We start from the raw sequence: 138920 nt of genomic DNA on the forward strand, positions 1-138920 counted from the left end.
ACACTTTCAAGTCCAACAATGAGGCAGAGTACGAGGCAGTCGCGACGGGTTTAAAGTTGGCTCGAGAAGCGGGAGCGGAGCATGTAATTATTTACTCCGATTCCCAGCTGGTAGTGCAGCAATTACAGGAGTGTTCAGTGTTAAGGAAGAAAGGTTGCGAGAGTACATGGAACTGGTCAAGAAGCAGGGAAGTGATTTCTCCAGTTGGAACATGTAGTAACCCGGAACCCATTTTAAGATAATAATATGTTAAACATGATTAAGGGTTGGTAATTGATCTATTTTGGAGTGTTATTGGACTTCGGAAGAGGAATTTGGGCTTTTGACTTTGGGCCAGATCGAAAGCTCCGATCCCAGTTCGGAAGCTCCGATCCTGACCACTTCGGAAGCAGATCGGATGCACGGAGATCGGACGTTCCGATCAGGAACGGAGGTTCCGATCTCATCCAGCCAGCAATGCTCGATGACTCAGCCGTGAGTTTTGACAGGTGTTGATCAGGGGTTCGATCGGAAGTTCCGATCCCGGAACGGTGGTTCCGATCCCGACATGTCGGACATGCACAGAATGAGCTGGAATCGGAAGCTCCGATCCCGAGATCGGTGGTTCCGATCGTTGCCGATATTTTGGCTATAAATAGGGCTCATTTGCTTCAGTTTTGAAATACGAATTCCCGCATTTCCTTCTTCAGTTATATAGTGTGAGATATACACTTGAGGGCCCTATCGGTTATAATAGAGGTTCTGGAATAGCCAAGGTGTGGTTATAGTCATCCGGGACTAGCGACTCCAAAGGGCTAACTACGGACGAAGGTATGGTCCGGGAATCTATTTAAGTTTTGGGAGTACTTATTAGCTTAGTTAAGGCTTATAGAATTTATGTAGTGATACGGTGAACTTTTGAATATAGGCTTGGAACCTAGGATCTATTATACTTGAACTAGCCTAGAGGTACGTACACATTGACTGAGATTGCCAGCGAGTATACATGTTTATATGTTGCATTTATTTGGCATTATTATATGGCATGATGTATGATTTACCGTTTTCTATACTCATATGTCATGTGCATATACACGTTGAACCTATACCTTGTTATACCTGATTATAGAGCCGCTCAGCTCTATACTCGATAGTCTGTCACTGAGAGTACCGCGACGGCGGGGGCATTTATGTCTGTCTACTCTGGTGTACTAGACGAGTGTGGTTGCACCCAGAGGTTGATCCGTGCGGTGGCAGCACTCATATGGCGCCGGTTCTGAGCATGACTTTTCAGATGACCCTGTACCAGTCATCATGTTGCATGCATTATATACATATGTTTACTCATGTCTATGTACTGGACGTAGCGCTCACGTCCTAGTTGTTATCTTGGACACCCTATTCCATGGGGCAGGTCGCAGGATGGACGGAGCTGGTAGTTCAAGGCAGGACTAGGGAGCAGGAGCTTTGAAAGTTTTTATACAGCACGATTTATTAGCTGTATAATGTTTACTTTTAAGAATTTCGATATGGTTGTATCACTACAGATTTAAGCCTGGATTATATTATTAAGCTGATATGTAAATTATGGATTATGTTTCCGCACGTTTTTACTCTGTTAAGTATTTTGCTGTATTAAGTTTAATGCATGCTATTAGTTGCCAGTTAGTAGGTGATTCCATGCAGGGTCACTACATTTTTGGTATCAGAGTATGCATAGATTTTGGGATTAGTACTTGGGATTTAGTTTAGTCTTGAGTAATTCTTGCGCATTTGGGATTTTAATGTGCAATTCTTTTCAGGATATGGCTGACGAGAGTCATGGTAGTGTTGGCCAGGGAGGTGGTCATCATCATCGTCGCCATCATCATCAGGATGATCAACATCGTTCTCATGAGGGTAGATGTCGCTACTCTATTAATAAGTTTATGCAGGTAGGACCGAAACCCTTAGTGGGAGGCGAGAATCCTGAACAAGCTAGAAGCTGGATGTCTAAACTTGAGAGCACGTTCCGAGCTTTCGAGTGTACTGAGGAGCAGAAATTGGAAGTTCTAGAATTCGTTCTAGAGGATAGAGCACGTTTTTGGTGGGATGCCAAGGTTGCTCAGGCACGTACTGAGAGAGGACAGGTGACTTGGGGGGATTTCTGTCGGGAGTTTCAGAAATTATATTTTCCTCCGGCTGTTCGCCAAGCACGATCTATGGAGTTGCTTACTTTGAGGCAAGGATCAATGACTATTGATCAGTATCAACAGCGATTTTTTGATCTGCTACCTTTCAGTCCTCATATCAATGAGAGTGATGCGTCGAAATATGATATCTTTCTACAAGGCCTGAACCAAGATATCTACTCTCAGGTTGTCGTCTGTGATGACCCGGTGTCTTATGAGACTTTGGTGAATCGTTGCCGTCTTGTGGAGACCAGCAACAGGCGTGGACAGTTGATGATGCCAGCACAGCCTAGTGGATTTGTTGAGCCTCGAGCTCAATCTGTTGTGCCATCTGTACCTACGTCTTCTTCTACTCCTACTACTTCATCTGGATCTCGTGGTTCACGAGGTATGTTCCGCTTTGGGAAGAAGAAGAAGAAGAAGGAGGAGTTTTGTAGCCAAAGCTGATCAGGCACGTACTGAGAGAGGACAGGTGACTTGAGGAGATTTCTGTGAGCAGTTCCAGAAACTGTATTTTTCTCCACCTGTTCGCCAAGCACGATCGATAAAGTTGCTTACTCTGAGGCAAGGATAAATGACTATTGATCAATATCAGCAACGATTTTTTGATATGCTACCTTTCAGTCCTCATATTAATGAGAGTGATGCATCGAAGTATGATCTTTTTCTACAAGGTCTGAACCAAGATATCTACTCACAGGTTGTTGTCTGTGATGACCCAGTATCTTATGAGACTTTGGTGAACCGTTTCCGTCTTGTGAAGACCAGCAACAGGCGGGCACAGTTGATGATGACAGCACAGTGTAGTGGATCTTTTGAGCCTCGAGCTCAATCTGTTGTGCAATCTGGACCTACGTCTTCTTCTACTCCTACTACTTCATCTGGATCTCGTGGTTCACAAGGTATATTCCATTTTGGGAAGAAGAAGAAGAAGAAGGAGGAGTTTTGTAGTCACTGTGGAGGGAAGCATCCTGCAGCTTCATGTCGGAGAGCTACTGGGGCGTGTTATATTTGTGGTCAGCAGGGACATCTGCGGAGAGATTGTCCTCAGCGTATGGGTTCTGCTAGTGGATCGGGATCCCAGGTTGGATCTCAAGCTTCTATTTTTCCACGTCAGCAGCCAGCACCACAGAGTTCTTCTGGTTATCGTCCCCAGACTCAAGGGCAGGTGTTTGCTCTGTCTCAGGAGCAGGCTACTGAGGGAAGCGATCGTATGTTAGCAGGTAACTTCTTGTTATGTGGTATTCCTGCACTTGTATTAATTGATACTGGAGCATCGCATTCCTTTATTTCTAGTCGCTTCGTTAAGAGACATAGATTACCTTATGTATCATTAGATATGGATTTAGTTGTATCTACTCCGTTGGAGCAAGAGATAGTAACTAAGTGTCTAGTGATGGGTTGCCTTCTGGAGTTTGAGGGTAATGTGTTATCGGCTAATTTGATGATATTAGCGATGACGGATTTTGACTGTATCTTGGGAATAGATATGCTGACTTTGTATCACGCTACTGTGGATTGTTATCAGCGTCTGGTACAGTTTCATCCCGTTGAGGGTGATAGTTGGTACTTTTATGGTGAGGGTGCGCGACCTCCGATGCCACTTGTTTCGGCTCTGAAGGCATGTCATGTCTTGGAGTCAGGTGGGGAGGGCTACCTCATCTATGCAGTTGATATGTCCATGAGTAGTACGGGTATTGATCAGCTACCGGTTGTCAGCGAGTTTCCTGACGTATTCCCTGATGAGATTCCTGGTTTTCCTCCGGTTCGAGAGGTTGAATTTGGTATTGATCTAGTACCAGGAACTACGCCTATATCCCGAGCACCTTATCGTCTGGCACCGTCAGAGATGAGGGAATTGAAACAGCAGTTACAGGATCTGCTTGATAAGGGATATATTCATCCGAGTGTTTCTCCGTGGGGAGCACCTGTTTTGTTTGTCAAAAAGAAGGATGGATCGATGCGATTATGTATTGATTACAGGCAGTTGAATCGTGTCACCATCAAGAATAAGTATCCTTTGCCGCGGATTGATGATCTGTTCGATCAACTACAGGGTACTTCTGTTTATTCTAAGATAGATCTGAGATATGGATACCATCAGATGCGGGTACGAGACTCAGATATATCTACGACTGCTTTCAGGACCAGATACGGGCATTATGAGTTTCTGGTGATGCCATTCGGTTTGACGAATGCACCGGCAGTCTTTATGAATCTGATGAATCAGATATTTCGAGATTATCTGGATAGATTTGTCATCGTCTTTATAGATGATATTCTTGTTTATTCTCATGACAAGGATGAGCATGCACAGCATTTGAGGATTGTTCTACAGACGTTACGAGATAAGCAGCTATATGCGAAATTAAGCAAGTGTGAATTCTGGCTTGATCGGGTAGTATTTCTCGGTCATGTGATTTCAAGTGAAGGGATATCTGTTGATCCTAGTAAGATAGAGGCAGTGCTGAACTGGTCTCGTCCGACGACGGTTGCTGAGATTCGTAGTTTCTTGGGTCTAGCGGGATATTACCGTCGGTTCATCGAGAATTTTTCACAGTTGGCCAGGCCTTTGACTCAGCTTACACGGAAAGATGTTGCCTTCATTTGGTCCTCGGATTGTGAGGAGTCATTTCACGAGCTGCGTAGACGTCTTACTATTGCACCTGTGCTAGCTCTACCTTCTGGATCAGGAGGTTATGTTGTCTATACTGATGCCTCTGGTCAGGGGTTAGGATGTGTTTTGACACAGCATGGACATGTTATTGCCTATGCTTCTCGACAGTTGAAGTTGCATGAGAGTAATTATCCAGTGCATGATCTCGAGTTAGCCGCCATTGTATTTGCGCTCAAGATTTGGAGACATTATCTTTATGGCGAGAAATTTGAGATATTTACGGATCACAAGAGTTTGAAGTATTTATTCACTCAGGCAGAGTTGAATATGCGACAGAGACGCTGGATGGATCTCCTGAAGGATTATGATTGTGAAATCAAATATCATCCAGGTTCTGCTAATCTTACTGCTGATGCCTTGAGTCGGCAGGTGAGACTGTCTGCACTTCAGACTAATAAAATATCTCATATGATTCAAGAGTGTTGTTCATTAAGTTTTACGCTCAAGCACAAGAAAGGAAGGAATGAGATTCGTTTGTATACTATTCTATCTGAGCCAGCATTGTATTCTCGGATTAGAGATGCTCAGATATCTGATGTTAAGACTCAGCGATTAGCACGTCTAGCCAATGGAGTTAATACATCTGGATTCCATTTTCAGGCAGATGGTTTATTGTGCCTATCCAATAGAGTGGTTGTACCTAATGTTGCGGAGCTCAGGAATGATATTCTATCTCAAGCTCACAGGATTCGATTATCAGTTCATCCTGGAAGTATGAAAATGTATAAGGACTTGCGAACTAGATTCTGGTGGAAGGGGATGAAGCGAAGTGTGTATCAATTTGTTTCGAGATGTTTGGTTTGTCAACAGGTCAAGGCTGAACATCGACGACCAGGTGGATTACTGCAGAATCTTGAGATTCCCGAATGAAAGTGGGAGCACGTAACTATGGATTTTGTCACCCACTTACCTATGACATCACGTCAGTGTGATGCTATCTGGGTCGTTGTTGACCGTTTGACGAAATCAGCACATTTCATTCCTTATAACCGAGAGTATTCTTATGATCGCATGGCACGCTTATATATCCAGGAGATTGTGTGATTACATGGGATTTCAGTGAGTATTGTCAGTGATAGAGATCCGCGATTTACTTCACGTTTTTGGGGTAGTTTTCAGCAGGCGTTGGGTACCACTCTGAGTTTGAGCACGGCGTATCATCTGGAGACTGACGGGCAGTCAGAACGCACTATTCGTATGCTGGAGGATATGCTACGTTCTTCTGTCATGGACTTTGGCTTATCTTGGCAGGATCAGTTACCTTTGATTGAATTTGCCTACAATAACAGTTATCATCGTAGTATTGATATGTCACCTTTCGAGGCATTGTATGGTCGACGGTGTCGTACTCCGTTATTCTGGGATGAAGTCGGGGAACGGCAAGTCGAGGGTCCTGAATTGGTGCAGCAAATTGTAGACAAGGTAGATTTGATCAAGCATAGGATCAAAGTTGCTCAAGATAGACAAGCCAGTTATGCGAATATTCGCCGCAGGCCACTTCAGTTTGAGCCTGGTGAATATGTATTTCTCCGGGTATCACCTTTCAGGAAGGTGATGAGATTTGGTGTGAAAGGCAAGTTGTCTCCTCGTTACATTGGGCCTTTCCAGATACTGGAGAAGATCGGAGATGTTTCTTATCGTTTGGATTTACCGCCATCTCTTTCCAGTATACACAATGTTTTTCATGTGTCGTTGCTTCGACAGTACATAGCTGATGAATCTCATGTGATTCAGTCTACTGATATTCAGCTAGAGCCAGATCTGTCTTTTGTTGAACGACCAATCTGTATCCTAGACAGGAAGGAGAAAGTTCTTCGGAACAAGACTATACCACTTGTGATGGTACAGTGGCAGCGCCGAGGCGTTGAAGAAGCAACTTGGGAAACTGAGAGTCGTATGCGAGCAGAATATCCTGAGTTGTTTGCTTTGTATTTTTGATTACCATATAAGATGTAATTACCGTTGTTGTAATAAGACATGGTTTGTTGTTTCATATTGTTATCTTGATTTATCTTTAGATGTTATTTCGCGGACGAAATATCTAAAGGTGGGGAGAATGTAGTAACCCGGAACCCATTTTAAGATAATAATATGTTAAACATGATTAAGGGTTGGTAATTGATCTATTTTGGAGTGTTATTGGACTTCGGAAGAGGAATTTGGGCTTTTGACTTTGGGCCAGATCGGAAGCTCCGATCCCAGTTCGGAAGCTCCGATCCTGACCACTTCGGAAGCAGATCGGATGCACGGAGATCGGACGTTCCGATCAGGAACGGAGGTTCCGATCTCAGCCAGCCAGCAATGCTCGATGACTCAGCCGTGAGTTTTGACAGGTGTTGATCAGGGGTTCGATCGGAAGTTCCGATCCCGGAACGGTGGTTCCGATCCCGACGTGTCGGACATGCACAGAATGAGCTGGAATCGGAAGCTTCGATCCCGAGATCGGTGGTTCCGATCGTTGCCGAGATTTTGGCTATAAATAGGGCTCATTTGCTTCAGTTTTGAAATACGAATTCCCGCATTTCCTTCTTCAGTTATATAGTGTGAGATATACACTTGAGGGCCCTATCGGTTATAATAGAGGTTCTGGAATAGCCAAGGTGTGGTTATAGTCATCCGGGACTAGCGACTCCAAAGGGCTAACTACGGACGAAGGTATGGTCCGGGAATCTATTTAAGTTTTGGGAGTACTTATTAGCTTAGTTAAGGCTTATAGAATTTATGTAGTGATACGGTGAACTTTTGAATATAGGCTTGGAACCTAGGATCTATTATACTTGAACTAGCCTAGAGGTACGTACACATTGACTGAGATTGCCAGCGAGTATACATGTTTATATGTTGCATTTATTTGGCATTATTATATGGCATGATGTATGATTTACCGTTTTCTATACTCATATGTCATGTGCATATACACGTTGAACCTATACCTTGTTATACCTGATTATAGAGCCGCTCAGCTCTATACTCGATAGTCTGTCACTGAGAGTACCGCGACGGCGGGGGCATTTATGTCTGTCTACTCTGGTGTACTAGACGAGTGTGGTTGCACCCAGAGGTTGATCCGTGCGGTGGCAGCACTCATATGGCGCCGGTTCTGAGCATGACTTTTCAGATGACCCTGTACCAGTCATCATGTTGCATGCATTATATACATATGTTTACTCATGTCTATGTACTGGGCGTAGCGCTCACGTCCTAGTTGTTATCTTGGACACCCTATTCCATGGGGCAGGTCGCAGGATGGACGGAGCTGGTAGTTCAAGGCAGGACTAGGGAGCAGGAGCTTTGAAAGTTTTTATACAGCACGATTTATTAGCTGTATAATGTTTACTTTTAAGAATTTCGATATGGTTGTATCACTACAGATTTAAGCCTGGATTATATTATTAAGCTGATATGTAAATTATGGATTATGTTTTCGCACGTTTTTACTCTGTTAAGTATTTTGCTGTATTAAGTTTAATGCATGCTATTAGTTGCCAGTTAGTAGGTGATTCCATGCAGGGTCACTACAGAACATAGAGCATATTCCCCGGGAACATAATACTGAGGCAGATGCTCTGGCCAAAATGGCTACTTCCTGGAGTAGTGGTAACAGCCGGGAAGTGATACAACAAGTGGGGTCGGTGTTGGCAATAGAGGAAGAAGAGCAGGAAGGAAAGGGGAAATCTTGGATGACCCCTCTCATTAACTATTTACAGACAGGGACTCTTCCCTCAGATGGGGCAGTAGCCCAAAAGGTCAGAAGACAGATACCCCATTTTACCCTTTTAAATGGGAGTCTGTATCGGAGATCCTTTCAGGGCCCACTACTAAGATGCCTGGAGGAGAAGGAGGTGAAATATGTGCTCCAAGAAATACATGAAGGATGTTGTGGGGATCACGGAGGAATGTGGAGCCTAGCCCGGCGTACTCTATTAGCCGGGTATTGGTGGCCTACTCTACAGCAGGATGCCCGTCAAGTAGTCAATGTTTGCGAAGGATGTCAAAGATTTGGAAATTTTTCTCATAAGCCGGCATCAGAGTTGCAAGCAGTATGGGCATCCTGCCCATTTGACCAGTGGGGCTTGGATATTGTGGGACCTTTTCCTCTAGGGTCCAAGTAGAAGAAGTTCCTTCTAGTTGCGGTAGATTACTTCTCTAAGTGGGTAGAGGCGGAGCCCCTTGCAAGAATTACAGAAGAAGTTGTGTTAAACATCATATGGAAAAATATTGTTTGTCGGTTTGGTGTTCCTCGGAAATTAGTTTCTGATAATGGAAGGCAGTTTCAGGGACGGAAGATGAAGGATTGGTGTGCTGAGATGAAGATACAGCAGGCCTTTACCTCGGTGGCTTATCCTCAGAGTAATGGACAGACGGAAGTAACTAATCGAACGATATTACGGTCTTTGCAGGCCAGACTCTATGGCATGGATAAAAATTGGGTGGAGGAAATTGCAGGGGTGTTGTGGGCTTATCGTACTACGCCGAAAACAGCTACAGGAGAAACACCTTTCGGCTTGGTGTATGGGTCCGAAGCAGTGTTACCAGTGGAGATTGGGCAATCTTCTCCCCGAATACAAGCTTATCAAGGGGAAGGAACCAGTAGCCGAGCACAGGAGTTGGACTTGATAGAGGAGAAGCGAGAAAGGGCGGCTGTAAGGATGGAGGCTTATAGGGGAAGGGTGATGAAAGCTTTAAACAGGGGAGTCAAGCCTCGAGAATTCCAGATAGGAGATCTTGTATTAAAAAAGGTTAACCCTGCAGGGGATGTGAAGAAGTTAGAAGCAAAGTGGGAAGTTCCTTACAAGATTACTCGGAAGGTGGGGAGAGGGGCTTAGTACTTGGAAGACAGTCAAGGTAAGACCCTGAAGCGGCCTTGGAACACGTTGCATCTCAAGTTGTATTACTCTTAAACAAGCAAACTTGTTGTAATATGTATTACATGCTGTTATGTGAATAAATGTGTGTTTTGTTTAAATGTACTTAAAGCCCATGGCAAACCCATGGCACCTTAAAGCCCAGGCGATCCACTACCCTGACACCATAAACCCAGGCGTTCCACTACCCTGGTACTTAAAGCCCATGGCAAACCCATGGCACCTTAAAGCCCAGGTGATCCACTACCCTGGCACCATAAGCCCAGGCGATCCACTACCCTGGCACCATAAACCCAGGCGTTCCACTACCCTGGTACTTAAAGCCCATGGCAAACCCATGGCACTTTAAAGCCCAGGTGATCCACTACCCTGGCACCATAAGCCCAGGCGATCCACTACCCTGGCACCATAAACCCAGGCGTTCCACTACCCTGGTACTTAAAGTCCATGGCAAACCCATGGCACCTTAAAGCCCTGGCGATACACTACCCTGGCACCATAAACCCAGGCGTTCCACTATCCTGGTACTTAAAGCCCATGGCAAACCCATGACACCTTAAAGCCCAGGTGATCCACTACCCTGGCACCATAAGCCCAGGCGATCCACTACCCTGGCACCATAAACCCAGGCGTTCCACTACCCTGATACTTAAAGCCCATGGCAAACCCATGGCACCTTAAAGCCCAGGTGTTCCACTACCCTGGCACCATAAGCCCAGACGATCCACTACCCTGGCACCATAAACCCAGGCGTTCCACTACCCTGGTACTTAAAGCCCATGGCAAATCCATGGCACCTTAAAGCACAGGCGATCCACTACCCTGGCACCATAAACTCAGGTGTTCCACTACCCTGGTACTTAAAGCCCATGGCAAACCCATGGCACCTTAAAGCCCAGGTGATCCACTACCCTGGCACCATAAGCCCAGGCGATCCACAACCCTGGCACCATAAACCCAGGCGTTCCACTACCCTGGTACTTAAAAGCCTGTAGTAACAACATGGGCCATGTATGGAACAAGCAGCTCATCATCGGTGGCTCAGGATTATCTTATAGTGCTATGCCTCTCGGGACAGCGAAACAGGTTCTAGCCCGACTACTCGCCGGAGGTATGGTGTTATTCTGATAGGCCCGGACGGTGAGCCCGAGGTCATTTCAGGGGCCCAGGTATGCAAAGGCCCGTGATAATTCACAAGCCATATGAATCTAGGTGATCTACCCGGTATGCAAAGATGACCCACCACCCTGACACCTAAACACTCGGGTAATTCAACGTCCCGATACTCAACAGGGAATTCAAATACGCAAGGTGACAAAAAGCCAAAGAAAATCAAATAAACATATTTATTACTCAATGTTTTTTACAAAGAAAGCAAAATATCCCTAGAAACGTATTAAAACAAGAGATAAGGACATGCCTCGGGCACTAGTTTTTACTTTTCTTCAGGAGATGTCTCCTCCCCGGTCATGGAAAAAGAGGGCAGGGATGCAATAGCTCGATGGATGTTCGGGACCCCTTCTTGACTTAACCCGGCCTCTTCGTATTGAACAGAACATAGGTCGAAGCCCTGAGCAAAGAAGTCAAAGGATTGGTCTATCACCATCTTCTTGAAATCTTTTGAGGCCAGAAAAGCTTTCTTCTACTGAGACTCGGTCATCAGCTGCTTCTTCAAAGAGGAGTCGGCATCCTCGGCTAGTAGGCGAGACAGGCCCGCCTCTGTCCAGGCGGCAATTAACCCTGCCTGCATCTTCTCTATCACAGCCTGATGCATCTCCGTCTCTCGCCGGGCAGCATCCGATAAGGCCAAAGCCTTGTTAGTCTCCTCTCGGGCTTCCCTCAGTTGGTTTTGAAGAGCCTGGGACGCCTTTAGATGGATCTCTTGGGCGGCAGCCAGCTTTCTTTGCCATTCATCTTGGGCCTGGGTAGCTTCCACCCGGGAACTCTCCAGTGCCGAGCGCAGAGCACCAACCTCGGCATCATGCATCCCCTGCAGCCGGGCGGCGTTAAGGCGAAGCTGGGCCATGCGCTCCTCGAAAGAATGAGTTTTTTCTCTTTCCCGGTGGAGGACAGAGTTTGTTTCCTCCAGAGCACTGGCTAGCATGCATAGGCCCTACAGGACAAAAGTGGGATGAGACAAAGGAAGCAAGGAAAGAAATAGGACACTGGACCCGTACTCACCGTATAGGCATGAGATAAGCCTTCGGAGAACTTGGAGGTAGCACCCCGCACCGACAGAGATGTTCTCTCCTCGAGTGAAAGCAAACTTTGGACCACTGCAGCCTTCGAAGAGGTGGTCCCCATCAGGAATAAGGGAAATCGAGAGTTCCAGGTAGAGGAATTTACTCGGTTCCCCCAGGCGCACCCCATGTGCTCCATGCTGGCCGAGGGGATGTCCCAGTTCGAGGCTAGAGACCTGTCGGGCTTAGCCGGGAGAGTTGGAGAAGGAGGGACAGGGGCAGTAACGTCCTTCGGGTTGCTCAGAATGATCATGTCAGGATCCCGGAGAGCCTTCCTCTTTCGCCGGGAAAGCGGAACTTCATCCTCCAAATCCTCAGCCGATAGAGGTGGGTTGGGCTGAGAGGAGATATGGGAGGAGGCTGGTACCATGTCCGCCAAAGCCCCATCAGGGAGGAGTGAGAGAGAAGCAGGGGGGAGAGAAGTCTGGATCGGGGGCAGGGATACAGCGGTAGGCAAGCGTGGAGGGCCGGAGAAGGCAGCACGGCTCTTTTCCTCCTCCCTGGCTTTCTTCCGCCTTTCCGCTAAGGCCCTGGTTTTCTCCTTGGCAGCCTGCCTTTCTATAGCTCGCTGGGCAAACTCCTCCCTCATCACGTCCGACGGATCTGCCACAAGAAAACAATATATTAGGGATAGGATGCAACAAACAAATCAAAACAAACGACAGGAAGAGAACCATAACTTACCAGGTTGAGCTCCCGGAGCACCATAAGCGTCGATCACCTGGTTAAGGGGATCTTCCACCCGGGTACTCAACCCGTAAGCTATCATATTCTCATGCGTTAAAAGGACAGGGGAAGAGAAGTTTTGGTTGCCCACTAAAGCCAGGCTGCGAACGTAGGGCTCCTCAACCTTATAGTTTTCAGGGAGTTCAGGTTGAGGGAGAAGGCTGGACAAAAATCCGGTCCTAAAAGAGAAGGGGACCGGGGGCGGATAAAGAAGTACCTTTCTTTCCATCCCTTCAGGGAAGAAGGGATATCGGAAAGGAAGCGAGCATTCTGCCGAGCGGCCAAAGAAAAGGCCCCCTCGTTAAAACGGCAGGAGAAAAAGTAGTGAAAGATGAGGGGGGTGATGACTAAGTTATGCATTTTGAAAAGAATGTAGGTGGATGCCATAATTCGGAAGGAGTTCGGATGAAATTGGTTAACCGGAACTCGGAAAAAGTCGGCAACTGCCAGGTAGAAAGGAGGAATGGGAAAGCGAAGACCGCTACGGATTTGATCCCGAAAAAAGGTATGACAACCCGACGGAGGGGTATCGGGTGTGCTCCCTGATAAGGGGCGAAACAAAGTATAAGATAGGGGGATTTCTCCTGAGTCACGCAATTCCTCCGCCGCCCCCTGCGATAAGGTGTTGGGAAGATGGGTGAACCATCCTAGGGTTGGCGGAACGGAGGCAAGGGGGATGGGGTTCTGCATTTTCTTTTTTCCTCTTCCCCTCGCATTGGAGGACGAGGCTACGGAGTGTTTTGCGCGGGAAGTTTTTCTAGAAAGGCGAGGTCGGGAAGGAAGAGCCGAAGCGGAACGAGCATCGCTCGAGTCACCGCTAGGCTCTTCGTCTCTAGGCGAGCCTTTGGCATTCGCCCCAGAGGTAGAGGACGTACCAGTAGACATGAAGGAAAAAAGAATACTTACGTAATTACGAGGCAAGTGAAAGTGTGCGGGAGACGAATGACGGAAGTGGAAGCGAAGGACGGATAATCAGAGGCAATCGCGCAAGGGGGGGGGGGGGGGAGGCAATGAGGAGGTGAAGAGAAAGCACAAGTGCTGGAGTATTAATAAAAGGTCTGGGCAATCTAAGCCGTCTATTTTGAATTGAACGGAAGAGATGCGCAAAGCGTGCTTGGGAAGCTAAAGCGACCTCTGACAAGATCTCTGACAACGCGTACTACGAAGCATTTAGGGCTGACGTGGAGCTCAGTGTACCGCACAGGACCACCGGGGAAGGGCCATACTAATCTCTCGGGACAGCGAAACAAGTTCTAGCCCGACTATTTGCCGGAGGTGTGGTGTTATCCTGATAGTCCCGGACGGTGAGCCCGGGGTCGGCTTGCAAGACGGGAGCCCGGCGTCATCCCGATAAGTCCCGGGTGATGGGCCCGGGATCATCTCCTAAATCGGGAACCTAGGATCTCCTTCAGGGGCTCAGGTATCAAGGATAAATATCCAGAAACCAGGGGCCCGTAATACTCGGTGGGCCCTGGGTCATTTCATATAAAAAGAAGCTCATACCTCCTTTACGTGTGGCAGACTCTTACTGCAAATCAAATCATTAGGCAGCATGGTGTAACAGTATGGGCTCGGTATGGGCTCTTCCTAGTATTACGGGGGGGTCAATCCTACGTGACAACTATCCCATCACAAAAACAGTTGTCAGTTGGGCCATGCTGGGCAATCATGGAAGAGGCCGGGTCAATGCGTATAAAAGGAAGGCCCCTTACTACAAACATGCATGAGAAAAAAATAGAAAGAAAAAACAACAACTCAAAAAAGAACCCACGCCTGAATATTCATTTTATGATGTTCGCATCAATATATATTTTTTTAGATAAAATATAAATATTTTTATATCCTAGCATCATAACAACTTTTTTAGTTTTTTCTTTAAATACACTGTACCATTTTCCCTCCCATGAAACTTAGGTAGGCCCTGGTTGAATGGGTGGATTTATACTGATTTGGATTTCAAATTCACCCCTCAAATCCACTCCAGTCTCCAACTGCTTGGTTTGGTTGACCCAATAGTTTTGAAATCTCAAATCTATGGATTTGGGTAATAGATTTATAACCTAATCTTCAACGAATTTAAATCCTAAGCCACAACGGGTGATTTGAAATCTTCTGGGCGTTGTTTTCTTCAAGCTTCAGATACTCCGACAGCCTCACGGTGGTGGGATCTCCGCCTGCACCGTACTCGTTTGGGAAGCCATCTCGTGGCTACTCATCTACCGTACTTCCTCCTACAAATCCCTCATCCACGATCAACAAAGCTTCCAAGAACTCGAGACCATGAAGACATCCAACGCCACTACGGTCTCCTCCAATATCGTCAAAAAGTCGTCCAAAACCAAGAAAATCGACCGGGTTGAGACGTCGTTGAAGGAATGGAGCCGGGATTTGTCCTTGTTCAAGTTCAAATCAGGCGCGGCCGTGGCCCTTGTCTTCTTCATGGTTTTCGGGTTGTTGAACAGTATGTTCGAGGGCACAACCATGGCCAAAATCCCTTTTGTACAGATTATTGGTGCAGAAGATATATGAGCCACATGTGTTGAGGATATGACATGATTGATTGTTGCTTAAAGTTCTTGTATCTACCATGTTCAATCAGCAAGGATGAATCCATTTTTTTATTTTATGTTTATCCAAGCAAGAGATTTAATAAGAAAATGATTAAATCAACAGATTTTCAAATTTATTGATTTGAAATTTTTTATCAAATCCAAATACCTTAATCCAAGCAAACCTTAACTTTTCATTAAAGTAATATTTTCTTCAAAATATACCTGATATTATTAATCATGTTCGGATTTTTAATAATATAATTTTTTTTTTCCCGGGAGAGATACTTCAAAATTTTCCAACCAAATTAGTTGACGAAATTATACTTTTTTCTTCTTTTAAAATTAGTAAATATTTAATCTCGTGTCTATTTTACTTGGAAAATAGATACTAGAATGAAATATCTATTTAATTAAAATGGAAAAACTCTCACGAGATTGACTTCCGTGTTAACTTCATGAGACATATAGTTCACTTCTAGAGAGAGGAGTCAGAGACACCTGAATCGAACCAAATCTGTAAATCATGCAAGCTTTTTGGGGTGGTATTTTTTTTTTTTTTTTTACCTTGGTTAACTTTTTTTTTAAAAAAAATGACCTCCCCTAGTGCAATTCATATCACTTGGGGAGCTCAATTTTTTTAAAAAAAATGTTGACCAAGGTCAATTCTCCAAATATCCCCTTTTTGGGTGGGTATCATTAGTATAGAACTGTAACAAAGTAAAACATATCTCTGTAATGGCAATATTTCATATGTATCTCAACTTTTAAGTCAATACAAGACATCTAAAAGCCATTAGCGATTGGCAGCCAAACACACGTTAACATACAATCAAGCTCTTGTATTGTCTTGGGTAAAAACAAGCAACTCTCAGACAGATACAGAGGGAAAAAAAAAACAATATTGTGACTCGTGAGTAGTAAATTACATGCAATCTCAGCTCTATATATCTCCAACCGAAAAAAAAAAAAAGAAAATGATACCAATGCATCACGTTTCCTCCATTGAGAAGCCAGTGCACGACGTACCATCTCAGATTTACTTGTGTACCCGAGATTCTGATCACCTCCTCCACTTGCGGTCTGAAACAATTAGGACAGGCAGTAAGCAGATATATTGTGGACACCGAAAGAAATAAAATTTGGATGCAAAAAGATCAATGTTACTAATATTGAGTGGTGCGCTCTGCAGTGGACATGGAACATGCAACGCAGTCTGCATGACTCAAGATGATGAGCACAGTAAATGAAGTTGATAGTGTTGTGTTCACAATCTACATGATATTTATGATAATGGTGCAACACTCATTGTCTTCGAGGCTTACAGAAACGGATGATCATTGATTTACACAATTGATTCCCAGTAAAAGATCATCAATGCATGTAGACATATAGGTAATTTAGGTAAATGTGATGGATTGAAATGCACCCAAGATGGGTCTCATTTTAAATCTAAGTTTAAAATCCATTCTCAAATCCCTAGAGCATATAATGAAATAGTTTAAACTGAATTCAACGAATTTGAAAATCTCCTATGTGAAAAGCATCCAAACTACCATTCGCTTTGAAATCCTAATTCAAAGTGACTCGATATAAAGGCACCCCCCTCAGGTTGCAATTTGATTGAATGAAAGTGCTTCAGGTAAGGATTTCAAATGACACTGAAGTTGGATGCATATACAATCCATTAGTTGGAAGCATATACAATCCATTACGTTAATGGAGGAATATATATTTGAAATCGACCAGAATAAAAATCATCTAAACAAATAATATGGATTTAAAATAATTTCATATCCTTTAGGCTTCAACACAAGCTCGCTTAGACATAAGAAAATTTAGATCATACCTTGAGGAGAATGAGTTCCGTTTCCCTTAGCATTCTGCTGTGCCTGAGATAAAGAACGCTCAATACGAGGAGATCCTTGCCTTCCATTTGAACCAGGTAGAGATTGTCTCTTTTTGATGTAGATATCCTTCTCATGCACATCGGGACTAGACCGTGGAGAGCCACTTGATATAGCTTTGGCTCTTGCAGATTCAGTTGCTTGCATGTAGCTTGGGAGAGAGTTACTGCTACTACTATCTCTTGGTTCTTGATCTGTATTATCGGGTTTTGCCGAACCAAAAGAGTTTCGCCTTTTTACAGCTTTGTGCTCCTTTGGTAACTGCTCCATGCTACTTCTTGAAGCCGAATCCTGATTGGAGTTCGGAAGGGCTTTCTTATCAGCAGACGAAGACTTATTTTTACGACTTGACTCACTTTTGTCACTTCTTTTTTTCTTCAGTTTTGAAGAAACTAAGGGGGACGGAGTTGCTTGAGATTCAGTGACAGTTGTATGGCTTCTTGGAGATGCTTCGGGGGATTGCTTGTGTACCAGGTGGCTTGCTTCAGATCCCAGCTCCAGTTGCAGTTCACTTGGATCTGCTTCTGGCTTCTTTTCTAATGGTGGCGAGTCTATGGGAAGCACAGAATTATCACATTCAACAGTAGCTGAATTACCACTATCATCCCTGGGCAAATTATTCATGTTTTTATGTGATTGGTCAGGTCCTAGGATGCTGGATGTCCCGTCGATGTCAAGGACAAAATTTTCTCCACTTGTAGAATGGTCAGACTCATCAGCATTTTTTTTTGGGTTCTGTTCAATGTCATTGATTCCAACCTCTGACCTATCAGGTGAATCAAGGGTCGATGAAATAGAAAGTTCAGTCCCACATTCAGAGCCACCTATTTGAACAGCTGGGGCATTGGAAGTTGGATTTTCTGATGATTCAATCTCTTGAGGCATAAATGGTTGTTGATTAGTAGAAGTAGAAACCTTTTCCGGGTCGTACTCGATACCATGATCCAGGTTGAATGACGCCTCTAGCTTAGCATTATTAGCAGCTGAACTCAGTTCTTCAAATTTTGACTGGGCAGCAAGAAAAGCGGGGTTACTGGCCTTCCTAGATAATTTCTTAGTCTCAGTTTCAGGTTCCTCGGCCGAAAATTTTTTCCCATCTGGTAAGTCAACTTCATATACTGTTTCCTCCTTATCAGGGAGAGATATTGCATCCACCTCCAAATTTGAGTCTGTTTCTTTTATCTCATTAGAAGGAGGTTCTGATTTTGTTTCAGCCTCCAAACTTGTAACTGTTTCTGTTACAGAATGTGTTAAATCAGATTTGTCAATGTTCTGTAGGTCAGGATGACTGGAGGAAGGCGAGATTGATTTGCACACTTGGAGATCTACGCTGTCTTCCTCGCAACTGCTTAAATTGTCGTCATTTACAGATGCTTCGACTAATGCTCTCACCTCAGGTACGATTGTTTGCTCGGGACAGTAATCAGGTGGAACTACAGAGTCCACTTTGCCTTCAGAGTTTTCAAGGTTATTCTTCTCTAGTAGCTCTGCAGCTGATCCAGATTCCAGTACCTCGGCATTGCTTACCGACGAAACTGACATCCATCTTTCAAGCCATTTCCAGGCGGAGTCTGATCTCAAGGGGTCACACTTGATTTTTATAGATTTGGACTTAGGTGTTGACTCCATCAGCTTACAATAAAATCCAGAACACACATCAGGGTCAAAATGTCTGTAGTATAAATGAAAATAAAATACAAGGAAAATCCAAAATATAGAAGTGTGTCCATGTTCATTTACCTGACGGGCAAATCCATTGCTAAGTAGTTTCTCGATGGAAATGTAAGAGTGTGAAACATTTGATTTTGCTTCCGTTTCGCTCCTCTGAAATGAAGAGAATGTAGCACAAACAAAAAAAATTACGGGTGATATAGCTGTATCTTCTAAGAAAAAAGAAAGGGACATCAAATGACACATATTTGGTTCTCCTGCAGTGGAGTATCAGAAAATATGACCCAATTTCATAGTAAACATGAATCTAGTTTGATAGAGAGGGTGGTGAGACTTAAATTAAATTCCTGAAACCAAATCTCGGAGAATATAGAATTTAATTTAAATGACAATTTGCATGACTATAAACAATTAAACTCTCATCATATAAAATTAATGCACTAGCTCATCTGCCTTAGGACATGCAGAATGTCACTGCGTCACTGCACAATCTCCATAACTTAAAATTGGGGGTTTACAGGCGTTTAGGATTGTCCAAAGTAACAATGTGAAACCAAAGAACAGCAATAGAAAGATTGTCCAAAGTAACAATGTGAAACCAAAGAACAGAATACTATTGCGGCAGTAGGTATCTGCAAACGATACTGAAAAGTTAAGAAAATAAATTATATGTCAATACCGAATTGGGATTATCCTTTCCCCTGCTTGCACTTTGCTTCTCAATATCCCCTGATTCTTCAGCAATTAGGCGAGCACGGCGAGCCCGAACAAGAGCCTGCATTTTGACGATAGCCTGGACACACTTAAGAGTTCCCACGGCATGCCTTCGAACTAAATGTCCCCGTATAGCTGCTTGCAGTTTTATTATGTTCTTCTGCTTTGATAGCAGTCTTTGAGCCTAGCAAGTGATATCAAGAATAGGATATAACATTGACCAACAAACTTGAGAGTAAGAATTATAACTCTGTAAGTAGGCACACCAGGGATAGCCTGATAGCAGACTGGATTACAATTATACTGGACTCATCATGGGTTGCATCAGCACTCGAGTCAGAGTCATCCACATTATCAAGTATGGTGTCTGATAACTTTAAGTTTGGTTGAGCAGACAACTCAGTTTTCTCTTCTTTCCTTTCAATTACAGAGGACTTCTCTGGAATAGTCAAGTTAGGCTGCATAAGGAAGTTGCCATCTGTAGATTCTGGACTATCCTTTTTCACAGATGAAGGAGCTTCTGAGATGATGGTGTTACTCAATACTCGATGTCTAGCAGATCTCTTTCGAAAACTCCACCCACGCCTCTCATTTGAACTCTTGCTCTGCAATATTCAGAAGTTCGTAACCATAGTCTCATTTAGAAAGTGAAAAATACAATTCAACATGAACTAGTGAACAAATTAAACACACACACACACGTATGAAAAGCAGCAAATAGCTTAAACTCAACAACTATAATTTTTTTTTCTCACCGAAATTTACATGAATGATAAAACCAGTTTGTTGAAACAATTACACTATTTTATAACGAAACATATTCATTATTGACTAAACCACAATCAAGACACACTTATAAGGCGACTGGTCCTTGTTTCAGCAGCAACATCCAACTGCATTTTCTACACAACTGAGATTAACATGGTTCTAAATTCCAAGTGGGACGAGGTGATTACTAGAGGAAGAATTACATGGAGCATTCAATTTTCGGAAATCAATTAACAAAAGATTCCACATTGTAAAGACGCAGGTCCGGTATGCAGTCGCAATTTCACCTCTCAAAGAAAAGACATCAGTGACTACAATAGCATCAACCATCATGTGCTCACAAAAAAAAAAAAGAAGATCAAACTAAAAGCTTGTCAATTCCGGTAATGCAAATCGCTACTCCATCATTCAATCGACTAGAATAACAAGCCGAGTAATTGAGCTAGCGCAATCCGTTCACAGCTTGAATAATACCAAAAACAAAAGTCCAGCTCGGGAAAAAAAACACCTGAACGTCAGTTTCACAGATCCTAGTACCCTACCATAGATTCGAGCATCGAACAGTCAACCGATCAAGCAGATAAGCTTCTCCAATTATAAACTAAAAAAAAAGGCATCGGATCAACTCAAATCATGCCAAAGCAATCCAAGCAAATGTAACTAACCAGACGAACAAATAACTTCAAAACAAAAACGAACTCGAAAGCTCAAATTCTAAACATAAAAACACAAAGATTCTACAAAACAGCAGATTCAAACAAGATAATAAACAGATACACACCTCCGGTGCTTGGAGATCCTCGTGATCGATCAAATCACTTCCGCAGGCAATTATCTTGAAGCATGCTCCACTTGATTTTACCATTATCACTCTAAAAACTTATGAGAACCACCACTCTCTCTCTCTAGAAATTTGATTTTCTCTCTTCCACAGTGAAACATATGTAGAACATTATTAGACGTTTATTTTGGAAATTGAACCGGATAAATAACAATAATAGTAATAATATAATAAATAAGTAAATAAATAAAGTGAAGGTATGCGGACGTCAATTTCTGTTCTTAAATCTGGTTTACCAGTGGGCTTGGATTCCGTTTTATGGTGATTGGTTCAGGAGGCAGGGGAGTTCCGTTTCCTTTTCTGAAAGAGGTTTCTTTTTTTTTTTGGATGGATGGATGGTACCACGTTATATCCGTTGGAGAGTGACGTGGATATATTTCTCTATTTTTTTTGGTCATTTTATTTTTTGATTTGATGATTTGACAGTGAAATATCGTAGGGTCACGAGATACGAGACTAATGCGTGTGTATTTATTCAGTTTTGGATGCAGTGGTTGCTATGCCAACATTTTTACCTGCTTAGGCCTTAAGTCCGTCTATTTGGGTGGATAAAATAAAATTGAATATCGACATAAAATATGCTATTAATAAATATATTTGAGTCGGGTTTAAAATAAAATTTAAAAAAAATGATACTCCCTCCGTTTCAATTATATTGTTCACGTTATTTTTTTTGTTTGTCTCAAATATATAGTCATATATCATATTTAATAATATTTTTTTACACTTCTTTATTAATATACCTATATTAACTACACCTTGAAAATTGTGCAATCGTTTTTTAATACATTAAATAAGAATAAAATAAAAAGTCTATATAAAATTTATTTTTCCAATAACTTTTTCTTAATTTGTGTGAAAAAAGAAAAGAGAACAATATATATATATATATGAGACATAGGGAGTTTGTTTAATTTAATTTCTTAAATTTGAGATATGTTGTATATATCTTGATGTCCCGGGTCATCCTCGAACTCTAACAGGGAAGGGGGAGCGTAGAAGGGATAGAGTGGAAATGGACCTTGGTACGAAGAGTGTCTGGCCAGATCAAGAGCATCTAGGAGGACATGGTGGAATGATATTGTCCGGGTGGAAATGGTGACTGGTCTGGAAGGAAAGCCTCAGAGTGATCACGCTAAAAATCTTTTCGACGTTCCACTAACTTTTCTTGTTTGAGTATGTACAGATCATCCTACTCGGGTTCACCGTACCATGTCAAAGGTACCCGGGCTCATCCTACCTCGTCAAGGGTACCCATGCTCAGACTACCACGTAAATGGTACACATACTCATACAATACTAATGTTCACATTATCATGTCAAGAGTATCCATGCTCAAGAGTGTCAAGAGTACTCATGCTCACATTATCATGTCAAGAGTATCCATGCTCATCCTACCCAAGATACCTATACAAAATCAAGAGTACTCACATGAAAATACACATTTTACCCCGAAGTTTGTCCACCTTAACTTACTATTTTTTTCCCGGTGACATCCTATCTTGTTTTATAATTTAATAAGTATAGAAAATAAATGAAAGATAATATTGTAATTTTATATTTGATATTTTGATTAAATAAATAATTGTCTAATTAATGATGATAAACATTCGTACATCCTCTCAAAAAAAAAAAACATTCGTACATAAATTTACAACCAACCACGTAAAAAAAAAAGTGTTTTCCAGCGTTTTTTTAAGGTGTATATTTAAGAACAATACAATTTTGTAAGAGGTATTTTAAATTATATGTTCACAAAATGGTAATCAAAAAGAGCTTGGGTTTAATGTTTGAGCGTAGATACTAGAAAGTTTGTTCGTTTACGTGGCTTCTAATTACTAAGCACTCAGTCAGATTCTTAAGGACCCTTTTTGTTAAATTCTTTTTTTTTTTTTTATGTGAACAGTGTTTTGATATATGCAAAATACCAAAAGAGAGATTTTTCTGGAAAAATTAGCATTGGCCTTGATTAATAACACGTGGAGCTATATGTGTATGCAAGTACCATAATCGCGCATTTAAGAGTTTGTTACGGGACTACAAGTTACGGAGCGCAAAGCGCGGGACTAATAATGTGTGACGGATTCATAACGTGTAATTTATTGTCGTATAAAATGTTTTTTTTTTATTAAAGTATTTTTTACAAAATTTTTTATAAAATATTTTAAAAATTGTTTTAGAAACAAATATATTATTTGGATAATATTATATAAAAAAATTTAAAAATTAAAAAGAGATGTTTTGTTTTTTTTATCATTGCTTTACTTCTAAAATAATCAAAAATATTCCTCACAAAAAAAATACTTAGAAGAACTTTTTTTAAAAAATATTTTCAAAAATAATTTACAAAAATCTTGTTCAATTACATACTTTAAGTTGTTTCACTTATCAAAAACAAAAAATATATTTTTAAAATATTTATCCAAATAAAACCTAATATATAGTTTGATATGATCGATAAGATAAGCAAAGATAGTTCAACCAACAATTAACGTACGCGTCGAAAAATATATATAAAATAACCCTACATAAACTTGTAATTCCTTTCATTCTTTTAAAATCATTATTACATGTTCATATTTTTTTATCAATCATACACCACGAGCTAGATGATGCCTATTTGCCTTTATACAAAATGTTATAATCCACAAATTTGAGGCATGCTGGTCCATAAATTTTAAATTACGTGTTTTTGCAACCTCTAAAAATAAATGTTATAAATTTTTTATTCACAAATTTATGAACAAAAATTTCATAATCACTTATAATACGAGGTTACAAACACTTTCTAATTTTATTTGTAAATTAGATAAGCTATAAGTTGCCTAATTAACGATACATTTCTTTTGAAGCAACCAAAACGAAAAGTGATTAGGTGACGATTAAATAATCTCATAATTTATTATTTCTTTGGGGAAAAAAACGAACTACATACATAAATTGGAGTCCAAGTCTCAACCATATACTAATTATAGTGGTGAACTGTGAATAGTTACAAATACATTTCAAGTGCAAAAAAATAAAAATAAAAGAATAAATCTACGAAGCTAGAAACGCAGCCTGCTATTTATAGGGGGATTCTTAGCCGGCAGATGGGCAATGCCCGATCTGCCGGATCCGATGGCCCCGGGCCATTTACACATAACATCATAGTGATATGTCAAGCCCCGAGCTGTTGGATTACCCTTCGGGCACTACCCCGGAGGGCAGCATAGAATCATCCCTATTTATATATAGTTACGTTGAGATATATTTATGCACCAACATTTGTATAGTTACGATTTGACTAGGCGTGGGAAAATATATCAAAATTTTGGAATATCAAGATTATCGTACCGAAAAAATATCGAATTTTTGGTATATTGAAGATTTTGATACATGTAATGATACCGAATTTTTCGGTATGATAACGCATCAAATTTAAAATTTTCGGTCTATACCGGTATACCGAATTATTATATAAAAATTTAAAATAAATAATATTTTTAAACGATAAATTTATAAATTTAAAAAAATATAAGGTTTTTTTCGGTATAAATTGGTATATACAGATACCGTATTGAAATCTCGATATACCGTAAAATTTCGATATAATCGATATGTTAGTTATAGCTTATAGGTACCGTAATTTTCGGTATCTTATATTGTATATAATTTTCGTTACGGTACGATACGATATGTCACCCTAAAGATTGATAGTCAAATAAAAAAATATAGTGTAGTCTTACTCAAGTAATCCCCTTAAATTTGGTAAATAGTAATAATTCAATCCTTCAAAATCAAGAAGTCATTAGCTGTAATTGCTGTTTAAAATAACACCTCTTGCCAGTTGTATCATTTGTTTCATTAGCTAGCTAACGGAAACTATCTATTTTGATGTTTTGTTAGTAGTTAAAATTTTATTTTTAACAGTACATTTTATACTTATATATCAAATATAATAATTTATTTACTTATTTATTGACTTTTAACTAACATATATACATATATGCTCGTGCGCACATACACACACGATGATCTCATCAAATGACAAAAAGATATGTATCATTATATGTGTACTTGCAATGTGAGGAACACTCACAAATTTTTTTTTTCAAAGGTATCTAAATTTAGGATAGGTCCATATTTTTTTAAATGGTGTTATCTTTATAACTTGCCAACATAGTGTCACGCTATTATAAATTTTTTGGTGCTATTAATTGTGGTAGTATTAAGCTAATAATTAATAGGAGTGATGAACATTATTATAGCTAGATAGAAGCCGTGGCCCTACTGGGAATGATTCATGTGAGGTCCAGAGTGGATGTACAAGTAATTATGGAAAAACTATAGTTAGTTAATGATTTGATTATACCAATTAATTAAATTTAATTACCATCATCAATCAATGCGTTATGTATGTACTTATGCACATGTCATCTCATGAAAAGTGACTGTGTTGATAGAACAGCCAAATGCTCGAATGATCTTATGATTCATAAATTATATATTCTCTGTACAAACATTTTTTTGAATGTTATATTAATCCGCGAGTTACCGGGTGCATGATGTAAAATAAGTTAAATAGCGGCTTAGAGTTTGCATCGCGGTGAGGGAAAACAAAAGAAGAGAATAATATTGGAGGCCTTTCTCTGACATACAACGAGTTTGTCAGCACGTGCCATGACTCAGCAATAGACGGACATGTTACGCTGCACATGGGATCTGATAATGCAATTTAAGCGATTATCATATGACAAAACATAAAATTAGTTTAATGGTAAAATACGAGAGAGTCCCGTTGTTGAATCTGTTGCTGTTTGCCCCAAAAATTGTCAGCATATTCCACAACATTTGGTATATATTTGGCCGACAATATTTTACTTGTCACCTTCTTATGGGTCGATTTAGCTGCGCACCGCATCAGATACAGTCCCTCGACTTTCAATAATTGGATTCATATATGTATGTGAATACATGATATGATAGTGATACTATAAATGATTCAAATACAAATTTATGTAGAAAGAGTGACATATATAAATGTCCGAATTTTGAAATAGTCTTGATCTTATCATTTTCCGAATAAAACGTTATATATCCTATATTACGTGGCCAATTCACCATTCACATATTTTATTTCTTCTTTAAAAAATATATTTGAAGTTAAAATTTGAAATACATATTCCAAATCGACCGGTCTTTGGAATATAAATAATTCATTACATGGGTGCAGCTAAAATTTTGAAATTTGAATTGGCCTGCCTGCTGACAAATTAAAGGGCGTCTAATTATATTGATTATATTATATTCTAAATTTTCTTTGGCAGAGACAAAAAAAAAAAATTATATGTGACAAATTACGGATTAATTGATTGATACGTACGTAAAAATTGCCCATATATGTTATAGCCTCTGAACTTATTTTATTATCTATATATTACCTTCATCTCAATTATATTGATTTGTTTTTTTAACCTATTAAGAAAAATTATTGGACAATTAAATTTACATATAAACTTCTTATCTCATCATTATTTAATTTATTTTAAAAAATATTTTATAGTTTTATTTTACGGTAAACAATACTCCTTCCGTCTCAAATACATAGCCTTATTTTTTTTTTCAAACAGATTAAGAAAAAATTATTGGAAAATTAAATTTTATACAAACTTTCTATTTTATCCCTATTTAATGTATTAAAAAATTATTACACAATTTTCAAGGTGTAGTTAATAGAGGTATATTAGTAAATGAGGGTAAAAAAATATTACTAAATATGATATATGACTATATATTTGAGACAAACAAAAAAAAACGTGTACTATATAATTGAGACGGAGGAAGTAAAATATTTTGATAAAACTTTTTTTTTTAAAAAAAATTAAGAATTTTAAAATTTGTTTTAATTAAGAATAAGTGTGTGTTTGGACAAATATTTTATAAAAACGTTTTTAAAATCATAATTTTTCTATAAAAATATCAAAAAAATACATCTCAATTATTCTTTAAAAACTATACTTGTAGAAAATTTTTTAAAAAATATTTTTCAAGACATTTTACAAAAATCTTATCTAAACGCATACTTTAAGTTTTCGCTTAAAACACAAAATTATTTTTAAAGTACTTGTCCAAATAGACTCTTAGTTATATGTGTATATATCATTAAAAAAATATTTAAAAATTAGCTAAAAATCACATAATTTTATATATTCAAGACAAACAAGAAAAGAAAAAAACGTAATCTATGTAACCGATGAGAATAACAATTTTTTTAGAGGAGACATAAAATTGAATAGAATTATGTTCATACATACATAATGATTTTTTTCCCAAACAAATGATATACATGAATGATATATCATGCATCAAAGTCAATGACAATTTATTGAAATTTTCGGTCCATCCTCGCCGACAGTACTTACTCATTGAGGCAATGAATAAAATCTAAGTGGTGGATGGGTTGTTAACATGGCATCGAATTAATTATTTGAGTTATTATTTTTTTGCTTGGGAATTTGTTTATTATTATTTTTTTTTTATAACGATAAGATTTGTTCAACCTATTATTTGTTTAATAGTGGAGTGAGATTCTTGCATTAGTTGTATTGCTTTTGTCTTCTTTTGCTTCAATAAGTGGGCTGCCACCTTTGCTACTTCTTTTATCCTTTGTGTTTGTGTAGCGATAAAGTTTCGTCCCCTTGGCCATGGCTTAAGTTAAGTGAAGAAACTAGAAAGTGATAAAGAAAAAGTAAATAGTCTAAATTGTATAGGAAGATTCACTATGTATAGGTTTTCATTCAATCCGATCCATGCTGGCTTAATTATCCGACCTCAAACTAAAAACGAAACCCGAAACCCGATCGACGATTAAATTTAAAATCTAGATAATAAATCCATAATTGTTGCAAGATGAAACTTCACATCAAAATTTGAAAATATTGTCTATAAGTAGGGTTTCCTAAATTCAGGTTGATGGATTGAAGGTCCAATGTCGAGATCGAGTGATTAATAACTTGTAGGTGAAATATGTGCTTTCTATCTGTATAATTTGGGATATTTTTTAGGTATAACAGCCAATTATCATCATAAAATGAACCCTTTTTCAAAAGATAAGAAATTGTGGAGCCATGGTCATGAGCAAAAAGCTCGAATGGTCGCAAAATGTAAAGTGAATGCAACGTTCCTGTCACTCTTTCCAAATTATAACTACTGAACAAAATCAATCTGAATAATGGCCAGTTTAAATAATATTTTTTTTAAAAATATATTTTTTATGAAAAGGGAAATAAGTTTATCAGGATATGTCCAAGTAAATTCTTTTCGAACATTTAATTTTAGAAATAGATTTAAAAGATCATAATTCAATTTACTTCATTAATTAAAGGTCTGGTTTGCTGTGGTACAGCAAAAAATATATATATATAGTTAAATAATTACAACTTTATGGAATGAAACCCCCCACAAATTGAGCCATTTTTCGTTAATAATCCGAATCCTATGATTGAATGATATTAAAATTTTTGTTGCATGTCACGTCAACAAGCAGATCAAAATAATCGAAAATTAAAAATAGTGTATCAAACCCTAAATGGAACAAACCAATAAAAAAACAAAATCAGTTTCGCTTTCACGAAAACTAAGTTTATGGTATAAAAAATTGTTTCTCAATTAAAAAAATCTTTGAAAGTGCTAGCTAGCTTTTAACCAACATGCATGATTACATCAGGATAAGTAAAATTAATATATGTTTACAACAAATACTCGAGTTTGTGCACAAAAATATTATATATAATGTATATATATAACAAAAATTTCCGGCAAAAACCAACAAAAACATGTGGAGTGGGCCGGGGTTATTGTTTAAATTGAGCAGGTTCCAGATTTCTTGCAACAAAATTACTTTGACTCCAATACAAAATATCTACATAAGAAAATTACATGGGTGGGTTTTTCGTACCAAAAATAACGGTATGAAAAAAATTCATATCGCTACCGATAGATACCATATGGTCCGTACAGATACTGAAAAAAAATTCGGTATACCGAAAAAATATTTGTATATAAAAAAAAATTCAGTACGATATCCCGATAATTCGATATTTTAGTATGGTATCCCAACCCTGTCTACATCGGTTTCAACATCTGATAGTGTATATAATTTGATTTTACAAGAATAAGTAACCATCATATATCGATATTCGATCCCTATGGAATGTCTTTTAAGGCATATTTTGAATGGCTCGATACCTTTATCATAGAACTAGAAGAAACTGATCGAAGAATGCAACGTACAATATGATTCATTAAGTACACATACACTCAAAACAATAGTATATATCCTTCATGCAATTGAGGATCCCTTGTGCATCTCAGCTACATAAACAAAGATTAACCCTCAAAACAAAGGTAGGGTAACAACGGAGAGAAGAAAAAGAAGAGGCTATATCTAGCGGGTTGGAGTTTTGGGTTTGAGTCTGATTTTAGCATATATAATGCGGGCCTTTTGTGTATTAGCCCGAGATAATCTCAACGTGGGCCAAACAAATGCATAAAACTAACTTTAAAAAAACTAAAATTGGACACCCCCAGTAATCTCAGAATGACCCAAAAAAAAAAGCATAAAAAAATTTTGGGCCAGATAAGGCGGAGATCTTACCAGGGGCAGCTCCCTCGCACTGGTGCGAAATTCTGCGAGTAAAGATTATGGGCCCGCTCAAAATATTCGAAGCCCATTTACATTTGCTTTGGGCTTAACTGAGGCCGATAGTCGTTAAAATTATATATTAATATGATTTTAACTCCACCCTTGTGTTTCATTCAACAGTAATCTTGAAAATTTTGATATGATTGGATATATTTTCGTTAAATAAGGTAGGGAAGTATTAACTTTTTGTTAAAAAAAATGAATTCGGTGGGAAAAGAATACAATTTTATTATTATTGTTATAGTTCACGCTGAAAATTCGACATCGAAATTTAAGTACGGCCATGGTTGTATATTTTAATTAAAAGAAAATGTTAATTTTAATTAATTAATTTGTGACATGAAGGATCTGTTCAAGCAAGTTTTGTTGACTAATTGATATTTTGGATTAGTTTAAGGGTCAAATGTATCAAACCACGTCTAATGCACGCATTGCATTTGCGGTGACAGCAGGATAAGCCTATATTTTACATTATATTTGTATTGGGAGTTTTCACGTCATGAAAAATATATATATATTTTACTAAATTTTTACACGTTGTCATTGCAATATTTTGTACAAATTTATAAGAAGGAAAAATATTTTGTTCCAATGTGGGCCATGTGGCATAGAATCGTGTGTAACCTCTCGTGAACATCGGAAATTTTACTCTGAGTTTGGTTTTTATTCTTTTATTTTCATTTTAATCCATTACCAACTTTTAATAAATTATTATGTTTTAAAGCCTTTTCAAATTTATTATTATTATCTATATCTATACTATTATATAAAAGTTGAGCACATTATAATAACTACTTTAAGGACACCAAAATTATTTATTCCATATCAATTACCCACTAAATATTCTTCTCCATGTTTTACTTTTAAAAAAAATATAAATATAAAAAACTTTTCTTTTACGCACGCAAAGCGTGTGCATTTTTCGCTAGTTATTATATAAAAATTGAGACTCATTTTATAACTGTTTTAGTTTTGATGACACCAATACAAATTTACAATTTTAACCCTCAAACATTCATTATAATTCATATAGATTATTGGGTAAAATAGTAAAAAGTCATGGTTGCATTTTTCACTCCCATCATTAAAAACCACCACTCTCTATGTATTGCTAAAATTAAAGATTTATTTCAATTAAAAAATTTTATTGAAATTTTGTTTAATATCAACATATTTTTTTTGTAAATTATTAAAATTTCGTATTTATTATAATTTTGATTTAATTATATATTCAATTATTTACGTTTATTATTAAAACTAGGCTAAAGGTCAAATGTAATTTACAGTGCAAATTGGGGCAAATATGTTCATTCAAGGACGGAATCTAATTCGCATATAAATTGCTTCCACTTGACAAAATTCTAACTCCATAAGAAGTAATTCTCGAGGGAGCATAGCATCTGTATATCCGTGGATAAAAAAAGCACCGCAACATCCGAATCTTTGCTGAAATCCATTCCAATTCGATCGGAAAATGTCGTCAACCTTCAGCGGCGATGAAACGGCGCCATTCTTTGGCTTCCTCGGTGCCGCCGCTGCTCTCGTATTCTCCTGTGAGCCAAGCTTTCACGATCCCTTCCAATTCTTTCAGATCTAAGCATTTGTTTCGATTATTTCAACCCTGGTCTCTGCAGGTATGGGAGCCGCGTACGGCACGGCGAAGAGCGGTGTCGGGGTGGCGTCAATGGGTGTCATGCGGCCAGAGTTGGTGATGAAATCCATCGTGCCGGTGGTTATGGCTGGTGTCTTGGGTATTTATGGTTTGATCATTGCTGTCATTATCAGTACTGGTATTAACCCCAAGGCCAAGTCTTACTACTTGTTTGATGGGTATGCACATCTTTCTTCTGGACTTTCTTGCGGTCTTGCTGGCCTCGCTGCTGGTATGGCCATTGGCATCGTCGGAGATGCTGGTGTCAGGTATGCTACTTGTCGAGTAGGTTGAATTCTGTTTTATCCGCATGAGATATTGAATCATTCAGTATTTTGATTTAAACTTCTGTTTTTTTTTCTTGAGTGGGGGTTTTGAATTGGATGTACTTATTGAGTTTGATGTTCTGGAGTTTTAGTTTTCTTTATGTGCAATCGGGACATATTGCCGCTGTTTGGATTTTTCCTTTTAAAGGGTGAGCTCTGACTTGACTGGAAGTGGCCTCGATTGTTACCCATTGGGCGTTTGCTTTCTTTGGTAACCTGGTGTCCTGTCTATATTGACCACTATTCCTTCAACTAATTATTTTCTGGTTTTCTTGTGAGGCATCTTATTACTCTATATATGAGCAGTGTGAGTGATAATTCGTTGTCTGATGGACTGATACATTATAGAGAATTCATCATTTGTCTGGTTCTCGGTTGTGTTTGGTATGCTAATGTGCATTACATTCAAGTATGCTGTTTTTAATTTTTTTAATAACATCCCATACTTATTACTGTTATCTTTATCATCTATACAGAGCTAACGCTCAACAACCAAAGCTCTTTGTCGGGATGATTCTTATCCTTATCTTTGCTGAAGCATTGGCTCTATATGGTCTCATTGTTGGAATCATACTCTCCTCTCGTGCTGGTCAATCTCGAGCAGAATAAACAGTTTGTCTCTGTGAGAAACTATTGCAATTTCTTGCTATCCAGTACTGTAATCATTTTTCTGTGTCTAGATGACAGTTTGGCCGTGGCATTTTTATTAGTTCAAGCTTCATGCATGCATGAAATTGTTGCCCAAATGTATTGAACCGTTGATGTGAGAAGTTTGTTGATCCCTGAATAAAGTTCTCTAATATTTTATACGGTGTGTTGCAAACAATAATATTTGATTCATGTAAAACCATGACATTTATCATTTCGCCAAATTTCCCCTATATTTCATAATTGATAATACTCTAAACCTGGTATATCGATGTGGAACACAAGCCTGCAAATATACAGGATTTTGTAGTTTGATTGTGTTCTTGCATATAAGACATACACTGAACACTCCTAAAAAGCATCACATAGGGTAACTACGGTAACTATGTATCCTAGATGGAATCACCTACTACTTCCAGTGAGTTGGTAATACAAATCCACGTGCCACATAGGTAGAAACCTGTGTAGCATGGCGAATTTGATTCAACTGACATCTAACGGTGATGAGTTCAACGCGTAGATACTAGCAAATTGGGGGGCCACTTAGTATCTCCCCTCCTTTTTATTTATATAACATGAAGCTATCCATGGTTCACTTAATTCTCAAAGCGATACAGAAAAGAACAATTACATGATACCAGTAGCTTATTTACCTTTGTCCCCAATGAATGAAGTTGAGCACTGGAATGAAGAGTTCCTTAGGATCCAATTCTCAACCATATACAGGAGTCATACAATTCAGAAAACTAACGAAGTTAATTCTAATGCCACATTTCCTAGGTAATGGTAATTCACATTTCCCTGTAACAGCTTGGCCTTATATCATGGAAGGCAAGCTATGTCTCCAGCTGAATGAACTGAGGTTAACCTGCTTTGTCGAGATGCTAAGCCCAAACATCTCTTTTGGAGCCTTCCCTGTCTCCTTGAACCCAATTAGTTTTGCAACAATGGAAGCACTTTCTTTGATGTGTTCCATGTTTTTGGCATCTGTCCATAGTTTGCGGCAGAGTTGGAGTCTTCGCTGCTTTGATTTTAGGCCGATTCCCCATTTCTTGTACAGAGCTTCCCTCTCTTTTGCAGAATACTTTTTCATCATTCGTCTGCATAGCATTTCTCTCTCACGATTTAGAGCCTTAGCGCTGCGAGCGAGCCCAGAAAATGTTCAAGATTTTAGGTTACCATAAATGATAGATAAAATGCTAGATGAAATGTTATTTTAGTGAAAAGATGTTTCATTGGATTTGGCTTTATACGTTCTTTTATGTGTTCTCATTCTTGAAAATTTGTAGTATTTGACAAAGAGTAAGGGTAGAGAGGAGAGAGTACCTTGAAGCTGGTGTGAAATGATCGTCTTTGGCAAGTCCATGTAACGTGTTCTTGAGGAAAGACAACCGCCTAAGCTCAACTTCCATGTAAACTGCATCTGATGGATCTCCTTTGAAGAGCAAGAAGAAGTAGGTTCTATGAACCAACGGAATGTTGCAAGTGTTCCAAAGTTCAGCTATCTCTCTTTTTTGCCTCTCAAATTCGGTGAACCAATCGGACGGAGACTGAATTATATTCTGAGACTTATTGGATTCATCATCTGCTTTGTTTTCAGAATTCTTGGTTGTTTTTGCCTCCATTATACCCTGTTAGCAAAGTGACATCATGTGAAATGGTAGATATATGGAAAAGAACAATATTTGCTTGAATGCTATTGAAGTATATGCTAAAGAATACCAATAGATCAGTTCTCGGAGAAATAGTTCGTTTAGAAAACAGAAAAGGAGTTGGAAGTAGCATAAATGTGATTAGGTTACTCGTTCGAGGGATGAATTCGTTCGTACCACATCATTCACAAACGGCTTCAACGACTTGGACGGGATCACTTCACTGATTTCTGTGACATAAACTTCTTGTTTCATGGCTGGGCAGTCTTTATCCAAAATTTTAATGTTGTGATAATTTTTATTCATGCTGTCGCTCTTTGTTGAAGTTCGGTCATTTTCTGTGCTCAATATCTCTGTAGACACCTTTGTGTCAACGGCAGAGATCTTTCCTTGAGTATCTTCTGCAACTGGTGATGTATTTTCGGGTTCTTTTTCCCCTTCAAAACTCGAAGTATTTGTGATTGTAGTCAGCATCGCTCCACAGCTTGCACTCCTCGATACATTGGCACTGAAATCCGATGCATCTGTGTCGGATGAACTTGTATTTATCCCTACGTGTGAAACAAGAAAATCAGTTCATAATTCTCATGAGCCTATAAAGCATAATTACTGAACAAATATAACCTGAACCCAGATCTCCATTTTGTTCAGATGACACAGTTGAAACCGGATTTCCTCTGGTAAAATTTATTTCAATACATTGAACCTCCTTGCAGCTTTCTCCTAAACTCTTATCAGCTTCTTGACCAATCTTCTCCCATCCTTGACATGGATCAGGACCAAAGTACTTGTCTATGTACAGTCTTGGGGACGTGTCATCTGACAGAAACTGCTCCTCAGAACTCTCAACGAACTGATCTTCAATCCTTCTGGAATTAACACCTTCATATCTGTCTGAAAAATGAGATGTAATGGAAGCTCCATCAGAGCGAAAAGGATCGATTATCTCTGATGCTTCAGATGCTGGATACTCATCCCTCCAGGATCCTTTTTCTTGGCCACTCATATCAACCTTAAGAAAACAACAGAATCAGCTCGAATAAGCATATGAAGGGTTCAAATTCATGTTAAACTTGATTTTAAAGTAACGTTTGTACAAACCCATGATTTTGATGCTTGATATTCCCCTCCTGATTTTAACATATTCTCAATATGAGTTTGAGCTTGATCCCTCTGATAAGTTAAATCCCGAATCTCTTTATCCATCTGCAGAATTCAAGTAATAGAAAAGTTGGCATTTCTTCCAACAGACGTGTTTGATGAAACTTAGTGATTTCTCTATGAATTATCTACCTTTTCAATAAGCTGTTCTTTCTCTTTTAGTGCTGCTGCTGAATCACACGGACTACCAAGTGAACTCAAGTTCCTCAACTCGTTCTCAAGTCTTGCTAGTTCTTTCTGCAGCTGCTTCACTAGTGCTTTCTCAGACATAACCACATTAACCTGTGCGTTGGTACTAACTTGCTTGGCGCAGCTAGCGAACAAGAGCGTGTTTCTTGATTGCTCTACGTGGCTGTGAGCCGGGCTCATCGTGCATATAATGGCTGTCTTGGCATTGCCTCCTAACGAATTTTGTAATATTCGTGTCAGCTTCGAATCTCTATATGGGATGTGCCCATTTCTTCCTTTGCTGCATAAAAATGCGAAAATCAATGGGTTTCGAGTTAGCTGACTGCACTATAGGGAGAACGAACTATACTGTTGGACAAGCGAGCGTGAATGGGAAATGTACCTTAGCTTCCGGATCACTGTCCCGAGCGTAAGCAAACTTCGGTTTATATGGCAACCTTCTTTTAGTCTAGTGCCAGCTGATAACGTTTGAGAAGCACGTTCGCTCCCAGCAAGATCAACAAAATTCTGCTCTTGAGAACATGTAAACGTGTTACCTTCCTTTTCATCGTATATTTTTCTAAGTATACTGCAGAATCAAATACATTAGTACTCATACCACAGAAGCTGTTAGAGTGCTTGAACTAAGTGCACCAAAGTATTCACGAGCTTCGCTGTCAACACTCTACAGTAACGTCAATAATGTAAGGAACTGAAAGCAGGAAATAGCGACGTTCAAACTCTGATTACCAAAAAAGTAGTCAAAGAAAACGTACTAGACGTAGAATTTGATGAGATCTAGAGCTCGTTTCATTGAGGGTAGTCTCTCCTATTTGCCTTTGAGCTGCAAAATGCATGAACTTCTTATCAAGGGTAATTCTTGGTGTTTGCATACACAAAAAATATGAGAGGCCTATGATTGATCTTGCCTTCGCATATCGATAGAAGCTCTTTTAGATGGTTTATGTCTCTTAAGGTCACCTCTGTAAGTTTCTCCACAACAGTCCCTCTCTACAACATTCGATCGAGTCAATGGAAAAAATTTCTGGGATGTGTGTGAAGAAATTAATCGGTCGTCTTTAAGTTTAATACTTACCTCTGGATCATCTAAAAGCCTAAGCGGAGTCCCGTCGGTGCCAAGGAGATCTTTGACAGCTTCATTGTAAATCTCCATTGCCGAAAACTTCAACGCGAATTGCCTTTCAGGATGCTATTATTTTTCGGTTGTAATGTAGTTAGATCACTTTCAGATAACATATTCAAATCAAGAAAAGGAATCGAAATATTTGGATTGCAAATTACATTGTACACGTAGTCGTATATATCTTCTATGGAGTGTTGGGTAATTCCAGCCATTGTATATGTTTTCCCACTACTCGTCTGCCCATATGCAAAAATACTTGCTGGAAAAAGGAATTCAGACATGATCAAACATATATATTGTATGAAAGTGGAATTTACGGATATGGTAATTTAATGGCTGGTGTTGTGCTCACAATTCATTCCACTTAAAACAGAAAGAGCAATCTTTTTTGCTGCTTCCTCGTATACTTCCCTCGTGGGACTGTCGAATCCAAATACCCTGTCTGCCCGAAGACAAAAAAGATAAAGTTTATTTCAATGCAAGTTTATATATATATATACACGTACGAGATACATGCATGCATGCATTGTTTTTATGAAAGAGAAATGAATTGGGGGGGGCGGGGGGGGGGGGGGGGGGGGGGGGGGGGGGGGGGGGGGTGGGCTTACCAAAAGTGTAGGCAGCCGGATACATAGATCTTTCTTGAAGACTATTCTTGAAAATGAGGGTGGTGTTGTTTATGCATTCCCAATCGGAAACATCATTTTTCCCAAGTTCTCTTTCATTCATAGGTCTCAACCTAACCGAAACAAATATTTTCTCCTCATGTGCACTCGAATCATGATCCCAATCTATCGACGAATCTCCACTAATCGACCCCATTTTGATTATAACTCAAAATTCCCTTTTATGAAATGCACTTGAAGAGACTTTATAAGTTATCGGCTTTCATGTATTCCCTCTCTTTCTGAAAAGAGAGGGACTTTCTTTGCAGGACAAAGGTTTATTAACTCTGCAACAGATGAATATTCACATGCAAATCAGTATTTAATTTAAATAGGTTAATATATGCATCGCATCGCTCTTTGTTTTTAAAAAAAAAAAACAACAAAAAGTTGTTAAAAACAACTCATGATGAACGAATTGACTGGCTCACCGTATTAAAACGTAGAGACAAAATGTATCTTTTGTAGGAAAACCCACAAAGAAAAATCTTCCAAATAAAGATATAGCAAATCAAGAATTTTAAATGCCAATGGAAATGGTTAGTTGACGGGTTGAGAACATTAAGAAAGCAGAGAGAAAGAGGGGTTCTTTTAAGAGAGTGGCAAACCTTAAATTATGGTCAGACGTGAGATTCTAAGGGTTCACAAAAGAATCGGAGAAAACGTGTTTAAATGTGTGAAGAGAAACAGGAAAACACGTGACCTACGAAATAAACCGTCAAGCTCAACGGAATAAACCGTATCAATCTCGAAGAACAAAGAAATGAGGCATCTCTCGATTTATTGATGAGATGATGATGGATAAATAATGTAAGAATGATAAATCAATATATTTGGATAAAAAATTAATGATGCATGACATTAATTCTTGAAAGAACTCGAGCACCAAAGCAAGTATACATAATCAATTAATGTATTATCTTTCACACCACTTGATACCTAAAATGACCGAAAAAATGTTTTTAAAAGTCCCAACTCTTATAACTTTCAACACGAATCTAATTATATATAATTTAGCTGTTGGGGGCATGTGATCACATAATTTTGAATTATGAGAAATAACCTACTTTTTCATGAAATAAATTTTGAATTTGCTTCAAATTATCCAGGCCAACAGAAAAAATATATTGTGATGGATACTCTTCTACTTATTATAATATAGAGTGGGTTGTTGGAAGTTAGCTAGCACCAATCACTCTTTTTCTTCACTACTCTTTTGGTTAGCTAGTTAAACTCATCAACAACATGAATCATTTGAATACACATGTTATCAAATTTTGGTTTTGATCCATTAATTTTTCAAATTTTGGTTTTAGCACACTAACTTTTAGTTTTCGGATATTTTGGTCCAACTGCTGATGTGGCACTGGCAAATGCTGACGTGACATCGAAAAATGATGACGTGACATCGAAAAATAATGACGTGTCTAGCTGACACATCAACAATTGGACCAAAATCACTGAAAATTTAAAAGTTAGTATACCAAAACCAAACAATGAACCAAAACCAAAAAGTAAACAAGTTATTGGATCAAAAAAAGCATTTTCCCTATATATAATATGCCATGTCCTACTAAAGTCTAAACACAAGACTACAGTATATATATTTATAAATTAATGGAGATATATAGGAAAGCATTTTTAATCCCTTTAAGGACAAGGCAAGAAGCAGATCCAGCGGCTAAGGTATCATGGTGTTACGAAAGTTAGCGAAGATGAGAAAAAGAAATATATATATAAAAGAATATTTAATACAGAGCTGCGGAAGTAGATATCATTATATATGCATGCATGCCCCACCATTATTAACAAACTTCAACTTGCTGCACTGCACTTTTCTTGGAATTATTGATTTTTTTATGGTTGACTTGGCCCAGTACTCCTAGCGGTGGATCGATCATTTGTTGGATTCGTCCTCAAAATAAAAAAGAATCATCCTTTTCTAGCAAGCTTGAACTGTTGCAATGCAAGTAGGTGGGGACAAAAGTGAAGATCAAGAAATCTCAAAACTCGAAGTTTCCTTTTTCTGCTTTTCTTCGTTAGGGTAACCTCTATTGTCCTATATATTTACTTTAAATGTTGCTGTCCTTGGTAAGAAAATTGGTTCTAAATTGGTGCACAAGGGTGGAAATAGTTTTTTTAAAAATGGAGACCATAGGAATAAAACCGGCCTTGTGGGCATTTGTTTTCTTTGTTTTGTTAACGGGTAGAATATTGAGAGGTGAAGAAGGAAGCAATGACGTTGTTCAAGTTCAAAAAAATGTCACTTCTTTTAGTAACGTTGAGAGTGCAAATGGGAATCATGAAGATAACAAAACTCATACCAATGTTGTAGTGAGCAACGACAAAAGAAAGAACAATGGTGGTGGCAATGGCATTAATGGAAGTGGAGGTGGGGGTGGAGGAGGAGGTGGTGGTGGGTTTTCATGGGGATGGGGTGGCGGTGGAGGAGGTGGTGGTGGAGGCGGAGGTGGAGGCGGTGGTGGTGGAGGTGGCGGATGGGGTTGGGGAGGTGGTGGAGGAGGATATTGGAGATGGGGATGTGGGAGACAATCTCCAAGGGGAAGAAACCATAATTTGGGGAAAAGGGAAGAGTATTTGATAGGTGAATTTGCTCAATGCATGATTAGAGGAAGGTGTCGAGGCATGAGGCTCGATTGTCCATTACATTGTGGCGGCCCTTGTTTATATGATTGTAGGTATATGTGCAAAGCTCACTGCAAACGCTGATCATCATATGATTAATGTTGTTTGCACTATACCATACATCATTATATATGTGAGAAATTTAAACCATTTTTCCATAATATATATGTTGTGTGATCCTAGGAAAAAAAGGAATTAGGAATTATTCTAATCGTCGATTGGAGTTCTACATCCCGCGTTTTGATTCGCTTGCTCGATTGCATCAACGTTTTCTCTTGTTTTCAAAGTTTATCGGGAGGATTATTTTGGTGAAGTCTTGAGCAAGATAGCTTATGAGTTGAATGTCTTTTTTCTTTGTCCCTTTTTTTTTTGTTGTTGTAATGTTTTGCATGGGTTTGATGCATTTGTAATGACTTTTATGCAGTTGGTTTAATTTTATTATGTTTGAATATGTGATGATGTTATGAAAAGGGTGATTGCCGATTTAAAATTCGGTTCCATTTGTTCCAAGTGTAATATGATTCAAGTACTATGATGTATACCAAGGAATATAATATTTTGGTGTGGTATAAGTGTTATACGCCCCAATTTTTTAAATATTTGAGATCGATTGTCATTTTCAACTATAAGAAATTTCAATTTATTTTTATCATAATGTTTAAGATATTATCTTAAGGTAGCATGAAATTCTAGTGTAGGGTGGTACCTATTTTTTTTTTTTACCTATAACTAATCCAAAAGCTATTTATTTAATTGTAAAATGGTTAAAATTTAAAAACACAATAAACGACTTCGTTAGACGACTATTAACTTTTGACCAAATCGAATCAATTTACACATAATGCTTTTCTTTGACTGAGTTATTAAATGTTATGACAAAAATGTGCTTTACACATCCTTTGTAGTTTAATTAGGCCTCGATTCACCATTAAAAAAAAAAAATTAGGCCTCGATTACGATAAATATTTACTCAGTCATTATATGTTATGAAAATTTCATAAATAATTATCGCGTCCACATAATTAGGGGTGGGTTTTCGGTATACATATCAAAAATATTGGTATGAAAAAAATTCATACTAATACCGATATTAAAATTTCAAAATTTTGCTATGAAAAAATTCATACTAATACCGTATAGATACCAAAAAAGAATTTGATATACCAAAAAAATGTATATATATCAAAAAAATTTCGGTACGGTACCCGAAAATTCGGTATTTTGATTCGGTCTCCCAGTCCTATACATAATTAACAGTGATTCCACATTCAATCACTCAATAAACAAATTCACCAAATCACGTTCCATGAAACGGCAACGAGCCTTTAGGAATTTATTATCGGAAACTCGAAAATGTCAACCGAAACATAACTTAAGAATTTTCAAACTTTGAATATTTACACAAGAAGACAAAATATCACTTTTTTTTTCAGCATTCACACATTCCGACCTAGTTAGAGATCGCTTTTTAATGTAAACTGACATTTTCCCAAAAAAAAAAATTACTTTACAATGCAATTGGTAGATGGGAACAGTTTAATTTAACTGAATGGTAAAAATAAAAAAGATGCAAAGAAAACAAAGGCCATACATCTCCAAGTTGATTATGGTCCCCTGCATTTAATTGATGCTGCGATTTTACCCAATCGAGGTCTCTCTTGTCTTTCTGGTTTTGGTCAGCCATCCCTCTGCCATTCCCATGTTATTTTTACACTTTTTGCACCACAAGATCAATGTAAAAGCAACCACTTCTTGGCCTGATCATAATGACCCTTCACAATTTGTTTAATTTCAACTGTAATTAACAGACAGTGTCTTTCAGGTTTTACTTGGATGGGTGGATTTCGTAACAAGATATTTTAAATCCATAATAATAAATTCTTTTCGTTTATTTGAAAGCTCGTGAAATCCCTTCATTTTGTTGACTAATACAATAGATTTCGAGCGCCCACGAAACGTGGTCATTCAAAGTTCTTATTTTAAATTCAAATCCAAATCATTTCGTCCAAAGGCAACATACAGTTGTTCATGGACGAAAAAAAATATGATTTGAAGGTTTCTGAAGTGTTGATTTCAATATCATAACTTCAAATCACTCCGGTCCAAGAGTAATCTAATTGAATTTGTGTGGTTCGGATGTTAACGGATCGATATAAATTGAAACCATGTTGATCGCGGATCATGGAATTTTTGTCCCCGCATAGGGAAACTGACGAGAGGGACATGAATCATGATCATATCTATCCAATTCGTGCCACTGCTTCGTCCTTATCTAATACTTAAAAACCCGATTCAAAACTAATATATTTTTGTGGATCAGACAACCTTTGCTCGCAGTCGTTAGCTCTGCCACATACTCATTTCTAAGCCAGTGTCCGTAGCCAAGGTTGTAAAATATAACACAATCCAGTATATATTTTCTATACAAATATAAAGCAAAAATTATATTTTTGCTTCTTCGGCGCCGTTTGGTTCATGGATTAGACAATGATGAATTACTAATATAAGGATTTTAAATCAATATAACTTGAATTAGATAATGGTGCACAAAATTAATCCTTCGAAGAACTTGAGCCAAACATTGAACAAAACAAAGATGATTAATAAATCAATATGTTATCCTTCACACCAAATGGTGAGTATAATTCTTATGAAAATGCTACGGATCACAAATGAGCATGAGAACCAAACTCAGCTTCTATTTTCAATGGATGCAACAGAAGATATTTACAGACAAAAAGATCCATGCAACCGAAGCAAAGTACATGGAGGAAAAAAGGGCAAGTTGAGTAGCTTTCTTAGTGAACGAAGTGGGTGAAAAAAGGATTCATACTACATCTCAATCAAAAAAACCCAACTAAAAAAGGCTACAAAAACAAATGGAAAAAAACCGGGAAACCAGATCAGTGGATTCAAAATAATGGGATCTTTGAAAACTGAAAAAAAAAAATTCTTGGGATTTTTTTTTTGGGGGTGGGGCTCTACCAAAAGTTTTTATGTCTCTTGGAGGTGGTTGAAGGTGGACTGATCTGTGGCACAGCAAAAGAGTTGTCTTCGCTCCATCTTCTGCTGGATTTGAAGTTGTTTTTAGTAAATTCCATTGCTTGCTCCTTTAATCCAATCCCATTTGCTGCTCCAAATGAAATATCAATCGATTGATATGATTGATTTTGCGTCTGATGCAAAGATTGAGGCACTTGAGGGACCCAAAATCCCATCTTTTCTGCTGGAAAAGCACACATGCTGCCCTCAAAATCAGTATCCAAGAATGGCAGCACATCATTTTCCCCAGTCTGGAATTTCAACATAGTCGAATTATTTCCACAACTATGAGCAAATTCATCATGAAATTGGTTTAAATTTCTATTAAATGAACATGAAAAGAAAAGGGGCAGCAAAGCAAACCTTACAGAAACCATACGGAAGAGGAGAGGAATCAAGAAAGTCTTCCACATGCCAACCAGGAAGTGTTTCCATCAGATATTCCGATATGCTACTCGTTGAAATTGACCCATTCAAATTCCCTGCACTCATCAAATGGCCATGACTTTTATCACAAAATTCTGGTGCCACCACGGGTGTGCTTTGGACGGTTGTACGCTTCGCAGCGAGAGGTGTACCAGGGGTTGGTCCTGCAGAAACAGGCTTGTTTTTGGATTCTTTGGACCTGGTTTTTGGATCCGAATCTGAAATCTTGTGGGCTATGGCAGAAGATTCTGATGAAGATGTCGAGTCGGAATAAAGTGCAGACGTTGCAGAGAGCTTTACACCTGTGAGGAGAAATCTGGTGTGCTTCTGAGTGTGCTCGTTAGCTTTGTGTATCGAGATATCACACTCTTTGCACAGAATTGCTCGATCTTGCTGACAAAACAAGAAAGCCCTTCTCTCCTGTAAATAGAAAAAAAGATGTAAAATTCAACTCAAAAAATGAAAGGGAAAAGAGAATCATGGCAAGCAAATCAAGAAAAAACGAAGGTGGAAAGGAGGAGGAAAAGACATGGATTTTGCAATACCTGACAAATATCACAGAGGGGAACTTGTTTCGGGTGGTGGAGGGAGAAGCGGTGGTGTTTTCCGGCGAGTTTGTTGGCATGGTGGACACGGTGGTCGCAGGCGGCGCACAGCGCGGCCTCATCCGCCACGCAGAAGACTGATGCTTCATCTTTATCACATACATCACATTGGATCTTCATTCGGCTGATTTTTCTAGCTCTTTTTGCTTTGATTTGTGTAAAGATCGTTTCTTTTCTCACAGATGAAATGAAAATTGAAGGGGTTTTGGAAATTGGGAATGCACTTGTGAAAGTTAGGAAAGGTATCAGTATGGCGATGGAATGGGGGTGGGATTACTTAATTTATTTAACAAAAGATTCTAAATATAAATAAATAAATAAAAATAAATAAATATCCAAGTACTTTTTTTTGTTATTATCTGCAACATTATTTTATTTGTGATTATATTTCAGATTATTTGAAGGTTGCAAATCTTAATTTCTTAAAATTAAAGAAAGCAAGAAGTCAATTCATAATCAGCTTATTTTTATGAGTTGCTTTTGACATTTTCTATTTCTTAACAGAACTAAAGCTCCAAGTTTTTAACTAAAATTTCTACGTGTAGGTATATGTGAGATATCATAATTTATATTTTTGAGATAATCTAACATATCAATTCAGTTCATACTTGTAGTAAGTTACTGCACGTCAATAAAAAAAATAATACATTGGCATTCTTTTTGTTTACATCACTAATTCATTATCTTACTATATTATTATAGTAAAGATCTTTTAAATAACTAATTTCAGTTAATTGATTAAGTTTGAGATAAAATTACGCTTATATCCTAACTTAATTCACAATAAAATCAAAATAAGTAAATTAATCATTTTATATGATCTTATTTTTTTTTTTAGTCATTAGATTTTTTTACTTATCAAAATGACATTAACTTTTTGACATTTAGTACCTTTTTATTTTTATTTAGGAAAATGCGGCTCACCCGAATAATTAATGTTTTTGTTGTGTTTTAGTGACTATACTAAAGCACTGTATTTTTTGTATTTTTTTAATTCTACAATTTATTTTTATCTTTTAGTTTTTTCCTTAAAAAACAAAATATTGCGTGGGCGAGAATATCCTTTCTTAGTATTCGTATGTGGTATCACACACCATGTATGTTTCATAAAAATTAAATAAAGAAATATTTTTTTTTAAATTCTAAAATAGAACTTGTCAATTTTTAAAAATTGAAATAGTACGAGAGAAAATATTTTTTTTAAAAAAAATGTAATATAGTTCAATATTTTAAAGTTGTCTTAGGAATTATAAAAAAAATTTGAAATTATAGTAAGAGAGAAAATAAAGTTATTTTTTAAAAATATATATGGTTGAATATTTAGAAGTTGTCTTACGAATTAAAAAGAAAATCAATCTCGTAAGAAAATTCATTAGTAAAAAGAGTTTCAACTTCTCTCAAACAGCATATTTATTGGTTTTTTTTTTTTTTAATCGAAATTTGATTCGCAAAAATTTGTAAGTGCCAAATAGTGGATTAAATGATGACCTTGCACATTTCAATTCGAACTCATGACCGAACATAGTTCAATTTACGTACACGCTGGTACCCAGTCTCTACTTCATTAAATTCTTTAGATCCAACATTTCTACCATCTCTTCAAATTTTATTATTTTTAAATAGCCTAGCTTTCTATCTAATTATTATATGAATTTTTTTTTGTTAATTACTTCAATGATTTTTGTTAAAAAAAATTCGGTGATTTTGTACAAAATAATTATTTAATTTTTTCTGCATAGTTGGTGTTTGTTTATAGTTTGTGTATTGAAATTTTCTGTTTCGACTAGAAACTCATCATACATTAAATCGCACATGTATATCTTCATGATTTTATTTTATTTTTTGAAAGTATTGTAGTTGGGACTACGTTTTCTTTTAAACAAGTAGATGAATCCACAATAGCTATTTTTCAGTGTACACTAAATAAATCTCTGAGTTGACAAAATAGTTTGTCTACAAACAATCGAGCAAACTCTGAAAAAGTATAGAAGGGAGACAAAAATTTCTTATCATTAGTCAAACGTTTACTTACTATCTGTCAACTTTGATAATTCTTGAGAACGACTGTGACTACTTTATTGAGTACAATAGTTATTTTATTTTATTTTTTGAAAGGGTCGTAATTGGGACGACGTTTTATTTTAAACAAGGATAAAATCGTCAATAGCTATTTTCATTGTGTACTAGATAAATATCCGAGCTAACAAAATAACTAGTGCACAAACAGTCCATCAAACTCTTAAAAAAATATCGATGAGAGAACTCAATTTTCTTATCACTATAATTAGTCTACAAACAGTCGAACAAACTCTGAAAATAATATGAATGAAAAAAAATCAAATTTCTTATCATTATTCAAAATTTTATGAGTCAATTATGAATAAATCCCCAAACCCAAACCTTTCTTTCTCCCAACTCCCTTCCTTAAAGATTTTTTCTTTGCACTCCCTAAGGACCACAAAACTTGATTATTTTAATATTTAATTCTTGTACTCAATATGGGTTGTTTTGTGCTTAGATCTGAAGGTTTTATACTTATATCTAAAGATCTCTGTGCTTATATCTCATGTTTTAATGCTTATTTTGGAACAAAGAATTATGTGCAAAAAATGGTATCAGAGCTTTAGGTTAAATATTCAGACTTAATATTATTCGTTAACTCATATTTTTCTTTGTTGAGGAGAAGATTTTTTACAAAAGATGACTTCAAACGAAGGTTTAAATCAAGAGGATTTTATTTATATGAAATCCTATAAACAAGTTAATCTGTTCACAATAGATTACTTACGACAGAAAGATGATTTCTAACTTTCAATTTTTAGAAATTACCCCATATTCCTCTAAACTCTCCGGAGATCTTAGAGAAATTCAAAAGACGGTACAATATTACAGCAATCAGCTGTATGAAATATCTCGGTAGATTGAAGGAATCCTTAAGAAACAAGAAGAAATTCTTGTAACCCTAAAGGATCTTCAAACTAAAATCACAAATCTAGAACAAACTTCAGGTTCTAGAAAAGGAAATACATGAAGAAGGTTACCACTCTCGTTTGGTACCGAACCGTTGTTACATCAGAAAGGTAAAACCAAAATGGTTCAAAAACCTTTAACTGATGATGAAAGGATGATTAATCTTATAAAAGCAGTATCAGAGAAAAACATTATCTGATGACTACTTTAGAGAGATTAAATCTCGAGGATCTACAAGATCTCGCGGATTCTTTTGCGAATCTCAAAGTAGTAGATCTAAAAATGAACTCCCCTGAGGGTGAACAACCCATAGGGAATCCCCCAAGATATGCGGTTAAAACAGAAGAACCACATAGTGAGTTTCAGGTTGGAAAAAATTCACATTCAGCAGGAAACAGATCACAGGGATTTAAAAGGAAGAAATTCAGAAGTAATCCCTACAATAAAAGAATGAGAAGTTCTTGGAAACCAAGAACATTTTGGTCCAAACAAAAGGCCAGATCTTATAGGTCAGGAAGAAGAAGTGGACCTACAAGAACATCCCCAGTAACAAGCTCATCACAAAGCAGGGGAAGAACACCATCAAGAAGAACTTTCAGAAGAACTCATACAAGAGCAAGTGAAAGTTTCAAGGATTGCAACTGCTGGACATGTGAAGCAAGATGACATATATCTACAAATTGTCCAGAAAACGAGAAAAAAGGAGTTAAACTCTTTGAAGTAACACCAGATATGGATGATGCGGTCTTCTTTCAAGATCTAGTCTAAGTATCAATTTGAGGATATCCCCTCAGATGAAAGCATATACGAAGAAGATATATTGTTTAGTCAAGAAGATTCTGAGGATGGATCAGAATCAGAATCAGAATAAAGAAGAAGTGTTTCGGCATGAAACACATGAAAGTTTGGCTGGATTCTTTAGCCAAACCACGATATCTCATAATATAGTCCAAAGAATTATGAGAGAAAATCCAACGTTACAAAAGTACCAGGGATTTTCGGCAGGACAAGTAGAAAGAGTCTTAGGCAACCTAGGACTTAGACAAAGAAGACATAATTTGATTTACAAAGTATCCAGAAGGGAAATGGCAATCCCCATGGAGTTAACAAGTAATCAAATAGAGATGCAGTTAATTCCTTTTGAAGAAATAAGAGAGGAATTTCAAAAGTTGAAAGGTGAGGTAGCAAGGACGATGTCTTGGATTCATATTGGAGCAATCCAAATAATGATCAAGGCAACTTTTAAAGAAGGAATAGATTCATCCAAAGATATCGTAGTATGCGATAAAAGAATGGGGAATATTCAAGATGTTTTCCTGGGTACTATATCAGGAAATCTTTGTGCAGGAAAAATTGTAGGAGTTATATATCCAAGAATAGCCTACAATTTAGCTGACAGGGACTTTAGTCGAGCCTTGACGTTGCATCAAAACTTCAAGGAAAAAAGACTAATGAAGGAAGGTAATAGACCATATTCTATTACATATCAAATTTCATATGCTCTTTCTAATACTCATCATTCTGAATTATTTATTAGAAATGAGTTCATTGAAATTCCAGAGATCTTTGGGAAAGTTGCTCATGCAATATACCCAGAAAGAATCGAGTTTCCTTTAATTCAGGAAACAGACATTCAAATCCAAGACAGACCGGTTCTATACAAAGACCTTAAAATAGAACCTCGAAGGTTATCTTTTCAAGGAAACCGAATGACAAGTAGGAGATGGGACAAATCTCCTATTCAAGAAATTCCACCAGAAGAAAAAGAGTTTTCTATAATAGGAAAACTTAGATCTCCAGAAGGATGGAAAGAAGTGAAAATAGTATTCGATATTATAAGTCATCGGAACCAGTTCCCTTGTAACTCGATTTACTATTTGGAACAACATGAAAAAGGAACTTACCAAGGATTGATAAATATTGGAGAATTGGAAGTTCAAATATGTGGAATTCCAGGAAAAGAAGTGGATCAGCTCATTCTTGGCCTAGAGTTTCTGGAGGACCATAAACCATGGAAACGCCTTGAAAAAGGAATAAAGTTCATGGCAAAAGAAAAGACTTGGAGGATTCAATAAGAATTTTACGAAATGGAAAACCAAGAGAATTGGATAAGGGACAATCCCTTAATCAGATTCGAGAACTCTGTTTACAAACAGAGGAAGAAGCAGCTGTTGAAATTAGTAAGTCATGAACATGATTTACTAGATCGCATTGAAGAGGTAGAAAGGAGTAACCATACTCTACCTTCTGAAGCCTTAGGAAGACTAAAGGTGAATAGTCTTAATCGGATTACTGAGTTACACCACAGTCTGTTAAAAATGGCAGGGCCATTTAGTAATCCCTTTAAAAAATGACAACAATTCCTTTCTCCATATACATTTCGATAGGGATGTTGTATGAACAATATAAGGCTGAATACTTTGCAGCTTATATTGATTCGGGAGCAGGAATTTGTACAGCAAAAAGAGGAGTCTTCCCTGAAAAATGTGAAAAAGATTTGCCAAAAATTGCTGGACGAGATTTCTCTCGAAGAATTTTAATTCTTTGCAAAGGAATAAAACAAGCAGAGATCCTTATAGGAGGAGCAGGTCAGACACCTTGGTACAAGGTAAAGACACCACCAATCTATTTCCATGATACAGGAGCTGATATCCTGTTAGGAAATAACTTCTTACAAATGTTTAAGAAGTACACACAAGACAATGAGTCAAGAAGACTTATGTTCACTACAATTTGTGATCATAAAATTATCGTTTAAAGACTCAAAGTTGCTTTTTATCGACAATTGCCGATAATATTTCGCAGTCAGAGTGGTGATAAGGGACAACTTTTTCACCCAAAAATGAAAGATCCAAGAAGGTTTGGAGAAACCATGTTGAAAATAACAATAGAACAAGAACTCCAAACAGAGGATATGGAACTTCTCAAGGTAACTCTAAATCATAGAGATATAGAGTTAGAAAATAAGGTATCCCTTGAAGATGTCAAAAAGAGGCTCAAAGAAAGTTATAATGAGCATCCTTTGGCATGGTGGGATAGAAATCAACTCAAAGCCAGTCTTACTCTAAAGAAAGGCAAAGAGTATAAATTCATCAGATATAAGCCTATCCCGATGAACATAACAAATCAAAGGGATATGCGAATGATTATCAAGGAACATTTGGACCTTGGTCTAATCAAAGAAGGAGTTTCACCATATAGTAGCCCAGGTTTTCTGGTCAGAAATCATGGTGAAATAAAAAGAGGGAAACCCAGGTTAGTTATTAACTACCAATGTATTAATAAAATCCTGAAGTTTGACGGGTACTTCATACCTAGTAGAGAACATCTATAATTAGCTGTGTACGAAATGCTAGAGTGTTCTCAAAATTTGATTGTAAGTCTGGATTCTGCCAGATAAGAATGGAAGAAGGCAGTAAGAAATTCACAGCCTTCTCTACTCCACAAGGACACTATATTTGGGAAGTTATGCCTATGGGATTGGCTAATGCACCCCAGATATTTCAAAGAAAGATGGATAACCTTTTTAAAGATTATTTCAACTTTATGTTTGTTTATATTGATGATATTCTTATAGCATCAAAAAATATAGACGAACACGTTAAACACTTAGAGATTTTCTATAAAATTTGTAAAAAAGAAGGACTGGTGTTATCTGAAAAGAAAGCAGTCATAGCAACAAGGAAAATTGAATTCCTCGGTATTGAGATTGATGAAACTGGAATAATTCTACAACCCCATATTGTGGAAAAGGTAAAAAATTTTCCAGATAAACTCAAAGATGTAAAACAACTCCAGAGTTTTCTTGGAGTAGTTAATTTTGCAGGGATGTTCATTAACAATCTAGCAATGTACAGAAAGGTGTTCAGTCCTTTGTTAAAAAAGGATGCTAGGTTTATATGGACCGATGACCATACTAAAGGGGTAAACCAATTAAAAGAGATATGTAAGAATCTCCCAAAAATGGCTATACCCGTAGATGAAGATAATCTGGTATTATTTACGGATGCCAGCGACGATTGGTGGGCGGCAGTCCTTACCAAAATCACTCTAGATGGGGAAATACCATGCAGATACTGTAGCGGTCTTTTTTCAGAATCTGAGGCCATTAGATGACATATCAACGAGAAGGAATTTTATGCGGTTAAAAGGGCTTTTGAAAAATGGCCATTATTTTTACTTGCTAAAAAATTCACTCTGAAGGTTGATAACACCCAAGTAAAAGCTTTCCTAAAGAATAAGATTGAATCTAAACCTGAGAAAGCTAGGTTATTAAGATGGCAAGCATTATGTCAAAATTATATTTTTGATATTGTTATTATTAAATCTCATGAAAATATTCTTGCAGATTTTTTAACAAGATATGGAAGGCAGTGACGTGGATTCCATCCTGAAAATGCAGAGGCATCTCAGGGAACACCTTGGGTTGCTTCAAAACGAGTTCAACCAGTTAGCCATTAATGCTGAAATGGCCGGCAGGTTACAACAAGCTGATCGGATCAAAGTATCTAATCGAATTACAGGATGTATGCAAGCTCAAACACAACTATGGGCTGCTATTCAAGGGCCAATTGTGAAGGCTATAGAGAAACCATTGGTTTCTCATAAACAAGATATACTAAAACCATTGGTTTTACAAGAACAAGAAATACAACCACCGGTTGTGAAACAAGATGTTGAGGAATCTAAAACTCAAGAAACAAGAGCTAATCTATCATCAGCCTTTGATGATCTGGATGTTGCAACAATTGATGAGGATAACTCATCAAGTCAACCCTCCGCCTCTGGGGTAAAAGAGGAAGAGATCAATCTTAGGCCCAACAATGACAAGGGCAAATCTAAGATTGATACTAATCCATCTATTATTTATCCATTCCAGGTTTATCAACAGAAGTGGGAGAAATTGAATACAAGGAATGAAATCAACCCGAACACTTGCAGGGTTGATGTTGCAGGAATATATCCAAGGGTTTGGCTAAAAAACAATGTCAATCCTAAAGATGTAAAACTCTGGTATGAATTTGGGGCTTTGGCCTCAGTTTATACAACGTCACCAAGCTTTCTGGAGATATCACAGTTACCAAAATGGATTCAGGAAGCAGTCCAAGAAACATGGGCAAATAATGATCATTTGTCCAGAGGAGATGTGCTTGAGTTATATTTTTTCAATGCAGCTCCAGAACCAACAATGAAAGGATCACAAGAACCCTTTAATTTTATCAAGCTGAGGAGACCTGATATAAACAGTCATAAATTTATCAAGGATCCTAAAACTGAAGAAATACCCTTGGTGTCCACTTTCGGGGAAAATAAGATCTCAACCAGAAGGGCATGGGGTATTTGGGTCTGTCTTACTGAGATGGACAAAGTCAAGTTTCCATTCAAATTTTATCAGAATTCTGTGAACGGATCGTTCCTGTTGAACACAATGACAGAAAAAACTACAGCATTTGCCGAAGAACTCTTCGAAAAGAAGAGAAATCTTTTGTGGAACAACAAGCTGCCGGGAAGTAAAGAAACTCGCCGAAAATTTTGTAACATGGCTCATATTGGACGATGGTCAGAGAATATCTGCCCAGAATGCCCAAATCAGAAGGAGCCAGAATTTGGAAAAACCTTTAGACCCTGAACGGATCGAAAGGATTTTTTCGAGACAAGCAAAGGTGGACAAGGACCACCAAAGATGCGTTTTCACAGGGGTCTACTTCAAAAGCAAAAGATGCCCCGATAACAATAAAGCAGACATGTGAGGAGAATAAAGCCAAAAAAAAGTGGCAGGCATGTGATTCCTCCACTAGTAAAAGATGCCATCAATAATGGCATAAAGAAATACAAGACAACAGTAAGATTCCCTGAAGTTTCTCGGTGAAACGAGTGGAACTACAACTATAAATACAGACATTTGAGGAAGCTGAAGACATCGATCATTCCCTTCAGTTTTCTTACGAATAAAATTGTTGTAATATTTCTCTTTCTATTGTAATAAGTTTTCGTTTATGTATTTCAAGAACGAGTCTACTATGAGTAGCTAAACAAGTTGTCTTCTCCTCTTCAAAGGAGTTGATTTATGTAATAATATTATGTCTGAATAATTTTTCTAAAGTCTCTCGTTCTTTCATGTTCATATTTTATAATTAAATTTATATATCATACGCCTTAAGGTAGAAAACAAATTAAGGCTGTGCTGGGTGTTGTTGAAGGAGCTTGTGCAGAAACCATCTGTTGCGACTGCGTGGTTGGAGTGTGAGGAGCACTTCGTAAAACTCGGCAGGTATGACCCGACGACATTATGGTCAAAGAGGTATTTAAATTTGATTCACTTTACGGAAGCATGTTGGACCCTAATCTAAAGTATATAGGCTGGAAACCTTGCGCAACCAATAGTTCTTCACGACATGAACTGGTTCGATAGGTAAAACAACGCCAAAGTACAAAAGATTAGTTGAATACTTGTTTAATCAAAATTGGGGACCATTAAGGAGTGCAAACTAAAAAATTTGAATGTAGGGAGTTAGGAGAAATTTATGTTTAGGTTTAGGGATTTTAAAATAATTACCCCAAATTTTATTTACTCTGTCAATTTTGATAATTCTTCAGAATGAGAACGACTGTGATTACTTCGTTCAGCAGCACGAGGAACATTATGGTTAATTATCAATTTTTTTTAAAACCCATTAATTAACTGAATCAAAAGTCACCCGCACGAAAACTTAGTTTATATAATTTAATCCTAATTAGTTAGTGCCACTTTCTTTAGTTAATTTTAAAACAATTAATTTTCCAGACCTATCCAAAGAAGATTATGACCCGATTGATTAAAGCATAACCACACCACAATGCTTTTCTTGATCTGTTGATTAGCTATTGGTGATATATATTTTTTATGAGATAATCATCGTTATCCAAAAAATTTTCTTCTTAAACTAATTGAACATATTTAAGTGAACATGCCTTTTCTTTTCTTCTTTTAAACAATGCTTCCCTCCTGATTCCTGAGAAGTGGGTATCATAGTGGAAAAAAATATTTTTTTTTTCAGGTTAATAATGAGTTTATATTTTATAATTTTTAATTTGTGTTTTTTTTAAATAAAATTTTTGATTATCTTTTCTTGAGGAGTTCAGTTTCAGCTTATTGGTCGGAAGTTGTTTATGCGGCGATCGGAGATACTGATATGGATTTTTGGAATATGTAAGTTTTCATGTTTATTACACGAGTATTATCTGACAGCTACGATAAACTCCGAAAAAAAAGAACAAAAATGAAAAAAAAATTCAAATTATAATCTTATAGAATAAAACATTTGAATTCACTGTTAATACGACCAAAAATATTCTATTAAAAAACATAATAAAAAATTACAAATTACAAACGAGAAAAATACAATGACACCTAATATAGTTCACATATTCATGCAAGTAATCTTAATTATATATATATAAAAGGAAAAATAATATTATTATATACAGTATCCGTGGTGGAATACAAGTTATGCAACATAGGATTAATGAATCTGCTACTGTGATTGGTGAAGCATTAAATATGAAAAGTTTATAATACATATTCTTTAAAATGAGAAATTTATAAATAAATTATAATAGCTTTTCACTGACCTTGGTCAAACACGTGTTGTCATGTGAGCAATTGTAAAATGAGTCATAATCTAATTAACAAATTAATAATTAACCTTAATGGCACCATTAAAATACAATTAGACTCGCTAATTACATCATGCGTGACATAATTCTTCAAGAGATCTCGCTTAATATAATCCTTAATTAATTGAACATTACCCTTTGAAATTACGTCATGCATGACATAATTTCGAAAAAGGACAATGTATTAAAATAACAATATTTATAATATAATGTAACAATGTGTATTCTCTCTAGATTTGCAAACTACTCCAACCTGTCAAATTTATGGTTCTATTATTAAAATATATCTCCCATTTCAATACATGGGCGCCTTCCTCGCCCCGTGCAACAAGATCAGGGAAGCTCTACGATTATTTATACATACATAATATATGCACACACTAAGTGAATAGATATTACTTACTACTGAAGTGACGCTCGAGTTGAAAATATTTGAATTATATCATTATTATTAATTAGGTATAATTTTTGATAAAATAATATAAAATATTTGAATTGTACGGTACATATCAACGTCTATAATTTTTGATAAAGTGACAAATACTTAATCATTAATAATATATCTAATCTGATTTTTGTAATCTATAAACTTAAAAATAATACTTTATATATCAAATTTATCTCAAATCCAGTATGGCATCCCATTATCGAAACGCCTTAATTAATTAATGTAATTCTATCATGACTATTATTGTAAAGATAAAGTAAACTAATTGTCCTAAGAGTTAGGTATTAAATGCAGATGTCCAGGCTATCAGCACTAAACAGCACGACTAACATTTGGAAGGGTCAAAATTTGATCCAAATCAAAAGTGACATATTAATAATTATAAAATTTATATTGATTTTTTATGATCACGTACATACAACTCATCGTTATCAAGCAAATTTTACAAAAATTGTAACGCATGATTAAATAATAATAATAATAATAATTTCAAGCATTACTGAGATAATATTTGAGGTGGATTCGGGGTAACTTTTTCACTAGTAAATTACTTCAGTAATTTTTTAAAATAAAATCTTCCCTTCTTTATTTGTTTGTTAATGCAAATAGTATTAGTACTACTATTGACACGATTTTTTTGGTTACTTTAACAACTTCAATATTGAACCGTCATTTTTATTGTGGAACTTTATAAATATATAATTATCGTTGTCTTCGTTTTTCTTCGTTGGAGACGAATTAAGAATATTGAAAATGATGTGTAAAAGTGATGACGGATTAAAAGGATGTTTGTCCAATTGTAGAGGGAAATATTGTCGAGTAAAAGCACGAGGAACTTAAAAATCCAAGAAAATTTGACTAAAAAGCCGAGAAGAAAATTTCAAAATAATCGATGAAAAATGCCATTATAATATTATATACATACCATAATGAGTGGCCCAACTGCGTTAAATAACATAATACAAATAATATCTAAATTTAAAATATCAGGAAATTTCAAGAAGATAATTAATATAATATCCATATGTAAATCTATTTGAATGTAAAAACAGATTAATTCTGTACTCAAAAAAAAAAAAAAAAACAGATTAATTCTAACAAAACGACCTTTAAAATTAATATAAATATATTTCGTGTCAACGAGGTACCATTATGCATACTTATTTAAGACCGATCAATATATTAATAAAGAGAGGAAAATGTGACAGCTTAGCAAACGCAAGAAGACAAAGAATACTTTTTTGGAGTTTCGTATATTTTTCTTCTCGAAGATAACTTGTGTTTCATGTGAGATGTTGAACTATAATTATCTTATAAGATATTAATCGAAAATCATTCCCCAAATTATTTTGATTCATTGTATATACCTCCACTCCTTTCATTTTAATTCTCTAGTTATTTTCATTCTATCATAATAGAATACTAACATATCACGCTCATAAGTCATATGAACAGGTAAAAGATTCATATATATAGGACCTAAAATTTTCATATCATGCTCTTACAAACCTATCATTAATTCACGAGAGGGAGACTTTTCGAGCAGCAATTTATTATACCATGTTTCACGTTGAGGGATTTTCAAATTTAAATAGTTTCACCCATTTAAAAATTATTATTCATTTTATTTTCTTGCATATTTAATTAAATTGAGATTGAGATTCTTCCAACATATATATGCGTGTGATTTTAATAAGTTTGGTCTGATAATTATAACAGAAAACTTTACCCGACAAGAAGCCCCCTGAGATTGGTTCGTTTTAATTACACAAACTTCTAGGTTATTTTACTCGAAGATCGTAGAAATTACATGAATGCATGTGCAAGAAATTTTTTATAAAATTAGAATATCATAAGGGAACTGCCTTATATAACACATGGTAGCATCATCATATATAATACATATTGAATTATTGATCATCAATAAGAGAATCTCAATCCGAATTCATGTTAATGCAGAATATAATGTTTAAATTCTTAGTGCAACCTGAGAATCAAGAATGATAATATTTTTATTAAAAAAAAGTGTTTTCTCTAATAAATATAAATTTGCAAATGATTACTTTTGAATTTTTTTTATAAATCCAAATTGGTGAATATTTTGATTCCGGCAATCAAGACAAGAACCTTTTTTTAATGCTTCAATTTCTACAAATTATTTCGATTTCACCAAAAATAAAAAGAGCAATGCTACATATACAACCAAATTTGTACATCAATTTGTACAACACAAAAAATTCAATACAAAAATTTTATTTATCAAAATCTCATGATAAATTGAATCTAAAATATCACGATATAATAGCAAAATCTCACGATATATTTGTTGTAAATATCGCTGTACACGATATATGTTGTACCTCTAGCATTATTCAAATAAAAAATAGGTAACCTTTTGATTTTCTGCCAGTATTTTACTCAAATTATTTGATTTTACCAAACAGGGCCGGGTAAAATGAACACATTGGTCTGGACTAACCAGTCAGAATAAGCTAGACGGTTTGGGCCAAAAGCCCATGAAACTCATAAGCCCACGCATGTGAAGTCCAGTTTTCTTTTTCTTGCAAGTTGCAACCAATCAATCCAATCGAAACAGAGAAAAGAACAGTGATGCTGCATGCTTCACAAACAAGTTCAGCTAATTAAAACAGTCTATATATCCCGAAGAGTATTTTGAGAGATCTTATTAATTATGTCTTCATCACAAAATACAAGCATAACATTCATTCATAGACAAGTTCGAACGGACCGGGTCGGCCGAACAAATCCAGTAAACCGATCCAGATAAACCCACACGAATACAAGCACAAATATAACAAACTTCTCGGAATTCAATCGAGCAAATCAAAGGTGGTGAGGCCCGATCCTCCGCCGCTATGAAGATAAGGATGTTGATTAGCCGGGAGGCGTAACGCGACCATTTGATGACCTCCATTCGTAAATCCAAGAACAGAATTATAGTCCCCTTCGTTATCAACTAATCCATAGTGTGGATCATCGTGTCTTGAATCCTAATATATGTAAAGCGCCACATTTAAATCATAATATGATCTTATTTTATACAATATATGTAAATAGAGAATCCTAATATATGTAAAGCGCCACATTTAAATCATTATATGATCTTATTTTATACAATATATGTAAATAGAGAAATAAAATGTAAAAGGTTCGCTTACGAATTCAAGAAGTAGGTTTCTGTGAATATCTTCCACATTCCTTAACTGAAAATACACAAATAGTAAAAAAAAAAAAAAATGAATTAGGACTCAAAATCCTACAAAATCCTTCATATGACCAGAAGATGGACAAATGAAAATTATGCAATATGTACATACCTTTTTCTTGCCAGTCTCGATCTGGTTGCCGATAACTTTGTACTGCGATATTGGTTAAAGAAATTCTCAATTAGCACGGTTAAAGTATGTCAAAGAAATTTATGAAAAATATATATATATACATCCAGTACTCTTCTATTGTAAAGTATTGGGATCGATCGAACATCATTAAGACAGGATTTGGACTCTTAGAAAATGAAAAATATAAAGATAAAATGCTTCTAATATATATATATATATATATATATGTTTAACAACATGTAATTTTATTTGTTCGAGTTCGCGGTACACTGGTAAATTATATATATCGTCTCTAGTTCATGTCCAAAGAGTACTATATATATCTGTGTAGATACACACACACATATATATGTATGATTCTGTAATAAAAGTATTTGCAGTCTATAGGTCGTAGCCAGCAGGCATTGCTTCTCCAAACGGAGCAAAGATTTTACATTTTTTTAGGCCAAATTTTGGATTTAATTGCCATCCTCAATCAAGATTTAGAGAGTGTTTGCTATCACACACCAAAAAAAAGTGATTTTTGACGTTTGGCTTAAAAAATCAGTTTTGGGTGTTTCTCAAGCTCAACCTTAGAATCTGTTTAATTTAATTTAATTGAAATCCAAAAACTAGATATAGGATGATTTTGATTGTCCAAAATAATTCTACTAAATAGTTACTACAGTAATCTCTAATTTATCGAAATACTGTCAACTTTTGATTTTCACCATTTCTTTATATGATAAATTTAATAATTTCTAAAAAAACATAATTTTTTTTACAAACACTCTAATCTCGTTCATTGGTAAAAATGAAACCAGATCCCTAGATTTTGTTAAGTTTTTTTAATTTTCTAATCATAAAAATAAAATCCAAGAAATTTACCTTTCTCTCGCGAATGACGTGCAAAGAGTTATGAATATCTTCAATAAGGTTCACAGTTTCATCGTAACCCAAATCATTCACGCTCTCTCCAATCCTTCGCCTGATTATAGTTTAAACAACACGTTCAAAGATTAGCCAAGAAAATTGTCCAATTATATTCTAACAAGAAGAATTAACTCACAAACCTAATCTCGCATTTAAGATTTCTGTTAACATCCTTGAGCTTATTCAACTGCTGTTGCATTTTCTGCACATACAGATTTTTCACCACCAAAATTTAGATATTAACCCAAAGTTTTTAAAAATAATCACAAATATTTTTAACACAAAACAAAAAAACCTCATATTGAGAGCTCCAGAGATCAACCCCAACAGCCTTCTGATACTGATCGAACAACTGCTTTGTTCTAAAAAAAAAAAACCAAGAAAACAAATTAAGAAGCCCCACAAACATATATGTATAAAATAAAGAATATATTAATTAATTCCTTTCAAGAAACAAAAAATGTTACGTACGTGAAAGAGGGGCTGATGTACTCGTGAAGCTTCTGAGTACTGGAGATCATGATAATGGAAACCTTAGCATCACAAAGAACAGTAAGTTCCTGCGCTTTCTTGAAAAGCCCATTTCTTCGCTTGGAATAGGTCACCTGCCTGTTCGTTTGGTTCTCTATTCTCTTGATCTGGATCTTACCACGAGCCATATTCTTTATTTTCTTTTCCTGCTACCTAGCAACCTCTGATTTTTTAATTGGAACAAGAATTTTAAGAATGAATCATCTCTGTTAGGAAAGCCGAGTGGGTATTGAAGTTCCCCATGTTGCCATAAATGGAAATTTTAGCTAAAACGGTGAAAAGGGTTAGCAGAAGTTGATAAAGTAATTTAAGAATCAGTCAATTTTTGTCACCACTCACCACAAATACACAGTAGCACGTACTGTTTTTAAAGTTGAGAATAACTATTCATTCATTACGAGGGCCAGAACCAATATTAAGAGGGCCTTGATAAAGCCCAAATGAGTGGCGGCCCACTTCTTCCTGTCCAGTGTGATTGAAGTCCAACAAAAGGCTCGCCCGCCCGCCGAGATCATGAGAGCTTTGGGCTATACCCAACCCATTGATATATATATTACATTACATTAAATTAAATACGATAGATAACATGTGAGATATATAAGTCCCCACACCAAATCAGACAATGTGATTCGCAATAAAGAATCTGAGATGAAGACAAATATATTCTTAATTTTGTATATGTTCCTCATGATTTCAACATCGAATTATTGTACCTTTTAATTTAATTCGAAAGTAATGTTTAAATTTGTTTTGTTTTTAATTGATTTGCATGACATTTAAATGTTTATATACTAGGTTTTTAAGGCATTAAATTATAATTGAAGATGTTAATTAATTTATATATGCAAACAAATTAATTAATTAATAATTTAAGAAATGAAAAAAAAAAAAAAAAGACATCGTACTAGTGGAATAGACGTTAATTTTTGGTTTAATAATAATAATTATAATAGTTGAAATGATGGAATGGAGAGGGTCAACCCGGCATCAAAGGTGAATATTGTACGCAGGGCTCGAGGATGGGATCCATGAAATTAAGTACTGTCACACCTTCAATTATTCATTCTGGCTTTTTCTTCTGTTTTGGTCATTTTTCCATCATATATATTTTTCTTTATTTTCCGCCACACTAAATATATATTTATTAATTAATTCACATAAGAGTCTACCTAGCTATATATGCATTTTATTTCAAATGATATGACTCGAATTAATACAATTTAAAAGTGAATTTGTATCCAGGGTTTAAGCCAATCATATGCGAAAGATTTTGATTCATCCGTAAAACAGTAAAAAGAAGAATCAACGGGTAGAAATTAAAATGTACAAAGGGGTCGAATAGTGAGGGGGAAAAAATAAAGGAAAAAGAAGAAGAAGAAGAAGCTCCTCGGGCCCCTAAAACAGACGTACGCGATTTTATGTTATGATTTAATTTGGGGCACCATATTATTGAGAAAATGTTCCCTATTATATATTTAATTCATTCATAATATATTTTAAAAACAAAAACAAAACAAAACAAATTGGTTGATTGTTGTCACGAATTGGGGACATCTCACGTGTTCATTCAGGAAAAGTTCTTTAATTATTTTATAAAATGTTTTGTCAATGCCCGTTAGAGAATATAAAAAAGAAAAAAAGAAATTAAGCACCAAATAATTGCCAAGTGATAAAATGTTAAATTTTGTAAAGAGAAATTCGTAATCACTTTTTTTACAAAATATATTTGTAAACACTGTCTGTATATTCATATATCATTTAATTTAACCCTTTAAAAGGGCTACCTTTTCATTTTTTTAATTCAAATATATATGTTTCTGCAAGGTCAATTTTCATTTTTTTTTTTGGCAAACGACTTTACATAATTTCACCAATCGCAAAATATTTACACCAACATAGCGAAGCATTTTACTCCTATAGATCTTGTTCTTAATCGTTTTGCTTGTGGGCCTTGACTGGGCCTATACGTTCATTTAAGGATTTTTTTTCATTTTTTTTTTAAAAAAAAGCAATACACGTCCTTTTTTTAAAAAAAAAAAAAAAGCAACACAATTCTAACCACATATATAAATATGTCCATTATTTATCAACTTTTGGTCATATATTTTGTAATTTAATGTGTATTAATTAGTCGCACATTTAAATTAAGGTGACGAAACATATTTTATAACCACCAAAGTATGAGCTAATAATTTTTTTAAATATTATGTGTGCTAATAATAAAATAGTATAAAAATATCGAAGATATTATAAATTATGCAATAATAGGATCGATGATTTCTATCACAGCTTATTTTTTTAGTTGTTTCTTATAATTTATTATTGCTTCTTTGACGTTGCATCAGTTAGGTTTTAATGTCCTATCCGATGGATAGGAAGGTTGACCTCTGAATAGGACCTATATATACATCTACTAATCCCATAACTTTAATATTAAAATTTTCTAAATTTAAAACTATTAATTAATTAGTTGTAAACAAATTAAAATTGGTATCACAAGTTCACAATCAATTAAAAGTTAAATGGTTGGGGAAATATGCAAGAATCATATGGGAATTAATACAAGGCATGCACTTACAAAACGATCGAATATTGCTTATTATTGCTGGTATAAATTTATAACAATAGTACTAAATGAAATTTATATATTTAATAAATTATATAACATATTATAAATCAAGCATGTACTCAATTAAATAGTCATACTAAATTAGATTTTCATATGTAAAAGAGTATTAATGTGATTGAGTGTGACGTTTTGAACAGGGCAAAAAAAGCTTAATGATACAATACAGGCTGATTAGTCAGTGAAGAAAGATTTGGCTACTAAATATAGCTATCAACTTTGTTTCCTCATTTGGTTAATTGCCTTAATCTGTTTATTTGAATCGAGACTTTTTCCCCATAAACAATAATTTTTATATTTGACGGAGACTTTTTTCTATCGTTTCACGAGTTAATTTTGTTAAACGATATTTGTTTCGACTCGACTCATGAAAAATTATTATTTTTATATCACAAGTCTTACTTTTTACTACATATATAAATCAGTTTGATCATCTCACAATAGACTTACTATTTATGTTATCATATATGCCCCTAATTAAGTTGTCATGGAAAGTATTTAATTCAAATTAATGGAATTTTAAGGCTGATGTATGGCACTTTTTCTACATACATATATATATTCATGATTTTATCTACGAAATTCTGATTTAAGATTTTAATATAAATAAATAAAGTATTTAGAGTTTCCAATTACCAAGCGTGGATATTATTATTGGAAACAATTGTTTCAGATAAGAAAAATAAGACAATAGAGCCGCGTGTTTTCCGGTACAAGAACAAGCTGGAGATGTATAAAAGCCGTTGGATGAGTAGTGATCAAGGGCTGGGATTGAATCCGTTTGCCATAAATTTTTTGTTTTCCTAAATATCTGAAATTTGATTTAAACTTCGAGGGAAAGTGGATGTGTGTTTATGTCTTAATTGAGGTTGCAGGGGGCTGGCGGCGGCGTTTGCAGAGCTGTGGCTTCGATGTATCAGAGAAAATTTAGAATGACATTTTAGTATATTTATTGAAAAATACGTCAAAATTTTAGTTTTTTTTTTAAAAAAGAAATATGTTAAAAAATTTCCTCAAAAACATGAAAATGTTATTCTCAAACTTTTTTTTAACACATTTGAAAATTATAGTTTAAATAAATTGAAAATTTTCAGTTATTGAATCGGGACACTCAAACTCATGATTAAAAAATATCATAAATTTTACATATATCATAATTTTAAACATTAAATTTGACTACTTAAAATCTAATTGATCACCTCTATATTTTGAATTTGTGTCTCAATTCAAACTCTCTCACACACACACACACATATATATATAGAGTTCTTTTATGGTGCCCAACATTATATGCTCACTTCATGCCCACCATGTATAAGTCAACTCATTTATTGTACCGATCAACTCATCTATTGTACATGGTGAACATGAAGTGGACATATAATGTTAGGTACCATAAAAAAACTCTATATATATATATATATATATATATGAAACTCCCAACATACCGCCGTTTTTCGGTGTTGGATAACCACAAATTAATACATGTAACATCTAACTAGCTGAGATTTAGCTATCTTTAATTTGATAGGTGGAAATATATATATATATATATATGAAATATATCAAACATAATAAAATATTTAAACCGTGAATATTTAATATATGAACACGAATAATATATCATATTTCAACTGTGTAGAAATTCAAATTCCCCGAGATTTTTGGTCTGGAAATTAAAAGGCTGAAAACAGTAGAAAAAAACCTTGTCAAATGACAAACGCGCACTCACACACACACACACAAAAAAAAGACGCAGTGTGTCAGCACAAAACACTCGTCCAAATGCGCCCATTCTCCGCGCTAGCTACGTACGATACGAGTTTTTATGCACAGAAAGAAGCAACTTAGTGAAGTGAACCCCCCATTAATTATCTACACAAATCAACCCACCCAAATTTAAAACACACTCATTCACATTAATGGATATATATATTTTCTTTACTACTTTTCCATGGTAAAGTAGATGGGAGTTCTTGATATTGCTATGGACTACTGTTCTTCCAAATTCATGAGATCATTAGAATTAGCTTATAATAGATCCGGAAAATGTCTGGGTTTTTCTCGTTAGTTGGAAAGGAGCAGCTCCACAAGGATACCAACAGTAGTAGCTTTTTCCTGTTCAAAAACGAAGAGATCTACAACAAGGGTTTCGACCTATGGCAGCAGTATCATCATCTGCATCATCATCATCACGATTTTCAAGATGTGGACTTCTCTGTTAATGCTGCAGCTCCATTAAGTGGTGATGATTCTTCGAGTTACAGTTATAGATCAGCATCAGGGTTTCGGGTGACGAGGCCGGGTAGTAAAGGTAAATTAGGTGCCAACGCGGGAATGAACTGCCAAGATTGTGGGAACCAAGCTAAGAAAGATTGCTCCCATTTGAGATGCAGGACTTGCTGCAAGAGCCGTGGCTTTTCTTGCCAAACCCATTTGAAAAGCACTTGGGTTCCTGCGGCTAAACGACGAGAGAGGCAGCAGCAGCAGCTCATGGATCGCCAATTGCTGACTACTGTAGGAGCTGGGGAGGATCCCAAACGCTTGCGAGAGATTAACCCATCCGCCGCCGACGGAAGAGGTTCGACGACTTCCGCCCTTGCTTGTGCAGCTACTACTTCACGTTTTCCGGCTTCCACACAAGGTGATGTTAATTGGTTTTTCTCTCTATATATATATATATATATAGATTAAAGGGTGTGAAAAGTTAGTAGAAATAGATGCAGGGTTTGCTAAACAACTCTATTATACGATCTGCAACATGACAGGTGCAAGTGCTACATATATATGTATACAACATTTTATATAGTTTGCGTGTCGTGAATGAAATCCAACCACCACTTTTAATTCTCTACTGTTGCTGAGTAAAAATGACGCTAGAACAACATATATATATATATATTTTGAATCAAGATTGTTGCTTTTTCTTTGGGTTCATTTTGGTCAATGGCCCTCTTATGTTCTGATAATAATAGTTTCTTCCTTGCTAGGGTTTGACTTTGGACACTTTCCACCGGAAGTGAATTCCCCAGCTGTGTTTCGATGCGTAAGAGTGAGTGCAATGGATGATGCGGAGGAGCATTTTGCTTATCAGACCTCTGTTAACATCGGAGGCCATGTTTTTAAAGGAGTTCTTTACGATCAAGGCCGCGAATTCCGGTACCCTTGTGGTGGTGGGGATCAGGCGGGATCTTCCGGACAACTGCAGCGGCTTGATCTCATCGCGGCCACGACAAGCCACCCGAATGTCACCATTCTTGATCCTTCCATTTACCCCACGCCCATGAATGCTTTTCTGGCGGGTACGCAATTCTTCTCACCACCGAGACCTTAGGAAGTTGAATTTGCCACTCTTTTGATGATTCGGAAGGTTAAATTGCATGTTTTCTATCTAACTAATTGAACCACAAGAGAGTGTACTACGTTTGAGCATTGAATGTATGGAGAATTAATCCCGTGAATTTGATTAATATTCATGTTTAGTAGTGTTTTTTTTTTTTTTTTTGCTTGTTCGAATTTCTATTATGATTTTGTGCATATGGTTCATTAAATAATATTTATTTTCTCTGGTGTTATCGATGACCTTTTGATGTGGAAGGATTTGTTTTGTTATTTTGTGCAACATTTGGATGCGTGCATTTCGCATGTTCCATGTTTTTGCATCATTCTTTGGGGTGTTTTTTTTATTCTTCGTTGCCCTTTTGTTTTTGTGTTGGTTTTGAACTCGATGAAGCCTTTTTCCCTCATTCTACGTATGTTAATTCAACCCATATATATCATTTTTCCCTACTCTTTTGTAAAATAATTGAATAATAAAGTGCTCATGATCTTTTTTGTATATTTTAACTTTATATATTAACACGCACACAGCACACTGCATATACATGAATTGTGTTATTATTTTTATAATAGTTTGAATTATATTTGGTGAGCATATATTAGCTATCTATATAAATTCTATTTGAAATTAAGTTATAATTAATTATTTGCTGCATAACTTCATCAAATTATTTACAACATTTTGTATGAGTAAGAAAAATAAGAGAGATCGAGCAGAAATGTAGTATGGGCATGCAGGACTGGAGTGCTAGGATCTTGCATGCTCAGTTTAGCTAAAAGACTAGAACTAAAATGAACTTCATGTCCACTTGTCCAGCCAAGTCTTTTCATTCATTCAGTTGAATTCAAATGTCTCATTTTTCAAAAAAAAAAAATACAAATAAACTATGAATATTTCTCTTTAACCATGCTCATCCTGTGGTAAAATTGTTACATGTAAATTCATATATTCCTTGTTTCGATACATTAAATTGTCAAATTGTGGTATTCATCCCATAAGTTGTCTCAATCATATGTCGGTAGAGTGCTGACTCGATAACAAATGTTAGTGACATAACTTCTGGACATATATCAGACAATGCTTTGCAAGCATGCATGCATGAGTTCCGATTAACAAAATAAAAGATAAAAATACTAACATGTATTTCATTCACCTTGGAAACATTTTTATTGTTTACAAGTGTAATAAAACGTAAATAATGTGTTTCAATAAGGTTTTCTAAAAATATTTTTCATTTTTTATATAATGTTTTCAAGTATAATTTTCAAAGTACAATTAAGAAGTGGTTTTTGATGTTTTCAGAATAAACTTCATTTCAGCTCTAAAAACGTGTTTTATAGCATAGTTGGGAAACGTCTTTATATTCTTAAAAAAACTTTTAAAATCTTTTATAAAAATTTTATATATAAAAAACACTTTAATGTATTCGTTAAAACGGAGTCCAACTTACAGGATTTTACTAGATTTGACTAGTTAAAAAATCGATAATTTATTTGATGATTTTGGTAATTTTCTCTATGATTGTTATTCAAGACTCAAGAGCACCATTCCAACATTTTTTTAAAAAAAAGAAAGAAAGAAAGAAAGAAAAAAAACTTGTTTGCCTTAATATAATTTGGCACATATGGGTTTGAAATACGAAAAGAAACTATTGGAAGCTGGGGAATTTAAATGCTGATGCTTGTGTTTCTGCAAGTATATATATAAATGCATGCAGGTTATAAATAGGAATGGATGTAAATACTGCTGTAGTGTAAAGTACACACAATATGGTAAGATTAAAGTTGATTTCTCAAAAGGCTCGTAGGTATTGAGCCATGTGTTCGAAACAGAGAAAATTCGGAACTTTAACTATATGTATTTGAAATTTATGCAACTTTCCGAAAGTAAAATAATCAAGAGACTTTTAACATATACACACATATATATAGTACTAACTCCTATGCATGCATTTCGTGTGTACCATAATTATAGAAATATTTTTTATTGTGTATAACATGTAAGTATTATATATTATATTAAAGTTAAAATGTGTGAATGGGAAATTATGATATTAAGAAAAAAAGCTTCACGAAAAGTTAGTTATACTAAGCCCTAAGGTCTCTAATTACTTTATTAATAATATATATACATATGTATGTATGTGTGTGTAAATACGTGTATGTATCTGTTCTTAACCAAGAAACAACACATATTGTAGTTTTTGTATGATCTTTTTTCTGTGATTGTCCCCCCATTCTGCATTACTTTTTTTAAATGTATGTGCAGTAATTGTTTGCTTCAATTAGAATCTGCTGCATGGATACTCTCAAACTGGGACAAGTAGCGAAGTGAGGGATCTATTTCTTTTTTTGGTATACTTGTACTATAATGAAATAAATTCTACATCGTCAATATTTTGGGGATGAACATTACTTACGGAGAGGATTTTTTTTTTTTTTTTTTTGTCTTTTTGATAAACCAAAGTTTTAGCAGATCCTAAGCTTAAGCTAATGGTCCTATATTAGTGTATCTTGGATACAAATTAATTATAATTAATTAACCACAGTTAATTTTAGCATATCAATATTACTGATTCGGGCATTGTTCTTGTACCCCACTGGTCAATGAAATTAATTAATCTATCTAATTAACGAATTTATATTTTTGAACAATGAGGTTGCGTTAATATTTATGATTTTTATTCATTTTATGGGAAAATAAGGTTTCAAGGGAAAGATGTCTTATAAGTTATAACTATGCTAGTACTCTTTTGTCGGCAGAGTTATTGGGCCTGAACACAATATATATTCTCGTCCAAAAAAGTCACTCGTTATTTCATATTAATGTTCGAATTCAGTCCTTATAGTTATAGTTATAGTTATTATGAGTCGGGTTGAATGGTATAAGATTCATACCATGAATTTTTTTTTTTTTTTTAGTTTTTAATAGTAGAACATAAAAAAAAAAAAAAAAAAAAAAAACATTTAAACGGGTGGGGGGAAATTATCCAACAAAAGTATGTTTTACATAAAATCACAAATTCACAATCATATTTTATCTTAAAATTAAAAGTAATAATATATTTGATAGTTTATGAGAATTTTCAATTTCGTTTTTGAAAGGGAGAACGATATTTTGGTTTTGTAACTTGCATTTTTTTTTCTTTTGGTCTTGTTGTAAGTTAATTATCACGTGCATTGTTTTTATTTGCGTGTGGTACTTTATCATAGTAAAACTGGCGCAATACTGAAAATAATAACGTGACATCGAAAAAAATAGTGTCGTGATGGTGTTACTGACATGTCTGATGTCACGTTAGTATTTCGATGAAAAATGACTAAAATTGGAAAAATTATTGGTTAATTGACTAAAACAATAAATTTACTAATAAAGAAAAAAATTGGAAAAAACGGTGTAAGTTTCTGTTACAAAAATTCATTGAAGAGTTGCATTGGAATTTCCTTTGATTTCATGCATAAATTCTTCAATTTTTTTTTTAAAGATCGATATTTCACCGTGGGCTGGACTTCGGAATGCGAAATTCTTGGCCCAGGCCCCAAATAGTTACCATTCAAGGTTCGATTATTATTAATACATTAAAAAGGAACACAGATGCACCAAAAGCATGAAGGGGAAAAAAAACACCGTAAATATCCATTATGTAGTTCAATGACAACTAGTACTGTTTTTATTTATCGTTTTCGAATTTATTGGATTATGGAGAAACTCTTAAAAATATAATTTATATTTTCACTTGGTTTGATACGCAGATAAGATGATAAAAAAATGGATATGTAATACGAGTGATATTAAACAAAATATATATTAGACAAAAGTAATTTATGAAGTTTAATTAATTATATATTATTTGATGCATATGATGAATATGAATTATGCCACAAATCATCATTAAGAATGGATTGAAAATTTAAAAATCAAATCTATAATCACAAATTATAAATCAATACAAGCAGACGCTCACTCTCCGGGGCAAAATTTTGTAGAACTTTCTTATTTTAGTGCATAAGTCGTAACACAACTTGAGCTATATGGAATCTGTTTAGATAATTAAAAAAAAAGAATTTGATTTATATTACGTGGATTTGTGTAAATTCACGTCATATTGCATCTCAGGTAAATTGTTAATTTCAAGCATGTCTACGCAAAGATGATTGAAAAAAAAAAAAGAAAAAAGAGAGAACATAATAACCTTCCACCAACCGATTTAGCATGCGAGTCTCGATCGGACGTTGAAAGTTAGTTGGCGTACGAGGAATTATTTTTTTGACCACTTTGGAAGATTGAATATTTTACACATGCACCGCTTTTTCCATGGTTGGGAGTTCGAGTTCGTGAATTAGATAACTAATGATTAGGAGTTCGATTCTTTTTATTAATATTTTTTCGAACGAATATGTCACATAGAGCTTGTTTTATTATCCGTGCAGTTTATCTAACTAGCCTGGTCTACAATTATTGCATTAATCCGAAGATTTACCCAATACGTTATGAATAATAGCGATTACGGATTTTGCATCATAAAAAGAAATTTGAAAACATAATACATGAAAATTATCACCATTTAAAGGTAGAAATTTTTTTTTTCTCTTAAAATATATCAAGAATCCAAATTCTAGTGGAGTTTTATTTATTTATTTATTGCAATACCGGGCTGCCTAGTATAAGTCTATTCTCATTATTGATTTTATATATGCACAATGCACTTAATTGCTTGAGAGTTAGGACGGATTAACTCGATTTATATATTACATAAAAAAAATTAATATTTTAGTATAAAATATAACGTTGACGTCCAAGTAATTAATGAGAGACGCTGTTATGTACGTTAAAAAAAGGTCCAGCCTCATATTGTTAAACTCCTGAATGGTTATGCCAAAAAAAGATTAATAGTAATGCACACTACTCTCGTATTATACATACAATTTACCCTTTATATATGTGTGTGTTTGTAAAGTCGATCGTTTTATTTTTTATTTTTTGTTATAATATTTTGAGTTAAATCAATTAATATATTATAAATGATATATTCGAGCCACCTAAGGTGCTAATCGAACTCAATTAAATTAAGCTCCAATAAATTAATTAATATATTATAAATGATTGAGTATTTATATTAAAAATACATAACTTTTTTTGCTGGTGATTTTGTTATAAGATTGCTTGATCAAAATAGCTATGATAACTTTTCGAATAGGGATTCTTTTTGTTATTTTAGTATGTAATTATTTTGTACGTGGGCTATCATTAGATATAAATATAGAATAATTATTGTACAGTAATCAGGGGAGGCTTATGTGAAAAAAATACCTTTAGTTTTTTAAATATTGTACACATAAATTATTATTATTAGAAATAATAAAATATCATTTCTACGGTTAACCAACAATCCAAGTTTAAAAAGTGAAAAGTGATTTTTTTTTTTTTTTTTTTATTGTAATTCATCTTTATGGCTCTTTGATTGTACTCCAACCAAGTAATCACCAATTAATCGAATAACAAATCGATATTTAAACAATAATTTAATTACTTATATTAAAAGAGATATATCGTATTTTATCTAATGAGTTCTTTTATTGTGCCCAACTCTATATACCCAACTCCATGCCCACCATGTACAATATGTGATAAGTCAACTCATCAATTGTGTTGGTCAACTCACATATTGTACATGGTGGGCATGGAGTTGGGCATATGAGTTGGGCACCATAAAAGAACTCTTTATCTAATATAGTTATTATTAATTATTTTCAGAAAGTTTCAACTCGTCAAAAGATATATATTGTAAGTTCACTAGTAGAAAATATGAAATATACTTTGCCAGTTTTTACTTCGGCAATTAATATTGCCGAAGTAATATATATCTATTTACTTTGAAAATAAAATTAATGAAGTAAAATTTATATTAGACTTCGTCAAATAAAAAACCCGGGCTTCACTTAAAATTTTAAGTTACATTTTACTTCGAATTATGTATTTGATGAAGTAAAAAAAACCAAATTAAATTTAAAATAGATAATCGGTAAAGTCATAGGTAGAATCGGTTCTTTTTTCCTCTGTTTATGTCGCCAAACCCATTCTCTTCTTCTCTCCCTTTAGGGTTCCTCTCTCGATCTCCATTCTCGATCTCCAATTTGAGGCCAGATCCCATCGGTCCAGCGCAACTTCGGAGAGGTCTACTGTGTTAGAAAAAGGTTTATGGTCCTCTTGAAAAGGATTGTATTGGTTTTTGTTGGAAATCTGTGGAGTATACCTCAGCATCGATTTCCAGATTTTGAAACAAAATGGTATTGAAGACACCGGTTATGGATACTGTCACGTCGCTGCAATTTCTCATACCACGGGAACAAGATGGGGGCACGGGGTCAGGCAGCAGAAATAAACCTCTTTTAAAAATGGGTACACCTACTGGTGGTATTTCGAAGGATCAGTTTCAGATTGCTGAAGTCTTTTTGGTTTTTGGTTCACTGCTGCATTTATTTTGTTTGTTAACAATGAATTTCGCAGGGGCAGTCTAAAGGAAGCCTCAGTGCTGGTACAAGATATAGTGAATCTGAAGTTGATACAATGTCCCAAAGGTTCAAGTTTGAAGAATTGCCAGAAACATGGTATACTTTGTTTTTTGAGAAATATAAAGCAAGCAAATCATATAGATTACTGTTAGGGGATAGAGAATCAGATAAGCGAACACCTGAACAGATGGCCACGTATCTTAGAGTACTAGAGAATCACAAAAGGAGGAGAACAGTTTTTAATGATGCGCCGAGTTTGCGATCAAACATGGTTGCAGTTGACAGTAACACAGCTGATGAAACAGTCTTTTTCCCTGAAACCATGTTTACTTTGAATTGTGTCCCTGATAGTGCAGTTCTGCAAAGAAGTGCACTGGATAACTATCAGAAAGTATAATGGGGAAGAGTTTTCTCCCTAGGTATATATCATAACAATTTTGGTGCTAATATCCAACTTATCTTGCATTTTGACAGCTTATTTTGTTTTTGTCGTGATGTTCATGAAACATCTACTACTAATAATAAATGCGGAATTTTTTTTTTATACTAATTAAAATATATGTACACAAATGCCCATACATATATACACAAAATAATTAGATTTAAAAATAAATAACTTAAATAAAAATGCAACCTTTAAAAAATTAAAAGTCTGAGTCATGCATTAAATAAAAATGTTGTCCTAAACAATTAAATAAAATTTTGCATGCACTGAAAATATTTAAATAAAAATAAGTACTAGTACCAACCACTGAAAACGAATAAAAGAACAACATGTTTAATATTTCATAAAAACTTAATCATAAAGACTCAGACGACGGCCCCGGGGGATCACTGCATGTCCGCTCATAGGTCCTCGCCTCCGGTGGGTACTACGTCCTCTACGTACTCACCTGCACCATACCAGTGTAGTGAGCCTATAGGCCCAACATGCTAACATAACAAGGGTTTAAAATAATTTAAATCACTTTAATACTAATACATAACATATACATGAATGCGCATGCTTAAAATATCATGAACATAACATAACTTAAATTAAACTTGAATATCATAATAATACATAAACATTGTTGAGCAAAGTATTTTCTAACATCGCATGGTTGTATCCATAGTGTAACCTTAAATCATACATTAAATACTGAACAGCGTGGAAACCAATGTACGTGGCGGTGACGAATCACCTCTTAAATTGGCAGTAAACTGCCCTTCAATAGTTCACATATGGGGACGAATCCCCCTTAAATTGTCACACTACTTCAACTTCCAACATAAAATATTTTCTTTTGCTCAACCTTAAACATTTAATCATGCATAAAAAATTATTTCATGAATGCATGTACTTAAATAAAATGTGTGTCCTTCATATATATTTACTTTAATTTCATACTATCATATAAATATAAAAATAACTTCCATGCATAAAAATAATTAAATATATATTCAGGACACATGCAATTTTTTATGGGTTGTACTGAACTGCTGGCCCTAAACTCTCAAGTTCATTTACTTAAATCTGGCCCATTAACACTGAGACTGGCCCATTAACATACTTAAGCCCAACATTACATTTCTAAGCCCAATTAATTAATTAAAGCCCATTAGCACATACTTGGCCCAATAACAACTTAATCTGGCCCAATGAGCCTAAAAGCCCAAAGACTGGCCCAATAATTTCCGTGAGCTCCAAAGCCCATAAAAATTATTGAACTAACTTAAAATAATTATTCAAGCCCATTAAAAAACTTAAATGTAGCCCATTAAAATATTCCTGGCCCAATAACAACCTATTCTGGCCCAATGAGCCCAAAAGTCCAAAGACTAGCCCAATAACTTCCATGGGCCCCAAGGCCCATAAAAATTTAGTGGACTCACTTAATTAATTTAATTAAGTCCAAAAATATTTAAACTCAACCCAAAATAATTAATTGAGCCCAAATAAATTTTGAGATTTAATTAGGCCCATTAAACACTTAATTAAACTTAAAACCTAAAAATAAAAATACCCGAGCCCGACTAACTTAACCCAGACCCGGACCAACCCGACTTGACCCACTACCATCCAGACCCGACCCAGGCCCTTGACCCGACCCGGAACCAGCCCTAACACTTAACCCGATCACCCCCCTTCCCTGCAGCTCTCGGCCGCGAGCAGCAGGTTTTGTGGCCTGTTTCCGGCCAGCTCTGGCCATCTACCGGCCGGAGATCCATCATCTACACCTAGAGGACTTCAAGAAGTTTCCAGAAAGCCAAAAACCAGCCAAAACGGAGTCCTAACGAAGGAGAACGAAGCCCTGCAAGTCGGCCCATCCTCAGCTCGCGCGCAGACGCGAGCAGTCCCAGAGTTTGGTTTCGTGCCGACGACGCAAACCATCAAAGTCCACGAAACCAATTCTCAATCTTAGCCAACATCTAAAGCTTTCAAACCTAACAAACCTGACCCAAAATGGTGGCCTGAGGAAGGAGAACGAACCTCTTTTCCACAGAAACCTAAACCTGCGCGAACCATGCACCAGAAGTGATTGCTTCGACTTTGACCCATCCAGCCCCTTTCCAACCACATCACTCAACCATGAGGACCCTAAGAACCCCATCTGAACCATGGACCAGCAGCCATGCTCGCCCATAACCATAAAAACGTGAGTATGTTAATGAAATCAAAGAACCATGTGCATACCTCCAGAAATCCGATTTGTTTTACTAAAAATTTCAATGAAAAGTTTGATGCCTACATACACACACACACATAATAACTGATATGGCACGAAAAATAGAGAAAAAATCATGCCTTGATAATTAAATCGACGAAGATAGATGCGTTTACGGGCTCCGGGACGACGAACGGACCAAAAACCTTCAAATATAGAGCTTGATCGGCTAAGGGCTTGTGGTTTTCTGTCAAAGCGTGAGGGAGGCTGATGAAGAAGGTTGGAGGCGGCTAAGGGAGAGGGAGACGCGAGTTTAGGGTAGATAGGATAGATTTTTGGTTAATTAGAAATTAATTAGGATAATAACTTATTTAGGAAGATAATATACCATAAAACAAATGTTTAAAAAACCCTAATAATAATAATAATCTGATGGGAATAGCTAAATCCCGAAATATTAAAATAGGGAATTTTTAAAATTTAATAAAAGTCATTAAAATGACTTATTTTGGCTAAAAATAAACCCTTAAATAAATATATAACTAAGTACTAAATTTTTCTTGACAAAATATCTTAAAATATTATTTTAAGGCTCGTAAACCTCATAAAATATTTTTGGCTAAATATTTTGGTATCTCGTCCGTCCACGGTCCCGTTTACGCGATCAAAACAATTAATTTCCATAAATCATGAAAATCAATAATTATGGGTTAAATGCTTAAAAAAAAAAAAAACTTAAAACATGCATAAATAATTTCACATAATTATTTAACCCATAATCTAAAATTCTAAATAAATAAAATTCCTAATTATGCATGCGAATTTACGTATTAAAAATACCGGGTGTTACAATTCTCCCCCCTTAAATTGGATTTCGTCCTCGAAATTAAAGTACTTACCCGAACAACTCCGGGTAGCGAGTCCTCATGTCTGCCTCGGTCTCCCAAGTAGCTTTCTCCTCTGAGTGATTCAGCCACTGGACTCTGACCATCGGTATGACTCGCGTCCTCAAACTGCGCTCCTCTCTAGCCAAGACCCGTATAGGCCTCTCCTCAAATGCTAACTCCGGTGTCAACTGAAGAGGCTCAAAATCCAACAGATGCGATGGGTTAGAGACATATCTCCGAAGCATGGATACATGGAAAACGTTGTGCACTGCTGCAAGCCCTGGCGGTAGAGCTAAACGGTAGGCCAACGTGCCAACTCTCTCCAAGATCTCGAATGGCCCTATATACCTGGGATTAAGCTTCCCTCTCCGGCCAAATCGTACCAATCCCTTCATAGGTGACACTCTTAGAAACACGTGATCACCTACTGCGAACTCCAAATCTCGTCGTCGAGTATCTGCATAACTCTTCTGACGACTCTGAGCAGTCCTCATGCGATCCCGAATCTGAGTCACAATGTCAGCTGTCTGCTGCACAATCTCAGGACCCAGTAAAATCCTCTCACCAACCTCATCCCAATGCACAGGAGATCTGCATCTCCTCCCATACAACGCTGCATAAGGAGCCATACCTATAGACGACTGAAAACTGTTGTTATAGGTAAACTCCACTAATGGCAGTCTAGTCTCCCACGAGCCCTGAAAATCGATGACACAGGCTCTCAGCAAGTCCTCAAGAATCTGTATCACCCTCTCTGACTGACCATCTGTCTGGGGATGAAAAGATGTGCTGAACAGAAGTCTAGTCCCCAATGCTGTGTGCAAACTCTTCCAAAACGCGGATGTGAATCTCGGATCTCTATCGGATACAATGGACACAGGTATGCCATGCAATCTAAAAATCTCCTTGATGTAAAGCTCTGCATACTGTGGCAAGGAGTAGATAGTCCTCACCGGCAAGAAATGAGCTGACTTGGTGAGTCTATCCACAATCACCCAAATAGCTGTGCAACCTCTGTTACTCCTCGGAAGGCCAACTACAAAATCCATCGTAATGTTCTCCCATTTCCATTCCGAAATAGGAAGAGGTCTAAGAAGTCCTGCTGGACGCTGATGCTCTGCCTTGACTCGCTGACAAGTCAAACACTCTGACACCACTCTCCCGATGTCTCTCTTCATCCCGGGCCACCAATACAATAGCTGTAAATCTCTTTACATCTTCGTACTTCCGGGGTGAATGGAGTACGGAGATGTGCGAGCCTCTGCTAGAATCTCAGCTCTCAACTGATCGACGTTCGGTACCCACATCCTACCACGGTACTGAACAATACCATCTACAACTGTATAAATACGGCCACCCTTGGCCTCATCTCTTTGCCTCCAACGCCGTAACTCCTCATCAGTAGTCTGTCCAATTCTGATCCGATCTCGCAGAATCGGCTGCACCATCAACACTGACAAGCTCGGTGCATGACCACTCGAGTACAACTCCAAATCAAACCTCTGAATCTCGCTCTGCAGTGGTAACTGAACTGTCAAACCCGATACCACTGACGACTTCCGACTCAAAGCATCGGCCACTACATTAGCTTAACCTGGATGGTAGCTAATGTCACAGTCATAGTCCTTCACCAACTCCAACCATCGGCGCTGTCTCATGTTCAATTCCTTCTGAGTGAAGAAGTACTTGAGACTCTTGTGGTCTGTGAAAATCTTGCACTTCTCACCATACAGATAGTGCCTCCAGATTTTCAAAGCGAAGACCACTGCTGCTAACTCCAAATCATGTGTCGGGTAGTTCTGCTCGTGAATCTTCAACTGCCTCGACGCATAAGCAATAACTTTACCACACTGCATAAGTACTGCACCTAAACCTAGCTTAGACGCGTCAGTGTACACCACTAACTCCTCGTGTGGTACTATCATTTCCAAAACCGGTGCGGTAGTGAGTGCTTCCTTCAGCTGATTGAAGCTCCTCTGACAGTCTGGACTCCAAATAAACTTCGCATTCTTCTTGGTTAAGGAAGTCAAGAGTACTGCAATAGAAGAAAAACCCTTGATGAACTTCCTATAGTATCCTGCCAAACCCAAGAAACTGCGAATCTCCGAAGCATTCTTTGGAATCCCCCAATTTTGAACCGCCTCAACCTTCGACTGATCCACTGCAATCCCATTTCTCGAAATAATGTGGCCAAGAAATGCCACCTGCTCAAGCCAAAACTCGCACTTGCTGAACTTGGCATACAAACGATGCTCCCTCAAAGTCCGCAAGGCTGTCTGTAGATGCTGCCTATGCTCCTCAATGCTCCTAGAGTAGATCAAGATATCATCAATGAAGACTATGATGAACTGATCAAGATACGGCTGAAATACCCGGTTCATGAGATCCATGAAAACCGCTGGAGCATTGGTCATCCCAAATGGCATCACTAAGAACTCGTAATGCCCATAACGTGTCCGAAAAGCAGTCTTGGACACATCTGCATCTCTAACTCGTAACTGATGATAACCAGATCGCAGGTCGATCTTAGAGAACACCGAAGCTCCTTGTAACTGATCAAACAAATCTTCAATCCTCGGCAGTGGATATTTGTTCTTCACAGTGACCCTGTTGAGCTCTCGGTAATCGATCCAAAGTCTTATGCTACCATCCTTTTTCTTAACAAATAACACTGGAGCTCCCCATGGAGAAAAGCTAGGACAAACAAAGCCTTTCTCTAATAACTCCTGAATCTGCTCCTTCAACTCTTTCATCTCGGTAGGAGCAAGTCGGTACGGTGCCTTAGAGATACGCACGGTGTCTGGCACTAAGTCGATACTTAACTCCACATCTCTCACTGGTGGAATTCCTGCAACATCCTCCGGAAAGACGTCCGGAAAATCACGAACCACTTCTATCTCTGATAGTGATTTGCTAGATGGTTCTGAGGCCGTGACAATACTTGCTAGAAAACCTTGACAACCCCATTTCAACAGCTTTCTCGCCTGAATAAGAGATATCACCTGAGGAGTACTACTACTCTGAGATGCATAGAAAGTAAACGGGTCACCTTCTGATGGTTTCACTGACACTGTCCTTCGATGAAAATCAATCGAAGCTCCATTGACTGTCAACCAGTCCATACCCAATATCAAATCAAACCCGCTCAACGGCAAAACTACTACATCTGCGCGAATGGAGTGCCCCTGTAGCTCTAACTCCAGCTCTCGGATGACACTGGTGGTAGTAATAATCTGTTCTGAAGGCATAGTGACATCATAACCACTATCAGCAATCTCAGGTGTGATGTCTATCCGTCTGATAAACTCTAGGGAGATAAACGAATGCGTAGCCCCTGAATCTAGCAAAGCAAACGTGAAGTTGCCTCCAACTAGAATTCTCCCGGTGATCAAGGAGGTATCTGGGTCTGCCTCCTCAACCTGCATGACAAACACCCGCCCAGTGGTGTTTTTCTTCCTTGGGCAGTTGTATGCCCCATTCCCTAGCTCCTTGCTGGAACTGCTTCTTGCCTTGCTGTTACCTCTGCATCTCTCGTCTCCCTTCCTCAGAACGCAATGCTCTGATAACTGCCGCCTCGTAAGTAGTGACCTCCAACATGCGAACGTCATGCTTGATGTCAGCCCGCAATCCATCCACAACTGTCTCAACTTGTCTGGTACACTCAGCAATAAGAGGCACGAAGCGACCCTCTCTCGAACTGGGTAATGTAATCCACCACATGTTTCTTTACGTAAATCGACATGCATAACTAAGTACTTAAAAATTTTCTGCTAACATAAATGCTTAAGTCTTAAACATGATACTACTAGATCATACTAAAAGCAATTAAAACTTACAGACCGGTAGCGTGGATTTCTGAGCTCGCATAGCAGTGATGACCCCACCAAAAACGCGTCTCTGATACCAATTGAAACATCTACTACTAATAATAAATGCGGAATTTTTTTTTTATACTAATTAAAATATATGTACACACATGCCCATACATATATGCACAGAATAATTAGATTTAAAAATAAATAACTTAAATAAAAATGCAACCTTTAACAAATTAAAAGTCTGAGTCATGCATTAAATAAAAATGTTGTCCTAAACAATTAAATAAAATTTTGCATGCACTGAAAATATTTAAATAAAAATAAGTACTAGTACCAACCACTGAAAACGAATAAAAGAACAACTTGTTTAATATTTCATAAAAACTTAATCATAAAGACTCAGACGACGGCCGCGGGGGATCACTGCATGTCCGCTCATAGGTCCTCGCCTCCGGTGGGTACTACGTCCTCTACGTACTCACCTGCACCATACCAGTGTAGTGAGCCTAGAGGCCCAACATGCTAACATAACAAGGGTTTAAAATAATTTAAATCACTTTAATACTAATACATAACATATACATGAATGAGCATGCTTAAAATATCATGAACATAACATAACTTAAATTAAACTTGAATATCATAATAATACATAAACATTGTTGAGCAAAGTATTTTCTAACATCGCATGGTTGTATCCATAGTGTAAACTTAAATCATACATTAAATACTGATCAGCGTGGAAACCAACGTACGTGGCGGTGACGAATCACCTCTTAAATTGGTAGTAAACTGCCCTTCAATAGTTCACATATGGGGACGAATCCCCCTTAAATTGTCACACTACTTCAACTTCCAACATAAAATATTTTCTTTTGCTCAACCTTAAACATTAAATCATGCATAAAAAATTATTTCATGAATGCATGTACTTAAATAAAATGTGTCCTTCATATATATTTACTTTAATTTCATACTATCATATAAATATAAAAATAACTTCCATGCATAAAAATAATTAAATATATATTCAGGACACATGCAATTTTTCATGGGTTGTACTGAACTGCTGGCCCTAAACTCTCAAGTTCATTTACTTAAATCTGGCCCATTAACACTGAGACTGACCCATTAACATACTTAAGCCCAACATTACATTTCTAAGCCCAATTAATTAATTAAAGCCCATTAGCACATACTTGGCCCAATAACAACTTAATCTGGCCCAATGGGCCTAAAAGCCCAAAGACTGGCCCAATAATTTCCGTGGGCTCCAAAGCCCATAAAAATTATTGAACTAACTTAAAATAATTATTCAAGCCCATTAAGAAACTTAAATGTAGCTCATTAAAACATTCATGGCCCAATAACAACCTATTCTGGCCCAATGGGCCCAAAAGTCCAAAGACTAGCCCAATAACTTCCATGGGCCCCAAAGCCCATAAAAATTTAGTGGACTCACTTAATTAATTTAATTAAGCCCAAAAATATTTAAACTCAACCCAAAATAATTAATGGAGCCCAAATAAATTTTGAGATTTAATTAGGCCCATTAAACACTTAATTAAACTTAAAACCTAAAAATAAAAATACCCGAGCCCGACTAATTTAACCCGGACCCGGACCAACCCGACTTGACCCACTACCATCCAGACCCGACCCAGGCCCTTGACCCTACCCGGAACCAGCCCTAACACTTAACCCGATCACCCCCCCTTCCCTGCAGCTCTCGGCCGCGAGCAGCAGGCTTTGTGGCCTGTTGCCAGCCAGCTCTGGCCATCTACCGGCCAGAGCTCCATCATCTACACCTAGAGGACTTCAAGACGTTTCCAGAAAGCCAAAAACCAGCCAAAACGGAGTCCTAACAAAGTAGAACGAAGCCCTGCAAGTCGGCCCATCCTCAGCTCGCGCGCAGACGCGAGCAGTCCCAGAGTTTGGTTTCGTGCCGACGACTCAGACCATAAAAGTCCACGAAACCACTTCTCCATCTTAGCCAACTTCTAAAGCTTTCAAACCTAACAAACCTGACCCAAAATGGTGGCCTGGGGAAGGAGAATGAACCTCTTTTCCACAGAAACCTAAACCTGCGCGAAACATGCACCAGAAGTGATTGCTTCGACTTTGACCCATCCAGCCCCTTTCCAACCACATCACTCGACCATGAGGACCCTAAGACCCCCCTCTGAACCATGGACCAGCAGCCATGCACGCCCATAACCATAAAAATGTGAGTATGTTAATGAAATCAAAGAACCATGTGCATACCTCCAGAAATCCGATTTGTTTTACTAAAAATTTCAATGAAAAGTTTGATGCCTACACACACACGCATAATAACTGATATGGCACGAAAAATAGAGAAAGAATCATGCCTTGATAATTAAATCGACGAAGATAGATGCGTTTACGGGCTCCGGGACGACGAACGGACCAAAAACCTTCAAATCTAGAGCTTGATCGGCTAAGGGCTTGTGGTTTTCTGTCAAAGCGTGAGGGAGGCTGATGAAGAAGGTTGGAGGCGGCTAAGGGAGAGAGAGATGTGAGTTTAGGGTAGATAGGATAGATTTTTGGTTTAATTAGAAATTAATTAGGATAATAACTTATTTATGAAGATAATATACCATAAAACAAATGTTTAAAAACCCCTAATAATAATAATAATCTGATGGGAATAGCTAAATCACGAAATATTAAAATAGGAAATTTTTAAAATTTAATAAAAGTCATTAAAATGACTTATTTTGACTAAAAATAAACCCTTAAATAAATATATAACTAAGTACTAAATTTTTCTTGACAAAATACCTTAAAATATTATTTTAAGGCTCGTAAACCTCATAAAATATTTTTGGCTAAGTATTTTGGTATCTCGTCCGTCCACGATCCCGTCTACGCGATCAAAACAATTAATTTCCATAAATCATGAAAATCAATAATTATGGGTTAAATGCTTTAAAAAAAAAACTTAAAACATGCATAAATAATTTCACATAATTATTTAACCCATAATCTAAAATTCTAAATAAATAAAATTCCTAATTATGCATGCGAATTTACGTATTAAAAATACCGGGTGTTACAGTTCAAACAGGTGAGGAAGCAGTATACGATCACGAAACAAAGGGAACAATGGACAGAACAGGAGCATAAAAAGTTTCTTGAGGCACTGAAACTTTATGGTCGAGCGTAGAGGAGAATTGAAGGTGCTTTTCTTTTTGAAATGGTGCTCTGTAAATGCATCGTTTGGTGCTTCTCTTGTATTGGTGAATTTTGAAACGCAAAAATTCTTCTAAAAGGTTTTACTGAACTTATATCAGTAGTAATATCTATGCACTTATATCTGTTTGCAGCCCTTGTAGGCAAGAATTAGCGTAATGTTGGGCAGGTTGATTTTTGTTCGTATTTTGTAGGTTTTGGACAGGTTTACAAGATCTCCATTGGTGCCGATTGTAATATTTCATGGCCGTCTCATTGGCTGGTTATTCAAGTGTTGGATGATTCCACTGCTCTTGTCATTAAGGTACATTTGGTGCTATGAATCACGAAAAATAGGGAATCTAGAGATTTAATTTTTGTTTGTGAATATATTTTATATATTTATAAGTAAGTAATCCTTTTTTTTATCAGTTTCTTGAAATTAGATCAGTAATCCTCACTTTTTAATTATGTATAAATGAATACTTTACTACTCAATCGTTTTCTTGACTTCCTTCTGGCTGCCTTCTTGGTTCTTTCTATTTCTGTAGAGGGTCAATTATTCTGAGTTGTAGTAGTAATACATTACATAAGCTGTAAAATATCCAGCGAAAAAGGGGTATATCTTTTTTTTTTTTTTGGGTAAGTAACATTATATTTCTTTACTGTTAATGGTCGGTTGCGTATTTGTGATTTTCGTTTTGTTTTTGATTTCTCCTTTTGGATTGTATTCGAGTTTTTGGTTGGTTTCTGATTTTTTCTTTCTTTCTATTAGGGGGTTAGTTGTTCTGGGTAGTTTTTTTCTTTTTCTTGTTTGGGTAAGTAACATTATATTTCTTTAATGTTAATGGTTCAAAGGTTGCGTATTTAAACTCTCATTGCAGCTTCCCATGTCCCTGGTACCAAAAGGTACCTCTTTCACTTGCACTTAGCTCAAGAATAATTTCAACAGTTGCTCAATTCAAGTCTGATATTATTCATGCTTCATCTACCGGGATTATGATACGTTTTGGCCTTATGCTACTAGTTCTGCTTGGTATACAAAAGTTTAGGGAGCATAGAATTATTTTTACTTATTCACTGGTTTTGACAATGCTTTGCAGGTGTTTGGTGCTCTTATCATTGCCAAATTACTATTGATACCAATAGTAATGTCACATCACACTCATGTTCCCTTTTTTCCCATTTTGTTCAGAAAACAATTAAAAAACTAAAATTCGTCTCTCCGTGAGTGAGTGTTCTACTGAGCTTCGAGTAGTTATTGATCCAATCCATTTTTCCTATAACTAAACCAAATTGAGAGTGCTGATAATGAATTGTTATTTTGCAGATATATTCCAAGATATACCTTCAGTTGGATTGTCAAACCAATGTGGTTAATATTGAGTAAGTGAGATATATTTGCGATTGTAATTCGGATTTTAATTTTCGTTTTGTGGAATGTATTATTATATTCACCCATCTTTTGCCAGAATTTCTGGGTAGAGGTGCCGATCTTATGCTGGTGCCTTCTGTTGCCATTGCAAAGGATCTAGAAGCTCCTAGGGTGACAACATGTGACCTTAGTTATGCTATTAGAATACTTGTCGTTTTTTTACCATCATTTTATATTACTTAGCTTGTTTTTGGTTATGCAGATAAGTGTCCAAGTAGGGCATTACCATATTATTGTTCTCCACCATTGTTCAAATTTTAATATTTTTATTCAACGTGTTGCAGGAACTTATCTTCCGAAATCTTTTGATATTGTTAAGAAACACAAACGATGCAATACATAACGTGACTAGGGAGACTTTGCTGCAAATTAATGTATGTTCATTCTTTTTGTTTATATCTTCTTTTCTTTTTAAATATTTCTACAGTCTGTTTCTTGTGTAATTTTGTTTTGTTCAATGATCTATTGATTGATGTAGCACCGCACCTCCAAAATGAGGAGGGTTCATGGGTTGAGCCATCAATCCTCCTACCCCCATGTCAATGTAAGTCCTAAATGTGGGAGAGTTATCGCAACATTAGTTCCAATGATATTCAAACTGTGTAAATAAAATTATTTCAATCGTTTGGATTTTGTGGTATGTCAGGGATGACTACAAGGCTTGAGAGCTGAATGCAATTCCAATCAATTTCCAACTATAGCTGTAGTGGCATCATATGACACATTTGGAGCTGCTCCAGTTAATTATTTTTTACTGAACATTTACCTTTCTTTTATTTTTTGTTTTTTTGGATAGTATATGGCCTTATGCCATCTCAATTCTTACAGGCATTATCCGTTGGAAGTGATAGCAATGGAAGTGGAATTGTGGCACTTCTAGAAATAGCTAGGTTATTTTCAGCTTTGTTTAAAAATCCTAAGACAAGAGGAAAGTATAATTTTCTCTTTGTCCTGAAATCTAGAGAAACTTACAACTACAATGGAACTCAAAAGATACATTTTCTTCACAAAAGGCTTACTATCCTTCACACTCGTATGTCGTCTGTTTTACCAGATTTTGATTTGACACAGAGGCTTTAATAGTGGCTACGGAGCTTGGACCAAAGGTTTCGTGAAACTATTGACTATGTTATTTGCTTGAATAACCTTGGTTCATCTAACAATGAGTTATGGATTATGTCTCCAAGCCTCCCGAGAATGCATATATAAAACAAATTTTTGAGGTAACCCTGATTAGTTTTTGTGATGTAGAAACATGGCGATTGACAGGAAGCTATCTCTATGCAACTGTGCTTCTGTCTTACTAGTGTAATTTTACAGGGTTTTTCCAGCGTGCCTGGAGAATTGAGACTAAAAGTTGGTCTGAAGCACAAGAAGATTAACATATCTAATCCTCGAGTAAGTATCTTGTTTGTTTTTGCATAGTTGGACTACAATGGCAGTCTCTGGACTAAGAATACTTTTGGCAGCAAATTTCATCTGTCAAGAAAAATTGTGTTTAAGTGAACTAATGGTGGTTTCTTTAGAAATATAATAATTGGATAAGTGTATGTAGTGAGTTCGGGGTATCTTGATGGATATTTGTTGAGTCCCAGAAGTTGTGTATTGCGTGAAACATGTCTTATTCTCAAACCATTATCTTGTGTGTTAAATTTCATTAATTTCTATATATTCTCACTTTTTCTAGATCAACTTTCAGATTTTTATTCCTAAGGCTAAAGCTGTGATGTATTCCAGATTGCATGGGAGCATGAGCAATTTTATGATTCAACATCTACAAGGTTACACATCTATCAGGTAATAATCAAACTAGATCTTTTTTTTCTACTCTCGCCGATCCAGAAGATGCGCACAAATGGTATATACATAACAACCATGACAAATTGACAAGCACAATTGCAGTTTCTACATTGAGTTTACTCTTTCCTTAATTTACTATATGCAGTTTTGAAGATCCTCTCTACCTAATTTGATCGTTTAATGGAGAATGATTTGAAACTTCTTATTCTTCTAAGAGATCTTGGGACTAGTTAGTCTTGCACCATTACCACAAACTTATCGTTAGTCATTACCACAAACTGAGTTTAATAGTAGAGTTGGTTTTATGTATTTTTATGGAACATACTCTGCAACACTGCTTTTCCATTTATTTGTTTGCTTTTATCACGCCTGCAGTCTCATAGATGTTTTTACATTCAAGTGACCTCACCAAGAAACCATAGATGTTTACTTGTTTCTTGAAAATGATTACATTCCTATTGACATTTAGCTTTTTTTTTTTTACATTTCAGGTTGCAGGATCCATCAAGAACCAATATTACAGCCAAGATCATTTTGATGAAGTTAGAAATGAATGGAGTGAATTTCTCTACTCCTATGTAGGTGTCTAAGTGTGTCATGCACGTTAGGATAATGTTTTGTTTTGTCTTTGTTAATACACTAGTTTTGTGGAAATACTTGTCGATACATACATATTTTCGGGTTATTTTGGTGGATATATATGTAGATTTATGGATGTTCGTCGTTTTGGGATGGATACTTTATGAATTTTATTAGTTTATTTTATGTTTAAAAAATGTATTTATATTGTGGTATTTTTGTATCTAAATTTTTATGTAGTAAAACATATGTTTTTACTTCACTAAAATTAAATGACGAAGTTAAAAAGAAGGGGATGTTAAAAACATCCTTTTACTTCGTCAATTAGTGAATTGTTGAAGTCAAAAAATGTCTTCTACTTTGTCAATTAGTGACATTGTCGAAGTATAAGTATATCTTTTATTTCGGTAATTTCATTAATTAACGAAGTACAAGAATATATTTTACTTCGAGAATTTATAAAATTAACGAAGTAAAAGAACATCTTTTACTTCGTTAATAAATGAAATTTTCGAAGTAAAAAATATGTTTTTACTTCAGCAATTAATGAAATTAACGAAGTAAAATATATGTTTTTACTTCGGCATCGGCCTAATGCTGGACCGGTTTTGGCTCCATGAACCGGCCAAAGACTTCGGTAATTTCAGGGCTAAGACTTCGGTTATAACGCGAAGTAAAATAGTACCCTATTACTTCACGTGACACTACTTCGATAATTATCTACCTACGACTTCATTTAATAACCGAAGTCTTTTGCGACTTTTCTACTAGTGGTTAAATATGAAATTAAAAAATATTATTTATATTTGAAATTATATTTAAATTTTTTTATCGATTATTATATATATATGTATATACATATATCTTTGTGTATTCTTTGGATTTTTTTATCTCTCTTTATAAAATTTTTGGATCCACCCTGATAGTAATTAAGGCCTCGTTTGGTTTCAAAAGTTAGGCCAAAAAAGCACTTTTTTAAGTGCTTTTTATTTAATAAAGTGTTTGGTTGACCAAAAAGTGTTTAAATAAGCACTTTTTAAAGTTAAAATTAGAGCTTTTTCAAAAGCCAAAAATTATAGCTTAAAAAGTGCTTTTTTAAAAAAATATCTACCAAATCCAAGCGGGGCCTAAGGGTATGCTGGTGTTTTAAAATTTGATATTTTCTTCATTTTGGTATGTGATTATATTTTTGTATTTTTTCGTTTGGTAGATCAAAGATAAGCTCAAACATAAATTAGACTAGCATTTTGTTGCACGCATTGCGTGCTAACTTCATTTTATAATAAAATTATATTTCATTAAAGCCGAAAAATAAAATTATTGTATTATATATTAAATACAAAAATTGGGGAGAAAAAAGTAATTCAATGAAAAAAAAAATCATAACTGAAGGAAAAAAAAAATTGAGATGGTGGATAAAAGCGGTTGTGTGTGTGGGTGGTTTTTTTTAAGTGTGTGGGTGGTTTTTTTTAATTTATTAATCATTTAAATTAACATATCAAGAGACTAAGAGGTTCTTACATAATATATATGAATAGATAATATGTTACATTATAGATCCACGGTATCTCAAATATAAAGTTTAAACGTGCATCTCGAATGGAGCACTAATTTTTCCATTTTTTAAAAAAGGTTCTGATTCAGAAAATTGAATACAAGAATCGAAATCGTTGAATTATATTTTTTCCATAAATTAATATATTATCAAATTATATAATATCTTATCATATTAGAAAAATTTTAATTCAACATTTTCATAGATAATGAAACTATAATCATATTAATTTATTCATAAGTTATAATTCATATAATTTATTTCGAATTTATATTCGAACAAACAAAAGTGATGATCGAACTCAATTAAATTAAATTCCAATAAATTTGAGACGCTTATATAATTTTTCTGTGATATGCATCCACTTTTTCTAAGATTCGTGAAAGATTAGTGGTTTGAATTTAGGGTAGGACATAATATAATTGTCTCTTAAAGCACAGGGCATGTAATCTTTGAATTAATCTTTGGTAGGAGCACTGGCGTGGGTTGCGACTTGCGAGTGGAATTAATTACTTTAGATAACGATGATTATTAGTTGTTGTCTTTGTCCCTCATGAAATTAAAGTCTAAAGTGTCATTTTTAAGATTGATTGATTGATTTTGTACAACTGAATTAAAATATTTTCTGCAATAAAGTCTCCATAAAATATGGAAGAAAAGATGTATTATTGGTGGTTCGTTCGATCCTAGAGACTGGGCATTGCCACATCCATTGAAATTATGACATTTGGCATTTTTTCCCCACCTAATCGCAATTAACAAACAACGCAAGTACGCAACCAAACCGAACTTTTGTTTTTTTATATCTACTTCTAACATATTGAATTAGTCAACACTTTGTCTTTTCTGTCCTAAGAAAAATTTTTTTGAAAAAAACCATCGAAGGGTTTTACATACGTATTTGTTCTTTTACAAAACCTTCACGACCACCAGAAATGAAATCGGTAATTGTCCCCGAGTTGAGTTTTATAATTTTCGCATGGAGATGTTCAATCTTGTGATTTTTTTTTATCCCTCTCTCGTAATTATCAAAATTTTGATAATATTATAGGGAAAATTTCTTTGGGGGCCGATGTGACACTAATGCAATGATGATTTGTATAGTGTCACGTAAGCATTTTAAAAAAAAATGATTGAAATTGCCAAAAATCGAAACATACAGGACTAAAACTGAAATATGAAAATATAGAAGACCAAATTCGCAAAATGACAAACATACCGAACCAAAATTACCTTTTTTCTCTAATATTATATGTTTCAAAAATTATAATTTCAGTTTTATATGTTGGCCTGTTTTTTTATTTTAGTCGTATAACTTTTGGAACTTTGGTTTTAGACTAGTAGCTTACATTTTTTTTGGGTTTTTGTAATTTTTTCCATCGAAAGTCACTAAATCAATCTAATATTACTTATTTAACGCCGATTTTCCCCCATAAGATTCATATGGTTAGAATTAAGTTTATATTAACATATTACAAATATACATAATCATAATAAAACGACAAGTTTTTTGCCCCGATTTTTTATTTTTTTATTTTTTTTAATTTTTTATTTATTTTTGTGTAATGAATTTTAATTTGTGTAACATATGATTAATTTTTGCGCAAATGATTTTATAATGATATAAAGAATATACATAAATTTCAGATTTTTCGTATATTTCGAGCTTTCAAAAGAAATTTTGTAACCTTAATATCCACTCAATAATTCACTAATAAGTTCAAATATTTTGAATCCAGCTCAACTCAAAATATTTGAAATTTTCGAATATCGAATATCGAACAGGAGGTCTCACACTCCACCATTTCAATTATCATCGTTAATGGCATGCTTCTCATGAGTAGACACATCAATTACCACATGCGTGAGAGACTCTGAATCGAAGAATTAAAAGTGAGCAAAGATTACATTCGCTAGCTGTTTATAGTGAAGTTCAAATATTTTTACCATTTACATCATACTCCACGTTGAGGGACGTTGTCTCCTTCATGTATGACTTCAATGGATTCATCAAGTGAAATATATTACATATTTTCCAAACAGATATTATAAGAGTTATAATAAAATATCAAACATTTAATTTTCACTCTTAATATTTCAATTATTAATGAATTATTTCATTATGAAAGATAGGGATTGGTGAGGGATAAATAATATGGAAAGACAACAAATGGTTTGGTACGGTTTGAAAATATAATCTCTGTTGGAGTACCCTCTGTATATGTATATCGCTAAGCTTCTCAACAATATTTATAACACCCTAAACAATAGCATACAATCATCACAAATTCAGCACCAATCTTTTGTTTTCAACGACACAAACTTCAATCAATAAATTTACAACTAGGAATCTTTTTTTATTTAGACAGTGTTTGCAACCTCTAAAAATAAATTATTATGAAGATTTTTTCACAAAATTTGTTAAAAGAATCTCCATAATCACTTATTTTTACACTACCTTAGTATATAAATTTATTCTTCATATTAATTCTCTAGTAATGGCAGATTCCCGCGGCGCCGTAGGTACAAGAATGTGGTTGATAGCGGAGAAATTCCAGCTGGACTTGGCTATGTTGGCCTTGCAATTTGGCTACGCAGGTTTTCATTTGGTTTCACGTGCTGCCCTTAACATGAGCATTAGCTGCAAAATTGTGTTCCCGTTTATAGAAACATACTTAATTGTCTTGTTCCTTCTCTTGCCTTTTGCCTATTTTCTTGAAAAGTAGGTCGATTTTTTTTTATTTTTTTTTTGGCATACATAATCAAATAACTATAAGTAACTTAATGGTTAATTTACTTGAAAATTAATTTGGAGTCAATGTTACCAGGAAGGAAAGGCCACCCCTTTGATGGAACTTTATCATCCAATTCTTCCTTCTTAATTGCTATTGTTGGGTACGTATGGGTATCATATTATATTCTTGCAAAAATATTTGTTATTTCATTAGTACATGCAAAAAATGGCAGGATAACTGCAAATAAAGGCTTCTACCTGTTGGGATTGGATAATACGTCACCAACACGTTTATTATGGCTGCTCTACTCAGAAAAGTAAAATCAAGAAATTTGTACAAATATTAATATTTCAAAGTTGCCAATGAGCCCTTAGCCATTGGGCTAAGGGTGAGGTATTGAGATCAATTGATCTCACGTTTGATTCTCGTTGATTGTAGGTAGTTTTTTAATTTATTTAGATAGATTTAAGTAGTTTTTTTTGTTTGAAATGAGAAAGTCTCGGGTCAGTGTTCAAGTCCCGTCGGTTGTGCGGACAATTTCATTACATTGTTATAATTGATTACTTGTAATCTTGTAGTTGTACTCTCAAAAAAATTTAATAGGGTCAATGCTCAAATCTCGTCGGTTGTGCGGACAGTTTCATTATATCTCAAATTCCGTCAATTGTGCTGGCAGTTTCATTACATTAATTGTTGTAATTGATTACTTGTAATCTCAAAAAAAAAAATTAATAGAGTCAATGCTCAAATCTCGTCGGTTGTGAGGGCAGTTTCATTAAATTATTATAATTGTTTACTTGTAATATTGTACTTGTTCTCTAAAAAAAAATTAATATTTCAAAGTTGATGTTAAAAAATGTATATATCAGGATAGAGAAAGTAAGGGTTGATAGACAAGATGGCATCTCAAAACAAAAAAAAAAAAAAAGGATTTATTTAACTAAATAACCTCCGTTTGACCATGATTTGGGAATATAACCTTCTCAATTTTTTTTTTATTTTGTTTTTGCATTTTCTTTGTATTTGAAGGTCATTTTGCAAATTTTTTTTGAAAGAACGTCATAAATCAAAAAATTTGGTTGACCAAGGTTATTTTTCAAACTCTCCCATCTCAAAAGTGGTGGGGACACTTGTCTGAAAGTATTTGACTCTTTCATTTGAATCACAATATTTAACAATTAACTGAAAATAGGGGCCTGTTAAGTGTATCTGTAAGGCCCGAGATTATTTAATTTTAATTTAAAAATATTTAATTTGAGAATTTTTGGAGTTTAGATTTAAATTCTAATATTCTTAAATTATTTAGATTGAAATTGAATTAAAAAGAAGTTTCAAGGGCCAATTTGCAAATAGTGAAGAAATGAGGGGTCAAAGTGCAATTTTTATAGCTAGTGGAGGACACTTGTCTACACATGAATCTGAACGTGTATTGTAAGCATTTTGAATCAGAATTATCAATTTCTTCAGCCCAAAATCGAGAACATCATATTCTACCTTGGAATTTTGTCTTCCAAGTTAAATATTTCAAGATCCGTGCATCCGAATTAAATTTCGGGCATAGTTCCGTGATCCTTGAAAGAAGAGCTTAAATTTGGTGTAAGTATCTTTATGATTCAGGATATTTCGAAATTGTGTGTGTGAAGAACTCAGAATTTGAGTATGGATTTATGTTCTTGAGATTCTATGTGTTGTATTATCGCAATCGGGTCGAAGATTGGATGCCGTTTCTATTTCTTATGAATTTTTCAGCATGTATTTCGAAATGGTAGCTGCTGATATGCTGGTATATTGATGTATTTTGGCTGGTATATCATGTATTTGAAGTAGATATGAATGATAGATTGGTTGGATTTCAGTTTCGATTACCGATTTCGTACCGTTACGCCGTCGGTTTGAAAAATGATTAAGTTTGAGTCTAGATTGTTTGAGCTGAGTATGGTGTGAGTTCTTGCTGATGTTCTTAGACATGTTTGATGTATTTTCAGATTGAAAACAGGGGACTTCAAGTTAAGAATCACGACTTCGAAACCAATCGACGGAAGAACAAGGTTTGTGACTTGTTAGCCTTGAAGATTGAGAAGAGAATGAGCAGATTTTGATTGTGTTCTTGTTGTACAGCTATATCAGATTTGAAGAGCTTTGAAACCAAGTTTGAAAGGTATAAGACAACCTTTGAATAAGGGCTTGTACATTCAAGAGATTTTGCTTGAATGCCCTTTCAAAACCACATACTATGTGCTTATATGTGTTGTATTTGCACATTTACTTGCTTGTTTGACTTAGCTTGTTATTAGTTGGCTTTTACTCTTATGCTTCTAGATTTTGATGCATTCATCTTGAGCCAACAATCCTTTGAGATTTGAAATGGCAGATTCGCCAAAAGAATACGGATGTTTGGATATATATAAAGGAACCTAGGAGATAGATCAACTCCTATGGTTAGAAACTTGATATAGTATGCCAAAGTCCGGGAAAAGAGCTCAACGCCACCCCGAAAGGGAGAGTAGGTGGGAGATTTGTTGTGTTCTTCTTCCCCGGGATCCCAAGAACTGATATAGAACTTGATAGCAGATTTTTAAAATCATGCATTGCAATAGATTGGTTTAATGCTTGTTGAGATGTTTATATGAGTATTTCTTTGAACTATATATTATGCATGATCTAGTTGTTATATACGGGGATTCAATTCTCACCGGAGATATCCGGCTACTTCTATGTTTGTATGTGTGCATGGGAATAGATGGGGCGAGTACAGGACAAAGAAGGTTGTAAAAAGAACGAGAGCAAGAGTAGCATGTGGTGAACTCGGGTTTATGCAGTAGAGTTGATGTCAACCTTTGTATTTAGATCTTGTCTATGTTTTGTTATAAACACTTGCATATAAAGACTTGTATGAATGGCAAGAATAAGAACATTTGAGCATATAGATATGTATGTTGTCAAGAACAAGAGTATGTAAGATCTTATGGTTGTATGTCAAGTTCCTTGTTTAGTTACTTGGTTAGTTCATGGATTTGCATGTTTTCATCTAGATTTTGATGTTAAATTCATGCTATATATGTTTGTCAGTGTTTGAGGATCAAAACAGGGACAAAGACATCATTTTTCAGCTGTTTGGAAGGCAAATCAGAGGGCCAGGCGCGGCCGCGCCTAACCAAGGCACCTTGGGTGCCTTGGACCGAGCCCTATGCGCGCCCGCGCCACATGAGGCGCGCCCGCGCGTCAAGGTCTACTAAAAAAAAAAAAAAAATTTGTTGATCGTTTGCGACGTGTTTTTGCGTCGCCAAATGTATGGTTTTGCGTTGCCAAATGTTCTGTATTATTTATTTGATTTTTAAGCAGATTAATTTTCTGATTGAATATTTTTTGTTATTAATCGCCCTTTAAGATGAGATTAGCATCCGAGGTCCCCACAGTATCAAAGTTCAATATATTTATGACAGCTTATTGATTCAGAATTAAGAGAATGTTTGTAATTTCTAAAAAAATATTATAAATTTTGAAGGAGTTTAATTAAAAAAAATAGTACTAAATTGAAACGCGACATCGACTCAAATACGTAACATTAACTTCTCGACAATGTTATATCGAATTAGATATTAAAGAAATCTAATTAAGTTACCCATAAAATATGTAATAATTTTTCCCTTCGAAAGAATCATAGAGAATTTAGAGGGTGTTTGGCTAAGCTTATTAAAAAAAACTTATAAGCTCTTAGAGCTTAAAAGCTGTTTTACGAGCTTATAAGCTGTTAGAACTTATTTTAAAAATAAGTTGTTAAAGTGTTTGGGTAAACTTATTTTAAATAACTTAAAGATGTTGATATGTTTGGTATTATAAGATCTTTTATTGTCAAAATTACCAAAAAGGGTATAATTCTATGAAAATAATATTTTGAGTTATACACATACGAAAATAGTTTTAGAATAAACCTATATTAAAAAAATAAAATTGTTTTAATATTTTATATTTAGAAAAATTTATGTGATTTGTAATTTTTTTAAAATAATATTTAATATTTAATAAGTGGAGGATAAGATAGAGATTTATTAAAATATTCAAGGATATTTTAGAGATATGAAATATTAAAATAAGATCTTTTTTAAAAAAGTACCTTCCCCCTTACTTTTTTAAAAACAGCTTATAAGCTGTCAAACAGCTTATTTTGACAGCTTATAAGCTGTTTTTTAAAAAATTTACCAAACACATTTTCAGAGCTTAAAAGCTCTAAAACAGCTTATAAGCTGTGTGAAAGAGCTTTTAAGCTCTGCCAAACACCCTCGTATTGGAAAAGATTATTTTAGCATAAAATCCATTAATCATGCAATCTATGATTTCAAAATGGTAAGGAAATCAATTATAGATCTAAATATTAATTTCCGTTGACGTGATATTATCAATTATTCATGATTAATTCGTCTTTCTTACCATATATATATAATAAAGCCACATGATCCGCCATTGGGATGGTGGAATACATATACGTACACTATATATTTAGTTCAAAGTTAAAAACCTCAATTACTGTCACGCCCCGAGATCGGAACGTAGCATCGGCGTTGTTAACAATTTTAAATCGTAAAACAACAAGCCTTGTAGTATAAAAATAGCCTTCAACCAGTCTTTTACAAATCCATAAACGTCTTTACAATATCAAAACATAACAGTAGCGGAAACGAAATATAAAGATAATAAAACTAGTAAGACTGCTAGCATTTTCATCATTCTAGACTTGATCACCAACCCCAGAAAGTGTGTTGCTCATCATCATCCAATTGCTCTTCGGTATCTGGGAAGGGAAGTAAGGGGGATGAGTGTTTTGGGAAACACTCAGCAAGAGGGGGCCAATCGTACATGCAAATGTTGAATACACATATATATAGGAGTTCGAAGGGAGCATGTTCCAACACATGTCGCAACATAAATCAAGACAAGGCAAAACTTGAAACTGAGCATCAATACATATCATGAATGGAACATAAACTTAGACATAGCACTGTTATTCATCTCGTTAATCATGGCTACTGATCAGTCCCTAATTTTTACTCCTCTAAGGGGGCGAGGCCATAAACGGTTATTATAACCCACCGCATCAGGGCCATATAATATCTTATCATGTTTTCAGAATTCTTTACCACTTCTTAAGTCGATTTCTAACAGTGCATAACAAGGAGTTTCATGGAATAACTTGTACATAATTCAAAGACATATGAAACAAGAGATGTACGATTGAACTTTCACAAACAAGATCATGAACGTTTTTAAAACATATATAGGTATAAGTCCTCTTACAGTATTCGATTTATAAACAAATCGTGCAGAAGTATGAGTTGCTCGGTTCTGGACAGAAAATGCGGTTCCTTGATCAACTTTGGCACTGCTTCTCGGCTTATCTTGCTGGAAAAATAAGTATGCTCGAATTTGGACAGAGTTTCTGCTCCAACACTTTGACAGAAGTCTGCTCGAAAATGACAGAACTGGAACCCGAAATGTGAAGTGATGGTGCTCGAAATTTGTGTGATTTCCTTGAGGTTTCTGCCACTTATTTATAGGAGGAAATATCAGATGAAGAGTCTCCTTATTCATGACCAATAATGCTCATTAACAGCCATGATTCCTCATTATTTCAGCTGTTACAACTCTTGGTTGCTAGCTGTTACAACTCATTTGCTATAGTGCATGCATAAACCTGTTACAATTCTTTTGTTATGGAGCATGTATAACCGTGGCTTCACAATTACACTCACAACGTTTTGTCAATCTAATTAAACATTTATAATTATGACTAAATAATTCATAAACCATTCAATTTATCTTAGCTCCATTTTTAGTCACCCAGACGAATGCGAGGATAATAAAATGAAAGATAACTGACATCATTTTTAGATCATTAGCATCTTTAATAAAATAACTGACATCATTAAATGAAACAAAAGAAACTCAATCATAAAATCCCATATTGTATAATCCATCTACAAACCTAACAAAAATAATAATAATAATAATTTCACATTGCACTGGTGTCCTTGATCTAATACCGCACATAACTCATGACCTAAAAAAAACCTGGCAGCGGAGGCATTGTCTCCGGAATTTGCTCCGGCAGCACCCTCGACACCATATATTGTGCCGGCGGTGTGTAAAATCGCGGCAACGAACTTGGGCTGTAATATGTCATAGGATCCAATGCTGCTGGCTCATAGAAACCTTGATGCTGAAACGAAATATTCCCACTGGTTGATGCATTATCCCCGAAATGCACATTATGATATTCATCATAATTCGACATAGGCATCATCATTGAGTTCTGGTTCATCGAATGCAATTCTTGATTATGATCCAAACTAGGGATATGTAACGCTGAGGAAATTTCTTGCTGGTTTAGAACATCAAATATTCCAATATTCCCTCTTTGAATCATCCCTGGATTGTAAAAACTTTGGACGTTTTGGAATGGAATATTTGTTCTCCCAAAATCAGTGAAATATTTCACATCCAAAACCTCTCTGCTTTTCTTCAGATTGTTAATTCTTGACCTAAGGTCCTCCATTTTAACCCTCAAGTTTGCTGCAAATTCTCTCAACTGCACTTCTGTAAAACCATTCAAGAAATCAATCCAAGTGGGATACTTTGCTTCCATGTTCTTTTTTCGAAGTTTCGAAAGCTCGTCCTCGATCTTTTTCGCCCTGTCTTGGAAGAAATCGGACAAGCCAGAAATCTTGATTGAATCCTTTTTCTTGGATTTGTAAAGGGCAATCATACGTCGAATTTCATCAGTGTTTTCGGGCCATATTTCGGGCTCGATGAAACCCTTTTCTTGTCCCGAACCGTAGATTATCATGCATGCGTCAATATCGCAGAGAACGGTCAACTGATGTATTTTTTTCACCAAACCCTCTTTGCGTTTCTTGAAAGTCAAGTTTCTTGATTTTTCCTTGCTTATTAATTCCATGTTTAATTTCGCTCTCCCCATATTTTAATCTGCATTCGAGAGAATTTCACAATAATTCATGTATCCAAATCACACTGTATTAATATGTTCGGACAAATTAGAATCGTAGAAAACAATGAAGAAAACATACCTTGTACGTCAAAGGCTTCTTTCTTGGGAGAGAACTTGAAATTAAATTAAATTAAAAAAAATATTGCAGAATGTTTTTAATTCATTGTCATTTAAGATTTGTTATTACATATATAAGGAATATATGATAAGAGATGGTAAATCGTGTATGGAAATATTTACTTCTTCGATTTATTTCCTTTTGAATAATTTAGTTTTTTTAAATAAAAAAAAAATTGGAGATCTTTTTCCAAATATACTGAGATATTTGTGGATTCAAGGATAAATAATAATAAAATTTAATATCTTCCTATTTTGGAACAAACTATATATTTTTTAGAGCACATAACATACACAATCTTGATCTAAATTACAATCATATAAAGTAATTGTCCGCACTACAGACGGGACTTGAACGTAAACTCGAGACGTTCTTATCTCAAACAGAAGAATTACAAAAAAAAAACTTCTAAAACTACCTACAGTAAACAGGAATGAACCTGAGACCAAAGAATTTCAGGGCCTCAACCTTAACCATTGGGCTAAGGCCTCATCGACTTATAATTTTAGGTTAGAGCAAATTACTAGATTATAATTGTTAATTAGATACCAACAACCCATGCACATGATAATTTGTGAGCATATACTTTTAGCCTAATGACTTATTTATTTAAAAATTTTAATTAATTATGGTTAACAAATTATTTAGTTATTTTGAATTTATAAGTAAGTCTATGTAGAACCGTCTCACATTTTTTTTTTACCTATGAAAAGGGTCGATTCATAATTGTAATAAAAATAATATTTTTAATAAAAAAATAATATTTTTTTACGAGTAATATCGGATAGCTAGAATATCTGTCTAACAAAAATAACTTGTAAAATCATCTAATGGTTGTTTGTCTTTACTAAAATAGGTCCTTGACTCCTTATAATATTTTTTTATTTAATCAAGGAAGGGATATTTTTTTACCATCTTTTTTTTTTTTTGAAACCCCATCTATTAAAATGAATAAGGTACGTAGTTGATTGTACGAAAGGGTTGATATATTTATTAAATTGTGTAGAAGTAAAATTTTAGGAAAAATAGAATATTTTAGCCGCGGAAGAACACATGTAAAATATTATAAAGGGAAAATGTATGTAATTGTGGTCCTATATGTTTATTTTTTTGTGTTGTTGGTTTTTTATGTTGTCAAATTTAAGCGAAAATTCGCTATCTTTGTTTCTTAAAAGTTTTTTGAGTCTTATTTTTATGTGTCACATTGACACTCTCAATTAAAAAAAAACTAAAGTTGTCGATAATCAAAATATATATAAAAGAATAAGATGAAAATTTGATAATTTGAAAAACCAAAATCACAAAATATATATATATATATATATATATACAAGATAAAAACAACTACTTTTCCTATTGTAAAAAGCATTTTGATTTAATAAATGCATGCAATTTTTATTGACGTCAGAACTAATAGAATATCCAATAAAAATCCACTAGTAGTAATGTCAGTTGAAACAACTGTATTCTTTGCCTCAAATGTTTACCTCTGGCACTAGAAATTTATGTCTTCTACAAACTCAAAATTCATGTTAATTAGCACCACTCCATCACCGTGCGCAAAAAAGATTAGAATTGGAAAAAAAAAAAAAAAAACAGAGTAAATCTAAAAATAAGAACAAACATACAAATTCATACAGTGATAAAAGAAATGAAATGACTCAAAGAATCCGATAACATAACACACACAAACTATCAACTAAAAAATGTAATCAAATAATACATATGAAACCCCTTCAAATTCTTGTTTAATTTCCTGTAATGATCAGGATATGAGTCCTGCCTTTATACCTCCATGCAACCCACAAAAACACCAAGAAATTGACCCCATTCAACCCCGCCAATATCCAGTACAAGTACTCCAGCCGACTCTTGTTCAGATCATCCCGCAGCCACCCCTTCTGCACTCTTTCAATTATATTCACAATGGCGCTGCTAAGCCAACTACCGATCCCGATTTCGCACAGAAACAAAGCGCTGCTGATGCTTCTCGTCCCATCCGTCGCCTCGTCGTAGAAAAACTCCAGCTGCCCCACGTATGTGAACACCTCTGCCGTGCCGATGAGAAAACACTGAGGGAACAGCCAGAAAACGCTCATCGGCCCGGGTATTTGGTGGCCGGAGTCTTCTTCTCTCCGTGCTTTTTCCACCATTGCGGCGAATGCCATGGCGAAGATGGATGCTATGAGGCCGATACCCATTCTTTGCAGAGAGGTGATCCCACGAGGATGCCCTGTTTTTGCGCGGAGAAATGGGACCACGAATTTCTCGTAGAGTGGTATCAAGATTAGAGCATTGATTGCGCTGAAAACGGGGATGGACCCTGATGGGATTTCGAAATTGGGGCCAAGTTTTCGGTCCATGATTCTTGCCTGCCCGATGAAGAATGTGGAGAGCTGGGCGAAGGAGATGGGGAGAGCTATGGTTGAAGCCCAAACAGGGAGGATTCTGATGAAGGATTTGAATTCTTCTACTTGCGTAACTGTGCAGAGTTTCCATCGATTCTTGGTATTGCAACGAGGATCCGTAACAACAGCTGCTGCATCCAGATATCTGCATTCAAAGCAAATAGTCCCGGAAATTAGTACACGAGATTTTCGATGTATGCAAATGCAAATGCAAATGCAACTATATATATATACATATATGAAAAGTACTAACCTGTATTGTGGAGTGTGTGAGAGCTTCCTAGCACCAAAAATATCGGATTCCTTGGTCTCAACCTCGTACAAACAATCACCTCCTTTCCCAACATCGACCCCTTTGGCAAGATTCCTCCCTGAAGCCACCGTCACTTGAAGAAACCTCGTAAACGCACTCCCCATGGGCTTCTGATACCGATACTTGAAATATCCAGCACCCAACATGAAAATAGAACTAATCATGGCCACAGTTGGGATCCCAAATCCCCAACTCCATCCTAGTTCGACTTGCAAGTAAACCAAAATGGTAATGCCGAAAAGGGCTCCCATGTTTATGGCAAAGAAAAACCAGTTAAAAAAGGCGTATTTTTTCAGGGCTTCTTTCTCATCAGATTCGTCGAATTGGTCCGCTCCGAACGAGGACACGCAAGGCTTGATTCCGCCGGTGCCGAGGGCTATGAGGGAAAGGGCGCAGTAAAGGAAGGATGTTTGCGAATTTGAGGCCGGGATGCAGGGCTTGCTGGTGCACGGAGGGGGCCTCAAGCTGTGCATGGATCCTGAAAGGGTTAGCATCACCATTCCCTGCAGAAAAATAATGAAATCTTTCAGAATTGCTACTATACATACAAATATTTAAAGAAGACCAATACAAAAAACCTTTATAGGATTATGTTCTTACCACTGCATATATACCCGAAAAGACGACAATGGTGAGAAACCTTCCCAAATACGCATCAGCAACAAAAGCTCCAAACAAAGTAAGAACATAGGCTGCGCCAGCCCAATTGGTGACATGAGTGGCGGCCACCGGCAGTGGCTGATGCATTTCCCCCACCAGATATGCCACCATGTTCACTCCTATTGCGAAGAATGCAAACCTCTCTGCCACCTCACTCACTACATCCAACCAATTAACAATTAATTTCTACAAGGCAGATCCGGTTTGAAAAACAATTAATTAAACCATGAAAGAAAAGAAAACCTATGATGAAAGGGGAGGCTTTCCACCCTCCAGTTTTCAGTTTATCTGCTATCACCCCTTTATGATTAACGCAGCCATTGGAAACCAGAGTTGAAGATTCCAATATTTCTTCCTGTGAAAACATATTAACCAATTAATTAAAATTAAAAAGAAAAAAAACAAAAAAGAAATGAAACATATATAAGAAGAAAGAAATATGATGAGTGGCATACCTTGGGGAACCTGTCGGATTCCATAATCACGTCCATGGACACTTTCCGAAGAGTACTGTGTTCATAAAAATGATGAGATTATAAATATATTGCACTTCCGCCACTGGAATCGCGGTCTTCACTCATATATATATACAATCATAGCTTAAGATTCTGATATTTAATGCAGGCAGAAAGTGATAAATATTTATTATTTATTTTAAATTTGTAGATGTTGTTGTAGACAATTATGCAGAGATATCTTCAATCTTTTTCTTATTACAGCGCTGTAATATGCCGTAATTTTCTCAAACTGATTTGGTGAATCACGTCCAGTGTTTATCACAAAAATTTACTGAAATTAACTTAGAAAAGATTGGTATAATTTCCGAGTTCATTATGCAAATTATATTACGCTACACGCATGGAATAATATGTGTAATTTTTAATTTATGTGTCGTCCTCGAATTTATTTATAAAGTTATATATAAGCGGGCCGGGTGGAATCATTATTTCATGATCATATGGTGATTAATTACTAATTATTATTATTATTATTATTATTATTATTATTATTATGAGAGTGGGTGAATTTCCAAAGATATCTACAGTAAGAGTTGTACGTGGTTGAACATTTTGTCCAGCATATTTGAATTCACAACTAATGCCCAATTCAATTGAAGGCACTGGCAAACATTTATCTAGAAATCAATAAATGGGGTGGTTCGTGAAATAATGTCAGGGGCAGAAATGAAATAAATGAGCTTATATATATGTACTCGACACCATTAAGCAGTATTCACTTTAAAATTTAAAAAAAAAACTAAAATTTTGAATTTTTTTAAATGAAAATTTTGAATTTTTAGTTTAAATTTATGTTCATATATAATACACTACCGTTTGGTTTGAGATATGGTATAAGTAATATATAGATAAGTAGTATAATGTAATAAAAATAAATAAGAAATGATAGTTAAAATAGTATTAGATTTGATTGATAGATTATGCTTTATTTGATTTGATTGATTAAATTTTATATAAAAATGTTAAATGACTATTTCGTTCTTTTAACAATAAATAAAATAAAAATTATATTATTTATAAGGGGTAATATAGTAATTTGAATTCAATGGTTTGATTGATGTGAGATAAATAATTAATGATTGATGTAAAATAAATAGTTAATATATAGATAAATAATATGATGAGAAGAACATGGGATGAGTTAATTGATTTTTTCATCATTTATATTTTGCGTTTGTGCTTTTGGTATTGTGTGTTATATAAATTGAGTTTTAATCATGTATATTTCATATTTTATAAATTTTTGTAATATTTTTTTTTACAATTTTAGTCATATTTTCATGACAATTGTCGCATCAATACTTCGAAAAAAATTACCAAAATTCAAAAACACAGACACACAGATCAAAAAAAAAAAAAAAAAGACCCAAAGATATTGAACTAACAATGAAATTTGATATTGTAAAAAGACAAATTCGTAATTTTCCCCTTTTTTATTTAAAATAAGTTAATCTAAAGTTTTGTCTCACCTCGTGCTCGTGTTCTAACTTCTATCCATCACTTGTTCTTTTTATCATGAGTCTCATGACGCGAGGTTGTATAATTAATTAATTTGTTAGATACCATCATTTAATATTATTTTAATGCAAAATACTTTGATTTATTGTTTTGTCATTTACTTTCATATTTTTTTAAAGTGACGTTTGACAAAACTTATTAAAAATAGTTTATAATTCTCTAGAGCTTAAAACCATTTTATGAGATTGTAAACGGTTTGGACTTATTTTAAAAATAAACTATTAAAGATTTTAGATAAATTTATTCTAAACATCTTAAAGATGTTCATATGTTTGGTATTATAAGATTTTTTTATTATCAAAATTACTAAAAATAGTATAGTGCTATGAAGATAATGTAACGAGCTATGCATATACGAAAATAGTTTTAGATTAAACATATATTAAATAACTAAAATATTTTATATTTTAATTTAGCAAAATTTATGTTATTTGGAAATTTTTTAAAAAATAATATTTAATTATTTAATGGTAGAGGATATGACGGAGATTTATAAAAATATGTAAGGATATTTTGGAGAGATAAAATGTTAAAATAAGTTCTTTTTTTCTAAAAAGTAATGTCACCATTATTTTTTTAAACACAGTTTATAAGCTGTTAAACAACTTATTTCAACAGTTTACAAGTTATTTGGAAAATATTTTACCAAATAAATTTTAACAGCTTATAATTTGTTTTGTAAAGTTTATAAGCTCAGTCAAATACCTTCTAAATCACAAATCAAATTCGGTACACGGACCTTCAAACTCAAGTAGGTATTTTAATCCGCTTCTAATTAATTATGAATTACACACACGATTACTCAATATCGTAAAATTACAAAACTATTTTAAATGCAATTGAAAAAACTTTTTTTAAATTACACTTAGATTATTTTTATAATTTATATATATATATATATATATATATATATATATATATATATATATATATATATATATACTAGCAAAATGTACGTGCGTTGCACGCAATAACAATTTTATTTGATTGTGACCGGAGTTATCAAATTTTGAATGTTTAGTTTTATTAAAATCAAGAGTTATATTTTTTACGGGTGCCAGTTCAAACTTCAGTAACTATGATTCAATATCTAATTAGCTACTGAAGTGATCATATGACCTATTTAACTTTTTTTTTGTTATATTTGTCGGTTTTTGATAAACGTTTTTTTAGTGATATTATATGTTTATTCATTAAGTTTTATTTTTTAAAGCTAACAACTTTAAAGCAATAACATATGTTATATATTTATTAAAAACGTAAAATATTTATATTGTTACAAACGGTAGGAACAAGAGATTTGTGTTTTACTAAAAATTATAGTTGGTGGTAACTGTGTAACGCAAATCTTTTAGATCGTATCAAAACAAATACATATTTCAGTTGTTCAACCCAAGAGGACAATTATTGCACCCAAACAATCACCTTATCAACAATTGTGCTTTCAATCAATGTGAATCAAAATTATGATCTTGACTCTGATATTAATTGTATGACCGAATACGTATCGCTTTACCAAAATTTATAGTTGATGGTAAAAATACGATTCAAATATCTTAAATATTACAAAATCTCAAGCATCATGTTTCGATTGCTCTTAGAGACTATTATTGCATCCCAGCTTAAACAATTCATGTTAAATGATAATTTTACTTATATTGATTTTTAAGGAAAAAAACAGTAATTTCTTTCAGAAAAATGATTTTTTGATTCATTAACTTGTCCAAATTTGAGTTTTAGTCTATTGAGTTGTCAAATTTAGTTATGGTGCACTCACATTCAATTTTCAATTATTGTTTGTCCAATTGTTGACTTGATATTTGACAATTCAACAATGTTCGATCTCACTTCAGCATTTTTACGTCATGTCAATATTTTTTTTATTATAAGTCAGTATTTTCCAATGGGCCTCTGACCCAATTAGACTTAAAATAACCGCATTAAAATTTAGCGTATCAAAAATAAACTTTGTAAACTTAGTGGACCAAATCATAATATTAAATAAGTTAGTGAACAAAAAAAACTATTTTTCCTTTATTTAAAAGCTTTTATTTAGATATGAAAGTTGATCTTCCATTGATAAAGTAAATAAAAATCACGTATTATTTTTTATCTGATAAACCATGTTAATCATAAGACAATTGTTGTAGATTAACTTGCTACAGTAATCTTTTTCAGATAAATGATTTTTTTATTCATTAACTTATCTTGAGTTTTAGTCCATTGATTTGTCAAATTTGGTTTTGGTGCACTAACATTTAATTTTTTACTGTTGTTAGTTCAATTGCTGACGTGATATTTGAAATTCAACAATATTCAATCTCAATTTTTGACTCGAATACATGCTTTTATTCTTAATTTTCTTCAATAATAATCCAATTGAGTTGTTTTAAATTTTATATACATTTAAAGTAGATGTTGTTGTACATGCCATAAAAAACATTTATATATGAGTGTGATAATTAATTTATAATTTTTAAGAATAGTATGTTAAATATATTATTTGCAATAAAAATTTGAGTAGACTAAAAAATGTGAAGAGAAATATTTTTTTAGAGGATGAACAATCATATTTTAAACAAGTTAAAAACTTTTATAATAAATCATTCAAGTAACTTAGATATAAGAATAACTTGTCTAACTTAAAATAGATTTGAATTTAGTGTGATTTTTTAAGTTTCGTCATGCAATATTTTACGATTTCATAAGTATTAACATTAATTAATTCTATTAGCCAAGTGTTACATTGTAATACAAATATCCACATGAAATTTAGTCATAATCATACTCGATCTCTTTGTCTCACTTATTTAAAATACATTTATTTTTTATCTGTCTCAATTATATATATAAAAAAAGGTTGACCCCGAATGGTACCCCATTCCACATGAGTCAAAGGCCTATTGGCTCATTCGAAGGTTAAATCGAGGGATGTGCACGAGCGGCAGAGACCTGAATGAGGAAGCAACATGACCAACCCCCAGAGCATACCCTCACAATATTTCAGCAGAGAATATGCTCAACACGAGGATCGAACCCGCAATGCTGGAGAATCTCTTCCCACGTCATCTCATACCTTACCAACTCGTCTATGCCCCTGTGGGCTTGTCTCAATTATATAGTCTATTTATCATATTGAATATCATATGTCCTGCTCTTTTAACAATTTATCCATATTAACTTAATATTATTAATTACTTGTATAATTATTTTATTTTATTATATTAATTGATTCTATTAGCCAATTATTATACTGTAGTACAAATATCAACTTAAAAATTAATTATAATCATACTCTCTATGTTTCACTTATTTAAATTACATTTATTTTTTAAAATTAATAGTATGTAAAATAAGAAGGGAAAATTAGAAAATTGACAATTGAAACTAATCTAGAAATAAGTATAATTTTTAAATTGTACAGAAAAATATTGATGTTGTTAATTATATTTGTAGTCTCTAAAATTTTTAAAAAATATTACACATAAGTATTAATTATGAAATGAAAAGTGATAATAAATAAAGTGTCACTTTTATACATATATATTATAACAAATAAATTAAGACATATTTCCATTAATATAATAATTTTATTAGTTTAAAAAATGAATTAAATTTAACAATTAATTTACTTTGAATAAGTAAATAGACACAAAATTTAAGATACATTTTAATTAATAACTTTTTTTAATTGATGACATGAATTAAATGTTAACAATTAATAAAAAAAATTAATTACTCTAGATTAATCTAGAAAATGAAAGGAAAAACCAAAAAATACATTGGAAATGACAAAAATATTTAATTAATATTATGTAAGATAAAGAAGGGCAAATTATAAAATTCACAATTGGAACTCATATTGTTAGGAATTCAAGATCTAAGTTTCGGTGTTTGAAAAATTACTTAAGTCATCAATTGAAGAAGCAGAGGCAGAAGAAGCAAAAGGCAGATCAATTGAAGAAGCAGAAGCAGAAGAAGCAAGGATCAGATCAATTGAAGATCTCAACAATCAAGGAGCTTTTGTGCTAAAAGACAAAAGGCATTAAATGAAGATTTGAACGTTGCCAACAAAGAAACAGAAAGTCAAGCTATGAGAGCAATTTAAGGATACTTGTTGGACACATTAACGGATACTTTCTGGAGGCTATAAATACAAGAGACAAGCAAGAAAAGAAGGAGAGAGCTATATAAAGAAAAGAGAATACACGATCAGAAAGTTAAGAGCTTCAAAGAGCAATCAGATCAGATTAATCAAACACACACTTAGCATCATATCAGATCAAGTGAGGATCATTTGTGTTGAGTTTATCGAGTTGTAAGATTATATCAAATCAGTTGAGTGTTCTGTAAAACACTACCTTTGTAACAAGAAACAGTCAAGGGCTGTGTTCTTAAGTGTTTAGGAATTCTGAGATAGGCAAAGGTGTAAGTCCAATCTTGGATCGGATCTATGCAAATTGCTTGTATAAGATCAAAGTCTTCTAGAAGAGAGTGAATCCTTACGAGGTGGAAGAATGGGTGACGTAGGAGATTGAGCTCCGAACATCCAGAAACAAGTCTTTGTGACGACCCGAGTTCTAATCTCTCATTTAATCAAATGTCCAATATTAGACAAGAAACAATGTCTAAACAAAAGAGTAAAAAAATTTTTTTTTTTAAAAATGGATTGCCCTGCGCACGCGCGGGCATCACCCCTCTCGCGCCGGCCAATGAGACCGAGGTCTCAAGAGCTGGCTCGCGCGCGCGCGAGTACTTGCTCGCCCGTGCGCCGGCCACTGCACCAGAAAAAAAATGCTCAGCTGCTGTCAAAAATAGTTCTTCAAGTATTTCCATCCAAGATCAACTCAAACAAGGATTTATTCATGATCTAATCCATAGCAACATCTAACATGCATTCTAACATGCTATACAATGGATACCATTAGATCATAACAAGCCTTACAATCATAATAATCAAGACTTTCCAAAATATGCAAGACACATTGCTATATAACAAGATCAAGATACTTCATGGTGTTTTAAGGATTTACATCAAATCTCAAATCCTATAAACATCAACAAGACAAAAACTAGATCATTTACAAGTCTTGATACAAGTATCTAAAACATGCTCATGTTTAGAATTCAACTCTACAACATGACAGCTCACTCAACTATCTAACTCGGATCATCACGCTATATCTCTTCAACCCTTGTTCTTTAAGATTGCCTTTGTTCTGCTCCATTTCCTCCTATTGCCATGACACATACAACATAACAATAGCCGGATAACTCCGGTGAGAAATATATTTCCCAGTAAAAGCAACTAAACATGCATATCAAACATATATCAAGATCATGATATAAAAGTAAATACAATGCATGTTTTCAAAACAAGGTTCATTTCATCATTCGTCGGTTGGGATCCCGAGAAGTAGATATCATAACTAATCCACCGACTCTCCCGCTCGAGGTGGGGTTACTTATCTTTCTTCTCTAGACTTTGAAGCAATCATATATGCAAATCAGACGCTAGGCTAAAACAACCACCCAGGCCATACATATACGATTCCTCAAATCGTCTATTCGAACGTTTCCGTTCATTTCAAAATCAAGGAATAAGTCTTCAAGATGAATGCAACATATATCATCATCAAGGCATTCATAACATCAAAAACTTATTCAACAACTCAAATGAAAGCACATAAGAGCAATTAAGCAAACAAGTATGTGATTTAAGGGAACTCGATACAAACCATCTCGAGTTGTATTCCCAATCAAATAGTAGTCCACTTTTACCTTCGTATTTCGTTTGTTCTGAATTCTTCAACCTCAAAACATGCACATCAATCTTTGTTCAATTCATTCCTTTCAAAATCGAGTCGAAATCATCAGCACATCTTCAATCAAATCATTTCAAACCTCAAGCGAACTTCCTCGGTTCACAATTCGACTTCTTGAGTTGCTTGAGCTCGTAGCATGTCTGAAATATAAAGATTGCATCTAACAAAATCAGTATACAATCTCAAGATCATTAGCTCAATCGTAGACTATCAGTATGTTTTCAAAACATAACCAAGCATCGTAGCGATTGACAATCGGGAATCGTTACGGTATCGAATTCATTTCTAATTTCAATTCCATTCATACGACTTTTCATATCCGTTCATTGTCATTCAACTCTTCCAACCAACAGATATTATAAACATATCAAAGAATATCTTATCTCAAAAATCATCTATCAAACTTGTCTCAAAACATGAATCGATGGCGTAGAGATTAAAAATCGGTAACCGACGACATATCGAAACCATTTTCAACTCTTCCAACAAATTGTATATCTTCATATCATTATATATCATTAACACCAGCTAATTACCAGCATAATCAGATGCTACACAAGTCGAAATCTATGCTGGTTATCATATGAATTTCATTCAATACTCAAGATTCAATTCGGTTTCGAATATACAACGCTAGAATATCGATAACATGATCAAACAAATCAACTTCTGATTTCTGCCCATATTCGAATTTCAAAACTTATTCAAGACATCATAAACCTTACATCAAATCGAATGCCTCGTTTCAAGGATTCCAGAACATCTTTCGGAATTGAAATCGGACGAACGGATCAAAAGTTACGGCGATTTGAAAAATCAAAATCACAAGAAAAAAGAAGAGGTTTCGACCTCTGTTCTAAATTTCTGAAACCTTTTTGCTTCAAACACGTTTCATTCTGATTAAATTGGATAGATATTGCATAAATTGCAATTTAGTCCCTCAAGTCTTCACTAATTGCAATTCAGTCCTCGGCCTTCGTTTTAATTCAATTTCAATCCAAAATAATTTAAGAATATTAGAATTTAAATCAAAACTCTAAACATTCCCAAATTAAATATACTCGGATTAAAATAAATTAAATTTGGATTAATTAAATAATCCCGGCCGTTTGCACTTCAGCCCTTCAAATGTCAAATCAGTCCCTGATCGAGTTATATCTTCCAAATTCATCTTCTTTAATTTCCGAAACATGGAATTAAATCTTCAATTCCATAAATATTCAAATCGAATATATATATTCTTTTAATTTAAGAATTCTCGGAATTTAATTCTCAAAATCCGTAAATTCTCAAATTAAATATTTTCGGCTCGAAAATTAAATCTATCCTTTTCATAACTTCTCAAATCAATATGAGCCCATCGTATGGAATTTAATTCTCAAATCCCATAATTAATAATGTAAGATTTTCGGGCCTTACAATTCCTCCCCTCTAAGAAATGATTTCGTCCTCGAAATCGTAGTCAAGTCAAATATCAAGTCTGATAGACTGAATGATTATCTGAAGTTATTTTCACTTCAATCATTCAACTCTAATGTATTCATTTGTACTCTAAGTACTTAATATAATTCTCTCAGTATTCCTCTTGTCTGATTCAAGTACACAGAAGGAATCTATCAATATTTCCTTACTGTAGATACGTGAAACAATTCAGATTCATTGTATCAAGCTGAAAAGAATAAATATTTCCCATCGTCAATTCCATCTGATATCTTATTCAATGAAATTCAATATTCAACTTCATATTCTGAATTTGTAAATGAAATTCTGCTTTTTATCTATTCTGAATTGAATGATGTTTCACGAATAACTTTGTCGCTTAACTAATCCGTTTCAGCTTCCAAAGTTATATCTATCATTCAATTACTAATTCTGGTTCTTCTTTTTCGTTTTCATTTCATACAGATTCATCGTCAAATTCGTTGTGTATTTCAAATCAAATCTGATCTGATATCGACAAATCATGTCTGATCTGATGTCATATACTTCGGTAATATCATTACAACACAAAAAAATCAGAGTTCTTTTCATCATATTATCATATCATTATCTCATAATCGGCTCAATAGCTATTACAGGAATTATAATCCTCAAGTGGCAACATATCAAATCAAATAATACCGAATCAGGTATTAAAGTGTATTAAAGTTCTGAGAATATCCTCAATATTTGGAAAATCGACTCAGATAATCCATCAATCGAAATCAATTCTCAGAACATCAGTCAATCAGTCGATGCCACATTCTATCAAATCAATCTAAAGTTTTCATTCTGACAATAGATTTTAATCATTCCTGTACTTTCATCATATCTCTCTCTTCTTCACAGATCGGACTATTAATTAATCAGAGTATAATATGTTGTAGTCACAGATTTCAAAGTATTCAGAACTGTGGATAATCGGTATCATATCAGATAAAAATTCATTCTCACAAATTCGATTCATCATCTCTGACTATTCTTCCCATTCAAGGATAATATATTGTACCTTTTCCTCAAAAAGTACTCAAAGTCTTCGGATCTTCTGTATTACAATGTAATAGTAAACCCAATGTTTCAATCTGAAACATTATTTCCTGGCTTACTGTTCATCTTGCAACGAATTTAATCATAATTCAGTGACTTGTTCATACAGACAGATCATCGTATACAGTAATGTTCATGAATCAGTTCATAACTACCACCTGTTTACCTCATCTATATTGTTTCATCACGGTCGTTGTTGCAAAATATTCTTTCAAATTATAATCTTGGTTCAATGTTTGGAATTTCCAAACTAATATTGAACTCATCTGATCAACGATTTTCAACTTCATCAGAAATTCTCTGTACGTTTAACTTCACAAACGTACTAATTCTGTTACTTCTATTTGCTTTATCAAAAGATAAAACAATTATCAAATGAATATCGAATTCATTGTTGTGCAATTCTTCAAATTTGGATATCTCTTTTCGGAAATATCAGGCACAATCAAATAATCAATCATAATATAATTCATTCATTCGGATCTGAGGCTTCAATTCATATCTCAATCTGGCATTTTGTACTGAATTCTAATCACTTCAGTTTACTTTCTGTGTTGTTTTCATCTTCTGAACAGTTCTGCCTTACTTTCTATAGAAAAATCATTCTGATTGGTGATATATTCGTCTGAATATTCAAACCAGAATACACAGAAATCTAAAATCAATTCATCGGATATCTATTCCATTCCTTATTCCTATCTCCAAATACCGAAAATTCATATCATCTAAACCACAAATCATGGATCATATTCAAATTCTTCTGTCAGTTACGAGTCACTATCTTAAAATACGCTGAAATATCATCAAAGGATCAATAATTCTCAAAATCAAAAGAAATAAATCAAGATTGAGAAAATCCCTCAATCAAGGTCATCCAAAATCAAATCTTTTGGATAACAAACTCTGCAAAGTGAAAACAACTCACTTGCATCACATAACTTAGAATAAGTAAATCACTCAGGCTCTATGAACAAAACAAGGAGAGCCACTCAAAATCAAATATTTCAAGAATTATATGTTCAATTGATGTATTCGATTCAGCATAATCAAAGAAAAGACTCATCTGTAACCAATTGTCATATCATCATATATCTTCTAAACCTCAAAATTAATATCCAATTCATAATCTCATCAAGTCGGTAATTCATAAATTCTTCAATTATTCAATTCAATATTGAATTCCAGTTCACAACTTAAACTAAAGTCAAAAAAATCTTACTGGAACATATCTGTAATCTCTATTCAGTAGCGTACTTATCAATGCTAATTTAGATCGTGAACATATCTCGTGCATCGAATATACTGATTTCGAAATATTTCTGTAATCAAACATCATATATCAAACTGAAATCACAGAATCTTAATTTGAGATTCTATATCATATCATCATATTCATATGCATATCATGTTCTTGTTGATCTAATTGTATCACTTCTGATCATCATACTGATTGGTTAAATCACAAAATCCAATGATTCAGTAATCTGCAACTATCACTAATCAGTACTTAGGTAAATTCTCTCATGAACAATATCATGTTCAGTTTCAGTTCATCGAAGCAATAGTTCTATTCTTCAGTTCAATTCACAAAATCTCTTTTCTGATACAGAGGTAATCATATAATAAGTTTTCAGCTATCATATATCTATTGCACCAATAATAACCAGGTCAAAACAAAATAAATCTGTTACCTGAAATTTCATTCTCAGGTGCAATTTCATTCTGATCCTCTGTATACTTCTGGAATTTATTAATTGAATAAATTTTTGCACATCTGTCTGACTTGTCCTTACACTATTTGTTCAGATATCCTCTTCCACAAAAAGTGTAATAATTTCTAATATACTCTGCATTCAGAATCAGACTAATTCATCTCGATTCACTAGAGTTAAAGATTTATTTTCATATCATTCGCTTCATATTCATTCTGGAATAAAAATTGTAGATAAAGTTGTGAGTATCTCACAGACTCTTTCATGTCTACAATTTCATTTTCCTAACTCATCATTCAGCTTCAATTCTCCTAGACAAGGCTATGTCTTTAAACAAAATGTTTCAGTCGTCAACATTTATTCAGACATAATCTGCGGATTCAAGCCATTAAATAATTCACTCAATCTTGAGCTTTTTATCATCTAAAATTCAAAGAATTGTAATAGACTCGAAAATTCTAATAAGGCATTTTCAAAATATTCAACTTCCACAAGGTATATTTTTCTTTCTCATCATTTCTATCTGTTGTGGCAAAGAACTATAAACAAAATTCTGTTCTAAGCACTTACCAACCATCAACATACCTCTGCCTTCTTATCATTTCTTTATCAAAATCCACCAGCTGGTTGCTAGGTTTCGAAGTTGGTATTCAATCAATCTGATCTGATATTCATCTGAATCTTTCCGGTATTTGAACAACTAGTCAAGTTCTTCAGGCCAACTGTTACCTACAACATCATCTACTCATTTGCTGATATTCTGTTCTCTTCAATCAGAGATACTTCGTTCAGCTGAGCAATACCGTTCTGTTCTGTTCAATCTGACCATACCTTTCTGTTCAGTCTGGCCATATTAGTCTGCCAGTCTGGGGTGCTTACGTCACCCAAATAACACTGTTCTATTCAATTATGGGTGCTTACATCACCCGGTAAAAATCTTATAACAAAACGGTAAAAATTTCAAAAATTTACAAATCAGTAAATCAGGCAATTGAATTCAATTATAGATCATGCTCACATGCAATTTATCAAATCATCGAATCATCAAATCAAGTAATGCATAATCATGCAATACAATTCATGCATGTGACTCAATCTACCCCGCTCAGCTTCTATCTCAATCCAAGAACTTACGCTCTGATACCACCTGTTGTGAAGACCCGAGTTCTAATCTCTCATTTAATCAAATGTCCAATATTAGACAAGAAACAATGTCTAAACAAAAGAGTAAAAAAAAAAAAAAATTTAAAATGGATTGCCCTGCGCACGCGCGGGCATCACCCCTCGCGCGCCGGCCAATGAGACCGAGGTCTCAAGAGCTGGCTCGCGCGCGCGCGAGTACTTGCTCGCCCGTGCGCCGGCCACTGCACCAGAAAAAAAAATGCTCAGCTGCTGTCAAAAATAGTTCTTCAAGTATTTCCATCCAAGATCAACTCAAACAAGGATTTATTCATGATCTAATCCATAGCAACATCTAACATGCATTCTAACATGCTATACAATGGATACCATTAGATCATAACAAGCCTTACAATCATAATAATCAAGACTTTCCAAAATATGCAAGACACATTGCTATATAACAAGATCAAGATACTTCATGGTGTTTTAAGGATTTACATCAAATCTCAAATCCTATAAACATCAACAAGACAACAACTAGATCATTTACAAGTCTTGATACAAGTATCTAAAACATGCTCATGTTTAGAATTCAACTCTACAACATGACAGCTCACTCAACCATCTAACTCGGATCATCACGCTATATCTCTTCAACCCTTGTTCTTTAAGATTGCCTTTGTTCTGCTCTATTTCCTCCTATTGTCATGACACATACAACATAACAATAGCCGGATAACTCCGGTGAGAAATATATTTCCCAGTAAAAGCAACTAAACATGCATATCAAACATATATCAAGATCATGATATAAAAGTAAACACAATGCATGTTTTCAAAACAAGGTTCATTTCATCATTCGTCGGTTGGGATCCCGAGAAGTAGATATCATAACTAATCCACCGACTCTCCCGCTCGAGGTGGGGTTACTTATCTTTCTTCTCTAGACTTTGAAGCAATCATATATGCAAATCAGACGCTAGGCTAAAACAACCACCCAGGCCATACATATACGATTCCTCAAATCGTCTATTCGAACGTTTCCGTTCATTTCAAAATCAAGGAATAAGTCTTCAAGATGAATGCAACATATATCATCATCAAGGCATTCATAACATCAAAAACTTATTCAACAACTCAAATGAAAGCACATAAGAGCAATTGAGCAAACAAGTATGTGATTTAAGGGAACTCGATACAAACCATCTCGAGTTGTATTCTCAATCAAATAGTAGTCCACTTTTACCTTCGTATTTCGTTTGTTCTGAATTCTTCAACCTCAAAACATGCACATCAATCTTTGTTCAATTCATTCCTTTCAAAATCGAGTCGAAATCATCAGCACATCTTCAATCAAATCATTTCAAACCTCAAGCGAACTTCCTCGGTTCACAATTCGACTTCTTGAGTTGCTTGAGCTCGTAGCATGTCTGAAATATAAAGATTGCATCTAACAAAATCAGTATACAATCTCAAGATCATTAGCTCAATCGTAGACTATCAGTATGTTTTCAAAACATAACCAAGCATCGTAGCGATTGACAATCGGGAATCGTTACGGTATCGAATTCATTTCTAATTTCAATTCCATTCATACGGCTTTTCATATCCGTTCATTGTCATTCAACTCTTCCAACCAACAGATATTATCATAAACATATCAAAGAATATCTTATCTCAAAAATCATCTATCAAACTTGTCTCAAAACACGAATCGACGGCGTAGCGATTAAAAATCGGTAACCGACGACATATCGAAACCATTTTCAACTCTTCCAACAAATTGTATATCTTCATATCATTATATATCATTAACACCAGCTAATTACCAGCATAATCAGATGCTACACAAGTCGAAATCTATGCTGGTTATCATATGAATTTCATTCAATACTCAAGATTCAATTCGGTTTCGAATATACAACGCTAGAATATCGATAACATGATCAAACAAATCAACTTCTGATTTCTGCCCATATTCGAATTTCAAAACTTATTCAAGACATCATAAACCTTACATCAAATCAAAGGCCTCGTTTCAAGGATTCCAGAACATCTTTCGGAATTGAAATCGGACGAACGGATCAAAAGTTACGGCGATTTGAAAAATCAAAATCACAAGAAAAAGGAAGAGGTTTCGACCTCTGTTCTAACTTTCTGAAACCTTTTTGCTTCAAACACGTTTCATTCTGATTAAATTGGATAGATATTGCATAAATTGCAATTTAGTCTCTCAAGTCTTCACTAATTGCAATTCAGTCCTCGGCCTTCGTTTTAATTCAATTTCAATCCAAAATAATTTAAGAATATTAGAATTTAAATCAAAACTCTAAACATTCCCAAATTAAATATACTCGGATTAAAATAAATTAAATTCGAATTAATTAAATAATCTCGGCCGTTTGCACTTCAGCCATTCAAATGTCAAATCAGTCCCTGATCGAGCTATATCTTCCAAATTCATCTTCTTTAATTTCCGAAACATGGAATTAAATCTTCAATTACATAAATATTCAAATCGAATATATATATTCTTTTAATTTAAGAATTCTCGGAATTTAATTCTCAAAATCCGTAAATTCTCAAATTAAATATTTTCGGCTCGAAAATTAAATCTATCCTTTTCATAACTTCTCAAATCAATATGAGCCCATCGTATGAAATTTAATTCTCAAATCCCATAATTAATAATGTAAGATTTTCGGGCCTTACAGTCTTTGTGTTATTTCTTATTTGTCAAACACATTCACTCACCTCACGAATTCAACCAAGCCATTTGATCTGTGTTCAATCTGTTAGTCAATCTCTTCCGCACTGATTTAAGTTGGTTGATTAACATAGACACACGAGAAAGACAGAAGTTCATTTACTAACCCATCTGAACTCCATTTAATTGAGAAAGATATTTTCGATCCTATCAAGTGGTATCAGAGCGAAGTACCTTCTCGTCTCTGAACATATTCAAATGGCTGCATTCAGTGAGATCGTTAAAAGCTTCTGGTACACCACCGTGGACAACTACACTGCCAAAACTATTGAGACATGCTCCACTGCTAAGAATCTTTGGCAACAGTTGATCAAATTTGAAAATAATGAGGAGGCTGGGTAGATCAAGTGTCCACTAATTGAAGATCTCAAAGAACCCTGCTGCTCAGATAGTTCCAGATCAAATGATGAAGAGAGCACAAGTCAACCAATCCATCCATCTGACTTACAAGAAAGTTGCTCAACTAAACCAATTGCTTTTATTGAAGAATCTTGTTGTTCAGTGAGCACATCGAGTTTTGGTGACAAAGATGAAGATAGCTGCCTTATGGCCAAAAGTGACCAACCATCTATCAGCAATCAATCATCAGATCAACTCTTCTCCAGTGAACAGGTATTTGATTTCAACTCAGATGAATTAACACGAGAAGATTTAGCAAATGCATTTCATGACATGAGTAAATAGTATCAACGACTGTGCTTAGCATTTGAGGAAGTTAAGGCCAAGAAAAATGATCTGTCGGACTGCTCAACTGAACCCAATTGGGAAACATCAGTTGAGAAAATCAGTCTAGAAGCAGAGATTGCCAAGCTTAAGACTGAAAATGATAAGCTACTAGTGGAAAGTCAGCAGTTAAAGTCAGAAAACTTAAAACTTACTGAACTGATAACCACATGGAATAAGTCATCAACATTGTTAACTGAGATGCAAGAGTCACAAAAATCTTTTGGAGATAAGACAGGTCTCGGATTTAGTGACAAGGACTGCAAACAAGCTGAGCCAAGTACTCAATCCTGTCTGGACAAGAACAATTCAAATTATGTGAAATTTGTCAAGTCCAACACGATATATGAAAATATAGAACCTGATAATTATGTCAGTTCACCTATATCTCAACCAAAAACTCTTTACAATCGAGGTTTGGGATATGTGGAACCAGAGAGTTCTAACTCAAGCTGGATCAAGAAAAGACTAGTTCGGTATGGATATGGTCAAGCAAGACAAGACTCTATGAAGGTACAACATAGACCACCTTATTTCAAAAATAGATCCGTTCAAAAGAGATATTGGAGGCCTAACTTGTACAATAAATATAGACAGACATATCCAATGCACAAACGACACAATGCATATCATATTTATCATTCACATACATATCACCAGCACACACGACACAATATACAAACTTTATGGGACACTTTCAATGATCGACCTGTTAGATTAATCAAAGTTTGGGTTCTTAAAGGACTAATCCATCGAGGACCCACATAAGATATGGGTACCATAGCATATTTTTATTTGTATTTGCAGGTGACAAGTACTGAGAAGAATTGAGAAAGGAATTACAGTACAGCAAACTTAAAAAACTTACATAGGCTGTTAGAGACAACTATATCCAATCTCCACCGTTCATAATGAATTTTAAGATGTTTTAAAGCTGCTGTCCAAATTTTAGCTTGATCCGATGGCTAGATTGTGAGATATGATTTTTTAAAAATTGTCGCTCAGTAAAACAAGAAAGTAGCGCGATAGCGCTCCTATCACTCCTTGGTAGCGCGATAGCGCTCCTAGAGCTCCTCCAAAGCGCGATAGCGCTTCAGTAGCGCTCCTCCAAAGCGCGATAGCGTTGTTGCTATGAAGAGCATGCAAGCCCGCACCAATCTTGGAGACTAGAGGAAAAACTGTGAAAAATAAAAGATCGATGGGATTTCATCTACATATAAAAGAGATTTTGAAGAACACAAGAATACACCACACAACCCAAAATTTGGAGAGAAACGCAACAGTTTGAGGGGAAATAAAGATTCTCTCTAGCATCTTAATTAAAGAAGAAAGCAGATCAGTCGAGAAAAAGAAAGAAGAACAGAAGAACTGAGCAAAGCAGATCAATAGACGCAAAATGAGACAGATCAACTTGGCGGTAACATATCAACTCGAAGATCATAAAAGATCAGATTAAAGTTGGACCAGATCAACTTCAGATCAAATCAGATTGGACAAGACCAGACAAATCAAACCAAACCAGATCAAAGTTCAACCAGATCAGACAAGATCAATCGAACCAGAAAAGATCAAAGTTCGAACCAGACCAGATCAAATATCAACCAGACAAGATCAAAATTTGACCAGAACAGATCAGCTCATTTCCAGAAACACTTAAAAAGGACCAGTTCAATATCACCAGAAAAGATCAATCAATTCATCCAAGTGAACACTTCATTTGGAATCACCTTTTAAGGGGGAACAGATTCAAAGAAACATTATTTCCTGGCTTACTGTTCATCTTGCAACGAATTTAATCATAATTCAGTGACTTGTTCATACAGACAGATCATCGTATACAGTAATGTTCATGAATCAGTTCATAACTACCACCTGTTTACCTCATCTATATTGTTTCATCACGGTCGTTGTTGCAAAATATTCTTTCAAATTATAATCTTGGTTCAATGTTTGGAATTTCCAAACTAATATTGAACTCATCTGATCAACGATTTTCAACTTCATCAGAAATTCTCTGTACGTTTAACTTCACAAACGTACTAATTCTGTTACTTCTATTTGCTTTATCAAAAGATAAAACAATTATCAAATGAATATCGAATTCATTGTTGTGCAATTCTTCAAATTTGGATATTTTTTTCGGAAATATCAGGCACAATTAAATAATCAATCATAATATAATTCATTCATTCGGATCTGAGGCTTCAATTCATATCTCAATCTGGCATTCTGTACTGAATTCTAATCACTTCAGTTTACTTTCTGTGTTGTTTTCATCTTCTGAACAGTTCTGCCTTACTTTCTATAGAAAAATCATTCTGATTGGTGATATATTCGTCTGAATATTCAAAACAGAATACACAGAAATCTGAAATCAATTCATCGGATGCCTATTCCATTCCTTATTCCTATCTCCAAATACCGACAATTCATATCATCTAAACCACAAATCATGGATCATATTCAAATTCTTCTATCAGTTACGAGTCACTATCTTAAAATACGCTGAAATATCATCAAAGGATCAATAATTCTCAAAATCAAAAGAAATAAATCAAGATTGAGAAAATCCCTCAATCAAGGTCATCCAAAATCAAATCTTTTGGATAACAAACTCTGCAAAGTGAAAACAACTCACTTGCATCACATAACTTAGAATAAGTAAATCACTCAGGCTCTATGAACAAAACAAGGAGAGCCACTCAAAATCAAATATTTCAAGAATTATATGTCCAATTGATGTATTCGATTCAGCATAATCAAAGAAAAGACTCATCTGTAACCAATTGTCATATCATCATATATCTTCTAAACCTCAAAATTAATATCCAATTCATAATCTCATCAAGTCGGTAATTCATAAATTCTTCAATTATTCAATTCAATATTGAATTCCAGTTCACAACTTAAACTAAAGTCAAAAAAATCTTACTGTAACATATCTGTAATCTCTATTCAGTAGCGTACTTATCAATGCTAATTTAGATCGTGAACATATCTCGTGCATCGAATATACTGATTTCGAAATATTTCTGTAATCAAACATCATATATCAAACTGAAATCACAGAATCTTAATTTGAGATTCTATATCATATCATCATATTCATATGCATATCATGTTCTTGTTGATCTAATTGTATCACTTCTGATCATCATACTGATTGGTTAAATCACAAAATCCAATGATTCAGTAATCTGCAACTATCACTAATCAGTACTTAGGTAAATTCTCTCATGAACAATATCATGTTCAGTTTCAGTTCATCGAAGCAATAGTTCTATTCTTCAGTTCAATTCACAAAATCTCTTTTCTGATACAGAGGTAATCATATAATAAGTTTTCAGCTATCATATATCTATTGCACCAATAATAACCAGGTCAAAACAAAATAAATCTGTTACCTGAAATTTCATTCTCAGGTGCAATTTCATTTTGATCCTCTGTATACTTCTGGAATTTATTAATTGAATAAATTTTTGCACATCTGTCTGACTTGTCCTTACACTATTTGTTCAGATATCCTCTTCCACAAAAAGTGTAATAATTTCTAATATACTCTGCATTCAGAATCAGACTAATTCATCTCGATTCACTAGAGTTAAAGATTTATTTTCATATCATTCGCTTCATATTCATTCTGGAATAAAAATTGTAGATAAAGTTGTGAGTATCTCACAGACTCTTTCATGTCTACAATTTCATTTTCCTAACTCATCATTCAGCTTCAATTCTCCTAGACAAGGCTATGTCTTTAAACAAAATGTTTCAGTCGTCAACATTTATTCAGACATAATCTGCGGATTCAAGCCATTAAATAATTCACTCAATCTTGAGCTTTTTATCATCTAAAATTCAAAGAATTGTAATAGACTCGAAAATTCTAATAAGGCATTTTCAAAAGATTCAACTTCCACAAGGTATATTTTTCTTTCTCATCATTTCTATCTGTTGTGGCAAAGAACTATAAACAAAATTCTGTTCTAAGCACTTACCAACCATCAACATACCTCTGCCTTCTTATCATTTCTTTATCAAAATCCACCAGCTGGTTGCTAGGTTTCGAAGTTGGTATTCAATCAATCTGATCCGATATTCATCTGAATCTTTCCGGTATTTGAACAACTAGTCAAGTTCTTCAGGCCAACTGTTACCTACAACATCATCTACTCATTTGCTGATATTCTGTTCTGTTCAATCAGAGATACTTCGTTCAGCTGAGCAATACCGTTCTGTTCTGTTCAATCTGACCATACCTTTCTGTTCAGTCTGGCCATATTAGTCTGCCAGTCTGGGGTGCTTACGTCACCCAAATAACACTGTTCTATTCAATTATGGGTGCTTACATCACCCGGTAAAAATCTTATAACAAAACGGTAAAAATTTCAAAAATTTACAAATCAGTAAATCAGGCAATTGAATTCAATTATAGATCATGCTCACATGCAATTTATCAAATCATCGAATCATCAAATCAAGTAATGCATAATCATGCAATACAATTCATGCATGTGACTCAATCTACCCCGCTCAGCTTCTATCTCAATCCAAGAACTTACGCTCTGATACCACCTGTTGTGACGACCCGAGTTCTAATCTCTCATTTAATCAAATGTCCAATATTAGACAAGAAACAATGTCTAAACAAAAGAGTAAAAAAAAAAAAAAAATTTAAAATGGATTGCCCTGCGCACGCGCGGGCATCACCCCTCGCGCGCCGGCCAATGAGACCGAGGTCTCAAGAGCTGGCTCGCGCGCGCGCGAGTACTTGCTCGCCCGTGCGCCGGCCACTGCACCAGAAAAAAAAATGCTCAGCTGCTGTCAAAAATAGTTCTTCAAGTATTTCCATCCAAGATCAACTCAAACAAGGATTTATTCATGATCTAATCCATAGCAACATCTAACATGCATTCTAACATGCTATACAATGGATACCATTAGATCATAACAAGCCTTACAATCATAATAATCAAGACTTTCCAAAATATGCAAGACACATTGCTATATAACAAGATCAAGATACTTCATGGTGTTTTAAGGATTTACATCAAATCTCAAATCCTATAAACATCAACAAGACAACAACTAGATCATTTACAAGTCTTGATACAAGTATCTAAAACATGCTCATGTTTAGAATTCAACTCTACAACATGACAGCTCACTCAACCATCTAACTCGGATCATCACGCTATATCTCTTCAACCCTTGTTCTTTAAGATTGCCTTTGTTCTGCTCTATTTCCTCCTATTGTCATGACACATACAACATAACAATAGCCGGATAACTCCGGTGAGAAATATATTTCCCAGTAAAAGCAACTAAACATGCATATCAAACATATATCAAGATCATGATATAAAAGTAAATACAATGCATGTTTTCAAAACAAGGTTCATTTCATCATTCGTCGGTTGGGATCCCGAAAAGTAGATATCATAACTAATCCACCGACTCTCCCGCTCGAGGTGGGGTTACTTATCTTTCTTCTCTAGACTTTGAAGCAATCATATATGCAAATCAGACGCTAGGCTAAAACAACCACCCAGGTCATACATATACGATTCCTCAAATCGTCTATTCGAACGTTTCCGTTCATTTCAAAATCAAGGAATAAGTCTTCAAGATGAATGCAACATATATCATCATCAAGGCATTCATAACATCAAAAACTTATTCAACAACTCAAATGAAAGCACATAAGAGCAATTAAGCAAACAAGTATGTGATTTAAGGGAACTCGATACAAACCATCTCGAGTTGTATTCTCAATCAAATAGTAGTCCACTTTTACCTTCGTATTTCGTTTGTTCTGAATTCTTCAACCTCAAAACATGCACATCAATCTTTGTTCAATTCATTCCTTTCAAAATCGAGTCGAAATCATCAGCACATCTTCAATCAAATCATTTCAAACCTCAAGCGAACTTCCTCGGTTCACAATTCGACTTCTTGAGTTGCTTGAGCTCGTAGCATGTCTGAAATATAAAGATTGCATCTAACAAAATCAGTATACAATCTCAAGATCATTAGCTCAATAGTAGACTATCAGTATGTTTTCAAAACATAACCAAGCATCGTAGCGATTGACAATCGGGAATCGTTACGGTATCGAATTCATTTCTAATTTCAATTCCATTCATACGGCTTTTCATATCCGTTCATTGTCATTCAACTCTTCCAACCAACAGATATTATCATAAACATATCAAAGAATATCTTATCTCAAAAATCATCTATCAAACTTGTCTCAAAACACGAATCGACGGCGTAGCGATTAAAAATCGGTAACCGACGACATATCGAAACCATTTTCAACTCTTCCAACAAATTGTATATCTTCATATCATTATATATCATTAACACCAGCTAATTACCAGCATAATCAGATGCTACACAAGTCGAAATCTATGCTGGTTATCATATGAATTTCATTCAATACTCAAGATTCAATTCGGTTTCGAATATACAACGCTAGAATATCGATAACATGATCAAACAAATCAACTTCTGATTTCTGCCCATATTCGAATTTCAAAACTTATTCAAGACATCATAAACCTTACATCAAATCAAAGGCCTCGTTGCAAGGATTCCAGAACATCTTTCGGAATTGAAATCGGACGAACGGATCAAAAGTTACGGCGATTTGAAAAATCAAAATCACAAGAAAAAGGAAGAGGTTTCGACCTCTGTTCTAACTTTCTGAAACCTTTTTGCTTCAAACACGTTTCATTCTGATTAAATTGGATAGATATTGCATAAATTGCAATTTAGTCTCTCAAGTCTTCACTAATTGCAATTCAGTCCTCGGCCTTCGTTTTAATTCAATTTCAATCCAAAATAATTTAAGAATATTAGAATTTAAATCAAAACTCTAAACATTCCCAAATTAAATATACTCGGATTAAAATAAATTAAATTCGAATTAATTAAATAATCTCGGCCGTTTGCACTTCAGCCATTCAAATGTCAAATCAGTCCCTGATCGAGCTATATCTTCCAAATTCATCTTCTTTAATTTCCAAAACATGGAATTAAATCTTCAATTACATAAATATTCAAATCGAATATATATATTCTTTTAATTTAAGAATTCTCGAAATTTAATTCTCAAAATCCGTAAATTCTCAAATTAAATATTTTCGGCTCGAAAATTAAATCTATCCTTTTCATAACTTCTCAAATCAATATGAGCCCATCGTATGAAATTTAATTCTCAAATCCCATAATTAATAATGTAAGATTTTCGGGCCTTACAGTCTTTGTGTTATTTCTTATTTGTCAAACACATTCACTCACCTCACGAATTCAACCAAGCCATTTGATCTGTGTTCAATCTGTTAGTCAATCTCTTCCGCACTGATTTAAGTTGGTTGATTAACATAGACACACGAGAAAGACAGGAGTTCATTTACTAACCCATCTGAACTCCATTTAATTGAGAAAGATATTTTCGATCCTATCAAGTGGTATCAGAGCGAAGTACCTTCTCGTCTCTGAACATATTCAAATGGCTGCATTCAGTGAGATCGTTAAAAGCTTCTGGTACACCACCGTGGACAACTACACTGCCAAAACTATTGAGACATGCTCCACTGCTAAGAATCTTTGGCAACAGTTGATCAAATTTGAAAATAATGAGGAGGCTGGGTAGATCAAGTGTCCACTAATTGAAGATCTCAAAGAACCCTGCTGCTCAGATAGTTCCAGATCAAATGATGAAGAGAGCACAAGTCAACCAATCCATCCATCTGACTTACAAGAAAGTTGCTCAACTAAACCAATCGCTTTTATTGAAGAATCTTGTTGTTCAGTGAGCACATCGAGTTTTGGTGACAAAGATGAAGATAGCTGCCTTATGGCCAAAAGTGACCAACCATCTATCAGCAATCAATCATCAGATCAACTCTTCTCCAGTGAACAGGTATTTGATTTCAACTCAGATGAATTTACACGAGAAGATTTAGCAAATGCATTTCATGACATGAGTAAATAGTATCAACGACTGTGCTTAGCATTTGAGGAAGTTAAGGCCAAGAAAAATGATCTGTCGGACTGCTCAACTGAACTCAATTGGGAAACATCAGTTGAGAAAATCAGTCTAGAAGCAGAGATTGCCAAGCTTAAGACTGAAAATGATAAGCTACTAGTGGAAAGTCAGTAGTTAAAGTCAGAAAACTTAAAACTTACTGAACTGATAACCACATGGAATAAGTCATCAGCATTGTTAACTGAGATGCAAGAGTCACAAAAATCTTTTGGAGATAAGACAGGTCTCGGATTTAGTGACAAGGACTGCAAACAAGCTGAGCCAAGTACTCAATCCTGTCTGGACAAGAACAATTCAAATTATGTGAAATTTGTCAAGTCCAGCACGATATATGAAAATATAGAACCTGATAATTATGTCAGTTCACCTATATCTCAACCAAAAACTCTTTACAATCGAGGTTTGGGATATGTGGAACCAGAGAGTTCTAACTCAAGCTGGATCAAGAAAAGACTAGTTCGGTATGGATATGGTCAAGCAAGACAAGACTCTATGAAGGTACAATATAGACCACCTTATTTCAAAAATAGATCCGTTCAATAGAGATATTGGAGGCCTAACTTGTACAATAAATATAGACAGACATATCCAATGCACAAACGACACAATGCATATCATATTTATCATTCACATACATATCACCAGCACACACGACACAATATACAAACTTTATGGGACACTTTCAATGATCGACCTGTTAGATTAATCAAAGTTTGGGTTCTTAAAGGACTAATCCATCGAGGACCCACATAAGATATGGGTACCATAGCATATTTTTATTTGTATTTGCAGGTGACAAGTACTGAGAAGAATTGAGAAAGGAATTACAGTACAGCAAACTTCAAAAACTTACAAAGGATGTTATAGACAACTATATCCAATCTCCACCGTTCATAATGAAGTTTAAGATGTTTTAAAGCTTCTGTCCAAATTTTAGCTTGATCCGATGGCTAGATTGTGAGATATGATTTTTTAAAAATTGTCGCTCAGTAAAACAAGAAAGTAGCGCGATAGCGCTCCTATCACTCCTTGGAAGCGCGATAGCGCTCCTAGAGCTCCTCCAAAGCGCGATAGCACTTCAGTAGCGCTCCTCCAAAGCGCGATAGCGCTTCAGTAGCGCTCCTCCAAAGCGCGATAGCGTTGTTGCTATGAAGAGCATGCAAGCCCGCACCAATCTTGGAGACTAGAGGAAGAACTGTGAAAAATAAAAGATCGATGGGATTTCATCTACATATAAAAGAGATTTTGAAGAACACAAGAATACACCACACAACCCAAAATTTGGAGAGAAACGCAACAGTTTGAGAGGAAATGAAGATTCTCTCTGGCATCTTAATTAAAGAAGAAAGCAGATCAGTCGAGAAAAAGAAAGAAGAACAGAAGAACCGAGCAAAGCAGATCAATAGACGCAAAAGGAGCCAGATCAACTTGGCGGTAACATATCAACTCGAAGATCAGATTAAAGTTGGACCAGATCAACTTCAGATCAAATCAGATTGGACAAGACCAGACAAATCAAACCATACCATATCAAAGTTCAACCAGATCAGACAAGATCAATCGAACCAGAAAAGATCAAAGTTCGAACCAGACCAGATCAAATATCAACCAGACAAGATCAAAATTTGACCAGAACAGATCAGCTCATTTCCAGAAACACTTAAAAAGGACCAGTTCAATATCACCAGAAAAGATCAATCAATTCATCCAAGTGAACACTTCATTTGGAATCACCTTTTAAGGGGGAACAGATTCAAAGAAACATTATTTCCTGGCTTACTGTTCATCTTACAACGAATTTAATCATAATTCAGTGACTTGTTCATACAGACAGATCATCGTATACAGTAATGTTCATGAATCAGTTCATAACTACCACCTGTTTACCTCATCTATATTGTTTCATCACGGTCGTTGTTGCAAAATATTCTTTCAAATTATAATCTTGGTTCAATGTTTGGAATTTCCAAACTAATATTGAACTCATCTGATCAACGATTTTCAACTTCATCAGAAATTCTCTGTACGTTTAACTTCACAAACGTACTAATTCTGTTACTTCTTTTTGCTTTATCAAAAGATAAAACAATTATCAAATGAATATCGAATTCATTGTTGTGCAATTCTTCAAATTTGGATATCTTTTTTCGGATATATCAGGCACAATCAAATAATAAATCATAATATAATTCATTCATTCGGATCTGAGGCTTCAATTCATATCTCAATCTGGCATTCTGTACTGAATTCTAATCACTTCAGTTTACTTTCTGTGTTGTTTTCATCTTCTGAACAGTTCTGCCTTACTTTCTATAGAAAAATCATTCTGATTGGTGATATATTCGTCTGAATATTCAAACCAGAATACACAGAAATCTGAAATCAATTCATCGGATGCCTATTCCATTCCTTATTCCTATCTCCAAATACCGACAATTCATATCATCTAAACCACAAATCATGGATCATATTCAAATTCTTCTATCAGTTACGAGTCACTATCTTAAAATACGCTGAAATATCATCAAAGGATCAATAATTCTCAAAATCAAAAGAAATAAATCAAGATTGAGAAAATCCCTCAATCAAGGTCATCCAAAATCAAATCTTTTGGATAACAAACTCTGCAAAGTGAAAACAACTCACTTGCATCACATAACTTAGAATAAGTAAATCACTCAAGCTCTATGAACAAAACAAGGAGAGCCACTCAAAATCAAATATTTCAAGAATTATATGTCCAATTGATGTATTCGATTCAGCATAATCAAAGAAAAGACTCATCTGTAACCAATTGTCATATCATCATATATCTTCTAAACCTCAAAATTAATATCCAATTCATAATCTCATCAAGTCGGTAATTCATAAATTCTTCAATTATTCAATTCAATATTGAATTCCAGTTCACAACTTAAACTAAAGTCAAAAAAATCTTACTGGAACATATCTGTAATCTCTATTCAGTAGTGTACTTATCAATGCTAATTTAGATCGTGAACATATCTCGTGCATCGAATATACTGATTTCGGAATATTTCTGTAATCAAACATCATATATTAAACTGAAATCACAGAATCTTAATTCGAGATTCTATATCATATCATCATATTCATATGCATATCATGTTCTTGTTGATCTAATTGTATCACTTCTGATCATCATACTGATTGGTTAAATCACAAAATCCAATGATTCAGTAATCTGCAACTATCACTAATCAGTACTTAGGTAAATTCTCTCATGAACAATATCATGTTCAGTTTCAGTTCATCGAAGCAATAGTTCTATTCTTCAGTTCAATTCACAAAATCTCTTTTCTGATACAGAGGTAATCATATAATAAGTTTTCAGCTATCATATATCTATTGCACCAATAATAACCAGGTCAAAACAAAATAAATCTGTTACCTGAAATTTTATTCTCAGGTGCAATTTCATTCTGATCCTCTGTATACTTCTGGAATTTATTAATTGAATAAATTTTTGCACATCTGTCTGACTTGTCCTTACACTATTTTTTCAGATATCCTCTTCCACAAAAAGTGTAATAATTTCTAATATACTCTGCATTCAGAATCAGACTAATTCATCTCGATTCGCTAGAGTTAAAGATTTATTTTCATATCATTCGCTTCATATTCATTCTGGAATAAAAATTGTAGATAAAGTTGTGAGTATCTCACAGACTCTTTCATGTCTACAATTTCATTTTCCTAACTCATCATTCAGCTTCAATTCTCCTAGACAAGGCTATGTCTTTAAACAAAATGTTTCAGTCGTCAACATTTATTCAGACATAATCTGCGGATTCAAGCCATTAAATAATTCACTCAATCTTGAGCTTTTTATCATCTAAAATTCAAAGAATTGTAATAGACTCGAAAATTCTAATAAGGCATTTTCAAAAGATTCAACTTCCACAAGGTATATTTTTCTTTCTCATCATTTCTATCTGTTGTGGCAAAGAACTATAAACAAAATTCTGTTCTAAGCACTTACCAACCATCAACATACCTCTGCCTTCTTATCATTTCTTTATCAAAATCCACCAGCTGGTTGCTAGGTTTCGAAGTTGGTATTCAATCAATCTGATCCGATATTCATCTGAATCTTTCCGGTATTTGAACAACTAGTCAAGTTCTTCAGGCCAACTGTTACCTACAACATCATCTATTCATTTGCTGATATTCTGTTCTGTTCAATCAGAGATACTTCGTTCAGCTGAGCAATACCGTTCTGTTCTGTTCAATCTGACCATACCTTTCTGTTCAGTCTGGCCATACTAGTCTGTCAGTCTGGGGTGCTTACGTCACCCAAAGAACACTGTTCTATTCAATTATGGGTGCTTACATCACCCGATAAAAATCTTATAACAAAACGGTAAAAATTTCAAAAATTTACAAATCAGTAAATCAGGCAATTGAATTCAATTATAGATCATGCTCACATGCAATTTATCAAATCATCGAATCATCAAATCAAGTAATGCATAATCATGCAATACAATTCATGCATGTGACTCAATCTACCCCGCTCAGCTTCTATCTCAATCCAAGAACTTACGCTCTGATACCACCTATTGTGACGACCCGAGTTCTAATCTCTCATTTAATCAAATGTCCAATATTAGACAAGAAACAATGTCTAAACAAAAGAGTAAAAAAAAATTTTTTTTTAAAAATGGATTGCCCTGCGCACGCGCGGGCATCACCCCTCGCGCGCGCGTCGGCCAATGAGACCGAGGTCTCAAGAGCTGGCTCGCGCGTGCACGAGTACTTGCTCGCCCGTGCGCCGGCCACTGCACTAGAAAAAAAAATGCTCAGCTGCTGTCAAAAATAGTTCTACAAGTATTTCTATCCAAGATCAACTCAAACAAGGATTTATTCATGATCTAATCCATAGCAACATCTAACATGCATTCTAACATGCTATACAATGGATACCATTAGATCATAACAAGCCTTACAATCATAATAATCAAGACTTTCCAAAATATGCAAGACACATTGCTATATAACAAGATCAAGATACTTCATGGTGTTTTAAGGATTTACATCAAATCTCAAATCCTATAAATATCAACAAGACAACAACTAGATCATTTACAAGTCTTGATACAAGTATCTAAAACATGCTCATGTTTAGAATTCAACTCTACAACATGACAGCTCACTCAACCATCTAACTCGGATCATCACGCTATATCTCTTCAACCCTTGTTCTTTAAGATTGCCTTTGTTCTGCTCCATTTCCTCCTATTGCCATGACACATACAACATAACAATAGCCGGATAACTCCGGTGAGAAATATATTTTCCAGTAAAAGCAACTAAACATGCATATCAAACATATATCAAGATCATGATATAAAAGTAAATACAATGCATGTTTTCAAAACAAGGTTCATTTCATCATTCGTCGGTTGGGATCCCGAGAAGTAGATATCATAACTAATCCACCGACTCTCCCGCTCGAGGTGGGGTTACTTATCTTTCTTCTTTAGACTTTGAAGCAATCATATATGCAAATCAGACGCTAGGCTAAAACAACCACCCAGGCCATACATATACGATTCCTCAAATCGTCTATTCGAACGTTTCCGTTCATTTCAAAATCAAGGAATATCTTCAAGATGAATGCAACATATATCATCATCAAGGCATTCATAACATCAAAAACTTATTCAACAACTCAAATGAAAGCACATAAGAGCAATTAAGCAAACAAGTATGTGATTTAAGGGAACTCGATACAAAACATCTCGAGTTGTATTCCCAATCAAATAGTAGTCCACTTTTACCTTCGTATTTCATTTGTTCTGAATTCTTCAACCTCAAAGCATGCACATCAATCTTTGTTAAATTCATTCCTTTCAAAATCGAGTCGAAATCATCAGCACATCTTCAATCAAATCATTTCAAACCTCAAGCGAACTTCCTCGGTTCACAATTCGACTTCTTGAGTTGCTTGAGCTCGTAGCATGTCTGAAATATAAAGATTGCATCTAACAAAATCAGTATACAATCTCAAGATCATTAGCTCAATCGTAGACTATCAGTATGTTTTCAAAACATAACCAAGCATCGTAGCGATTGACAATCGGGAATCATTACGGTATCGAATTCATTTCTAATTTCAATTCCATTCATACGGCTTTTCATATCCGTTCATTGTCATTCAACTCTTCCAACCAACAGATATTATCATAAACATATCAAAGAATATCTTATCTCAAAAATCATCTATCTAACTTGTCTCAAAACACGAATCGACGGCGTAGCGATTAAAAATCGGTAACCGACGACATATCGAAACCATTTTCAACTCTTCCAACAAATTGTATATCTTCATATCATTATATATCATCAACACCAGCTAATTACCAGCATAATCAGATGCTACACAAGTCGAAATCTATGCTGGTTATCATATGAATTTCATTCAATACTCAAGATTCAATTCGGTTTCGAATATACAACGCTAGAATATCGATAACATGATCAAACAAATCAACTTCTGATTTCTGCCCATATTCGAATTTCAAAACTTATTCAAGACATCATAAACCTTACATCAAATCAAAGGCCTCGTTGCAAGGATTCCAGAACATCTTTCGGAATTGAAATCGGACGAACGGATCAAAAGTTACGGCGATTTGAAAAATCAAAATCACAAGAAAAAGGAAGAGGTTTCGACCTCTGTTCTAACTTTCTGAAACCTTTTTGCTTCAAACACGTTTCATTCTGATTAAATTGGATAGATATTGCATAAATTGCAATTTAGTCCCTCAAGTCTTCACTAATTGCAATTCAGTCCTCGGCCTTCGTTTTAATTCAATTTCAATCCAAAATAATTTAAGAATATTAGAATTTAAATCAAAACTCTAAAAATTCCCAAATTAAATATACTCGGATTAAAATAAATTAAATTCGGATTAATTAAATAATCCCGGCCGTTTGCACTTCAGCCATTCAAATGTCAAATCAGTCCCTGATCGAGTTATATCTTCCAAATTCATCTTCTTTAATTTCCGAAACATGGAATTAAATCTTCAATTACATAAATATTCAAATCGAATATATATATTCTTTTAATTTAAGAATTCTCGAAATTTAATTCTCAAAATCCGTAAATTCTCAAATTAAATATTTTCGGCTCGGAAATTAAATCTATCCTTTTCATAACTTCTCAAATCAATATGAGCCCATCGTATGGAATTTAATTCTCAAATCCCATAATTAATAATGTAAGATTTTCGGGCCTTACAGTCTTTGTGGGGACCCGGGTTGCTAATCTTATCTTAGGGCAATTTATTGTAATTAACAATTAAACAAGTACTTAAAAGAATTAAAGAAACAAGAGCTAGAAAAAAATTTTTTGTTTTAAAAGGCAGGGTCTCGCTCGATCGGGGAATATGCTATCAAAAATCTGCTGCCAAAGAATGGATAAACAAGTCATAATCTTTTATACATGCTACAAAATCAAATACATGCTATCTTATAACGTCTTACAAGCTTCTAAACATAATAAACATAAACTAGCATGTATTCAAGCCATAATATACAAAGTTCTTGTATCACTTCTAGCATGGTTCAACAACATAAAGTACAAGTCGTGCTACTTAAGCCCGTGTCCTCACTTGTTATGCCTCAATCTCGAGCTATCCTTATCTTTTTTGACTAGCTCCTGCCCCACCTATTGCCATGCACACATACAAAACAAAGCAATAGCCGGATAACTCCGGTGAGAATAAAATCCCAGTATAAACAACTTTAAACGCGAGATAATAAATGTGAATGCAATGCAAATGGCAAAGGAAGACTATCAAGCTGATATCAATAAAACTTAGTTCTTTGGGATCCCGAGGAATAAAATAACTATCAAACCACCGACACTCCCATTCGAGGCGGCATCAAGTATTTTAGTCCTCTGACTTTGGTACAACTATAGTGAGTCTTCTGGCTCTGAACATAAATCCATATTCTGTGCCATGAGTCAAGCTGACTCTAGAAATAAATCTACATTCCATGCCACTCACTACAGCTCTCCAAACGTCATCTGCACTCTAGGCGATGGCTGCCCTCTGTGCTATTAAGGCTGGAGTTCAAGATGAATGCAACATAAGCTGTATGCATTAAAAGCTATAAAACACATCTTGAACAACTAAGCATATAAGCAAACAAAGCAGTACAAATAAATAATCACATAAGAAATATAAAGAAACAAGTATGTGATTGACATGGGAATACTTGAAATGAAAGCTATTTCAAGCGTTCTATCCCATCTGGATTTGCTGTCATTTATACCTTTCGATGTCGTGTCTGACAGTACTTCAAGTCTGAAAACATCATAGTAAAACCATCTATCAAAATCTGTTCCAAAGCATAACAAAATTTCAACTAAAGAACTTCAAACCTTCTAAATCGTTCTCGATTCGAATCGACAATCTCGAGTTCGGAACACTTTGATCAAATCTGAAAAATAGTAGATACAATCTAACCATATCAAATTCCAACTCTAATCATGCTTTGTTCAATCAATAAGAGCAAAATCTTGACAATTTGCAAATCGGCGGCATAACGGCTAAAACCGGCAATCCAAACAATATCCAAATCAATCCAACAATCCAGATAACTTATAATCTCTAACATATCATCTCATTACCATAAAAATCAGTATCAATCAAACATGATAGTGTTCGAATTATTCTTCCCAAATTCATATAAAATCCGAACGACAGTCTTTTGTCGAACCGTCTGCGAATACACGATCGGTACAGCTGATATACGCATATATGATAAAATCATAATTTTCCATCTTTCACATAAAAATAAATCTGAGATATGTGAATAAAACATGTACCAGATCGAAGGTCTCGGAGCTGTGATCGCAGATATATATTTATCTGGAATTTCTGACAACCGGAGCGCGAGTTATCGAAGCTTGAACGGACAAAAATGGCTTGGAAAAGGGTTCAGCCGAGTTCTCTGTTTTTCCTTCTCCAAAATATGATATATCACGTGTGTTCAGAATAATTCAAGTGGAGAATGAGATATATATAGCATATTTGCAGTTTAGTCCCTGAACTTTTGACTATTTGCAATTCAGTCCCCGGAAAAGCGATTTAATTCAATTTCAATCCTTCCAATTTAAGAATTATTAGAATTTAATTCTAAACTCTAAATATTCCCAAATTAAATATTCTCGGATTAAAATTAAATAATCCCGGGCCTTACATTTCTCCTCCACTAAGACATGAGTTCGTCCTCGAAATCACAAGCAAGCTGTATAGACAATGTGTATACACATAAGATAATGAAATAACGGAAAACAGAATAAGAACTCACATCAATGAAACAACTCTGAAAAAAATATTTAATTAATATTATGTAAGATAAATAAGGGCAAATTAGAAAATTCACAATTGGAACTCATATATTTATAATAGTAATAGATAATAGTAATAGATAATTAATTAATTATTAATAAATTAATTAATAACTTTTTTTAATTTAATACATGAATTAAATGTTAACAATTAATAAAAAAAATTAATTACTCTAGACTAACCTAAAAAATGAAAGGGAAAACCAAAAAATACATTGGAAATGAAAAAAATATTTAATTAATATTATGTAACATAAATAATGGCAAATTAGAAAATTAAAAAAATTAATTACTCTAGACTAACCTAAAAAATGAAAGGGAAACCCAAAAAATACATTGAAAATGAAAAAAATATTTAATTAATATTATGTAAGATAAATAAGGGCAAATTAGAAAATTCACAATTGGAACTCATATATTTATAATAGTAATAGATAATTAATTAATTATTAATTAATTAATTAATAACTTTTTTTAATTTAATACATGAATTAAATGTTAACAATTAATAAAAAAAATTAATTACTCTAGACTAACCTAAAAAATGAAAGGGAAAACCAAAAAATACATTGGAAATGAAAAAAATATTTAATTAATATTATGTAACATAAATAAGGGCAAATTAGAAAATTAAAAAAATTAATTACTCTAGACTAATCTAGAAAATAAAAGGGAAAACCAAAAAATACATTGGAAATGAAAAAAATATTTAATTAATATTATGTAAGATAAATAAGGGCAAATTATAAAATTCACAATTGGAACTCATATATTTATAATAGTAATAGATAATAGATAATAGATAATTTATTAATTATTAATTAATTAATTAATAACTTTTTTTAATTTAATACATGAATTAAATGTTAACAATTAATAAAAAAAATTAATTACTCTAGACTAACCTAAAAAATGAAAGGAAAAACCAAAAAATACATTGGAAATGAAAAAAAATATTTAATTAATATTATGTAAGATAAATAAGGGCAAATTAGAAAATTCACAATTGGAACTCATATATTTATAATAGTAATAGATTATTAATTAATTAATTAATAACTTTTTTTAATTTAATACATGAATTAAATGTTAACAATTAATAAAAAAAATTAATTACTCTAGACTAACCTAAAAAATGAAAGGAAAAACCAAAAAATACATTAGAAATGAAAAAAATATTTAATTAATATTATGTAAGATAAATAAGGGCAAATTAGAAAATTCACAATTGGAACTCATATATTTATAATAGTAATAGATAATTAATTAATTATTAATTAATTAATTAATAACTTTTTTTAATTTAATACATGAATTAAATGTTAACAATTAATAAAAAAAAATTAATTACTCTAGACTAACCTAAAAAATGAAAGGGAAAACCAAAAAATACATTGGAAATGAAAAAAATATTTAATTAAAATTATGTAACATAAATAAGGGCAAATTAGAAAATTAAAAAAATTAATTACTCTAGACTAACCTAAAAAATGAAAGGGAAAACCAAAAAATACATTGGAAATGAAAAAAATATTTAATTAATATTATGTAAGATAAATAAGGGCAAATTAGAAAATTCACAATTGGAACTCATATATTTATAATAGTAATAGATAATAGATAATAGATAATAGATAATTAATTAATTATTAATTAATTAATTAATAACTTTTTTTAATTTAATACATGAATTAAATGTTAACAATTAATAAAAAACATTAATTACTCTAGACTAACCTAAAAAATGAAAGGGAAAACCAAAAAATACATTGGAAATGAAAAAAATATTTAATTAATATTATGTAAGATAAATAAGGGCAAATTAGAAAATTCACAATTGAAACTCATATATTTATAATAGTAATAGATTTAATACATGAATTAAATGTTAACAATTAACAAAAAAATTAATTACTCTAGACTAACCTAAAAAATGAAAGGGAAAACCAAAAAATACATTGGAAATGAAGAAAATATTTAATTAATATTATGTAACATAAATAAGGGCAAATTAGAAAATTAAAAAAATTAATTACTTTAGACTAACCTAAAAAATGAAAGGGAAAACCAAAAAATACATTGGAAATGAAAAAAATATTTAATTAATATTATGTAAGATAAATAAGGGCAAATTAGAAAATTCACAATTGGAACTCATATATTTATAATAGTAATAGATAATAGATAATAGATAATAGATAATTAATTAATTATTAATTAATTAATTAATAACTTTTTTTAATTTAATACATGAATTAAATGTTAACAATTAATAAAAAAAATTAATTACTCTAGACTAACCTAAAAAATGAAAGGGAAAACCAAAAAATACATTGGAAATGAAAAAAATATTTAATTAATATTATGTAAGATAAATAAGGGCAAATTAGAAAATTCACAATTGGAACTCATATATTTATAATAGTAATAGATAATTAATTAATTATTAATTAATTAATTAATAACTTTTTTTAATTTAATACATGAATTAAATGTTAACAATTAATAAAAAAAATTAATTACTCTAGACTAACCTAAAAAATGAAAGGGAAAACCAAAAAATACATTGGAAATGAAAAAAATATTTAATTAATATTATGTAACATAAATAAGGGCAAATTAGAAAATTCACAATTGGAACTCATATATTTATAATAGTAATAGATAGATAGTAATAGATAATTAATTAATTATTAATTAATTAATTAATAACTTTTTTTAATTTAATACATGAATTAAATGTTAACAATTAATAAAAAAAATTAATTACTCTAGACTAACCTAAAAAATGAAAGGAAAAACCAAAAAATACATTGGAAATGAAAAAAATATTTAATTAATATTATGTAAGATAAATAAGGGCAAATTAGAAAATTCACAATTGGAACTCATATATTTATAATAGTAATAGATAATAGATAATAGATAATAGATAATAGATAGATAATAGATATATTATATAAATAAATTAAGACATATTTTCATTAATATAATAATTTTTTTAGTTTAAGAAATGAATTAAATTTAACAATTAATTTACTTTGAATAAGTAAATAGACACAAAATTTAAGATACATTTTAATTAATAACTTTTTTTAATTGAAGAAATGAATTAAATGTTAACAATTAATAAAAAAATTTAATTACTCTAGACTAATCTAAAAAATGAAAGGGAAAACCAAAAAATACATTGAAAATGACAAAAATATTTAATTAATATTATGTAAGATAAAGAAGGGAAAATTATAAAATTCGCAATTGGAACTCATATATTTATAATTTTAATTAATTATTAATTAATTAATTAATAACTTTTTTTAATTTAATAC

The 138920-nt window shown here is 34.5% G+C and overlaps 10 protein-coding genes and 1 pseudogene across 11 annotated transcripts in view; 5 read left to right on the top strand and 6 right to left on the bottom strand.

The window, feature by feature from the left end:
• LOC140861902 (uncharacterized) overlaps nucleotides 1-9653 on the top strand; it is a 10002-nt gene extending 349 nt beyond the window's left edge. The window contains exons 1-3 of the mRNA XM_073264905.1: nucleotides 1-213; nucleotides 8338-8867; nucleotides 8979-9653. The exon at nucleotides 1-213 is cut by the window's left edge and continues 349 nt beyond it. Of these exons, the coding sequence (XP_073121006.1) occupies nucleotides 1-213; nucleotides 8338-8867; nucleotides 8979-9653 (1418 nt within the window). The remainder of the gene's footprint in view (nucleotides 214-8337; nucleotides 8868-8978) is intronic.
• Nucleotides 9654-14768: 5115 nt separating this feature from the next.
• On the top strand, nucleotides 14769-15348 carry LOC140861903 (uncharacterized; annotated as a pseudogene).
• A 595-nt stretch (nucleotides 15349-15943) lies between these two features.
• LOC140859820 (protein IQ-DOMAIN 32) lies at nucleotides 15944-21238 on the bottom strand. Its single transcript, XM_073262384.1, has 6 exons — nucleotides 21049-21238; nucleotides 19766-20104; nucleotides 19465-19683; nucleotides 18855-18938; nucleotides 17057-18746; nucleotides 15944-16290 (listed from the first exon to the last, which is right to left on the bottom strand). Exons 1-6 carry the CDS (start codon nucleotides 21130-21132, stop codon nucleotides 16271-16273), a joined length of 2436 nt encoding a protein of 811 aa, XP_073118485.1. The 5' UTR covers nucleotides 21133-21238; the 3' UTR covers nucleotides 15944-16270.
• A 9890-nt stretch (nucleotides 21239-31128) lies between these two features.
• On the top strand, nucleotides 31129-33873 carry LOC140859873 (V-type proton ATPase 16 kDa proteolipid subunit). Of its 2 annotated transcripts, XM_073262479.1 has the most exons (4): nucleotides 31129-31347; nucleotides 31429-31714; nucleotides 32248-32393; nucleotides 33709-33873. In XM_073262479.1, exons 1-3 carry the CDS (start codon nucleotides 31269-31271, stop codon nucleotides 32378-32380), a joined length of 498 nt encoding a protein of 165 aa, XP_073118580.1. In that variant the 5' UTR covers nucleotides 31129-31268; the 3' UTR covers nucleotides 32381-32393; nucleotides 33709-33873. The 2 variants fall into 2 exon arrangements, with proteins under 2 accessions (XP_073118580.1, XP_073118579.1); XM_073262478.1 differs by lacking the exon at nucleotides 33709-33873 and having other exon boundaries at nucleotides 31132-31347; nucleotides 32248-32580.
• LOC140859871 (kinesin-like protein KIN-7F) lies at nucleotides 33032-37744 on the bottom strand. Its single transcript, XM_073262477.1, has 15 exons — nucleotides 37641-37744; nucleotides 37153-37496; nucleotides 36897-36986; nucleotides 36703-36803; nucleotides 36497-36610; nucleotides 36330-36411; nucleotides 36177-36244; nucleotides 36020-36085; nucleotides 35804-35928; nucleotides 35365-35701; nucleotides 35173-35277; nucleotides 34696-35083; nucleotides 34249-34622; nucleotides 33746-34050; nucleotides 33032-33558 (listed from the first exon to the last, which is right to left on the bottom strand). The coding sequence occupies exons 2-15, from the start codon at nucleotides 37364-37366 to the stop codon at nucleotides 33237-33239; spliced, it is 2691 nt and encodes an 896-aa protein (XP_073118578.1). The 5' UTR covers nucleotides 37367-37496; nucleotides 37641-37744; the 3' UTR covers nucleotides 33032-33236.
• A 1604-nt stretch (nucleotides 37745-39348) lies between these two features.
• LOC140894359 (uncharacterized) lies at nucleotides 39349-40376 on the top strand. The gene is made up of 2 exons (XM_073302868.1): nucleotides 39349-39571; nucleotides 39617-40376. Exons 1-2 carry the CDS (start codon nucleotides 39355-39357, stop codon nucleotides 39937-39939), a joined length of 540 nt encoding a protein of 179 aa, XP_073158969.1. The 5' UTR covers nucleotides 39349-39354; the 3' UTR covers nucleotides 39940-40376.
• A 2040-nt stretch (nucleotides 40377-42416) lies between these two features.
• Nucleotides 42417-44168, bottom strand: LOC140865403 (B-box zinc finger protein 21-like). Its single transcript, XM_073270041.1, has 3 exons — nucleotides 43869-44168; nucleotides 43261-43743; nucleotides 42417-43148 (listed from the first exon to the last, which is right to left on the bottom strand). The coding sequence occupies exons 1-3, from the start codon at nucleotides 44046-44048 to the stop codon at nucleotides 42837-42839; spliced, it is 975 nt and encodes a 324-aa protein (XP_073126142.1). The 5' UTR covers nucleotides 44049-44168; the 3' UTR covers nucleotides 42417-42836.
• Nucleotides 44169-57635: 13467 nt separating this feature from the next.
• LOC140865882 (floral homeotic protein DEFICIENS-like) lies at nucleotides 57636-60125 on the bottom strand. The gene is made up of 7 exons (XM_073270711.1): nucleotides 59745-60125; nucleotides 59569-59635; nucleotides 59414-59475; nucleotides 59229-59328; nucleotides 58341-58382; nucleotides 58182-58226; nucleotides 57636-58013 (listed from the first exon to the last, which is right to left on the bottom strand). The coding sequence occupies exons 1-7, from the start codon at nucleotides 59930-59932 to the stop codon at nucleotides 57834-57836; spliced, it is 684 nt and encodes a 227-aa protein (XP_073126812.1). The 5' UTR covers nucleotides 59933-60125; the 3' UTR covers nucleotides 57636-57833.
• A 4224-nt stretch (nucleotides 60126-64349) lies between these two features.
• On the top strand, nucleotides 64350-65891 carry LOC140866955 (protein SHI RELATED SEQUENCE 3-like). The gene is made up of 2 exons (XM_073272018.1): nucleotides 64350-65074; nucleotides 65421-65891. The coding sequence occupies exons 1-2, from the start codon at nucleotides 64480-64482 to the stop codon at nucleotides 65762-65764; spliced, it is 939 nt and encodes a 312-aa protein (XP_073128119.1). The 5' UTR covers nucleotides 64350-64479; the 3' UTR covers nucleotides 65765-65891.
• A 31098-nt stretch (nucleotides 65892-96989) lies between these two features.
• On the bottom strand, nucleotides 96990-97886 carry LOC140861905 (agamous-like MADS-box protein AGL5). Its single transcript, XM_073264906.1, has one exon. The coding sequence runs from the start codon at nucleotides 97884-97886 to the stop codon at nucleotides 96990-96992; it is 897 nt and encodes a 298-aa protein (XP_073121007.1).
• Nucleotides 97887-99658: 1772 nt separating this feature from the next.
• On the bottom strand, nucleotides 99659-101995 carry LOC140867038 (protein NRT1/ PTR FAMILY 8.1-like). Its single transcript, XM_073272107.1, has 5 exons — nucleotides 101892-101995; nucleotides 101680-101791; nucleotides 101377-101594; nucleotides 100717-101279; nucleotides 99659-100608 (listed from the first exon to the last, which is right to left on the bottom strand). Exons 1-5 carry the CDS (start codon nucleotides 101925-101927, stop codon nucleotides 99804-99806), a joined length of 1734 nt encoding a protein of 577 aa, XP_073128208.1. The 5' UTR covers nucleotides 101928-101995; the 3' UTR covers nucleotides 99659-99803.
• Nucleotides 101996-138920: the final 36925 nt, after the last annotated feature.

This window comes from Henckelia pumila, chromosome 4 (genome assembly GCF_033568475.1).
Source record: "Henckelia pumila isolate YLH828 chromosome 4, ASM3356847v2, whole genome shotgun sequence".
NCBI classification, from domain to species: domain Eukaryota; kingdom Viridiplantae; phylum Streptophyta; class Magnoliopsida; order Lamiales; family Gesneriaceae; genus Henckelia; species Henckelia pumila.

Excerpts from the sequence above, each read along its gene's own strand:
- LOC140867038 (XM_073272107.1), bottom strand. The coding sequence starts at position 101,927 with ATGGACGTGATTATGGAATCCGACAGGTTCCCCAAG. Across the intron at positions 101,595-101,679 it reads AGCCTCCCCTTTCATCATAG|TGAGTGAGGTGGCAGAGAGG; the intron begins GTTTTCTTTTCT and ends GGTTGGATGTAG. Across the intron at positions 100,609-100,716 it reads TCACACACTCCACAATACAG|ATATCTGGATGCAGCAGCTG; the intron begins GTTAGTACTTTT and ends CTTTGAATGCAG.
- LOC140859871 (XM_073262477.1), bottom strand. The coding sequence starts at position 37,366 with ATGGGGTCGATTAGTGGAGATTCGTCGATAGATTGGGATCATGATTCG. Across the intron at positions 35,702-35,803 it reads ACAGTGATCCGGAAGCTAAG|CAAAGGAAGAAATGGGCACA; the intron begins GTACATTTCCCA and ends ATTTTTATGCAG. Across the intron at positions 34,051-34,248 it reads AGCCGTTTGTGAATGATGTG|GGTATAATGGAGGCAAAAAC; the intron begins GTACGAACGAAT and ends CTTTGCTAACAG.
- LOC140865403 (XM_073270041.1), bottom strand. The coding sequence starts at position 44,048 with ATGAAGATCCAATGTGATGTATGTGATAAAGATGAAGCATCAGTCTTC. Across the intron at positions 43,744-43,868 it reads CCCTCTGTGATATTTGTCAG|GAGAGAAGGGCTTTCTTGTT; the intron begins GTATTGCAAAAT and ends TTCTATTTACAG. Across the intron at positions 43,149-43,260 it reads TTCCGTATGGTTTCTGTAAG|ACTGGGGAAAATGATGTGCT; the intron begins GTTTGCTTTGCT and ends TTGAAATTCCAG.
- LOC140866955 (XM_073272018.1), top strand. The coding sequence starts at position 64,480 with ATGTCTGGGTTTTTCTCGTTAGTTGGAAAGGAGCAGCTCCACAAGGAT. Across the intron at positions 65,075-65,420 it reads TTTTCCGGCTTCCACACAAG|GGTTTGACTTTGGACACTTT; the intron begins GTGATGTTAATT and ends CTTCCTTGCTAG.
- LOC140859873 (XM_073262479.1), top strand. The coding sequence starts at position 31,269 with ATGTCGTCAACCTTCAGCGGCGATGAAACGGCGCCATTCTTTGGCTTC. Across the intron at positions 31,348-31,428 it reads CGCTGCTCTCGTATTCTCCT|GTATGGGAGCCGCGTACGGC; the intron begins GTGAGCCAAGCT and ends TGGTCTCTGCAG. Across the intron at positions 31,715-32,247 it reads GTCGGAGATGCTGGTGTCAG|AGCTAACGCTCAACAACCAA; the intron begins GTATGCTACTTG and ends TCATCTATACAG.
- LOC140894359 (XM_073302868.1), top strand. The coding sequence starts at position 39,355 with ATGGAGACCATAGGAATAAAACCGGCCTTGTGGGCATTTGTTTTCTTT. Across the intron at positions 39,572-39,616 it reads CGACAAAAGAAAGAACAATG|GAGGTGGTGGTGGGTTTTCA; the intron begins GTGGTGGCAATG and ends GGGGTGGAGGAG.
- LOC140865882 (XM_073270711.1), bottom strand. The coding sequence starts at position 59,932 with ATGGCTCGTGGTAAGATCCAGATCAAGAGAATAGAGAACCAAACGAAC. Across the intron at positions 59,636-59,744 it reads TACATCAGCCCCTCTTTCAC|AACAAAGCAGTTGTTCGATC; the intron begins GTACGTAACATT and ends TTTTTTTTTTAG. Across the intron at positions 58,014-58,181 it reads GAAACCTACTTCTTGAATTC|GATTCAAGACACGATGATCC; the intron begins GTAAGCGAACCT and ends TACATATATTAG.
- LOC140859820 (XM_073262384.1), bottom strand. The coding sequence starts at position 21,132 with ATGGTAAAATCAAGTGGAGCATGCTTCAAGATAATTGCCTGCGGAAGT. Across the intron at positions 20,105-21,048 it reads AGGATCTCCAAGCACCGGAG|AGCAAGAGTTCAAATGAGAG; the intron begins GTGTGTATCTGT and ends TGAATATTGCAG. Across the intron at positions 18,939-19,464 it reads GAAAGGATAATCCCAATTCG|AGGAGCGAAACGGAAGCAAA; the intron begins GTATTGACATAT and ends TCTTCATTTCAG.
- LOC140861905 (XM_073264906.1), bottom strand. The coding sequence starts at position 97,886 with ATGGAATTAATAAGCAAGGAAAAATCAAGAAACTTGACTTTCAAGAAA.